Raw genomic sequence first — 144179 nt, forward strand, 5'->3', positions numbered from 1 at the left:
CTAAACTGTGACTTTTATTAGTATTTGCATATACTTTTTGTAACATTGTGCTACAATTATTTATTGTGAAGAATGTTTTCTTCCATTTATTATAGGAAATGAATGGGTATTTGTTTATTCTAAATTTAAAAAATAATCCCAAAGACTCTTTTAACAACCAAGGGAAATGGTAGGACATGTAACAAAGACAACCACATACTCATTGCCAATTGCAAGAGTTTCCACGGGCTTAATGAATCCAACAAAGAAAAAAAAAACAGGAAATGAAATGTTAAAATTATTCCATATCCATTCTTCCCCCAGTGACCAAAAAAGAGTATATAAAAATACTATTGCTTTGAGTAATGCAATTTTCAGGGATGGATAATTTGTATTCTGAAGAATTATTCTGTACATACTAATTTGGTATAACAATGATGTACTTCAGAAAGCATTTTGTACAAATTTAAAGATCATGGTGTAAAACTGAATGTAAATTGTCTCAAATATGTGCCCTTTAGGGCTTGATTTATTGGTCATCTGCAATATCAGAAACCAGGCCTAATAAAATGCATTATATAGACTGAAGTAGCAGTGAAATGTTCTTGTGATCCATCTCTTTCAAAACAAAAGTCATAGAATTTTGCATTTTTTGAAATTTCCAAAAGATCATCAAGTGCTTTCCAACAATAAAAATGGTGCAATAATTTCTCTTTGAAGTTATTATGGGCTGCATCTTTGAGATGCTTATGATTAACATGACTATTTTATATTGAGTGGTTTTAAAATACCAATCCATAGTTGTTAGTTATTTAAACTTATCATGTGAGAAATGAGATCAACCATCTGTTGGGGACATATGAACTATTAAATGCTGTTATATTCTGTAGCTTAATAAACTGATTGATCATTCTTAGGATCAGATTTATATAAAAACATTAATTTATCTGAAACACAACAGTACAACCAGCAAATAAACTTGTAACATTTAAAAAGCCAATACATTTATTATATATATATTTTGTTGTTGTTGTTAGCTGCGAAGTCGTGTCCGACCCATCGCGACCCTATGGACAACATTCCTCCAGGCCTTCCTGTCCTCTACCATCTTCTGGAGTCCATTTAAGCTCACGCCTACTGCTTCAGTGACTCCACCAGCCACCTCATTCTCTGTCATCCCCTTCTTCTATTGCCCTCGATCTTTCCCAGCATTAGGCTCTTCTCCAGTGAGTCCTTCCTTCTCATTAGGTGGCCAAAGTACTTGAGTTTTAGCTTCAGGATCTGGCCTTCTAAAGAGCAGTCAGGATTGATCTCCTCTAGGACTGACGGGTTTGATCGCCTTGCAGTCCAAGGGACTCGCAGGAGTCTTCTCCAGCACCACAGTTCAAAGGCCTCAATTCTTTGGCGCTCAGCCTTTCTTATGGTCCAAATTTCACTGCCATACATTGCAACTGGGAAGACCATAGCCTTGACTATACGCACTTTTGTTGACAGGGTGATGTCTCTGCTTTTTAGTGTGCTGTCTAGATTTGCCATGGCTTTCCTCCCCAGGAGCAAGCGTCTTTTAATTTCTTGGCTACAGTCCCCATCTGCAGTGATCTTGGAGCCCAGGAAAATAAAATCTGTTACTACCTCCATTTCTTCCCCATCTATTTGCCAGGAATTGAGAGGGCCAGATGCTATGATCTTGGTTTTCTTAATGTTAAGTTTCAACCCAAGTTTTGCACTCTCCTTCTTCACCTGCAACAAGAGGCTCTTTAGTTCTTCTTCACTTTCTGCCATTAGAGTGGTATCATCTGCGTATCTTAGGTTGTTGATATTTCTTCCGGCAATCTTAATTCCAACTTTTGATTCATCTAGCCCTGCCTTTCTCATGATGTGCTCTGCATATACGTTAAATAGGCAGGGCGACAGTATACAGCCTTGCCAGACTCCTTTCCCAATTTTGAACCAATCAGTGGTTCCGTGTCCAGTTCTCACTGTTGCTTCTTGACCCGCATATAGGTTTCTCAAGAGACAAATAAGATGGTCTGGTACTCCCATCTCTTTAAGAACTTGCCACAGTTTGTTATGATCCACACAATCAAAGGCTTTATCATAGTCAATGAAGCAGAAGTAGATGTTTTTCTGGAACTCCCTAGCTTTCTCCATGATCCAGCGTATGTTGGCAATTTGATCTCTAGTTCCTCTGCCTCTTCGAAATCCTGCCTGTACTTCTGGTAGTTCTCGATCCACATACTGCTGAAGTCTAGCATGTAGGATTTTAAGCATGACTTTACTAGCATGAGAAATGAGTGCAATGGTGCGATAGTTTGAACATTCTTTGGCACTGCCTTTCTTTGGAATTGGAATGTAAACTGATCTTTTCCAATCCTGAGGCCACTGTTGAGTTTTCCAAATTTGCTGGCAAATTGAGTGTAGCACTTTTACTGCATTGTCTTTTAAGATTTTGAATAGCTCAGCTGGAATACTGTCACTTCCACTAGCTTTGTTGTTGCTCAGCTTTTCTAAGGCCCACTTCACTTCACATTCTAGGATGTCTGGCTCAAGGTCAGTGACCACCTCATCGTGATTATCAGGGACGTTAAGCTCATTCTTGTATAGTTCTTCTGTGTAATTTTGCCACCTCTTCTTAATCTCTTCTGCCTCTGTTAGGTCCCTGCCATTTTGGTCCTTTATCATGCCCATTTTTGCATGAAACGTTCCCTTCATTTCTCCAATTTTCTTGAAAAGATCTCTGGTCCTCCCTATTCTATTGTTTTCTTCTATTTCTTTGCACTGTTCATTTAAGAAGGCATTCTTATCTCTTCTAGCTATTCTCTGGAATTCTGCATTCAATTGGGTGTATCTTTCTTTTTCTCCCTTGCCTTTCGCTTCCCTCCTTTCCTCAGCTATTTGCAAAGCTTCCTCAGACAGCCATTTTGCTTTCTTGCATTTCTTTTTCTTTGGGATGGTTTTGGTTGCTACCTGTTGTACAATGTCGCGAACCTCTGTCCATAGTTCTTCAGGCACTCTGTCTATCAGATCTAATTCCTTAAATCTATTTGTCACCTTTACTGTATATTCAACAGGGATATGATTTAATTCATACCTGAGTGGCCTAGTGCTTTTCCCTACTTTCTTCAGTTTAAGCCTAAACTTTGCAAGGAGAAGCTCATGGTCTGAGCCACAGTCAGCTCCTGGTCTTGTTTTTACTGACTGTATAGAGCTTCTCCATCTTTGGCTGCAGAGCATATAGTCAATCTGATTTCTGTGTTGACCATCTGGTGATGTCCATGTGTAGAGCCGTCTCTTGGGTTGTTGGAAAAAAGTGTTTGCTATGACCATCGTATTCTCTTGACAGAATTCTATCAGCCTGTGCCCTGCTTCATTTTGCACTCCAAGGCCAAACTTGCCTGTTATTCCAGTTATCTTTTGGCTTCCTACTTTAGCATTCCAATCCCCCATGATGATAAGAACATCGTTTTTTGGTGTTAGTTCTATAAGGTGCTGTAGTGCTTCATAGAACTGGTCAATTTCATCCTCTTCAGCACTGGTGGTTGGGGCATAGACTTGGACTACTGTGATATTGAATGGTTTGCCTTGGATTCGAACTGAGATCATTCTGTCATTTTGAGGATTGTATCCCAGTATTGCTTTTCCTACTCTTTTATTGACTATGAAGGCTACTCCATTCCTTCTGAAGGATTCTTGCCCACAGTAGTATACCTGATGGTCATCTGAATTAAATTCACCCATTCCTGTCCATTTTAGTTCGCTGATACCTAAGATGTCAATGTTCAGTCTTGTCATCTCTTGTTTGACCACGTCCAGCTTTCCTTGATTCATGGATCTTACATTCCAGGTTCCTATGGAGAAAAAATCTTTACAGCATCGGACTTTCCTTTCACCACCAGACACATCCACAGCTGAGCATCCTTTCGGCTTTGGCCCAGTCGCTTCATTCTTTCTGGCGCTACTAGTACTAGCCCTCTGCTCTTCCCCAGTAGCATATTGGACGCCTTCCGACCTGAGGGGCTCATCTTCCGGCGTCATATCGTTTTGCCTTTTGGTACTGTCCATAGGGTTTTCATGGCAAAGATACTGGAGTGGTTTGCCATTTCCTTCTCCAGTGGATCACGTTTTGTCAGAACTCTCTGCTATGACCTGTCCGTCTTGGGTGGCCCTGCACGGCATAGCTCATAGCTTCATTGAATTACGCAAGCCCGTTTGCCACGACAAGGCAGTAATCCATGAAGGGGTATATATATATATATATATTTATATTTATTAAATTTTTATACCGCCCTTCTCCCGAAGGACTCAGGGCGGTGTACAGGGCAATAAATATCAAAATACAAAGTACAAAAGTTAAAAAACATTAAATAATTATGCCCGATTTGCACGTAGAACTTATGTTAGAAAGTATGTGAAAATTTATCTTCAGTGCCAAATGTATGAATTCAAAGGGAAATTTTTTTAAACAAATTAGATGGATGTGACATGCAAAATAATGATGATGATGATGATGATGATGATGATGATGATGCACTGCAGATAGTAAAAACCTTTTTTTGCTTTTCTTAAAGTAAAGCAGCCTTGGTATACCTGAAGAAAAGGCAAAGTTCCTTCCACTCATACATGATAACAAATTAACAGTGACTGTCTCATCATTCCTATAAAGGGTGAACTACATTCTGTTCTCGGTTAATGAACAAAGAACATCAGAGTGTGAACTTTTGAAAGGGTCTTTGTATTTGTGCAAAGTGAATTTATTGGTACATTTAGTTCTGCTCCTCAACAATATGAAAAAGAAAAATGTTTTCAATCAGTTCATTTTTTTTATACATTGTCTGCCACAGTTATACAATAGCTGATGCTTGGAACTGAATGAGGCTGCTGCTGCACTAGAAGAATTGATTTATCCCACAGGTTCTGAATGAGTTGTCTCAGTCCAAGGCACAAATTGCTGGAAGCATCGCTTGGCATATTAATGTGCTGGATGACTTCCAGGGACTTGTCACTAAGAAGAGGGTTCTTCAACAGAGCCTTATTAAACGCTTGCATAATTGTGGCATTTGTATTCATTTGGCTGAAAACAACTTGAACTAATAATACAGTATCTGGAAAATAATAAGAACTTGCTTTGGTGGGTTTGTTGAAATTTGTGAGGTTTGCTTGTTATCCATTTCCTGGAATAGTAAATCATTGAATTATCAATTACCGTATGTGCTATTAAAAATAGAATAATACATTTTCTAAAAATTATTATTAGTTGTTTTTACAATCTAACAATTAAACAATTAAGTTGTAATTGAAGAGCATAATTTGTTTGTTTACCTAAATGTAGGAGAAGAACTGGAAGAGCCAGGGACAGGAATAAAAAGAGGGATCGGTTTAGAGTTGTTATGTGCCACAAGTGAACCTAACCCTAACCCTAACCCTTGATCGACATTGACCCTTATCTAACTCTAACCAGATGCTAATCATTGGGAAGATTCATGTGCATAAGCTTTAGCAATAAACCAGTATGGACCTGGTTTTCACACCCGATATTAAACATGTTTGATTTCTAAACTGTATAATTTAGGATTGTGCTGAATATTCTATAGGGTAGATATTGACTAGAATAATTTCAGTGGAGTAGATTTCCCCCATTCCAGAAAGTCTGACTGTGTGATTATCAAGTTTTTATAATATTGTTTTATGTCCTTTATGTACTCTCCTTGCAGAGGACAAAATACAATATGACAAACTTGAATCAAAGATGAGACTTTTCTCTATTTAATGTAGATACTCAAGGTTTTGCAGTATATAGCTGGGATTATCACTGAAACCTGTATAACAACAACAACGTCAGGACAACTTTCTGACGAGCAAAGTCAATGGGCAAGCCAGATTCACTTAACAACCATGTTACTAATTTAACAAGTGCATTGATTCACTTAACAACTGTGGCAATAAAAGTCGTAAAATGGGGCAAACCTCAGTTAACAAATGTCTCACTTAGCAACAGAAATTTTGGGCTCAGTTGTGGTTGTAAGTCAAGGACTACCTATATCTGTTTCAAGCACATTGGTAGAAATAGTAGTCAAAGAAAAAAAATACTATATACAGAGGACCATGCTAAGAACTCCTGCCTTGGGTGGGGGGAGTTGGATAGAAGACTTCCAAGGTCCCGTTCATCCCTATCATTCTACGCCTTGATTTAAAATGTCAGCAAAGATTCCATCAAAGTAAACCCAGCTATATCAAACAACTAACTTTTTTGAGAGTGTCAGTGAGCATATGGTTGGAGGTGAAATTTGCTAATAATTTACTGTTTGGATTTTTACAAACTGTTGATGGGGTCTGACTGTTCTTTAAATAGATAGGAAAAAGATATTTGGATAATTGCAAATACTTTAATGAAGATGTTGACTTGGGGCATGACAGTTTTGACAAAGGCAAATTTGAGGTATCAAGAGAAAAAATATTGAACTAAAACTGCTAACATTAAAGGTAAAGGTTTCCCTGTCCAGTTGTGTCTAAGGTGCAGTGCTCATCTCTCTTTCTTGGCTGTGGGACCCAGCATTGTCCGAAGACATTTTCCTTGGTCATGTGCTATGTGCTGAAGGCACACAGAACACATGGAACAAAATTTGCAGATGACCCCAAGCTGGAGGAATAGCCAACACTCCAGAAGATAGGCTTAAGATACAGAAGGATCTTGACAGACTTGAACATTGGGTACTATCTAACAAAATGAAATTCAATAGTGAAATAAGTAAAGTTCTAGGCAAGAAAAACCAAATGCACAGGTATAGTATAGGTGGTACCTTGCTCAATAGCAGTAACTGTGATAGGGATCTTGAAGTCCTAGTGGACAATCACTTAAATATGAGCCAGCAGTGTGCTGCAGCTGCCAAAAAAGTCAACACAGTGCCAGGCTGCATTAATAAAGGGATAGAATCAAGATCACGTGAAGTGTTAATACCACTTTACAATGCCTTGGTAAGGCCACACTTGGAATACTGCATCCAGTTTTGGTCACCACGATGTAAAAAAGATGTTGAGACTCTAGAAAGAGTGCAGAGAAGAGCAACAAAGATGACTAGAGGACTGGATGCTAAAACATATAAAGAATTTTATTTTTATTTTATTTATTTTATGGTTATAGAATGGTTGCTGGAATTGTGTATGTCTAGTTTAATGAAGAGAAGGATGAGGGGGGACATGATAGCAGTGTTCCAATATCTCAGGGGCTGCCACAAAGAAGAGGGAGTCAAGCTATTCTCCAAAGCACCTGAAGGCAGGACAAGAAGCGATGGATGGAAACTAATCAAAGAGAACTAAGGAGAAATTTCCTGACAGTTAGAACAATTAATCAGTGGAACAATCTGCCTCCAGAAGTTGTGAATGCTCTAACACTGGACGTTTTTAAGAAGAGACTGGACAACCATTTGTCTGAGCATGGGGTTGGACTAGAAATTCTCCCTTCCAACTCTAATATTACTACTACTATTACTACTACTACTACTATTACGGTTATTGTTATTACCTTCCCATCAAAGTGGTACCCATTAATCTACTAGGTGAACTGCTAGGTGGGCACGAGCTAGGGTAAAGATTGGGTCTTGGGTCTTGAACAGGGGCTGTTAGCACAAGCTCAGCATCTTTAACTGCTGAGCCATCACACCCCCTTGTATAGCCTCCATTTGTATAATGGGCTAATATTATAATGCCCATTATACAAATCTACATTATTGCAGATAACTCAGGTCTCCACATATGAAAGAAAACATAATATAACTGGAAAAAAAATATAAAACAGGGGCTCAAATACTTCCAAATACTTCCATTTAAGTGGGAAAAAACCATGCAAAGGTTTTTCTGCATCTTATGAACTAACTTATAATAAATAAATAACTTATTTATTATTGCATACTCTTTAATGGCCCATAGTCCATTTCATCAGACACATCCAATTTTGTCCATAGTACGATTATCTTCTCCAATAGTCAACATTCTGTTGTTTAAGTGAGATTAGATTATAATGAGATCAAAGGGAATTAAAGCCAACTGGGAAGTAAGATCCTTCCCAGCACTTGCCCCTTGGAATGTCTACCAAAGATTTGTGAGAGCTATACATGACCTTATTTAAATAAGCCCCTAAAATCTGGCCCTATCCCTAGGCTGATTGATATAACCCCAGTGTAAATTGTTTTGGCGGTACTGGCAGTTTCTTGGACATTTGTTTTGTATAGTTTATGTACTGTTCTACTTTTGTTTCATGTTGTATTCCATCCAGAGTTGGGATGGAGTCAGGAGACCTAAACATTTATTAAATAAATAAGTGGTAAGAAGTCAGTAATTAGCTTTATTAACAGCTGCCATGTTGGTAACATAGGATTTTCTCTGAACTGATTGGTTAAAAAGGATCTCTGCTCATCTAACCAGCCAAAAATCCTGTTAGTGTGGAATAGATATCATGTAGTTCATTAAACAAACTGGTACTTTCCGGATAAGTTAAAACTACAGCTCTTATTCACAGCATGAGCAATTGGAAACATAATCCCAACAAACCTATTAATATCTGAGTACCACTTCTTTTAGAAACAAAATATGGCAACAAACTATAGTGCCCTCACTGCTTTGGTTGCAAAACAATCCAAGTACGTTTGACACGTCTTATTTTAGAAATCAAACCTAATCTGCACATTTTGATGTGCACTCTTACTATGTATTGTTTCAGATTTCAAGAAGATCTAATTTTAAAAAGCATTCACAGAAACAAAATAAGGTTTACAAATAACAAAAAACCATGAAGCACATTAATGTAGAACAATATAGGTGTTGACTTCAATTCCCAGAATTCCCCAGCTTCCCTTTCTGGAAGTTGAAATCCACACCACTTAAAGCTGCCAAGGATGAGAAACCCGATTTTAAGATCATTCAGTTCATTTCTATTATATCAGGCCAATATTTCAACAGTTTGCATGGATCATCCTTTACATATCAAATGACAGGCAGGAGGAGGCCGTCTCTGAGTTCACTAAGCAGAGATTGGACTATGCTACAACCAACCACATAGCCCTTCCCTACAGCCAGCAACCAATTGCCATAGAAACAGCTGAGGGTTTCATCCTTATCACCATAGTAACTGCCGAAAGATTCCATTCCTTCGCTCTCTTCTTCATACCAATAAGACGAAACGGAAGAAAGGTGCTTTCTAGGCTTTCTCTTTCGCCAACCCTAGACAGTCATCAACTCCCGCTGTAGTCCCGCCCCTCATTCCTCGCGAAGGGTGATGGGAATTCTAAGATGGCCGCGCCCGCTTGAGAAGCTGGAAGTGGGGAGACTTGCTGCTGCAACTGCAATCGCTATCTGAGGGGAGACGGGGACACGGGGAGAAGCCGCTGCAGCTTAGGCCCGCAGCCGATCGCCCTTTCCTGTGTCACTCAGGTCCGTGAGTCTCTCTGCCTCCCACAGCTTATCACAGTTAGTTCCCGTCTTCCTTTAGCTTTCCAGTCCACCAAGGGCTGGCTTACACGTTGCGTGCCCAGGGACTCTTCCGAGTGTTTCTAACTCATTCATTCATCATTATCAGCAGTTATGACAAATTTGTGCTGTCAGAGTGATCGCTGACATAGAAGGCCGTTATAGTTATTTTCCTTCTTTTTAAATTGGCATGTGTTGGCATTCTCAGGCTTTCTTTTCAAAATGTTCAAAGGATGTACCAAAGAGGGGAAAAGTTAAGTGACTATTTTTATTTGAAACTACAAATGAGTAATCATAGGTAGAAACAGTGCTTTTTTTGTAAAAGAAAAAGGTGCCGGAACTCACTCATGTCATACAACCCACCTTGCCTACCCTACAAGGTTCCATCCAAAAAAGGTGCCGGAACTCCGTTCTGAGCGTTCTATGAGAAAAAAAGCCCTGGGTAGAAACAACATCAACAGTTGTATTGAAAGGGAGTGAGGAAGAATCTCACTCTAGCAATTTTTAAATATAGGCAGTATAAAAGTGTAACAATTTTGCATTATTCTATAATTTATGCCCATTTATTTGTCAGAAATTTTTAACTCATATAGTTTATGATTGTTATCTGGCAGCGTTATATCTTACAATATCAAGATATATTGTTTTATTGTATCTGAAGGATAGTCCTGCACATATAATAAGTGGTGTGTTATTGGAAATACTTTGTTGAATGAAAGGCATATAGCATCTTTGGAATTCAGCAATCCATTTCACATGCTTTTCTAAATCACTAGAGATAGCAATTTGTGTCAATTATTAGGTAGAATTTTATAAGAATATTTTAATTGATGATTTCCAGTGCAATGAAAGATGGGCTTAGATGTTAAGATATTTTAGTTTAGTTCCTTCTTTAGTTACAAATTTATGATTTTCAGGAGTATTGGTATCAATGAGGCTAACAAAATCAGTAAGAACTGCACAGTATCCTGTATGCTTTGAAGGATCCTGTGTAATCTGGTTTCTGTTTTGGACCTGCTGTAGAAATAATGTTGATATTTGGAACTCATGTCGAACATCTATGAAGAGAGGTTAACAATGATTGCAGCAGGGGATTTGCAGGAGTTTGTCCCTTTTGGCCGTGACCACTGCAAACATCATCCTAATGCGCTTAACCTGCAACTACGACAGCTGCAACCAGCCTCAGAACTTTGGTCATCAGATGGAGCAGCTGGTTTGGTGGGGTCACTTCAAGAAGTTACCATCCATGAGAAACACAAGGTATAAATGCGTTTGAAAGTAGTATTTTATATTTAGCAAACTTGTATTTAGCATAGAATGAGAAAAAGGCACTAAAGTGGGACAGGATAGGGGAAATATATTAAGAAAATGATTAGTCCATTAGTGGGGGAAAGTGGTAAGAAGGTGACAAGCAACAGGGAGAAAGCAGGACTATTTAACTCATTGTTTGCATCTGTCTTTACACAAAGGGAAAAACCAGTCCAACCTATCAAAAACAGTGCCATAAAAAACAGCATAGAAACACAAGTTAAGATAGGCAAGAAAATGGTAAGTGAGCACCTGTCCAACATAGATGAGTTCAGATCACCAGGACCAGATGGATTACACCCCAAAGTTCTCAAGGAACTGGCAGACGTGATTTCAGAACCACTGAACTATATTTTTCAAAGATCCTGGAGCACTGGGGAACTACCAGCGACTGGAAAAGAGCTGATGTAGTTCCCATCTTCAAAAAAGGGGAAAAAAATAGATCCAGGAAACTACAGACCTATCAGCCTGACCTCAATACCTGGGAAGATTCTAGAAAAGATAAACAACGAATCAGCGAACACCTAGATGCAAACAAAGTCATTACTAAAAACCAATATGGGTTTGCCAGACAAATCTTATTGACCAAGTGACAAAATTAGTGCACCAGAGGAATGCTGTGGATATAATTTACTTGGACTTCAGTAAGGCATTTGATGAAGTAGATCATAACCTACTACTAGATAAGATAGAAAAATGTGGGTTAGACAGCATCACCACCAGATGGATTCGTAGCTGGCTGACAGGCTGTACTCAGCGTGCGGTCCTCAGTGGAACTGCATCTACATGGAAGGAAGTGTGTAGTGGGGTGCCCCAGGGCTCTGTTCTGGGCCCAGGGCTCTTCACCCTCTTCATCCACGATTTGGACGAGTGGATAGATGGGGATCTCATCAAATTTGCAGATGACACCAAGCTGGCAGGAATAGCCAATACTCCAGAAGATAGGCGTAAGATACAGGAGGATCTGAACAAACTGGAACACTGGATGCTATCTAACAAAAGATTAAAAACATTAAAAACAATGTTAAAATATTAAGTACCATAATGATTTGTTGAGACTTCATTGTGACTATTATCCAGTTTGGATAATAATGATTAAAACATCAGATTAAAAACCAGGAGACTGAGTTCTAGTCCTGAAAGCCAGCTGATGACTTTGGTGTAATCACTTTCTCTTAGCCTAACCCACCTCCCAGGATTGTTGTTGTGAGTAAAATAGGAGGAGGAAGGACTATTAGATATGTTCGCTTCCTTGAATTGTTTATAAAAAAATAATAAAGATGGTATAAAAATAAATAAAATGTTTCATATCTTCTGCATTCTACTTTTGACTACATTAATAGTTCTGAAAGAAACAAATATTCTGAATTTTTTGTCAGATGTTTTTATCAGATTATTACAGATTATGTCTGTAATTGTGCTGTATCACCTATCAAACATATTTTATCCATAAGCATACACTATTAGTACCAAAAATTGCTGAGAAATTCAGGAAAACATGGTGATACTTAAAGCACATATTGCTTTTGAAGCTGTTTCTAGAAAACACCTAAAATTTTGTGGTTAGGTTTTAAAATAATTTTTGCATTAGCCATTTTAGAAAGCTAAATCAACTAATCTTCAACAACCAACCAGAACAGGGTTTACTTAGGTTATGTAGTGCAGAGATCCCCAATCTTTGGGGCACCAGGGACCGGTTCCGTGGAGAAAGGTTTTTCCGCGGACCGGAGGGTGCATTGTTTTGTGTGCTGCCTGCATTCCACGGATGGGACTTTGCTTGTTTGTGCGGACCAGTTGCTGGCATGCCGTGGCTCGGTACCGGTCCATGGACCGGGGGTTGGGGACCCCTGATGTAGTGTGTCATCATTTTTCTTAAAAGCCATTACTGCACAGTAATAATGATATTCATTTTTTTTCCTTTTAGGAAAGTTGGAAGTTAAGGAAGGGCATCAGTGAGGTTGGGGAAGAAGTAGAATATGATGAAGAACTGTATGTGGCTGGTAATATGGTCATTTGGAGCAGAGGAAGTAAAAACCAATCTTCAGCAGTTTATAAAGCATTTACTGTTGACAGCTCTGTTCTGCAGGTACGAAAAGTAGTATTGTGTAGAGTTTGTTTAGCTACATTGCCAAGGAAAGTTAAGACCATGATTGCTTTTATGCTTTATGTTCAGGAGAAATTTGTTTTGAAAATAATGACCAGAGAATGGGAAAAAAAGCTTCATTAGCACAAACTGCTCAATGTCCATGTGATTTATAATTTCATTTCCTGGTTTTTTATACATACTTCAGCTTAAAAAACAGCTGTTCAGAAGAATGTGGCATATGAGAACAAGGCTGCATGACTGAAAAAAGGGATTTTTCCCTCAGCAGATGGTATCCTTAAAAAAAATTCCCCTGAAATGGTTATTGCCCTATTAATAATGAGAGCATTCTTTCTTCTACTTCAAAATAAAATAAAGCATGAGACACAAGTTATTTTCAGGAGGAAAATAGGAAAAAAGAAGAAGATTTATCATTTCTCATAAAGTCCTGATCTAATTTTAATGTCCCACATCTCTGCTTTAAAAAAAATCAGGCAAGAAAGCCAATCTTCATTTAATGTCCACTTGTTCAGCAATCACCCAAAGATACAAGTGCTTACAATGAGTCCTCACAGATGTGGCTGTCACAGCACCCTTATGATCACATGATTGCACTTCAGGTGCTTAGCAACTGGCTCACAATTATCACATTGCAGCATCCGATCCTCATGTGATCACCATTTGCAACCTTCACTGCTGGCTTCTAACAAGCAAAGTCAATGGGGAAATGAGGCCTCAGTTGGCAGTTACATGACTGCAGGATGCTGCAACCATACAGGAGTCACCTAACAATAGCAACTTGTAAGTCAGTGTCAACCTTCAAACAATTTTTGGCTGCAGCCATCATCACTTCATTTTCGGTTGCCACAGTGATGGGAGGGGGGAGATGTATTCTCTTAGTTTAGACATAACTGTTCTGTGGGAACCAAGGTCAAGTTACCTAGGTTTTGGCGGGATGAGGCTTCTGTTAGCAAGCCCACCAACGAAGTTAATTGGAGATTGTGATTTATGACATACAGTAGGGGTGGGAAGTTCAACTTTTTACTTTGTAACCTGGGAGGAGGGAACTTTCAGTCTTGGTTTCACCTTTGAATGTGCCCATATTATGTAGCTATTAAATGTGTTCTTTGAGGAAAACAATTGCCTTGGAGTTCTTATTTCTACTGGTCTCATCTATTGGAACCATGACAGACAGTGTGTTCATGTGATATTGCCACTTACAACCATATTGCTTAGTAATTGCTTAGTTTTCAGTCCCAATTACTGTTAAGTGAGGATTTCCTATATCCTGCACTTTTGGCCTTAGTCTTCAGGACAAAATGTTGGCATTCCAGACTTAATCGATGAAATCATAAGAAAAGCATGCAGCTTCAGGTTTTTCCCCCTTTCCTTCATCTCTAGAGTAAGAATGGCGTAACTGGGTAAAGTACCATGCTATTGAGTGAATTAACAGTGCTTTGGTGGGGTGATGGGGTAGACAATTGTTTTCTCCTTCAGGATATTTTTTTCATTTTATTTTGCCTTCTAATATCTCACTTTTACGTATGGTGGTTGCCATTTTAGCGGAGCTATACTCAGCCAGCATTTGAAAATCAAAACGATAATAGCATAATTGATGATATCTAGTTTTAGATATATAGAACAGAGAAGAAAACAAAGTAAAATACTTACTTCACTGAATATTTTTTTTATTTTAGGCATTGTGGTGTGATTTCTCAATACCCCAGGAAAAACCTGAAAGAAATAAAGGTAAAAGTAATCTTTTAGACCATTTAATATTGGAATAGGAAAAGCATTGTACACACTGATATGAAGCTGTTTCAGAAATCAATGCAGAAAATGCAGCCTTTTTGTGACAGAAATAGATGAATGGAAGATAATTTGAATCTCAATTGTCTCCCAATTTAGACAGCTGTCAGGTCGTAGAAAAGTGTATCTGCATATTACAGAGCTCTTGCATAAATATCCACAGTATTGAAGGAAAGGATTACACTGCTGCTTTACCCTTTCAGGTAAGCTGTATTGAAGTATTATTTCACTTCTTTCTTTTCTAAGCAGAAAAGTAGCTGTAATAGATTCTGGATTTTTTTGAAATGTTTTTTATTTATTTATTTATTTATTTATTTAGATTTATATACCGCCCTTTCCCGAAGGACTCAGGGCGGTTTACAGGGCATTTAAAAGAAAGTCAATACAAACGTTAAAACAAATTAAAAAAGATTAAATAGAACCCTGAGAAAATTAAAACCCAGTTAAAATTAAAATTAAAAAATTCTCAGCCTGGGCCAGAGAGCTCGAAGAGCCAGGTCTTCAGGTCCCGGCGGAATGAACGGAGGTTGGGGTTTTATGGTTGCACATTGTTAAAGGACAATTATTCAGCACAATAAAAATGTATAAATAATTAAAACATGAAATTTCTGTTAGTTTGATTGAATTGGATATTTTCCCACTGTAATGAAATATATTTTAATATAACTTTTTATAGGTAGCAAATGTCTGGCCAACCAAATATGGCTTGTTATTTGAACGTAGTAGTTCATCGCATGAAGTATCTCTAAATCCAAACAGGTAAAGAAAGTTGATCATTGCTTAGAACAGAGCTCCCCAACCTTTTCAGCTTTGTGGACGGGGCGGGGCAAGGGGTAGAGGAGATGGTTCCGCACTTGCGCATCCTCACTTGTGCAAACAGTGGGTGAGTGCATGCATGCACATTCCCTTTGCGCGCATCCCCACTTGTGTGAACAGCAGACAAGTGCTTGACCAGTCAGTCACAACACATCTCCCAAGATTGTTGTTGCAGTGATAAATTGAGGAGACTCCCTCAAATAGGCTACATGCAGTCAGAGAAAATAATGAAATATAAAGACAAAATATCATAATTGCCATATTCCCAGGTTTCAAACTATTGTTCAGAGTAATGGATGGGGATTATGCAAATATGTATATGTGTATGCATACCATCTTATTTCCTTCTACTTTAATTTGTATGCCTAGCTTATTAGAACATTTGTAATCAAATCATAGTTCATTGCTAGTATGCAAATTGTCACATCAGATAATTGTCACATCGGGTAATTTTGGACATGGCCTTCAATTTGTAGTTGTTTATCAGAGCATTTCATTTTTTTTAGAGAACCTTTGCCTACTATGTTCAGCATGCTCCACCCATTAGATGAAATAACACCAATGGTTTGTAAGTCTGGAGGTAAATTACATAATGTACAAAAAGATAATTTTAGATCTGATGTAATCAGAGTCTTAGCTTTGTTGACTATTCTCTGCATATTAAAATATTTTTTAAAATATGGGATATTGGGATACATAGTGAATTATTTAAAATACGAGTTCAGATATACATATTTTATATTTATCCTGAAATTGAATACATAGAACAGTAAGTTTGAATTGTTTAGGTTTCCCCAACCTTTTAGATATTTTAGATGGCAAACTCCCATAAGTCCAGTCACCATACTGTACCCAGTGGATTAGGGTGATTAGAACTGTAGTGCAACACATCTGGAAGACATTAAATTGGAAAAGGATTATCAGGAAACAGCTCTGCAGCTGGCTAACCTTGCTGGAAGCTAAGGAGGACTAGACTTGGTTAATACTGGGATGGGAGGCCTATAGGGAATATAGGGCTTTAAGCTAAGCTGAAAAGTTGAAAAAATATTGAAAAAGCCAGTGGCAGACCACTTTTGCGTTTTTGCAAAAAACCATGGACGTGTTCATGAAGTCATTCAAAGTCCAGCTAGACTTGGAGGAGGCTAATTTTCACTTTAAAAAAAAGTTGACGTTTATCCCATTATTTTCAGTGGTGGAATTTAGTCACAAAAGAAAAAGGGACCTAACAGACATACCAAGGAAAAAGATTACGGGGGCATAAGTTGAACAATTGATTTATTTAAAACTAAAGCTATTTAAAAATGTAAAGTATACAGATAATTGTTTTTAAATCATGTCTCTTAACAGGTAATCAGTTTGATCCTCTCTCTATTTAGCAGCCTTGTTTGCCTCTGCCAGAATACAGTATGTTGCTGATTATTCCATGAGAATTGTTTTCGTCAATGCTGAGCCCTCCATTCTCATGACGTATGATGCCTCTCAGTGCTTGCATTCCATATGGGCCCTTCGAAGAGTAAAAGCAGAGGTAAAAAAATAAGGGTGAGGTGAACATGGTATCATAGAAAACAAGGATAATTTATTTATTTATTTATTTTTTATTCCATTTATATCCCGCCCTTCTCCGAAGACTCAGGGTGGCTTACAAACTTAGCAGTAGCCTTCATTCTATGTATATGCCTGCTTATTAGGGCTTTCATACACACCCCAAGCGGCATTATTACAAAGTCAGCTTAATTGCCCCCAACAATCTGGGTCCTCATTTTACCTACCTCGGAAGGATGGAAGGCTGAGTCAACCTTGAGCCTGGTGGGATGCGAACCTGCACTAATTGCAGGCAGCTGGTGTTACTTAAGGAGGCATTAGCCCACTGCTCCACCAAGGCTCTTATGTGGTCCCTAGCAGTGCTACAGTCAGGAGAAACTTCTATGAGGCAAAGGGATGTACAGTGGATTCTTTGTCTGGGCAGCAGCTGTCAATCTCATTATCATAATTGATGGCTTGCCTATTCTGTGACTATTTGTTCTGTGTAGCTTGTAACAGTCACCCAATTATGTTGGGTTCTAAGATTTATATATTGGGCAGAGGTCAGCAACTCAGTGGCCTCCTAAGATTTTAGATTATAACTCTCACAATTAATGATCATTGTCTGGATTACTGGAAATTTATGGAAGTGATACTTAGAACTTCGGAAAGACCACTTTTAAAAAAATCCTGTCTTAAAATGTGAAGTTATGCATATGATTACTTGAATCACACAAACACATTTTCTATTTATATGTAGGAGCAAAGTGCAGTCTTGAAGGTCTCTGAGCAGACATGGACCGCACAGCAGGCAGCTGCCAGCAGTTCCTTCACTGTCCATCTTAAGAGTCTATCTAAGGGTGACTCACCTATGGCTTCTCCATTCCAGAACTATTCCATTTGTAGCCAAAGCAGGTCGGCATCATCCCCCAGCATCCATTCCCGTTCACCTTCCATTTCCAACATGGCAGCTTTGAGGTAGGTTGTTCACTTTCTCCTGTCCTTGTATTTTCTCTTATTTCAGATTATAATTATAGCAGGGATCAAGCAGGCTGCTGAGATCTACATTTCCTTTATTTATGACTATTTTGTAAACAATGAAACTAAGTGAAATTTCAATTTTTTTTAATTTTAGGAGTTTTTGCTATAGTCATAAGTACTTGATTTCTTAATTTCCCCTTCACAGTTTTTGAGTAACCCTGAATAATTTCAGTGTCACAGTTATATTTATATATTGCCATAATTCCTTATAGTGTTTTATTTCACGAACGAAGGCAAATATGCACATCTCAGGATAATGTTGCAGGATCCAATCTGGGTCGGTCACCAGGACCAGTGGTTTAGTCATGTCACATTCTGATGAGAGAGAAGTTCCCTGAGGATAGGCTCCAGCACGAGTCCAGAAATTCGGAAGACTAAACCTCTGGTCCCAGTATTTTATTTCATTTAGTTTATTGGTATATAGGAAGTCCTTGTTCTGTACTAGTACTCGGTAGTTGGCCAGGGGTACTGGCTACCAAATTTGGCTGGCTTCAGAATTGGATTGGACCAATTTAGTCATGGGGATGCCTGTTAGCCTTAATGGCAGCGTCCCTGCCTCCCCATTGATTGGGAGACTAGTAGCTCCCTTGTGTAGTTGGTTGGCCAGTGTGAGAACAGACTACTAGACTAGGTGGCCCAGAGTTCCAACCCAGAAGAGCATTGCTTACGTTCTTATGCTATGTTCTTAGTTTGTAGTATTTGAAATCCTAAGATGTAAGAATTTGGGCCTGTAGTGGAAAGGGAAGTTAGTTGCTGTACATGTATTCTCATAGAGAAAATAAATATATTTCTCTGTCTTTGCAGCCGATCTCATTCTCCAGCCTTAGGAGTGCATTCTTTCTCAGGGGTACAGAGATTCAACTTTTCCAGTCACGTTCAGTCGCCTAGGAGGCACAGTGCCTGCCATTCTCCAAACAGTGCTGCTGAGTCATTTCTTGCCCCAGAAACAGAACTCATTGTTCCAGAACTTTGCATAGAGCATCTATGGACAGAAGCCTTAACTACCCTGAGGTTTGGAAGAATCTATTCCGTCTAAAAGTATAGTCTTTAGAGAATCCTGACTTCCTCAAACCAAATGATTTAACTTTCAGAGAAGAATACATTGTGTGGCCATATTTTTGCATGTAACGATAAGCCAGCCTCTGACTTGAAATTCTCTTGCAACCATGAATGCATTAAGCCTCTATTTCCATTTTCTTTGCCTAATATGTTTATCTTCTTGTATAAATGACATGACAATATTGAGTTCATATGAGTGGACATTCACATTGTGATTTAATAAGCCAGGATCATAAGCTTATTGTGTAGTAAAATATAGTTACTGCACTGAAACAATGAAGAGCATTAATAGTGTCTCCCCCCACCCCCCAAAAATATGGAAACTTGATAAAACCATAGTATGGCTACCCATTCAGTCTGATTGAACTCTGTGATTTCCTTCTGAGTTCATATATATAAATATATATTTAGCATTTAGACCGATAAGACAAATACTTAAGTTTTTTACTTGAAGGTCTATATTAATTATTTTTTGCTTATAAATGTTGATAGGGAGAAGAATTGTCAAGCCTCCAAAGTATTCATTACAGCTGATTTTTGTGGGCAAAAGTTTTTGTGTTATTTAGTGGAATCCCAGCTCCAATTACGGTGAGTATGTTTTGATATTTATTATTTTTATATATTGTATACATTTAAAAATACAGCTTAGTTTTCCAAATGCATAGGAAAATATTGAATTTTTTCACATTTCATGTATTAATCGGCTCAAGGTTGATGCAGCCTTTCATCCTTCCGAGGTTGGTAAAATGAGGACAGATTGTTGGGGGCAATATGCTGACACTGTAAACCACTTAGAGAGTGCTGTACTGTGAAGCAGTTATATAAATCTAAATACTATTGCTAATTTGTAATTATCTTAGTGAATCTGATCAGAAGTTTCATTTTTAGAACTAAAGTGAATACCCTATGCCCTACCATTCAGTTATGCCAAACTATACTTAACAATTCATGGCTTATAACCTATGTATAAATCACATTTTTGATTCTTAGTCATTGCCTGATAACAAAGCATAATCTGCCAATTCAGACATTTGCTCCAAATCAAAGGAAAGCTGTTTTTTTTGTCAAAGTTAAATGCACTCCATCTTAATCTGATGCCTGGGGCTAGGTCAAATATTTATGCATATTGTATTGTATCTCATTGATAAACATTTTTTAGTTTCTAGAAAAAATTGCTCCTGTTGTATTACAGTCACTTTTATGTAAGATTGTTTGGTTCCCCCCACTCCACTTTTAGGTGTGTCAAGTTTCAGCAGAGTAATGACAAGTCACAGTTGATCTTTGGTGCTGTTACCAATATCCAGGCAAAAGATGCAGCTCCAGTTGATGTAAGTATGAGTGTGTGATTTTCATGTAACTTGTATTAATTGACAGCATTTACCCAGATTATTGCAGATTAATGTATTCTCTTCATTTGATGGATTTACAGAACGTTGAAACAATGCTTGTTCTGGAAGGCAATGGAAACCTAGTGCTATATACTGGAGTGGTTCGAGTATGTAACTTATTTTTCTTCATTAATAGCTTATATATGCTTTATCCATGGTTTCTTTTGTAATATTTCTCTCTCTCTCTTATCTTATGCAAGTCCTTTCTATTCTGTTTATGTGCCCTCTTTTTTCTTTAGTATTTCCCCTATGTGTAATAGCAATTCTGTTCTTCTTTCCATTTCCCTTTCATTATATTATGTATGAATCTTGTTTTCTTCAGATGTGCGCTATTGTACTTCATTGCCTCTATTTCAATGAAATGTAGGGTCAGACATGTGACAGTCATGTCTGTTTCTTCCTCTTTCCTACTCCCACTTATTTTTGAAAACAATATAAAAAATGAAAGCTGCAATTAACAATAAAAAAGGGAGCGCCTTTTAAATTTTTCTACTCTGAGAGAGCTTTTTTTCCCTTTTATAGTAGAAATCATATTGCTCAGGGCAACCAACACAAAAAGGGCAATTTCCAATAGAAAATGCTCCAGAAGATGAAAAATAAAATAAAATAAGGGAACAGGAAATTCAAAAGCTGATCATTAAATCAGCTGCTTATGAGGGATGCCAACATTTACCTGAAGTAACCGGGTCCTTTGATGTACTGTAGGGAATATCTGTTTCTTTCAACTCAATAATGAAAAGAATAAACAAAAGTTTCATAAGATTTTTAAATATACATTATAAACATATACTCTTGCATAGTCTCAGGGTGAGCGGAGACAGATTTGGGGCATTATTTATTTATTTTGCTATGTCTTGGGTATGCAAAAATTGCCAGTTCTGTGAGTAGGCACTAATAGGTTAAGTAGTAGTTAAGGTAAAATCTAAGGTAGCTGCGTATTGTCAGGATTCATTCAGACTTGAACTAGAAGATCTGCAGCTAGAGATTCAAGAAAACACCTTATTAAATACTTTCATTGTAGATATTAGAAACATCTTAATAACAAAGCTTTTGATATTTAAGCTCTATATACAGGTTATTTCTTTCATCCTTACTATGTAGTAAACTGACAGTTGTTCATTTCTCATTGGGAGAAGTGATTGGCACCCATGGATCTTCAGATTTTGCTTGTTTTAGCTGTCACACATAAGACATTATCCATCTCTGTCCAATGGATATTTTATCACAATAGTTGTTAAGTATAGATCTTGTTCCAGCATTCTGGATCAGTGTTCTTCAAGCCTGACAACTTTAAGATGTTGAGCTGTTCAACTGTTCTAGAATAATTGCTTAGTCTTAAAGTCTTAAGAATGTTTTACCTTTAAAAACTACCTATATTGAAACGACTGTCTGCTTTGTTTCCTATTAAAAGGTAGGAAAAGTATTTATACCTGGTTTACCAGCTCCTTCAATGACAATGTCAAATCAAATGCCTCGTCCAAGCACCCCCCTGGATTGTATCAGCACTCCTTCCAAGCCTTTGAATAAACACCTTGGTCCCTTAGATGAGGTAAGGAATAATGACATTTCTTTAGCTGGCAAGGCTTGCATTGCGTATTTTTTTTCACATCTCTGTATGTTACTATTAAAGAATCACTTCAGAAATTTTGCCTTACCAAGTGGTCTTGTTTTCCTTAGGGCGGCTTTGTATCAGCAGTTAATCAGTCTTCTTTGTACATTGATGCCAATTCACCTATTCCAGTTGTCAGTAACCAAGATTGTAATTAATACAGTCAAGTGTTTTTCAGACTTGGCAATTTTAAGATGTGTGGACTTCAACTCCCAGAATTCCCTAGCCAGGCAGAGAAACACTGGTTTATACTGAAGATTGCCCATAGTCTTTTATTACAAAGTCCAAAAATTACACATCTAGGCCATATTACAGGTTAAGAAAACTACAAGGAAGTCAACTAGGACTTCAGGCAATGTGTTGGTAGACTTGCATGTTCACTTGAGCTATATGTTACTCATGTTTGATTCAAATAGCAGTCAGTGGGAGTTGCTAATTTGAGAGAGGGATGAACTACATCATCTTAGATTTTCCCCCCACTATGATTTCCCGTAATGGTTTTTTCCTTTTCTCCTTTTATAGAAAGGTGTGCTGTCCCCTGTTCCAGAGTTGAGGGATTCCTCCAAACTTCAAGACTACTCTTATATTGATGATTGTACTTTTCAGCAACTTTCAACTTTTATTCATTCTGTAAGAGATCCTGTACAGAACAGAGTGACTCTGGTAAATTTTACTCCTTAAGTCTAATAATTTGCTCAAATATCGCTTGTATTTGGATCTCTAAACTGTGGCTTGAAGGATTTACTCTATTTTTGGTGGTTTGGATGTAAATATTAACCCAATGTTTTTGTGTTAAACTGGCCTGTATCTGGAGGAAACTTATCTGAATAGATAAGGTTTGAGACAAACTGCTTTAGAAGTAGGACATAATATACACGATCAGAACATTTGATAGTTATTGGTCGAAGGAATCCTGTCTGTTTCCTTGTCATGCTAGTATTTAGGTACTTGGGCAAATTTCTTTTACTGTATTTAAGTACATTTTACAACATAGTACAGTACAGAGTGATTTACTGCTATAGGAGTAATTGATTTTTAATCCCACCAATTATAAAAGGATCCTGCAATTAATATCTGTATCATTAAATTATTTTATAAAGAGATGTCTCCTTGTGCTTTACTTAGTTTTCTTGATGTATTAACTTTCTAGAACGATTAAAATGGAGGATAACAATGAATCCTTTCTAACTAAAACTGTCACAAGGCTGGAGACAACAGCTTTCTAATTGTCTTTGGGATACCTTAAATCTGCTATAGTTTATATAATAATACATATTGCAGATGCTGAATGTACTCCTTGTGGAATAATGTAATGAATCTTCCTTCTTTTAGGAATTTAATAATGGCTCAATGGTTAGAATCACCATTCCTGAAATTGCAACTTCAGAATTAGGTATGATGTTAATTCCATACTCTCCTTTTCTTTTTATTAATAACTGCTGGTAGAATCAAGCAAATTAAAAGCCAGTCATCATTAGAACTGCTGTTGAATCTGAGGCCTTAACAATTCATTTCTCTGTCTAATTAAGTTAAAAAAACCCCAGCTAATGTTAAAAAATGCTATTCATCTCATTTCATTAGAAACCTGTCGCATTCTTCCACATGCAATGTGTCATCTTGATTTTATTGAAATATGCAAGCTGATCTTTTGCTGAAATAATTGTATTGGCCTCAAACATGCCAAGTGAAGCATAGAACAAGCCTTTGGCTTACAAATAACTGGGTTCTGGATTACTGACTTACTAACGTTCTTTTTTGTGTTCTTCCTGTCTTACCTTGAATAGTCAGAACATGTTTACAAGGCATTAAAAGTATCCTGCCCAAAGAGACTGCTATCCAAATACTTGTCAGATGGTATAATGCCTACAATGCACCTGGAGGGCCAAGCTACTATTCAGAGTGGACCTTATTTGTGACCTGTCTCTTGAACATGATGGGTTATAACACAGATAGAGTGGCATGGACACGCAACGTAAGTAAACTTGCCATCTTATAAATGACATTGGCTGCCTTGGAAAGTGTGATGTTACCTTTGCTGTAGGTGTTTAAACAATGACCGAATAACCATTTATCTAGAATGCTTTAGTAGTGGATTCTTACTAATAATGGGCTGATCTTCAAGTTCCTTTCTAATCCTTCCATTCTGTGATTCTTGATTTCGAGTCATCTGCTAATGTCATTCAAAAAACCCATTCCCTATAAGTGCTTATTATTTTCAGATGCCCTCAATAAGGTAGTACTTGCCTTGCTAATATTACAGTAATAAAAGAGACTATTGAAATCATGTTGCACTCTTCTTCCCCTCATTTCATCTCTTCCCCATGTTTTAGTTTCAAGTCCTATATTTTGCAGAAATCTAGTGCTTTTTGTTTGACTGAAGACACAATATTATTTGGTATTACAGGGATCTTAGATTAAAAGAAATCTTAGATGCATATGAATTTCTATTATAGGAACATTTGCTCAATCATTTTTTGTGCACAAATAGAAGTGATACATAGAGTTACTATTCATTATTTTGAATTTAATGTAAGCGTAACATTGAAATGTGAATTTTCTATTATTTTATAATTTACAACTATTTTCCTTGTGAGTGAAACTCCGAAAGATGTTTTTATAAACAATACTAACAACAACTTGATTTGGGCTTGCTGTCAGAACAGATCTCATCTACAGTCTCCCAGTGGCTATTCCTAAATAGGTTAGCATGGTAGTCTTAATAGAAATTCTTATCTTACTGCCCTAGCCATTCACACTAAATTTCTATTACTATACCAAAAATGATACATGGAAACAATTCATAAACTGCCTTACATGAATCCATCTTCTCTGCATACATTGTGGTCAAGAGTAAATTGTTGTCTGGAAGCAATTCACCAACCAGTTAAGATGGTTACATCTGATTGCTTCTCCTTAGCCCCACTGCATCCAGCTTTTTTTTTATTTCCAAGTTGGTTTCATTAAATTGGGGGTATTGAGTTTTTAAAAAGAGTCGTTTTGAATCCTTGTATCCATAATTTGTGGACTAGGAGATACAGTAATGTATTCATTCTTTGAAACTGCTTATAGCAGAAAATACGTAAAGGAATAATGGAAAATGTTATGTGGAAGCTTTGAATTTCATCACAAATGGATCTGAAATATTCCTGTGATATCCTGAATTTCTATGTGATGATTCCTTTTCTGTTCACTTCAGCTTGATTTTGAAGGATCTCTGTCGCCAGTCATTGCTCCCAAAAAAGCTCGGCCTTCAGAGACAGGATCAGATGAAGTAAGAGAAGAATTAATTAATTAATCATTCCAGACAGGTTAATGGATCATGTATATACACAGCAAAAAAGAGACTTGTTTTTGTCTTAAGGCTAATATAATTTGTTGATTTATGATTTAACGAGTAGCAACTCTATTTGTAATCTTCAAAAAAGTTTCCATGTGTTACTGAAGGAAATTGACGTAGAGATGTGCAAAACAACTATTTTGAGTTTGAAACAGGCTATTCTGATCTTGAGACTAGTTTGGTACAGTGGTTAAAGGTGCCAGGTTAGAAACTGAGAGGCAATGAGCTCTAGTCCTACCTTTGGCATAAAGCCAGCTGGATGACTAATCTAGTCACTCTGAGCACTAAGAAGAAGGTGATGAGAAAACATTGCCAAAACTCTTGCTGAGAAACTGCATGGACTGCCAGGCAATTGCCAGGAATCAGGACTGACTTGAAGGCATAGATATGCATGCACAACCCCCCCACACAGACACCTTATAGGAAATTTTCTGACACTTTCTCAGTTACACAGAAATGTTCTCATGTTGTTCAGACCTTGTTGAAAAAAATGGTAAAGCTTTAAATAACACTTTTGAACTAGGAATGCTTACAATAAAATCAGATGAGTTATTCAAAACAGTAGTATGCATATCTCTAATTACAAATGGATGTACGTAAGTATGTACATATTGTACAAATCAGGCCATAGTCTACCTAGCCAAGCAGGTTTTACTCTGACTTATTAAGTTCCCTCATAGCGGGGAGCTCAGTCAAATATTAGGAAACTCCTGCAAAAATCTATTTGAAATCTAGGCATTTTGGGAGAAATTATTTATTTTGATTTATTGATCAAATGTATATAGCGCCCCCCCCCCAAATATCACAAGTGTTTGAAGTTGAATGAACAAACATTACAGGATATGGTTCCCCACCATCTTGCAGACATGTAGGACCAGCTCCTCAATCTCAGCCATCTTAGTCAATAAGTGTAATGCTATGTGAGAGTGACCTTGTGAGGTGAGGCGACGAGATGCTGCCTAGGAAATGATCAGACTCGAAAGGGGAGAACTGCCCCCACCTCCCGTGGTCTAAGGCTCAGAAGAAGAAAGTTAAGAAGGAGCCATCCTGATTGGTCAGGCAGTTAAATGTGGCAGTAGGTATAATTGACTACTGCAGTGCACTCTACATGAGGCTGCCCTTGAAGACCATCTGAAAGTCTTAACTGGTCTAGAATGTGGCAATGCAGACAGTGATGGAAATGTCTCATTATGCCCAGGTAACACCTATGCTTCATGAACTGATGCCAGTTTGTTTTGGGGTGTGATTCAAGGTGCTGGTTGCTACCTATAAAGCCTTCTATGGCATAAGGCCTAGTTACTTTGAGGATCATCTGTCCCCCATTGTATCTGCCCAGCTGGTTTAATTTGGCAGGGTTGGTGTGCTTTGGGTTCCATTGATTAAAGAATGCCACCTATTAGGACCCTGAAAATGTGTCTTCTCCATAGTAGTACCTGCTGTTTAGAAGGGGTTTTCCCCAGAGAGTTATATAGTCCCCACCTTATTGGTATTTTGAAGGCCCTAAATATGTGGTTCTTTGCCCAGGCCTTTGATAAGGATAATTGACACGACTTTTCTTCCTTTTCTGTGTTATTTATTTATTAATTACTCAACTTATATTCCCCCATCTCACCTTATTAAAACCAATAAAAACATTAAAACAATGCATAATAACATTAAATTAGTTTAAAATTAATAAGGTGGGATGGAATGGAGCAAGATGCGCAGGTGGGACATTAATTTTAGTCTGTTAACTGCCTCCAGAATGATGTACCCCCATTGGGATCCCAGGCCACTTGGCAGAACCGGATCTTCAGGCCTTTTTGGAAGATCAAAAGGGTAGATGCAGATCTCAGGGGGGGCACACTGTTTCAAAGGGCAGGAGCCTTGGCAGAAAAGGCTCTTTTCCTGGACCCCACCCGTTGAACTCCTTGACTGACTGGGTCCACAGCATGGCCTTTCTGTTGGCATGAGTGGGGTGGGCTAATTCCATCAGGGTGAGACAGTTCCTCAGCTAAGCTGGGCCCATGTTATGAAGGGTTTTAAAGGTGATGGCCAACACCTTGAATTGAACCTAGAAGCAAACTGGCAATCAGTGCAGCTCCTGGAACAGCGATGTAACATGGACTGCCTTAGAGATCCCAAGAACTGTCCTTGTGGCTGCATTCTGTGCCAGTTGTAGCTTCCAGATACTCTTCCAGGGTAGCCCCTTGTAGAATGCATTGCAGTAGTCCAAGCAAGAAATGCCAGCGTTTCCTTCTTAATTTATTTTCTCTGCCATCTCTGTTCTTTTATGTTGTTCTTGTGTTTTTGTATTCATTTTTGTTCTTTCTTTTAAATGTTTTTAACAATTTATAAACCATCCAAAGTTGCTGGAGGTCAGGCAGCATATAAATTTAATAAATTATTTATTATAATTATTATTCCCAATAAAGTACCGTGCTGCAGGATATTAATTATAATAATTATTTTTTACTAAATTTATATGCTGCCCATGTCACCTAGAAATTACTCTAGGCCACGGGTGTCAAACTTGCTGTGTCACGTGATATGTTGCAACTATCGCGACTTTTTTCGCATTACCAGAGCTGGGGTGGGCGTGACCTCCGCATGATGCAAACAGCCCATGGGACAGCAGTTTGACATCCCTGCTCTAGGCAGCTTACAACCAAATAAAAGCAACAAGATCAAACGTTAAAACAATAAATATTAACTAAATATATTTAAGATGCCTAAATTTTTTAAAATTCCAGTATAATACTAATATGTACGTTTTAAACATCTTTGTTATTTTTTTGGCCTCAGTTGTTATTGTGTCAAAATGCTTACTTCAACCTAACAATCCAGTATGAAGCACTCTATTACCTGTTAATGTTTGTTTTACCAGGACTGGGAATATTTACTAAATTCAGACTACCATAAAAATATTGAGTCTCACCCTTTGGCTAAAGCTCTGCGACTGGATCCATTGGAAGCTAAATTCCCTAAGGATACTCCTTCACACAACCACTGCTTGGATTCCACCACTCTTCTCTTCCCCCACATCCCTGTAATTTTCTGTGTGCTGCATTTAATCTATGAGGAACTCAAGCTGAACTGCTTGATGAGTGAAGGAATTCGTTCTCTTGTTGTTCTTCTGGTACAACTGGCAAGGTCAGATCTCCTTGAAAGAAATTTGGGCTAGTTGTATTCTTTTACAGTAATTAAGACATCTTGGAATGAAACTTGCAAGCAGATATACCTTAATCGGAGCTTTATCTGCTGCATTTCAGTCAGCAGAGTGAATACAAGAGCTTCAAAGAAAAAGGAGATAAGGCTTCTATTGCTTGGTTCATTTTAGTTTGCCACTTCATTGTTATAGGCTGCCATCTTATAAATCTTGGAAATATGCCACAGAGGAAATAATATTCTGGGGATCTTGCTAGCTACAGGCTAGGAAAACTGTTAGTGCTCTACCTGTTGTGGTAGATGTATTCCAAAACTGAGACAAGTGGATTTGGAATGGTATTTGATCCCCTGAATTTAAAAACGGGTGGGGGTGGGGAAAGAGTATAGATAGTCCTTGACTTACGACCACAATTGACCCAAACATTTATGTTGTTAAGTGAGACATTTTAAAGTGAATTTTGCCCCCATTTTAGAACCATTTTTGCCACAGTTACTAAGTGAATCATTGCAGTTCAGTTAGGAACACAATTGTTAAGTCAGTCTGGCTTCCCCATTGACTTTGCTTGTCAGAAGGTCGCCAACGTTGATCACATGACCCCTGGTCACTGCAACTGTCATAAATATGAGTCAGTTCTCAAGTTGAGTTTTGATCACGTGACAATGGGGGATGCTGCAATGGTTGTAAGTTGTAAATCAGGGGTCTTCAAACTTGGCCCTTTTATGACTTGTGGACTTCAACTCCCAGAATTCCTCAGCCAGCAAAGCTGGCTGAGGAATTCTGGGAATTGAAGTCCACAAGTCATAAAAGGGCCAAGTTTGAAGACCCCTGTTGTAAATCCTAAGTTGTAAGTCAAAAGTCACTTTTTTCACTGCCGTTGTAACTTTAAACAGTCACTAAATGAACTGTTCTAAATCAAGGACTACCTGTGTTCTGTCTAAGCCAGGATGATAAGAGTAATTGGCAGTTCTTTTTCGTGAAACCTCTTAATGTTTCTTGAATTATTATTTTTTCCATTAATGTTTTTAGGTTTATTTGATCTATTGTAAACCTTTGTAAGCATGAATGTAACAGGATATAAACTCTGGAAAAGTCAAGAATGTTTAGCTATTGCCATGCACATTTCCTAAAAGGTGCCTCTAGCATTGTGCCTGCTTCTGCACTGCAGAAAATGTAGTGTGAGGTATGGCTTTGTATATTGTGATCTTAAGGTGGAAATCTGTTGAAATCAGTCAGAAACTACAGGGATGTCCTTATCACTAGGCAACATATAAAGGCATGGTTTTGATTATTACAAAAATGGGAGAAAAGTGGCAACTATATTTTTTATCCCCATGAGCTATCAATTGGCTTTTCTGCCTTGGATGCCCAAATATCAAGGACTGCCTGCTCTTGCTTTCCTTATGTGTCTGTGAGCTGGAGTTTGGAAAATAGTTGAATCCCCATTCTCTTCTCCCCTTTCCTTAATTACCTGAAGAAGCATCTTCTCAGGTATCTACCTACCTGGAACCTAGGAACTTTCAACTAAGGTCTTTTCCAAATGCTTCCTCCACTGAGACAATTTCCCTCCACAAAAGAAAAAGCCATGTCAGCAATGTCCCAGAGAACCTCATCTGACGCCTTCATTATGGTCTGTCTGGCACCAAGAGAATATATTTTTTGTTTACCCCAACATTTTAAAAAAAACATTTTAGAATAATGAAATACTGTTTTGATCCAGTTTTACTGTAATTTGTGCTGCTGCTGCATGCCTCCTTTTGTTTTGATCTATACAATGCTGGCATTTTTATTGTAAACCATAGTTTATATGTTGCATGCTTTTAACAAATAGGCACTCTAACAAGGGAAGTATGAGATAATTTAAAAATGTAATAAGTAAATATATTTTTTTGTGTTCATCATTCAGTTTTTATATTATTCTCCTTTTAGGGATTTAAAACTGGAAGCTTATCTTGATTATTACTACAGAGACTATCCCATGCTTGTCAAGGATTCCAAGCAAACATGCATAATTGATCCTAGTAAGTATCAAGAAAACAGTTAGAATTCTTGACAGAAGATAGTGTGCATTATTAATAATTTTAATAAAAATATTTGAATTTTTTTCCAGGTTTATCACAGAGGTATTAAAGTAATCAAATCTCAGCTGATATGAGCTTGCTTTCTGATTTTTGTGGGAGATCTAGTAACATTGTTTTAGTTAACTATGAAGGTGAACAAGAAATATGCAATGTTTTAGGGTTATTGTAACCTATCATAAACAATTCTTATTAATTTCTTCTAAGCACACACATAATAGGTTTTTTCTTCTGTTTAAAAACAGCTGCTGGTCTCAGAACATTTATTTCATAAACGTGAATTTTGAAAATGAGAATCCTGAGGAGATTTTTTGGGTGACATTGTTTTGCCTTCTGAGTAAATATGGGAGAAAGCTCAGCAGATTGCCATTATAATAATAGCGAGGAAAACAAGTAACCCCTGCCATCAAGGAATTTAGCACTGTTTATCAAACGGTGACTTTTTTTCATTCAAAAAGGACTTAGGTATCACCAATGTCAATTTATATCAGTGCTTTTCAAAATTGGCATCTTTAAGTTACGTGAATTTCAGCTCCCAGAATAGTGTCGGTATATTTCAACTCCCACAATGGCAAGGGAATTCTGGGAGTTGAAGTCCAGATATCCTAAAGTTGCCTGCTTGGAAAAATGCTGGGTTTATATATAGAAAGCTTAATGCCCAGAAAAAGTAGCTTGGTTCTCTATTTTTACAGGCAGTAAGGCAGCTTTGATATAATTTTTAAAATGCTATATGAATGACTCCAGTTCTTTATGATTAAGCCCAAACAGGCTTTATGCTTCATCCTTCCTTTTTTTCGGCTGAGCCACCAAGTATCTTTCAGTGGCTGTCTTCTTGCTTGAAGGGAGAAAGTGTGGGACCTTATCCTTACTTGCCTGGAATCTGTGAAAGGAGCAAGCTGGTAGTGCTGGTATGTATTAAACTAACATTCTAGAGAAGTGATTTGATTCATTGAATATAAATTAAAATAATCAAGTAATGAAAAAAAGTTTTCAGCTGCAAACTACCTAGAATTTTCTGCATATGAGAAAAAGATAGATTGAAGGAAGAGAGGAAGACTCGCTGAATTCACAAAGAATTGATTTGTTAGGAACGGATTACTCAACAATCAATTGCTGTTATGCTATAATTCTGCTTCAAATAAAGGAGAAATTTGTATAAACTACTCAGATATGTTTGACTACAGCTACTCAGCATGTGGTTCTGGATGATATGTTTATGCACACAATTATTGTGGTATTAGTGAACTATTGGAGGCTTTTTAAAAAAAGAAAAATGTACAGATAGACAGGTGCCACTTTTATTAGTCTGTTTTTGCCAGAAAATACCTTGGATATCACTTAATATAGAAAAGGACATATTCTTCCTCCCTCCTCTGTTTAACTCTGAGGATGCTTTCTAAACAAAAATTTATTACAGTTGAACAGATTCATAATGTACCTTTAAATAGTTTTCTTCTATTTTCTGAGAGCTAAATACATACTAGAATTTGGAATTTCAATATTTATTTTACTTAGTTATTACATTTCGATCCCTAATATAGAAATGCACCTGTTTTCCTTAACAAAAACAAAAAAGTTGTAAGTACATTTATTGAAATAAGATTCTGAGCAGTAATCTTACATCAGATGTGCTGAAGCCAAAATTCTGGATGCATAATTTTGGTATTAGTATCGATACCCTTCCTAAATTATAGCACTATTATGCAACTTGTGAAGTTGATGCCATGGCAACAGGATGTGACTCCCCAGCAGGGTCTCCTGCTTATGGCAACATTTGTTTTACATACAGATTTCAAATAATACTCTTGGCACTACCAGCTGAAATGATCTGAAGGTGCAGAATTAGAAAGACTCTGTCTAGGGCCTTGAATGGTTACTGCTTATAAATAATATTGGTTTTAATAGGTTAATAGTCTGGATCTAAATAATGCTGCTTCACACCTTCATGTAAATTTGCCACTGAGCCTGACTTAATTTGGTCTTGAATATAGAAGTACATCCTCATATGTATATTTAATAAAGATCTCCAGATTCTTTTAAGCCCAAATATTGGCTCATCTCTTTTCCCGGTAAGATGAATTTGCTGACTCTTAATGTAAGCGGACTCTAACGCAGCATTGCTTTCTCCCGAGCAGAGCGTTGTACTGTATATACTTGGTGATGAAAGTGCTGTTTCAAATGAAGCCTCTAACTATTTGTCCAGGATAACAACAGGTAATACAATTTCAGAGCTACACAGATTCTGAAATGGATGTTTTTGCCTACTATTTGATGCATCATCCCTGCTATAAAAGGATAGGAGTGCTTGCATTTCCATTGCTTCTCCTTTTCTTTTTTAGGACAGCGAAAGCAGCAGACTGAACAGGAAGAAACTAGGTATGTTATTTGGTGGAGGAGAGAGTGTTGCCATTTGGAAGCTGTCCTCGTTTGTTAGCTCTCATGAATAACATTAGAATGTAGCTCTAAGGATATTTAAGGGCCTCCCTTGTGTTTTTGCACCCTCTCCAGTTTCTTCCTTCACTATGTTAAGTATGCTGTACTTCATTTCCATGCAAGGCTGCAAAATGAACGTGTTAAGGTGAACAGAGAGACTAAGAGCCATGTATACGGCTAAGAAGAAGAATCTTGCCCTTATTCTTCTAGATTGGCTTGCAGGATTCCGTCCGTGTGGATTTTTCCCCTTTTCAGGCAATATTTAAAAGCGTTGGGATTCAAGGTTTCTTAAAATTGTGTATTCTGATCTGTTGCAGTTATAGTCCTTCTTATCAGCTATCTGTTACATAACACTAGCAAAGCTAGAAGAAATTTTCCTTCTGCCCTCTTCAGCAGCCCAAATTTCATAGCTGTAAGTGCTTGGGAATTTTTGTAAGCAGTTTTATCTTCAAGCATCCTGACTTGCCTTTCCCTTATTTCCCATTTGTAAATTTCTGGAATATTGTTTTATGACTCCCATAATACAATAGGAAGTAGGGAATAGAGGTCCTTTTAAAAGGGCAGTATGTTGGGAAAGGATGCAACAGATATATATTTGGATGTTAAAAGTATCAGTAACTTATATTTATTTCCTTTTTAGCAGGTGCAATGTGAGGAACAGCCCATCTGCTTCTAGTCTTGCAGAAAAACTAGTTGTCTGGATGGCAAATGTAGGTAAGGAGATCTTCTATTATTATTATTTTTGTCAAAGATAAGGATTTTGTACATCAAACCAAAGACATTTGAATACATTTGGCATGCAGTGTTAGACTCCCTAAGTATATATGGAGAATGGAAACTTCCTTTTTAAGTGACTGATATATGAAGATAGAGAGAGATAGTAACTTTAATGAACCAGTGGCAACTTGAATGGTGGATTGTTGCTTGTAAAATACCCCATTGTTGTCACAGGCCAAAACAGATTTTATAGTTTGGTTATTCCAATTTAGTATAGGAAAAATAGTGGGATAAAGGAAATATGCATACCCAGCTTAAGAATAGGCTTTGAAGTTCGGTTCCATGGAAACTTTTCTGTCTCTTTGTTCCTGGGGCTTTAAATGGACTTATAAAATATGTAAATATTCTGTGAATATGGACTTATAGAATATAGAATGTGAAATGATTCTCATTCTCTCTCTTAAAACAGGATTCACTTTAAGAGACCTGGAGTCTTTGCCGTTTGGAGTTGCTCTTCCTATCAGAGATGCCATCTATCACTGTCGACAACAGCCTGCCTCTGATTGGCCAGAAGCAGTCTGCCTTCTGATTGGTCGTCAAGATCTTTCCAAACAGGCTCGTGAGGGAAACCTGCCAAAATGTAAAGCAGTAAGTAATTGAATTTCCAAAAAGCAAAATTGAGAAGATCATTTTTAAGTTTAGCTTTGATGTAGTTAGATGTTAGTATTTTTGTCATTTAAATAAAAGTTACTTTTTGCTGGAAAGAAGGTTGAACAAATATTTGCATGTGCATCCTTGTATTCAGCAGTTGAATCAAAGTGCATATCTGTAGAAAGTAAGATGACCTTGATGGAGCAATGCAGGAGCTATTGCCTAGGCCAGTGATGGCGAACCTTTTAGAGACTGAGTGTCCAAACTGCAACCCAAAACCCACAAAAAAAAAAACAAAAACCCACTTATGTATCGTCAGGTGCCGGGTGGGTATGGCCCATTGGGTGGGTGTGGCCCTTTGGGTGGGCATAGCTGCGATGGTAACAGCAGACGGGTAGGAGTAAAAAGTTCAATCAATCAATTCCAACTTTGCGAGATCTTTTTTTTTCCCCGTGAGAGTTTGAAATTGATTGATTGATTGAACCTTTTTTTTTGCACACAGCAGTGGAGGCCTAAAGCGAAAAGATTTTATGAAACCCAGCTGAAGGCCTGGGACTGGGGCAATGGCGTGCATGCCCACAGAGAGGGCTCTGCGTGCCACCTGTGGCACGCGTGCCATAGGTTTGCCACCACGGGCCTAGGCAAAAGGGGCTGTAGCAATTTTTAAGTTCAGAACAACCAGATAATGTTAGGAAGCAACTAATACATGCTTCCCTAATTCATTGAACTATAAGAATGAGGAAGAGGTACATCATGGTCAGATTTGCAAGTTTCTGTTATAATAGCTCCTCTCAGTTAAAGTAGATGTAGCTTTCTTGTAGAATTGATTTCTTGGTCAGGTCCATCTAGTGGGGATGACACTATCTTTCTTTTCCACAGTCTGACCCACAAATGTTGTCATCTGATATGCCTGCCACAGTGGAGGCAGAGGAGGAGGATGATGGGATGAATGATATGAACCAGGAAGTGATGTCACTGATATGGAGTGAAGACCTGAGAGTGCAAGAGGTGCGCAGGCTTCTACACAGTGCCCATCCAGTCCGTGTCAATGTAGTTCAGATGCCAGAAGTCAGTGACCATGAATATATTGAAGAAAAAGAAAATCGGTAATTTTTTTCGCCTCTTAAAAGTTTCTATACTTTGTACAAAGAATTGTACTGTGTTGCAATACAGAACATTATACTGCGAAGTACTGGTTCGTATACTTTTGCTGGAGTGAATTACCATCCTATCCAAGACACTGCATATGCGCCTCCATTATAACAGTTACAGCCCTTGCAGTGTTAAGTAGTTCTTCCCGCTCTTTCCCTTGGCTGGTTAGACAAGAAACTCCGCTGATTGGCAGAAAAATAGATCTCTGTTTTGCATTTGCGATTAACAGAAGGAAACCAAGCAATCTGAATCCTCTCAGTCACTGACTGGCAATTAACATTGTCTCCTTGTTGCCAAAACAGAAACAGTGACATGCAAGGAGAGCAGAATAATGGGGCTACCCTTAGAAACTCAGGTTCTGGGGGTTATTTATGGTTTATATCTTTGCAAAGAATTGGAAAATGGGAAGAAAGAGATGGATGGTGGCTGAATCGCTTCCTCTACTACTCACAATAGCCTCATCCTTACTGGCTATTGCATATGAGGGACAGAAGGCAGAGGGAGAAGGAACAGAAAGCTTAGAAAGTCCTGGGAGGACTGAAAATGGGTTTTTCTCCCCTTGTTGATATACTGCCTGTGCATGGGGTAAATCTTTATCCCAGGGAGATTTGGTCTACTAGGTCATGCCGACCACTGCCCAAGTTTGTCTGAGGAAGGAAATGGATGAACTTGAGGTCACAACACCATTTAAAGTCTGAAGATAACAAATGCACTGAAGTGACCCTAGCAGTGTTCACCCAGCACAGTGAATCCCAAATTCACATGTTTTAGTCTAGCATGTTGTGGGAATCTAGCATAATGTAACAGAGCACAATACAAACATTATGCTAAGTACAGTAGATTAAAACTCCACTAGTTCCGCTGTCATTTGATATTTTTAAAATATTTGACAAAGTAAAAAAAACTTTTTTAAAAATTGATTTTGAAAATGGGATTTTGAAATAAGTGTCTTTCCATTAATTAATCAGTGGTAGTCACTATTAAAAGCAGCAGTTGGTATCAATGCAATAGAATTTGGAATATTTTCAAACATGTAGAGGTAAGCAATGAAGATGCCACTGAGCTTTTAGCAAATATTTGGAGAGTTATTCATGGTCTTAATGTAAAAATGAAACATGAAATTAGTATTTGCAGACTATATGTTTATTTTATTTTTTTATGAAGTTTAGTAGTGATGCACCTCAGTTACAATTTGAATTAAACCAATAACTTGATTGAGGTTATGTTTGACGGAGTCAGAACATCTTGTGGGCATCCAATTCATCAGTGTAGCTTTACACAGCTCATGCAGGAGAGAAGAGAAAGGAGGTGATTCACCCAGCTGTATTTATGGCCCAGTTAAAACTTGAGAGGGGAGATGGTTATGGAGAAGCAATCTAAGCAATATTTAAAAATTTTGAAGGGTAGTTGTTACAGGAATCTTAGGGCATTGTACTGAGCTGCTAAGATAGCATGAGAAGCCACTGTCTCCTACTGGTATGATGTGACAACCCTCCCTTCCCGGAGGCAAGAGCATTCATTGATCATGCAGAGAAGACCCTGGGACACCTTCTGTTAGAGCCAGACTTTTGTGTAGTATTAGCGGAGAGAATTTGCAGTGTGACCATCTTCACCTTGCTCAGGAAGAGTTTGCCTTCAGTTTTATTTATTTATTTATTTTTATTTTAATTCCATTTATATCCCGTCCTTCTCCGAAGACTCAGGGCGGCTTACAAGCTTAGCAGTTGCCTTCATTCTATGTATATGCCTGCTTATTAGGGCTTTCATACACCCCCCAAGCGGCATTATTACAAAGTCAGCTTATTGCCCCCAACAATCTGGGTCCTCATTTTACCTACCTCGGAAGGATGGAAGGCTGAGTCAACCTTGAGCCTGGTGGGATGCGAACCTGCACTAATTGCAGGCAGCTGGTGTTACTTAAGGAGGCATTAGCCCACTATTTGCTACAGTACACACGGTACACTTTAGCCGTGTACGTTTATCACTTGAGGATTGCAATGACAATGCTGAATTTATTTATTTATACAGTCCATATTATATTGAATTCTGGGTGGCTCCTTTATATTAGGATATCTTCACTGCAGAGATGCACATGTAACCTTACCATATACATTTCTTGCATCTATGACAGCTGGAGGTGCAACTTCTTCCCTATTTTAAGAGGCACCATCTTAATGTACTCACTGATAAATGGAAAGGGGAGGGGTTAGGTACACAGCCATTTTCAAGATTGCTTTCAATAAATCTGATTAATGAAACTCTTGAGAATGTAACTCATAGAGTCCCATTAAGAATCCTTTGTGAGCAGCTGGGAGAAGTATCTTTATGCATATTCATGCATCAGCAACACTTAGATTTAAAGTCTTTCTCGCAATTGTAAAGCAGCCAATTAGACTGTTAAAACATTTTTCTTGCTTGTTTTACAGTTGTACTATGCTCTTTTCATTGATATTTATTGGATTTTTTTTAAGAAATATGTATGCTGCTTTTCCCATTCATAAAACAACTTGCCCAAAGCAACTTACAAAATATTCATTTTAAATGGAAGAACTTTGGTCCATAAGTTGTGTAATATATTCATTGAGAGCCAGTTTGGTGTAACGATTAAGTTACCTTGCGCCAGTTACTCTTTCTAGGAAGCAGGCGATGACTAACCACTTCTGAAATGCCTTTCCACGAAAACTGCAGTGATTTGTCAAAGCAGTTGCTAGGAGTCAACACTAACTTAAAAGCACAACCTCCCTCCTCCACCCCTGCCCCATATTTATTAATATTTTTTTTATTTTAATTCCATTTATATCCCGCCCTTCTCCAAAGACTCAGGGCGGCTTACAAGCTTAGCAGTTAATATCACAGTTTGCCGTTAAAAAGTTTCCATTTGTTTTAAATATTGTTGCTTACATCCTCTTTTCTGTTACAGGCTTCTGCAATTGTGTCAAAGAACTATGGCTCTCCCTTTGGGAAGGGGGATGTTTACTTTGTTTTCTTATCACCCGGTTCCAACGGAGCCATTGCCTATTCCCAAACTGAACCTGACAGGTATATTCAACAGAGGGATGCATACTTTGATGCATACTTGGGTTAAGATGTGAAATGATTTGTGCTAAAATTGGGTTTTATCATACTTTCAATGGTATTTTACCGTGCTAGCTGGGGAATGATGATAAATTGTAATGTGATCCCTTAATTAGGCATTTTCCTATTAAAAGAACATCCAAGATTTCAGCTTTGCCTCATTTGCAGCGCCAGCCTGCCTCCACTTCCAGCCCCATGTTAAGTGCAGCCACTGGCTATGGCACATTTGTCCATCCTAGGCCTTCAGTACGCTTGTGGAAAGGGGCATATAGGAACCAGGATCTTTAGATGTTAAACTGATGAATGCACTGTGAGGGAGAGCCAGCCAAGACAGCTACAGCAATCTCCACATCAATTGCTAAAATTTTTTTGTTTATGAACAGTTTACTTGCTTTTGGAACCTGAGATGTGTTTCATATCCTATAGAATTAGGAGGTACACCCATGTATATCCACACTGTATCTTGTGATGCATGGAGGATGTACTCATTATGGCTGCCTCTTCCTGAACTGTGCATGTGTAGGATGGGAAGAAGAAACTGTATCCAAACTTGTTCTATTATTCAGAGTTAATTCTCTGAATAGTTCCTTCATTCTCCTGTCTTCCACTTGTAATACTCCTTTTTCAAACAGTCCCAAGTGATTTCCCTTTTTATTTTCCCTTTGTATTAAATAATCTTTGGATTATTTTCTTTGTTTTGTCGTGCATGTTTTGAAGCACCGAAGCTCCTTGGGTTCAACAGAATTGCTCAAAATAATTTGTAAAGTGCTGCTGTCAGTGTTTTGAAAGCCTAATGCACTAAAAAAAGAGAATAAAAAAATTGTTGTCGTTTTACACTTCATTTATTTATTTATTTTTAAATTTTATCCTATATAGGCCGGGCTCCCCCTAGGAATACCACAGTGGATCTCAACAGTGGGAACATAGATGTGCCTCCTAATATGGCTTGCTGGGCAAACTTTCACAACGGTGTGGCTGCTGGGTTGAAGATAGCTCCAGCTTCCCAAATAGACTCTGCATGGATTGTCTACAACAAACCCAAAAACGCTGAACTTGCCAATGAATATGCGGGCTTTCTCATGGCTCTGGGCTTGAATGGCCATCTCACAAAGCTTGCAACACTCAATATCCATGACTACTTAACAAAGGTGAGGCCATAATTCAAAAGCAAGAGGTAGATAATGTTTTCTTTGGGCCAATATATGTTACTTTCTTTATATTGAGATAGATAGGATTATCGCACTAAAAGCCACTTCACAAACTGAACAGTGCCACTGATTAATTGAGCAGTGCATTTCCTAACCATTTAATTCACTGTAGTGATTGGCACTGAACTTGTATTAGTCATACCGTTTTAATTACATTATTAGTTGTAATGCAGAATCTGTTCTGTAGGTAGTTTTCTTGTATTGACGGTCTCATATTAATGTTTCTTAATGCAAACTGAAGGCCTGGAGGAACATTGTCCATAAGGTCGCGATGGGTCGGACACGACTTCGCAACTAACAACAACGCACACTTTAGAAATATACTGAATATTAACTCTTTTATGAATTTTTACACAATCTTCTGTGCTCCAATTTTGACAGCAGTTTTTATATTTATGACTGATGTTCAGATGTCATAGTGAACTACTATTAATATATAATTATTAATATAAATTGCAGTGCAGTTTAAGAACCACGCCACTAACCGCTAAAATAAGCTCTTGGGTGGTTTCATTTGGTGGCTTATACAAGTACTTCTCTTCAAGCAAGATACGGTGTCTAATTTTTGTGGCTCCCCTCCTTTCCATTGTGGTCTTTCCCCATCAGAAATTTCTCCAGCAAAAAGAACTACAGTTGTTTAAATGGAAAGGTAGAGAATGTTTCACCTTACATGGACACGTTTCCTATGAGCCAGAGAGTCCCCATCGCTCCCAAAGTAAAATATAAAATGTAAAAGTCAGTAACAATCATTTTGCAAGGAGTTTTAATTTTGAGCATATGATACTCAAAAGTATGTGTGCTTTTTTTTTTATTGAAAAGTTTTACAGTACATTTTATCTTTAACAATCCCCCCCTCCCCCCACCCCTACCTAACCCTCCCTATCCCTCCCCCCCATTCCCCCTCCCCCCCCCGACTTCCCAGAGCTAAGTACAAGGTATAAAAACAAAGAGCAATCATAAACATCCATATGCTAACAACAATAAACTATTAATTCTATCGCCCTCTAGCTCATATAAAATGACTACAAGCAATACTAATGTTACGTATAAAAAGAAAAAAAAAGAAAAAAGAAAAGAAAACTTATTCAAATGCTAAATGAAACTTTTTAGTCCCATATTTGTTCTGGATATAATCAATCCACTTTTTCCACTCCATAATATAACGTTCTTGCGAATGATCTTTCAAGTAAGCCGAAATCTTTGCCATTTCCGCCAGGTCAGAAACCTTTAGAGTCCATTCTTCTATAGTCGGCAGTTCCTCCTTTTTCCAATATTGACCTATTAAGAGTCTTGCTGCTGTAATTAAGTTCAACATCAACTTAATGTCCACAACAGTAGCATCTGTAATTATGCCCAGCAAAAACAATTGCGGACAAAACTTTATCCTTTGCTTAAAGATCTTCTGCATATTCCACCAAATTTTTATCCAAAAAGCCTTAACCTTTTTGCAGGTCCACCATATATGAAAATACGTTGCATCTTCGCCACCACACCTCCAACATTTAGGTTGATAATTCGGATACATACTTGCAAGCTTTTTAGGATCTAAATGCCATCTATAAAACATTTTATAAATGTTCTCTCTTAGGTTTTGGGCTTGCGTGAATTTTACGTTCCTCACCCAGATCTTTTCCCAAGTATCCATTGTAATAACTTCTTGGATATTCTGGGCCCATTTTATCATACAGTCTTTAACAAGTTCTGTTTCTGAGTCAATATCTATCAATGCAAGATAAATCCGTTTGATATGTGCTGGACCCTGATTTCTAATTTGCTTTATCAAATTTTCATCAGTCATTGAGAAACCAATTTTCTGGTCTTCTTTCCACCTGGCACGTAATTGAGTATATTGGAACCAAGTTTGAACGATCTTCTCATCTCGCAAGAGATTGTACGGCTTCAAACACCAGACGTTCCTTTCCAAACTTAAGATCTCCTTATACGTAGTCACATCATGTTTGAAGCCTACATTTATGTTTTCTATTGCATGTTTCGGGATTGCCCACAACGGCATCTTGCAGTCTAACTTATGTCTATACTTCTTCCAAACTCTCAACAATGCCTGTCTTAAAATATGCACTTTAAACACATTATCTACCTTCTTATCATACAACAAATATGCTTGCCAGCCAAATAACAAGTCGTGGCCCTCAAGATTTAATAATCTCCCTTGTGTCAAATTAATCCAATCACTTATTCCTGACAACGCAGCAGCTTCATAATATAATTTAAGATTAGGCATTTTAAGACCACCTCTTTCACGAGTATCCTGCATAATCTTAAGTTTAACTCGTGGCCTTTTCCCTGCCCACACAAATTTATTGATACCCAAAAGTATGTGTGCTTTTGTGTACAGGCAGACCTCATTTAGCAACCGCAATTGGGACTGGGAAGTTAGTTGTTAAGCAAAGCAGTCCCTGAGTAAAACCATGACTATATCCTTATGATCTTACTTCAGCTTTGCTTTACTGACTTGCAAAGGTTATAAATGCAATAATTGCTTGTAAAGTTACTTTTATTTCACCAGTGTAACTGTGTATGATCAGTAAAACGAGGCAGAGGCTAAACGAGGACTGCCTGTATTTCCTTGGATTCATTCATGCTTCTAATCAAGATGTTTTTTCCCTAATGGCAGGGTCATGAGATGATGAGCATTGGGTTATTGCTAGGCGTTTCTGCTGCCAAGTTGGGCACAATGGATATGTCTATCACCCGGCTGCTTAGTATCCACATACCGGCTCTTTTGCCTCCGACTTCCACCGAACTGGATGTTCCTCATAATGTGCAAGTGGCGGCTGTGATAGGAATAGGCTTGGTGTACCAAGGGACGGCTCATAGGCACACTGCTGAGGTTCTCTTGTCAGAAATAGGTAAGGAGGAAGTTGGTTGGGATTATATCTGTATTCTACGCAAAGCAACCATGATTTGGATTATTTATGTGCTGTTGTCTGACAAAATACATCACACTAAGACAAGGGAAACTATTAAAGTGGCTGAGGTGAATGCTTCTTATTTATCAATCAAACATATGTAGATGCCCATCTCATGAGAAGTACTCTGAATGGTGTGCAATGATCTAATAAAAAACATATGTAAAACAAGCATGAAAAGTATAAAATGTCAACTTTAAAAATAGAAGTTAATTAAAAGTACACGAACCTCAGGCAGTGAAAGAATGAATATATTCTCCACCTCCATAGTGAAACCAAACATATCACAGATTCTCTGGGACCCCCAGGCCTGCTGAAATAATCAGCTCTTGAGGGGCTTCTGGAATATCAAAACGAATGGAGATAACTTAATTTCATGGGGGGGGGGGAGAGGAGATGTTCTAAAAGTTGGGTGCCATGGCAGCAAAAGCCCATCTTCTGCTATCTACCAAATGTAAGTCCCTTGCTCTGTCCTAGCTGCTTCCTCCATTTCCACTATTTTCTTTCCTCTTCATTAGTGCTTAGTAGTTTTTCCTACTTGTTCTTAATTTGTTTGTTTCTTGTTCTTAATTTGGTGCAAAGTACTTTGCATAAAAAAATACAAGGTTTCCCATTTTACCAGGATTTTGAAAGAGACATTGGATAGTTTCAGTTATCTTATAAAATTTATTTTTATTTTATTTATTTTAATTCCATTTATATCCCGCCCTTCTCCGAAGACTCAGGGCGGCTTACAAGCTTAGCAGTAGCCTTCATTCTATGTATATGCCTGCTTATTAGGGCTTTCACACACACCCCCAAGCGGCATTATTACAAAGTCAGCTTAATTGCCCCCAACAATCTGGGTCCTCATTTTACCTACCTCGGAAGGATGGAAGGCTGAGTCAACCTTGAGCCTGGTGGGATGCGAACCTGCACTAATTGCAGGCAGCTGGTGTTACTTAAGGAGGCATTAGCCCACTGCTCCACCAAGGCTCTTAATCAAAATGAGTTGAAAGGTGAAAAATGGACTGAACATCTGAAGTTTTGTCTAAGTTTTTTATTGGTAACAATAGTACAGATATATTGAATAAAAATAGAATGTTAGCTTGCTCATTTTAAAAGTTGGTTAATAGTTGGATTTATGTCTATACTTATTCAGGGCGCCCCCCAGGTCCTGAAATGGAATATTGTACTGATAGAGAGTCCTATTCGCTGGCCGCTGGCTTAGCTTTGGGCATGGTTTGTCTTGGGGTAAGTGTGCTTTTTTTCCCTCTCAATTTTTGTGTCATGCCAAATTGTTGCAGTAATTTCCTTCAGAAACCTGCAAATGTCAATTTGCTGAACAAGTTGCATATTTCAATTTCCCTGCAAATATATGAATTGAATTGAGTCACATTTTCTTCGCATACAGAAAGTAAATAAAATGCTTAACTTTGTTGATTTCTTCCTCAGCATGGCAGCAATTTGATAGGCATGTCAGACCTGAATGTGCCTGAGCAGCTCTATCAATATATGGTTGGTGGCCATCGGCGTTTTCAAGCTGGAATGCACCGTGAAAAACACAAATCTCCAAGTTATCAAATTAAGGTAATGTTTTTAGTTTTCCAATATTGTACTTTACAGAGAATCAGTCTATTTACCTAAGTAATATCTACATCGCCTGGATTTTTTTTGTGTGCACTTCTGCTATTTGTCCTATTCACCTTTTTTGTTATTACAGCTTTTATTTATTTGCACATGCCATCCACATAATCACTTGTAAGGCTGAGTTGTGTTTTATTTAATATGGAACTTCCTCAGGTATCTTCCATGCTTTTTAAGCCTTGTTACATTCTACCTATAATTGGCTGTGAGAATTATCTCAAGGAAAAGGAAGAACTGCAACCACAGCAATGACAAGATAAGAGAAATATGAGTCCAAAGCAGGAGTAAAGTTTGAGAAAGTGTCTTTTTTCCCCCTAGTTCTCTTTAGGATAAAAGCATAGAGTGGGGAGGCACATATAAAATTGCATGATTCTGTTACTGTAATCTTATAAACATGTTCGCAAGTTTAATTTTCAATGCAGTATTTCATACGCATTTTTTGCAAACACCTTTCTAATTACAATATATAGTTTCGACTTGAGAATTGCTTCATAGACTTCACAGAAAAGAATCTGGACTTCTGGTTTGCCATTGCAGCCGCTGCGGCCGCTGGAAGGCAAACTCCATTTTCCACGTTCAATTTCGCTCCTCTGGGGGACCCTGGAAAGGGTCAAGAGTCACCCTGTAGGGGCAACAAGCAAGGGGGTGACCCCTGCTTGATTGTAGAAGGGTGGTAGCCCTTCCGCTCAATCCAGGGCAGCCCTCCAAACCAGCAGAGGAAAGACCAGCCATACTTGTCACTAGGCTGCAGACAGCCAAAGTCAAACTTACCACCAGGCACTTCTAAAGCAGCGCGGATGAGATTGGGTGAGATCTGAACCTCTCTTCAATCCTGAGTATTTTCTTTTCCTGTAAAAGCTGCCCAAAGTATCTTCCCCCCTGGGAGCAGAGAGGGAAGGGAACTTCTATCCCACCCTCTCAGAATAGCAGTGACTGACTATCCAGGAGAGTTAAAACACTGGAAGAATAACATTAACCTAACTGGATTTATATGCTTCTAAAATTTGGGGACCAAAAGATTTCTTATCTTTACTAAAGACTTTGGTTTTTATTTACAAAAAAGAAATAAAATTGGAAAAAAGGATTATAAAAATTTTGGACTTCAAAAACCTTAAATGGCATTGATGACATCTTGTGGCCAGGTTTGATATTACAACCTTTTGTTGTCTAAAGGAGACTTGGTTGGAAGCCCAGACTACAGATAAGAGTTTTCCAACCTTGACAAATATGAGCTGTGAGAAGCTCAGCTGTGTTCTATACTCAGTTGTAAAATTATTTTCATTCTCTGAGTTTAAAGCTCTGAATTTAACACACCATTAAGAGAATATGGATGAAGACCAGGAACAGATTCTTTTTATGTTGAAAGCAATACATGAAACCATTCTTTCAGCTTGTGGTGAAATAAGATGCTACAGGAAACAACAAGATATCAGCCTAGATATACAAACCCAAATTTTGCCTACAATTAAAGAATCAACTATGCAGAAGATAACAGAAGAAGTGGAACAATTAAATACTATGATAGAGGATTCAACTGACCAACAAATACAGTCAATGGATAATCTAGAAAAGGGACTGACAACACTGAAAAGGAAAAGACTTTCTATATAAACCAGAAGAAACTTGAGCAAGAAGAAGAACAGACCAAATGGAAGACAAATATATCAAGACAACTATGGGGTTCTGGAATAATAAAGAGACGATTCGCTAGCCCTTCCAAAACAATGGCGACTGGATGGTCTCTTTTATTTCAAATAATATATACATATAAAACAACAGAGGGAGATCTATTTGATGATTTAAAAGCAGTGACATGGAAGGCGAGCTGGCAAAGGAAGAAAGCCAGAATAAGGCTGAAGAAAATTGGGGTTTTGATTTATTAGAGAGGATTTTAAATTACTAATTAAAATAGAATATACTCAAATAGACAAGATATGTATTTTGAATACTAGATTTTGATATGAATTGAGATAAAGAAAATTTTGGTCACTTAAAACTTGGAAGTACAAATATTAAAAGTTAAATTTGAATATTGATGGGAAATTAAAAATTGGGGAAAAATAAATAGGATATTCATTTTCTATAAAGATTGAATGTAAAAGTAATTAAGATATGTATAAGCTAAAATGTTGATAAATGTAATTAACATGTTTTTACTTAGTTGATATAATAACTGTGTTAGCTTAAATATGAGACAGTAGATATTAAGGGAAAAAGAGGAAATATTTGATGTTGAAATAGGGGAAATTTTGGTCGTTAAATTTAAGACATTTGGAAATTAGTTGAAAATTATATATTGTATATATAATTATACTGTATTATGAACTAGATGATGTAAGATGGTGGGAAATAGAATATACTCAAATATATAAGATGTGTATCTTGAATATTAGACTTTGTTATGAATTGTGATAAAAGAAACTTTGGTTACCTAAAACTTGGAAATTATAAATATCAAATGTTAAATTTAAATATTGATGGAAACTAAAAATTGGGAAAAACTAACAACAGGACATTGATTGTCTATAAAGTTTGAACGTTAAAGCAACTAGGATATGTATAAGCTAAAAATTTATTGATAAATGTAACAACGCTATTTTTACTTAATTGATATAATAAGAACTGTATTTGTTCAAATATGAGACAGTAGATATTAAGGGGAAAAGAGAGGCAATATTTGATGTGGTAGCTTGAGATTTGTACTAAAGATTTTTGTATGTTATTGAATTATCGATTAACCCAGCCACCAAGTTGCTTTTTAAATACTTAAATGTAAAATTAGAAAATCAATAAAATATTACAAAAAAAGGAAAAGTAAAGAATCTGGTTCCCATATTGAATGAGGAAGTGTAAATTAGTTCATAGCAAACTAAATGAAAGTATCTCTCATCCATAGATGTCTGCAATATCTGTCACTATAGGATTTAAACTGAATGTATGTTTTATTAACAGGAAGGAGATACTATAAACGTGGATGTAACTTGCCCAGGTGCAACTTTGGCATTAGCCATGATCTATCTCAAGACCAACAACAGGTATGAGGCTAGGAGATCTGGTTAAATACAATATATGGCATACTCGGAGGATCAATCTACAGTAGTTTCATGTTTAGACCACAGTAAGCTACAATAGTACTTTTGTGTCTTAGGGGAAAAAAATATGTCACTCTTCCCAAGCAGACTATCTGTTTCTACCCTAGTTAGCCTTAAATCTGAATGGTAACTGCATTCTTAGATTCATTTTCACAGCTCTGCTTCAGAGCATGCTATTGCTCAAGCACCTGTCTGGAACTTTTTAAAGTAGCAATCTTTTTTCCTGGAATTGGGTGGAAGCTGTAGATCAGGAGTGTCAAACTGGCAGCCCGCAGTCCGGATTCGTCACATGCAGGTCACGCCCACCCCAGCTCCACAAAGGCAAAAAACGTGATACGTCAAATTTGACACCTGTGCTGTAGATGGTGAAAGAGTGCAGTACAGAATTTGCCTAAAACATTCCTTTATACAGCATTTGGACTGTTTATTATATACTAGTATCAAAATAGCATTTTGAACCACCGTTTTCATTAAAGTGGTAATTTAAGGTATGAAAGCTTAGTGCTTAAAGGTAGTTCCACCTTCAGAGTGTTCTCTGTGGGATATGTTAGGGGCTTTGGCATTCAGTAAATATAAGAAATACTTGCATTTCAGACTGAGCAAGAAGTACTGACCCCATTATATCTTTCTTAATGTACAAGAACTGTAGTTGGGCAGTGGATCTGGGAGATTAAAGAAAAATATATACTGTATAGCAATAGCAAACTCAGCCATTTAAGATGCATTGAAGTAGTTTCCCATGCTTCATTAGGCAAGCCATTTTAATTTACAACTCTGCTTTTATGTTGTATTTTGTTAGATCGATTGCTGATTGGCTTTGTGCTCCAGACACAATGTATTTGTTGGACTTTGTAAAACCAGAATTCCTTTTATTGAGGGTATGTTTTTATTTTGCCTTTATTCTATTAGGAAAGGAAGCAGCTCAAAATAAACTGATAGTGTGCACTGTTATATTAATCTTTTAAAATGTGCTACAGATTATCTTGCCAGGTAGTTCAATCACTTTATTGCTTATCTACTGAGCTAGCCTTTAAGCACACAGAGTTCCATCCTGCCCCAGTTAAGCTCATTTTTCATTTTACATGCAAGACTTGCCATATCACATGCGGTTAGCAGAGATAATAGCAGAAAAACACCACATTTTTGTGATATCTTACTATATATTCATATCCTACGTGACTCAGTACAGTTCATACCATTTAAGAAATCATCCTTTTAAGTTTTTCAGCAACATAAATTTAAATCAGAATCGCATGGCTTAGTTGTATCAAATAAAGCTGTTGTCTGAAAAATAAAGCATCATATATATTTTATTTCAAAATGCAAAATGTATTTCCATGATCTAATCTGCTTGGCAAAATTATGATGGTTCCATCCATGTTGTTACAAACACCATTAGAAAGTTCTGTGACTGGCACATCCCCCCCCCCCCCAATTGTTCTTTCTGTCAGGTTTTATGCTCAAATTTGAGATATTCTTGAATTAAACAAGAAGCATTCATTTCCTGTTTTAAAATTTTATGCTGGCAATGACAGGAGTGTATTTAAAACCTTTTTAACCATACATATTTTTTTAAAAAATCCCCACAATGGTGTTGGCAATTTATCTTAGTTATGTGCTTCCAAATATTTCTAGTTAACTCATAGCAGTTTGATATTTTCCCACAATGAGAAAAGAAGCATAGGAATCAGGATTAAATTTAGTTAGATGTGTCTTGTATCATTTTTGTCTAAAAAACCTATTTGCTAATTAACAACAATCAGTCCATGAAATTCAGGTCTGGTATCTTTTCAAACTAACTTATTACATGTCATAAACTTTGGTGAAGTGAGGTATATTTCATAAAATTGTATGCCTTTTAATTACAATTATACAGGTATAATTTAAGGTACAGTTATACAGATTTGGGGCACTTTTCATTTATAAATATAAAATGGGTATTCCATCACTTTTCAATGAATTGATTCCATTTTGATTTCTTCACTTACATTGACCACCAGGAGATAGATATCATGTCATTGGTTTTATTCTACTTGGGATTCATGCGTTCAGTTTCCAGTAGAGAGTTGAAGTCCAAAGAATAACATCTGGCTTCCTATGCCTGATAAGTCCCAAATAGGACAAAAACTGCTCATGTAATGCTTGTCTCCTGGTGGTCATTGTAACTGAAAACAAGCAAATAGGATTACACTGTGCAAAATTAGAGATATTTCTCCCTGTTCCAAGGGGTATGTATATGAGTCTAAAAATAACGTAACACTGTGTACACGGGGGTATTGCATAATGTAACATCTGTATTTGCTCTGAGAGCTCAAGGATTGGTGAACTGTATAAATCATTCTGATAGATTTAATTGTTTCTGATTTCTTAAATTATTGTAGCATCTGACCTCATTATCATAACTTAATTTTTAACCCTCTTTTGAATGTCATTTTTCTTGCCCGAAGACACTTGCTCGATGCTTGATTTTGTGGGAAGATATAATGCCCAGTTCAAAGTGGATTGATAGCAATGTGCCACAAGTAAGTTGCTGCTTTCAAAATGCTTGTTATATATAATCAATGATATCTGGATTTTCTGCCTTTCAAGAATGCTTTGTTCACTAGTATTCTTGGATCTTGAATATCTGCTTCTAAACCTCAACCTACTACAAATGAATTTGTTTGTTTAGTGCATGGCACTACAAACGAATAGGAGGATAGGAATACTCCATGGCACTTCATTAGTTTGTGTGAAAAGATTTTTAGTTTCTTTAGGTCTTAGCTGAGTATACTAAAGTGCATTTTAAAACAGCACACGTGGCTGTGCATTGCAAAATGTTTGAGTAACAGTAAATGTTTGATGGGCATTTGGGAGATCCAACTTCAGGTCCATCCTCAACCAGGGACAGTGAGGTGGGCACTTTAGGTCAGTCTCTCCTGGCCAAATCTACCCAAGAAGGTTTTTGTGAATAAAATGAGAGGATGGAGAGCTTTATATGCTGCCTTTAGCTACTGAACAAATGACCGGATATAAAGTTAGCAAGAGGACAACATTATTTGGGCAACAATTGTACAATCTCTATTAATCTCCCAAGAAACTTTAGAATTTCTTTCAGCATAGACTGAAAGTCACTTTTCTTATATGGAGTCAGTTAAGCAGTCCATAAGATCCTACGTGATTGTGGCTGTATAATGTAGACTTGCAAGATGCTGAGAATCTCACTTTTTTCTCATTGATAAACAGTTCATAAATTGAAGAAAATGTGAGTGGTGCTTTCAAAAGTCAAACTTCTGGAAATCTGAGAAACCTGTCCATCTTTTTTTTCTGTGTCATAATAATTTAGTTGGAAACAAGAAGTTCCAAACTACGTTGCTTGCATTAACCAGAAGCCTCCCTGAACGGAGTTCTAGGTGTTAGCAGTGGGAGAATGTGATTTTTTTCTGTGTTAAGAAAGGGAAGAGAGAATATCTTAAAATTGCTTCCACCCTTGCCCTTGACAGTCTGGTAACTTCCCAATATATTGTATAGCAATTTGTACCATCTCCATCAGCCACAGAAGGCTGGTTGATTGTGTCCTTTTTAATAAAAGATTAATTTAAGACAGGATGTCTTTTGTAAAATTGAGAGTCACCAATTGCAGTTACTACATTTCCATAGATCGTTAGAGAGAACAGTGTCTCCCTCCATGCAACTGAGATGCCCTCATCAGAAGATCTTAATCTGGAGACTTTGGCGTAAGTGATTGTGTTCAGTCTTGCAGAATTCTTAAGCAGGTGAAATAAAGGATAACTCTCAGGCTTATAGCAACAACAATAGCACTTAGGCTTATATACCACTTCATATCACTTCGCAGTACTCTCTAAACGGTTTACAGAGTCAGCCTAATTTCCCCAACAATCTGGCTCCTCATTTTACTGACCTCAGAAGGATGGAAGGCTGAGTCAACCTTGAGCTGGGCAGGATTGAACTCCTGACAGTTGGCAGAGTCAGCCTGCAATACTGCATTCTAACCACTGCACCACTATGGCTCTATACACATTCATTTCTGTGTAAAAACTGCTACAAAGTGACTGAATGCCAGAAACTTGAACATATAGACTATTTTTGAAATCAGACTAGTGATGCCATGTAAATTAAATGGAGTGTAGCACTAATTATACTGCAAATACAGTATGAGGAAGTACCCTTGGAGATGATTATATACAGATATTTTTGTTTCTTGAATTTCTGGAGGAGAATAATAATAATACATGGAGTAAGTATTTTTGCCCTACATTAGGGCCTTCCCATCCATTGATATTAACTATATCAGCTTATCAATGCATAACCCATAGGAGTCTCCTCAATTACAGTAAGTTTAAAATTCCATTTATAATCATCCTCAGTATATTCTGACTGTGTGGAATGGCATGAAAAACCAGGGCCACACATTAAGTTCCAATTAAGCTAATTTGTTTTTCATGTCTATGCTCAGGAATCTAGTCGACTAACGATTTTAGCACTATTTTGGTATTAGATAAAGAGTTAACAGCATTCAAGAGGGACTTAAGTCTGCTTGTGGCAACATGAAGAGACTAGGCTGATTCTCTTGATTCCACCCTCAGGCTTTGTCACTCCTTCTATACCAGGGGTCTGCAACCTTGACAAGTTTAAGACATGTGGACTTCAGCTCCCAGAATTCCTCAGCTATGCTATGCTATGAGTTGTCACGGTTGCAGGCTTCTGTCTTATACTGAGTCATGATACTTTTCAAGTATTACTACATTATTGATACTTTTCAAATGCTATTACTGAGTAGAGAAAAGTGCTGATTTCTGGCTTCATCTCATAATACAGCTGGAAGGGTCTCCCAGTTCAAACAGGAGGTTTGTGCAGTACGTCTGATAGTTGAGATGAGGACTCATGTGAATCCCAAAATTGCTTGTTTACTTTCACATTTCTCATTGGGCAAAAAACCCGTTTCATAGGTAGTAGATTGCATATCATTTAATAGATTGCATACCATCTAATTTGAACATGAGGGTAGATTGGTACTTTGGGACTTGATGAAATTTGTAAAAGCCAAACCTTTTAAAACAGAGGTGCCCGGTGGCCGTTAATCTAATATTTCAATAAATCTGTTCGTAGATGGCTTTTAAAAACAAATCAGATTCATATGTTTGGAAACCAGCAGTCTGTGTATGACTCAGCTACTTTCTGAGCAAAGAGAGCTGTAGTAAGTAGTAAATGAGAAGGAGGTGTAGAGAAAGTGGATAATCCCTTAATGGATTCTTTGCAGCAGCACAAAACTGTTTTGCCACTCTTTCTTTAGGATCTCTTTTTCTATAGTGCATTAGATGAAATCATTGCAGTTGTAATGAACTCTATAAAAAGGAGCTAGATAGCTCTCAGGATTTCATTTCCTTGTTTTCTTCCTGGACCATTCTTTATTCCATTTCTCTTCTTTGGAAAACTACCATTTACTATATTTACTACTGTATTTTCCGGCGTATAAGATGATTGGGCGTATAGGACGACCCCCTACATTTCCTGTTAAATTATAGGGTTTGGGCTATACTTGCCGTATAAGACTACCCCTCTTCCAACGCACACCAAATAAAAATTAAAAAACATCAGATTTGATTTTAATATGGTAATTTTAATTCAAATGCTTATGACATGCAGGTGCTTAGTAGGAAAACTGTCACTTATAAACATAAGGCTGTTTGTCATCAAACATGTAAACATAAAACAGTGCAAGTGGATATAATAATAATAATAATAATAATAATAATAATAATAATAATAATAATAATAATAAGAAGAAGAAGAAGAAGAAGAAGAAGAAGTTGGAGGGGACCTTGGAGGTCATCTAGTCCAACCCCCTGCTAAGTCAGGAAACCCTATACCATTTCAGACAAATGGCTGTCCAGTCTCTTCTTAAAAACTTCCAGTGTTGGAGTATTCACCACTTCTGGAGGCAGGTTGTTCCACTGGTTAATTGTTCTAACTGTCAGGAAGTTTCTCCTTAGTTCTAGGTTGCTTCTCTCCTTGACTAGTTTCCATCCATTGCTTCTTGTCCTGCTTTCAGGTGCTTTGGAGAATAGCTTGGCTCCCTCTGCTTTGTCGCAGTCCCTGAGATATTGGGTCACTGCTATCATGTCACCCCTCACCCTTCTCTTCGTTAAACTACACATACCCAATTCCAGCAACCGTTCCCTATTTTCCTAATTCACTTTTTCACTTTTCCTAATTCACTAAAGCTTTCCCTGTGCAGAGCCTTACGTAAAACCAGCTGCCTGCAATTAGTGCAGGTTCGCATCCCACCAGGCTCAAGGTTGACTCAGCTTTCCATCCTTCCAAGGTAGGTAAAATAAGGACCCAGATTTTTGCGGGCAATAAGCTGACTTTGTAATAATGCTGCTTGGGGTGGTGGTGGGTGAAAGCCCTAATAAACAGGCATATACACAGAATGAAGGCTATTGCTAAGCACATTGATTTGTGCTTTAAATTGTAAGCCACCCTGAGTCTTCGGAGAAGGGAAGGATATAAATGGGATTTAAAAAAAAAAGACCAAATGGGAGATCCGCTCCAGGTTTTCCAGCCAGCCCGCCCAGTTCCTGAGTCAAATGTGTCCTTAGAGCTAAGCCGCTGCTCTGGCTGCTGCCTTCCCCACCTGCCTTTCAAGTTGGGATATACTACAGCTGCTCTTCAACTTTAGAAAGAAAGACGCCCAGACCCCAGCCTGTAAGAAATCACAGACTGCAGCTTCTTCTCCAATTGGTCCCGCTTTCCCTGCGCAGACTAAATGGGAGATCCGCTCCAGGTTTTCCAGCCAGCCCTGTCCCTAAATTTTCAGCACCCGGCGTATAAGACGACCCCTGACTTTTGAGAAGATTTTCATGGGTTAAAAAGTAGTCTTATACGCCGGAAACTACGGTATTTACTATATACTATATAAAATAAGACCTTCCAGGCATACTGGAAGGTCTTATTTGATTCAATAGTCACTGTATCTTCTAGATGCAAAGCTATTTCAGGGCATTTCCTCAGTGACTCAACTCATTCCTTTAGTATTCCTCTCCAGGAATTAAGAGAATGCAGCTGACCTGCTGTAGAAGGAACTGGAGCCATTGCTGTTTCCCCCCTCTTTTTTTAAAAAAAAATGAGGCAATGCAGGGCACTACGATTAATTTTTCACAATATTTCAAAAACTTTTATATTAAATGTTTCTTTTTAGGCAGGCTCATGTCTATATCATTGCTGGGGCCTGTTTGTCTCTGGGTTTTCGATTTGCTGGTTCAGAAAATCTGGCTGCATTTAACTGTTTGGTAAGTAGATTAATAGCTAATTAGTATTTGACGTGATCTACGCAGCTGGGACATTATGCAAGTCCAGGGTACATTACTGTGCTTCCAAGACCTCTGTTTCCACTTGGTTGAAAGACAAATGAGAGTGTCGGGCTTCATGAATGCAAGATTACCTGTGGAAATCTAGTGTCAGCATGCACAAAAATTGAAGAGAGTAGAAGAGGGCAACTCTCCTTTAGCTCATGGCTAAAATAATGATGGTTTCTAGGCATCTCATGACTGATGAGCTCATTGATACTTAGTTAACTTAAATCAAAAGATACTGTATACATCTGTTTTTCTTAATACATAGCATTATTCTGTAGTAATACAATTGCCTTCTTTTAAAGTCTTCTCTCTCTGGCTCTTCCCAGAGCCTTTCCCCCCCAATGATCCGTTATTTCGGTATTTCCCAGTCAGATTCTTGTTGATGTCTGGGGATAGTGGAAATTCCAGTCCAGAACATCTGGACCAGGGGTGTCAAACTCAATTTCATTGAGGGCCGCATCAGCATTGCGGTTGCCCTCGGGGGCTGGGTGGGTGTGGCCTGGGTGGGCATGGCCTACTGGGTGGGCGTGGCTAAAGTGTGTATGGCCTACTGGGTGGGCATGGCCAGCTCTACATCGTTCACATCAAGGGTGCCTATGGGGGCCTGGGCAGGAGTGGGACAGATCTGAGGGTCTCTGGCAGAAGGAGGGTCTCTGGGCCAGGGCCAAGGCAGTGGTGGCCGTTCCCTCACTGTTTCCAGGATGGCTTTGCGGGCCGCATGAAACCACTTCACGGGCCGGATCTGGCCCCCGGGCCTTGTGTTTGACATGTCTGATCTGGACAATACTAAGTTAGGGAAGGTGGAATTAGTCTTTTAACTAGGTGTACTTGTTGGACAGCTAGTTAACATAAAATCTATTCTTTAACTATCAGCCAACGTTTTAAAATGGAGTAGTAATGACAATGCTTACCTTTCAATATATTTAAAAACACAACACTGCAAAATGTAGCATAGAATACAATATTGTGCAGTTGAATGTCTGTATTTGTTTTTAGAGAACTTCATGAGGACCATAAATGAGACATTCTTCATTTGCCTGATAGAGATTCTTGCCTTAGCCAGATGAACCTCAAATATATTTACCATTGATTCTATGAAAGAGGAGAATTTCCTTATGGCTAGCACTGTACCAGAAGGTCTAGTTTGCATGATTGGAATCTCTTGAGTTCTCTTTCTATTCTGTGCTAGTTTTTTCATTGCCACAATATATTTCTTCATCTTGAATTTCTCTTTCTAGTTTGCATTTGCAAAAGACTTCATGAAATGTTTATCATCAGCCACAGCTTCCATTGTAAGTTTCTTTAAATTCATTACTGTATTAATAAAAGTGAAGTTGTATACTACTCTTCTTGTTTAAATCAGTTGGGGTTTATTAGATCATCAAATTAGCTCACAGAAAATTCTACATTGCCTTATCTTTCCATGTCCATGCACACATACTTAAAATTAATTGATGTGTTTCAGTCCACCCGTGCTGCAGCACATTACACGGATCCTGTGAATAGCTTTTCACATGAATGACAGAGTTTATTGCAGGAAGCATCTATGTTTTGAGCATGTTGCGTGGAAAGGATCGTGTCTAATAGTTGCCTATTAGGTAGTAATTGTTGTAATAGTAAACTATACTGGTTGCTTCAGTTATATGAATGTAAAAAAAAGATATACTTTCTGGAAAGTATCAGGGTTTTTTTTAGTAGATAGGGTGTAAACCAAATACTAAGAAAGAGAATTTTATGTCTTAACACTATTAATAACACTGTTCTTCCATTTTAGTAGAGGAAGTAACTTTAGGGATTCTATAGTAAATAAATGTTGAGATCTATTAGACATACAGTAGAACCAGATGCCATATAAAGCAATTCCTAGGGAGTAAGAGGCAGGAGAAATGAAAATAATGCATTTAGGATGCATTATTATTAGCAACTAGGATGAGTAAAGGCCTAGAGACTAAAAACATTTGAAGAACAGTTGCAGAAACGGGGTATGGTTAGTCTAGAGAAAAGGACTAGGGGTAACATGATAGCAATATTGCAGTATTTGAGGGGCTGCCACCAAGAAGAGGGGGTCACGTTATTCACCAAAGCACCAGAGGGCAGGACAAGAAACAATGGATGGAAACTAATCAAGGAGAGAATCAACCTGGAATTAAGGAGAAACTTCCTTACAGTGAGGACAGACAATTAACCAGTGGAACAGCTTGCCTTCAGAAGTTGTAAGTGCTTCATCACTGGAGGTTTTTAAGAAGAGACTGGGCAGCATTTGAGATTTATCAGGCTAGTAGGAATTCATATTCCTCTCAAAAGTAATATCTACACATTCTCTTTTTTCCAAGGGTTCTTAATTTTAGCAACTTTGTTTACAATAAATAACAGTATTAATATTGCTAGTTAAATGGTTGGCAGCCCAAATCCCTTAACGATTACTAGTAGAGACAATCTGTCTTTTACCCTCCTCTTTGCTTAGATTGCAAAAGGCATTTTTTGTTGGCTAGAAGCTGGTATTTTTATTATTTTTACCTGCCAGGGGCTGTAGTTAGGGTAACTGTAGCGGTGATATGATAACGTTACTGGGGTGGGGCGGGGGGGGGGAAGGGAGATTTTCTGCTTGTTTCTTTCAGTGTTTAGATGATGGGGAAGATGTTTAACATTTAATTTGATTTGCACCCACAAAAGAAAAAAAAAACTTGACCGTTAAAATCAGTATTTTCCCACTGAATAATGATGGAATGATTCTTGGGTGCGTATGTACAGGATGTGGGTTGCTTATTCTTAGTATAAATGATTTTTTTTTTCCAGAGTAAGTATTGCGGAAGTTGGTGTGCTTTATATAGTCTGTTGTTTGCTAAAATTAGTTCCTCTAAAGCAGCGTTTCCCAACCTTTAGGAACTTGAAGATGCGTGGACTTCAACTCCCAGAATTCCCCAGCCAGCATAGCTGGCTGGGGAATTCTGGGAGTTGAAGTCCACGCATCTTCAAGTTCCTAAAGGTTGGGAAACGCTGCTCTAAAGATTGCAATCTAGCCAGCTTAGAAGCATATTGAGAACATGCAAATTAGGTATAAAACCATCTCTTCCATATTTCTTAGGCTGGACACTATAACTTAGAGACTTGTCTGAGTGTGGTGTTACTTTCCCTTTCAATGGTGATGGCAGGATCTGGGAACCTGAAGATCCTTCAGCTCTGTCGTTTCCTACACAAGAAGACTGGTGGAGAAATGAACTATGGATTCCATATGGCACACCATATGGCTCTGGGGCTCCTCTTTCTGGGAGGAGGAAGGTAATCTGTGGTTTGAGAAAGTCTTCTGCTCCTTAATCCTTTATATTTCCATGCATATAAACATCCAGAAAGCAAAAAAAAAAAACCCCAAAACCCAAACCTGAAGAATGTAGTATATCTCTTTGCTATTAACCTTGGTATACAGATAGAAAATAGAATAAAGAAATAGAATAAAAGAGTTGGAAGGGACCTTGGAGGTCATCTAGTCCAACCCCCTGCTCAGGCAGGAAACCCTATACCGTTTCAGACAAATGGTTCTCCAATCTCTTCTTAAAAACTTGCAGTGTTGGAGCATTCACAACTTCAGGAGGCAGGTTGTTCCACTGATTAATTGTTATAGGCTGCAAGGAAGGATAGCTCTTGTCCACAATATTGCTTAGTTATATGAGTTTAGGATTGTCATAGCATTTAGCTTAGGATAATCATAGCATTAGATTGGTTGTTTTTAGAAAAAGTTCTTCCTGGTTCTTAGGTGGAACAAAAACACAGAAACATCGAAAAGGATCTCATAAGAGCATTTTCAGTAATGGCACTTTCCCTGATGGTCTTCCACTATTTTGTTAAGATTTGACTTAATAACATAGTGTGTAAATGTTATCTGATATTTAATCGCCTGACCTCCGTTCCTTCCGGCGCGATCTCAAAACCTACCTTTTCGAACAAGCTGGCCTGGCCTGATGGGATGGGGTTGGGTTTTATTAATCTGTTTTAACCTACTTTTTAATGTGTTTTAACTTATTCATGGGCATTTTGTTTAATCGTTTTTAATTTTTGTATTTTGTCTTTTTAACATGTGTTGCCCTGTTCACCGCCCTGAGTCCTTCGGGAGAAGGGCGGTATACAAATAAAAATAATAATAATAATAATAATAATAATAATAATAATAATAATAATAATAATAATAATAATAATAATAATAATAATAATAATAATAATAATAAATAATTTATATGTTCTACTTTCTCGCCTTTATGGTGTAATTCTTGGTAACTTAAAAATCACATCCTCTTGTATTGGCTTTATAGTTTATCATCATGTTGCGAAATCATAAGTACTGGTAATAGAAAGATAGGATATAAATTATTGTATCAAAAAATAAAACTAGAATAAAGAGCAGGACTGAGTGACATTACAGTGTCCCAGAAATTTAGGTTTGATGATATAGATCTTTCCATGCACCTAGTAGTAATTCCAAATTCTTTCAAAAGCTAGTTTCCTAGAAGAAAAATAAAATATGCAGAATATGTTTCTGTAAATATGTTTAACTAAAGCAAATCAATCATGAAGAAAAAGCTAAGAGCTGACAGTGATTTGATGGCATATAATAAATTTTTAAAAGCAAGCCAATGGGATTGAGTTATTCTTCCATCTGTCCATGTAAAGACAGCATATTTTGCTTGCAAATTTTGAATGAAATCTCTGTCATCTCCATTTAAAAACTCTTGGCTAATAGGGCTTTTGGCATAGAACTGATATTATAGTCATTATAAGTTGGGACCATATTTTGGCTTCACAAGGAAATGCTTTTTATTGTCTCATGGGAAAATATTGTTTCTTTACAGATATTCACTTAGCACGTCAAATTCATCAATTGCTGCTCTTCTTTGCGCGCTCTACCCTCATTTCCCAGTTCACAGTACTGATAACAGGTAAAGGGACCTGATTAGGAGGTAGATAGAAATAGTTTGGCCTGATATGTTTGTCATTTGGCAAATAGGATTTCAACTTGTAATGTCTGGTGAATACATATTCATTTAAAAACAAATCTTTGTGTAGTAATTGCAGAGATCTAGAAGCCTAACATTTTGATATCTCTGCTAGGTCTTCAATTATTTATTTAAATTTATTAGCTGCCTAATGCCACATTTACTTAATACTGTATAATAAACGGAATAATTTTCAGTATGTGTAAAGAAGACTTGGGACAAATTGTGGAAGGAAGAAGAAATACGAAAAAGCTTGAAAACATCATGGAACTAGAAATATCTTAGTTTTTTTCCATGCATACTATGCAAAAAGAGACAGAATCTAAACTGGAGACTGAAGTTCTACTGTTGGAATAGATCCATTGAACTGTGTGCCAATCAGGCCAATGATATTCACCAACTCTGAAATTCAATTAAATCAATAAATCTGTCTGTCTGTCTGTCTGTCTCTCTCTATCTATATCTTCTCTTTCTTTCTTTCTTTCTTTCTTTCCTTCTTTCTTTCTTTCTTCCTTTCTTCCTTCCTTCCTTCCTTCCTTCCTTCCTTCCTTCCTTCCTTCCTTCCTTCCTTTCTTTCCACACATCTTACCACAGGGTGACTGAGTAAATACCCAGCCTCTGCAGTCTATACATACTAATGCACTAAAACCACAATAGTTTTAGCAAGTTCTTTAAGGAGCAAAAGTGTCCTCTTTTTCTCTCTCTCTCCCTCTCTCACAGGAAAAAGGAAAGTTACAACTCAGAAATTTTTGAGGTGTGCATATATGCCTGCACCCTTACAAATCTACAAATTCTAATTTCAGAAGTTTTAATTCCAAATTTATCTTTGATACCTTCTTAAGGCTCTCCAGAGCATATTCTTTTTCTCAACAACTATGAAATCTGGATCACTTTGAAAAAAGTGTTTCACAGAATCAAGACCACATCTCTCCAAAAGTAGGAGGGGAAAAAATATTTAAATGGATCTTAGGCTATTCATGAAAGATGGATGGATTCATACAGAAAGAGTCATAGCCTAGATTATTTCTTCTCTGCACAGGTATCACCTTCAAGCCCTGCGGCATCTGTATGTCCTGGCAGCTGAACCCAGACTCCTTGTCCCTGTGGATGTAGATACAGATACCCCTTGCTATGCATTGCTGGAGGTTACCTACAAGGTATGTGACACATGGAGAAAAAAAGGTTTTATTCTCTGAAATGCGGATTAGGGCAGGTGAAATAACTGCACAGTGCTGCCTGACCTGGAGAAAGCCAAGCTATTCTTTGAAAGAGTGGGAGGGATGGTAACTCACAATTGCTGTTTTGAGTTAGGAAATCAAATCCCGAGTGCCGCGTAACAGAGTGAGCGCCTGTTACTCGTCCCAGCTTCTGCCAACCTAGCAGTTCGAAAGCACGTAAAAATGCAAGTAGAAAAATAGGGACCACTACGGTGGGAAGGTAACAGCGTTCCGTGCGCCTTTGGCGTCTAGTCATGCTGGCCACATGACCACGGAGATGTCCTTGGACAAGTGCTGGCTCTTCGGCTTTGAAACGGAGATGAGCACCAGCCCCTAGAGTCGGAAACGACTAGCACGCATGTGTGGGGGAACCTTTACCTTTTACCTACTTCTATTAAAAAATCTAAGGTGTGTAATATCTTTGTAAAACATTAGACCATCAACATTGCTATGTAACTGATGTGGCTGGTACAATTTAAACCACTACCCACCACTAAAAGTTAATCTCAGGGAGTACCCTGCCTCCTAATCTTGGAACATTTGGTGCATTCCAAGTGTATTATCTTAAAGCAGACTGCTCAATTTTTTAACCCTGGAATAACCCTTGAAATAATGTTCAGATCTCAGGGAAATCCCGCATTAAAAATATCTACAGTTCACAGTACATTAATGCGATCATTAAGTTGTGGATATAATCATCCAATAATAATTGTCAAAGTGCCAAGGTTAAAAAATGTGGGTTTTTTTTCCAATCACAATCTCTCATAGAACCACTTCCGACCTCTTGTGGAATCCCAGGGTCCTGGAGATCCTGTTAAGAAAGGTTGGCTTAAAGAAATAGCTACACGTCACACATAATTTGGCATAACCTTAAGATAAACACATGAAATGAAGAATACAATTCTGAAGAACAGACAATATCTGCAGGATCAGTTCATTATTTTGTAGTACTGAGGAGAGAGTAAAGCACAAACTCTGGAATCTTCTATGGCAGAAATATCACATGGCCTTAAAATTAGAAGATTTTTCCATGTAATGCGTCTACTTTCTTGAAATCTGGTTGTTTCATCCCATGCGATTTAGAAAACATCTTTCATGCCCGTAATGAGAAAAGCAGTAATTTGAATTTGAGATGGGGGCTTTATACATCCTCCTTAGCTTATGTGGTTCGTGAATGTTTTCTACATCTTATGTTTCATATTTTTTGACTAAACTGTTTTGTATTTCAAAGGGCACTCAGTGGTATGAAGAAACATCTGAGGAACTTATGGCACCCACCCTTCTCCCTGAACTTCACTTACTGAAGCAGGTATGCAAGATGATTCTCTTTTGCAAAGTTACTGAGATGTAGCTCCTAAACCCCTGCACACGCAGACAGCATTTCTGAGAATGCATGTTTAAGAAGGTGATATGTTCGTCAAGGGCAAATCTTCATATATCAGACTCCCGTCGACTTTGCCAAGAGGAAGGATTCTTTGGAAAGTATGGGGACTTCCCCTGAAATAAGGAACTTGAAAGTTTTTTTGTAATCTTATATCTACAACTTAAATTTGTTATGCTTCCAGATCAGAGTGAAAGGTCCCCGATATTGGGAACTGCTGATCGATTTAAACAAAGGGCTGCATCATTTAAAGTAAGTGTCACGCTGAACATTCTGAATAGTTGCATGCTGTCTTGCAATTTTACTGGCTCTGGAGAAATGTTGGAATTCAAATATAAACAGCTGTTTGCTTTTCTAGTGTGCTACAGATAGTACTTAACACCTTTTCTAAACGACTTATGATTGGTCCTTAAAGTTATAGCTGTTGTGGCACCATCACAGTCACAACGATCAGATTTCAGGCACTTAGCAACCTGTGTGCGCTTAGGACCACAGGGGCACTTTAATTCCCTCCAGCCACTATCTCTTCCCTTCTATGCCCTGTTGGCCCTCTGTGCTTCATGCCTCCTGCTGCCCTTTCACTGTATATGGAACTATATTTAGTATACTGAAGTATTTGTGCTGTACAATCCATTTTTAAATTACATGAACAACCATATAGGGCATGGTATCCTGCTGCGACGTCTCAGAGGGTTGGGAGTGGGGGGGCACTGTTTTGCAGTGGTTCTCCTCCTACCTCTTGGGCCGTTCTTAGTCGGTGTTGACGGGAGGGCAGAGGTCCGCCCCGAGGTCTCTCGTTTGTGGAGTTCCTCAGGGGTCGGTCCTCTCTCCCCTCCTGTTCAATATCTATATGAAGCCGCTGGGTGAGATCATTCGTGGTTTTGGGGTGGGGTATCATCAGTACGCCGATGATACCCAACTTTTTCTTTCCACCCCAAACCAACTCAGTGATGCCCTCGACGTGATGTCCCGTTGCCTGGAGGCGGTTTGGGTTTGGATGGGGAGAAACAGGCTCAGACTCAATCCTGCCAAGACTGAGTGGCTGTGCGTACAGGCATCTCGAGTGAACCATTCTATTCCATCTTTAATGATGGGGGGTGAGGTGTTACCCCCCATCGATAGGGCTCGCAACTTGGGTGTCCTGGATTCGCGGCTCAGCCTTGAAGATATAGGAGCCGTGACCAGGGGGGCTTTTGCCCAGGTTCACCTGGTGCGCCAGTTGCGGCCCTATCTGGACTGAGATGCCTTGCGCACGGTCACTCATGCGCTCGTGACCTCCCATTTAGACTACTGCAATGCTCTCTACATGGGGCTGCCCTTGAGGACCACTTGGAGGCTTCAACTGGTGCAGAACGCAGCCGCGTGAGTTGTGATGGGGGCCTCCCGATACTCCCATATAACACCTCTGCTCCGTGAGCTGCATTGGCTTCCGGTTGCCCTCCGGGTGAGATTCAAGCTGCTGGTGATGACCTATAAAGCCCTAAATGGCTTGGGTCCGGGATATCTGAGGGAACACCTGCTGCCGGCATCAAGTTCCCTTTGTCCTGTGCGCTTCCACAGGGAGGGCCTTCTCAGGGTGCCGCCAGCAAAGGATTGCCGGCGGGCAACACCCAGGGGGAGGGCCTTCTCTGTGGGCGCGCCTGCCCTCTGGAACCAGTTACCCGTAGAGCTTAGGACTGCCCCTGATTTTCGTTCGTTCCGCCGGGACCTGAAGACCTGGCTCTTTGAGCTTTCCGGCCAGGACTGAGGATTTTTAAATTTTTTTAACTTACTGTAATTGGGTTTTTAATCAGAGATATACGGGTTTAGATTTTAATCAAGGAAAATTTAATCTATTTTAATTGCTATTAATTTTTGTATTGTAATGTTGTTTTAATTGCCTTGTGAACCGCCCTGGGTCCTACGGGAGAAGGGCGGTATATAAGTTTAATAAATATAAATATATAAATATAAATAGTGTACATATCTTCTTGCACTTTGTGTGCTAAAAGAGTAAATAAAATAGTTCAACTCAATATTTCTCTCTTTTTCTCTCCCAGATCAATTCTTTCAAAGGATGGTGTGCTCTATGTAAAACTGAGAGCTGGGCAGCTTTCGTACAAAGAAGACCCCATGGGCTGGCGAAGCTTGCTAGCACAGACTGTAACTCACCGAAATGCAGATGCCTATGCAGTGAAGGTAGCTCTTCTCCCCCTTTGAAATTACCGTGCTGTCTGCTGCCATCTAATCATACCAGCAGTGATGCTAGATAAAACTTTTTCCATTTTGAAAGAATGTTTAACTAAAAGATGTTCCTTAGAAAGCTGAGTTGGGTAATGGAAAATGAATTCAGAGATATGGTAGAAAAGCAGTCACACAGGAGATTAATAGTATCTGCAAAGTACAGGCATGCCTCGTTTTATTTCCCTTCACTTTATTGCTCTTTGCAGATATTGTTATTTGCAGATTGGTTTTACACGACCCTGTACCAGTAAACAGATTACTTGCTGAAGGTTCAGATAATAATGAGCACTCTTAGTAATAAATTATTTTGGTTATGTACATTTATTTAGACATAATGCTATTGCACATCTAACAGACAACAGTATAGTGTAAACGTACGTAACTTTTACATGCACTGGGAGACCCAACAATTGTGTGACTTGCTTTATTGCAATATTCGCTTTATTGTATTAATCTGAAACCAAATCTGCAATATCTCCGAGAAATAGCCTAAAACTCAAAAACATCAGGTTACCACTAACCTGATTGCTCGCTTGATTCATTCATATACCACCTCATTGCAGAGATTCTAGGTGGTGTTTAAAGAAGTTTTTTTTTAAAAAAAAATGTAAGCAATAACAAACCATAATGCTCCAGATCCCCTCAAAGACTTCTGGAAAACTCAAACTTTAACTATTCTCCAGAAGGTGATATGAATACAGACCACTCTTGCCTTGGGGGTTAGCAATTCCAAAGGAAGGGAGTAGCCACTACTTCCTGCTCTCCCTCATGTTAAGAAGGGACCTTCCCTTTTCACTTAGGTCAAGAGGGCAGCATCTATTTGGGAGAAGTTGTCTCTAAGATCCAAAAGGGCCTGAGCTATATAGGATTTAATAATCAGCACCTTGAATGGCACCTGGATAACACAAGTGGCATGCTGGGAGGCGGGCACAGATACCTCTGAGGGTGAGAATTATGGAGCGTGGGAACTATCACAGAAAAACCCCACTCCTGAGCCCAGCTCTTGAGAGGATAGACTACGTAGTGTGTCTCTCATGATCTCATGGGACAGGAAGAATCATTTTGAAGATACTGTAATATCCAACATAGTACTATATAGAGCTTTATATGTAATAACTACCATTCTGAATTGGGCTTGGAAGCTTATAGATTACTAATGCAATGGCTTAAGAACAAGTGCTAGGTTGTCAACGTGCATCTTGTGCATCAGCAATCAGACCACTGCATTCTGTAATAACTGTAGCAGCTCATGGAGTGTACTCCGGTAATCTAAACATGTGGAGATGAAGGCATGACTATTTTTCAAGAAGTTTTTACCAAGACACCGATGGTGTGGGTGGGGGATGTAAAATGTACTTTCTCAAAAAGAATAATAGTTTGTAACCCAAAAAGGGAAATCTTCTAATTTCAAATATCGTTTTATTTTTAGCCAGAAGCTATTTCTGCTTTCACATCTGAGCCAGCACTGCTTTCATTTGCTGACTATTTTTGCAAGCCAGCTGCAACTATGGGGCAAGTACGTTGTCAGATGTAAACCTAGCTGGGAAAATGCGGGAGGGTGTGTAAGGGAATTAGTTATATTGGTCAAAAATTCTGAAGTGTCTGATGACATAGAAGATCCTTATCCAACCTGGATTTCCCAGCTATATTGGGCCACAATTCCCATAATTGGCAGCCAGAGGATATGCTGACCAGAAATTATGGGAACTGTGGTCAAAGACATAGGGAGTAACGAGGATGATCATCAGTAAGGTGGATAGACTTAATTACAGTGGTGATGACAGATCATTGAAAGACTTAAAAGACCAGGTTAGGGACATAATGGAGAACACGATTGCCAAGTCACCAATGCCTTCATCACTGAAGCTGTGAAAATATTGTAGGAATTGGTTTCTCCTAAAATAGTTCCCAACTGTGATGAAACATTTAATATCTATGCACACATTGCATTTTAAATAAATGAATAAGAGATTCATCATTTTGCATTTAATTCTAGCTTTCTAGTATTGGGATCCAAGAAGAACATGTAATTCAAGTCTAAACTGAATACTGTGTTCTAGATACTGTAAAACAGAAAATACTCCCAAGTTGTTTTTGAATTGGACTAATTAGAAAAAGCGCAAATGTTTAAAAGAGTAGATGGTGTGCTTTGTAAAATATATTTTTCTTATTTCAGAAACAGGAAGTTTTTGACCTCTTTTCATCCATTCTGTATGAGTGTGTTACTCAGGAGAATCCAGAGATGTTGCCAGCTTATATAGCAATTGACCAGGTATTTTTTTTTCTCTTCAGCATGTGTTCTTATTCATGTACACACTTATTTTTTAGTTTAAAGAAAACATTAAGTGAATTTGCAATTTACAATTATTTTGATTTCTTGAATTATGCTTTAAAAATCGTAATAATTTATCCTTAGTCACATTTTATTTTATGCCTTCCAGAATTCAAGTTTCCGTTATTATCTGTAACAAACATATATCTGAGGGAAATCAAATCCAGTGGAACACCACCTTGTGATAATTATCTTACATGTAACTCCTTTGCTCCTACTGTATTAATTTAATTCCATCTTCATTTTCTTTTGTGCTAGGCCGTGAGACGATTAGAAAAAAAAGAAATGTCTGAGACATTTGATTTATGGCAAATAAAGTTGGTTCTAGAGTTTTTCAATTCCAGAAGTCATCAGGAAAGAAGGAAAAATCCACATGCAGGGCTTTTCATGAATTCAGAATTTTTACCTGTGATGAAGTGTTCTATTGATAATACCTTGGATCAGTGGCTGCAAGGTAAAGCTTTCATTACCTACTGTACTGGTAGAAGGCTACAATAAGTTCTTTAAAATGAATATGGTTTCTACTTTAATTTTGACTTTTGAAGAAAATTAATGTAATTAAAAGTTCTTTGTTAGTATATATTGAAAATGGAGGCATAGGCACACAAGGGAAGTATCAGTAAGTACAAGATAGTGTTAGCCAAGGAAAAACACACTTTGGAAAAAAACCTAAGAGATGCTCATCTATTAATGATGCTAAATCCATAATGAATACTTTTAAACTGATAATAGAGTGAAGAAAGAGGAAATAGGTAATGGTGATAGTGAGTGGTATGAAATTTCACAGAGGAAGATATAGTCAGTTTGCTAGAATTTTGAACAGAACTCTACTTTCCAATATTTGGTGCAGATCCCTATTATATCCCCTAAAATATCTCCCTTGTGTGTTTTTCAGCTGGCGGTGATATTTGTTTGCATTCCTATTTAAGTGGACAACTTATTGATGAATCTCAATTAAGTATGTTGGCATGTTTCCTTATATATCATTCAGTCCCAATTCCAGGACAGCTGTTAGCTGGAGGCTTGGAAGGTAAATTTACCATTTTGACCCTTTTTAAAATATTTTAATACTAAGGCAGAGATCTCCAACCTTTCTCAGTCAGCAGACCAGAGGGAAAGGGAGGGGGAAGCATTTTATGTGCGGGTGCACACACAAACGGGGCCACGAGTGAGAGAGAATGAATTTACGATAGAGCAGATGAAGACTAGATTCATTGTCACCATTTAATGTTGTTGGATAAGTAAAACCCAAGAAGCTAGAGAAGGCATGAAACATAACTTTTAAAGCATGGTGATGTGATTGTCTAAATCAGGAGTGTCAAACTGCCGGCCCACAGGCCAGACGCATCACGCAGAAGCCACACCCACCCCATTGCCGGCAATGGCAAAACGTCATGTGACATCGCGAGTTTGAAATGTCTGGTCTAAATGTATTAAGTCACAGTCAGATCTCTGAACCCTGTTAAAATGTAGCTATTTGGTCTCTGTGTTTTAAATAGGAAAATCAACACTGCTGTACATCACCAAAGGGCTATGCAGGTAGTCCTTGACTTATGACGATTGAGTCCAAATTTTTTGTTGCTAAGTAAGACAGTAGTTAAAGGAGTTTTGCCCCATTTTATGACCTTTTCTGCACAGTTATTAAGTGAATCACTGCAGTTATTTAGTTAGTAACACGGTTGTTAAGTCAATCTGGCTTCCTCGTTGATTTTGTTTGTCAGAAGCAAAGAAGGTTGTAAAAGGTGATCACATGATTGATTCCAGGACATGCAACCATCATAAATATGAGTCAGTTGCCAAGCATCTGAATTTTGATCATGTGACCATGAGGATGTGGCAAAGGTCATGTGAAAAACAGTCATATGTCACTTTTTTCAGTACCATTATAACTTCAGTCACTAAACGAACTGTTGTAAGTTGAGGACTACCTATATTTGTTTCTAAAACACAGCATTTTTGTACGTATGTTCTTACAGCTGTAAAATTGTTTTCTCTCAAAATATTTTCTAGGTAGCACAAGTTTTTCTGAGCTCCTCTTGAAATTCAAACCACTGAAGATGCCAGTTCGTGCACTGCTGAGGCTTGCACCTCTTTTGCTGGGAAATCCACAGGCAATGACTTTGTGAAACCAATTACACAAGATTGACATCTGAGTAACCAGACACAATACCAATGTAGTATTTTACATGGAATGAAAGATACATAGCAAAGATAGAGCTTTGCTTTCAAGTTCACAAACTTAACATCTAACACATTTCTCCATTCCCTTTTTATGTTTTCAGAGTGATCAAGAGAGATTTATATATATTGTTGGACGGCTGACATGCCAGTGCAAATTAATACATTTACTTTTGTAAATAAAATTTGTTTGCAAAAAACAAAAGGTCTTGATGATACACTTGAAAAATAGACCACCTGGAAGTAAAATATCAGATCCACGCAGTGCAGCAGTGGATCACCAGTGGGGGAAATGCAGACACTGTCTGAAATATTTCCATATAAATCTCCAAAGTCTCAGGTTGCTCAAAAATAATACAAAAATCTAGTAACATAGGCAGTGTCCTGTGCTACTCCTATATTCTGTGAGTATTCAAGAAGAAGGTTTACTTAAGTGGTTTGGGACATTCAGTCTTTCCCTCTGGGCTACTTTATAGCAGTGGGTCCCCAGCCTCTGGGTTGCAGCCCACTAGTGGGCCATGAGAGGACTGCAGCTGGGCCACAGGAATCGCTGGTGAGCAGCAGGTGAGCTCCATTTGCACGAGCGCCAGGAGCGCCACATCCCAATACTTCTTGCCCTGCATTGCCAAGGCACCCAAACACATAACACAGATTGATGGATATGAGTAGTGTTCATCTTATGACCACCATTGGGGCCAGAATTTCTGTTACTAAGCAGGGTGGTTGTTAAGTAAATCTCATCCAATGTTAGAACTCTTTTTGCCATGGTTGTTAAGTGATTCATGTGGTCATTAAGTGAATCTGGCATCCTTTGTTGGAAGCCAGCTGGGAAGGTCACAAATGGTGATTGCATGTCCCAAGACTGCAACTGTCATAAATACATGCTGGTTGCCAAGTGCCTGAATTTTAATTATGCAACAGTAGGAATGCTGTGAGGAATGTAAACATGAGGGCCAGTTGCAAGTCACATTGTTCAGTGCCACTGTAACTATGAATGGTTGTTAGATGAATGGTGGTATGTTGTGGACCACCTGTAGAAGCCACATTTACGGTGGTCACTCGTATGTGAGTCCACAGAGTCAAAAACCTTTGTTGGTACAGGAATAAACACAAAAAGCACTCTTCTCAGAGGACTGGAGTTGCACGGATAGTCTTGACTTACAATCATTTGTTTAGTGATTGTTACAATAGCACTGAAATGTGACTTATGACCATTTTTCACACTTATGACCACTGGTGCATGCCCATGATCACAGGATCAAAATTTGGATGCTTGGCAACTGGCATGCATTTATGGCAGTTGCTGTGTCTCACATTTTGTGACCTTATTTGCACCTTATCAGGGCTTAATTACTTTAAATGAATAAATAGCACTAATGTTAACTGAAATTAATATAAACTTATTGCATGCTGCAAAAATGAGTTTGATGAGCTATTATTCCTAATTGTTTACAAGCGAGATGGTACACAAATTGATAGCACAATATTATATACATTTATTCAGGCCTCAGTCCAAATCAGTGTTTCTTACATTTCTAGCCTGTATTAGTTACTAGATCTGATTTCAGTCAACCAACAATCAAAGGCTCATTAGATGACTCATCTCAACCTATCCCACAAGCTTGTTTTGGGAAAAATTGAGAGATGGAATATTTAAGATGCTCCCTTGCACTCCTATTTAAAAAAGTGGCCTATAAACCTAACAAATAAACTGATAATAATTTTCCAGGTTTATACAAGATAATGTTAAAACATAATTTACAAATCATACTTGTTGGTTTCACAGTGCATTAATCCATAAGCCATATTGAGGCTTGGCATGTTTTAATTCAGCAGTAAGTCTGTGATATTTGCCTATTCAAGATTCCCTCCCACCCCATCCAATATTATGCCGTTCTACTGTGTGACAAAAGTTTGTAACCTAGTACTGTATATATTCTCAATTTGCTACTAAGAAATAACCAGCAACATTTGTGGAAAACGTCTGGGAAATAGGGAAGAAACATGTAAAATACCCACAAAGGAATTTGTACACATAGTCTTAAAAATACATCAGAGAAACAGATTTCTTCCATTTTTTATAGAGATAGCAATAAAAAAGAGCATCAACTTGATGTCATGGTTAACATGCTGATTATTTTAAGTTCTAAGCCTCTCTTAGGCATGAAAGCCAGCAGGGTGACTTTGGACTACTCTCTTTCAGCCCAACCCAACTCACAAGCTTGTTGGGAAAACAGCAGGAAGAGTATTTTGCTGTTTTTTGTTGAGCAAATAAATACATACAAAGGTGGGATAAAAATATAATACCAACCATAATAATAATAGAGAGGCTAATTCTGACTGCACAAGACCAAGCTGGAAGAACAAATACATTCAAAACCAGAGTTAAGAAAAGAGCAACAGATAGCAAAAGCAAAGAAGCTGAAGAAACGGTCCACCAAGCTGCTGAAAAAAGATCGCGCAAAGTGATTACAAGCAACGTCACGACAAAGTAACAATTATCTTGCATTGGGATATCTCTGTAGGAAATAGCACTTGCCTGCAAGCAAGGATTGGTAAGACCACGAAACAGGCTTAAGTAATAGAAAATGATGGCATTAAAGTACCCTGGGATTTTACAACATCTGCCACACAACACCCACGACTTAACAATTGTGGATAAGAAAGACAAAAAGTCTGGATAGTGGAGAGATCAGAACAGACGAGAAAGAACAGGAGAAAACCACAAGATGCAAACACCTGCAAGCAGAAGTAGAACGACTGCCGCAAAAAAGCAAAGTGCTAAATAGTAATAGCGCCTTGAGATGAACACCCCCAGGCATTGACAAAAAACCCCATCGCTCAAATGCAAAAGGCAGCTTTCTTGGAACAGCTCGCATCCTACCGTGGTAGCTTTAATATTATTCAACCACGTCTGCCTATCCCAGGTCCTTGGGAAAGACTCGATAGGTGGACAAAAATGCCAAATCCAGTGTAAACGTCGGGCTGACTCTGCGACCAGCCATCGTAACGCACACGAAATGAAACTCTCGTGTTAATACAATGGCTTAAAAATACGTACGTGCGGGTTCTTGTAAAGCGGCAACTTCCACTTTCCCAAAGCCCGTTCGTTCTCAGGTGAAATCTGCACGTGAATCCAAGTTCTCGGTTCTGGCTCATCGCTGCAAAAGAGAAACGCTACCGAAAATAAAAGGGCGGGGAAATACAGTCATCTTTGCTCGGCTTAATACGTTCTCGGAAAATGTGGCAAGTGAAAAGAGCTGCTACGCGCAGCCCCTAGAGCAAGGGTAGGCAACCTCGGCTCTTTTATGACTCGTGGACTTCAACTCCCAGAATTCCTGAGCCAGCATGGCTGGCTCAGGAATTCTGGGAGTTGAAGTCCACGAGTCATAAAAGAGCCGAGGTTGCCCACCCCTGCCTTAGAGGAAAGCTTCCTGTTTCATTTAACAAATGGAGAAGTAGCTGTCGTCAGATTTGAAAGCAGCCGGTAACGTGGTCCGGACCAATGATTGGGGCAGGGAAGGCTGAGTTTCATTTCTGGCGCCCGTTACAAACGCGGCTATTGCGCTTTCTCCGCACACGTGGAGAAGGCGCCCCTTTTGCTGCTTGCTCTCGCTTGGTTTTTTCCCCCAAGCTAAGCCGAAGATAAAAGTGGTCGACAGCCGCAACGTCTGGGTGGCTGGCGGATCAGAGTCCCTTAGTAGAAAGCGATATTAGGGTAAGATGGAGTTCCGTTACTTTAAAATCGATTTTGGGGGGGCTGCCTCCTTAGTCATGAGCTTTGGTCTGGTCTACACTACGCCGGCGGATGCTTGCTTAATAACATTGTTCGTACTAGAGGATCCCAGTTGATATACCGGGGTAGTGTAACTATCAACTGGAAATGTGTGTGAGAAGTCCAGCTGGTATTCTCTCTAATTGCTTAATACGCGCGCGGGGGGGGGAGGCAACGGGATGCAGAGTGGAAGCCCTCAGGAAACCCATAGCTTCAACCCCTGGACTGCAAATACTGTACACATTGCACGTGTAAACGCTTGGTGACGCCCGTTTGTTTCTATAGTTAGTATATTGATGACCTAGCTAAAGAATGAAAGATGTCATACATTAATTCTGGATTAGTAACCTTGTGGCAGGTGGTTGTTATTTATCATTTTGGGATGCCTCTAGTTATATGGAGAAATAATGTTCTTAATCGTAGTACAGTTATGTTTGAGGGTGAAGCTTCGTTCTCATCATACACCCGGGCTACAGATATTTGCCACTATTACAAACAGTTATGTTTTTCACTGGAATGGGATTGGTATTGGACGTTTGTGGGATTATGAAATGAAATTCTGAACCTGTGGAGGGTGAGAGAAAGTAATAAGACCTTGTTGGGGAAAAACTGAACTTTCTACCCTAAATTGACTTGGCCCCTTGAGAATTCAAATTCCTTTATCAGCATAATACCAATCTTGATGGGTATTATTCTGTAAATCAACTAGAAATCAACTTTTCTAGATAACTGAGCAATCTGCTCCACAAAATAGAGTGGAATTTACTTTTCAATTAGCTTGTGACGCTATTGATAAAGGTTCAATAACAAGCATCAAACTGTTTTGCAATGTTCTGATTTTTAAGACTTCAGAAAATCCACGAATGAACAAATGAAATCTTACATTTCATTCTTTTTACCAAATCAGATATTTCCATTTCCATTACTAAATAGCAACAATCTCTCCTTGCCCTAAATTGCATTAGAAAAAATAAATCGAATCAAAATGAAGAATTTAAAATAAAGACCTGCTGGGAGGGGAAGAAGTTAAGTAGGTCTGTGGAAGAACTGTTCAGTTTATATACCCAGAATAAATTCTGTGCTCGGAAATGATAATTTTGTTCATCAGGTCTAATTCACAAAAGTAAAAAATCTGATAAATTCCTTAAACTACCCTTGAATGAATCTGAAGGAGAGCCACAGCTTCATTTTCAAGGAAGAATAAGATTTTAGATTTCTTAGATTCTAGGTAATTCTCTTACTGCTAGCAGTAGGTCAAATCACACTATTATTGCTTAAGCAGAGTCAAATTCAAATGGAGTTTCACATTGATAAAGGAATTTATCCTTAGCTATATTATGCAGATTAGAAAATCAATCCACCTTAAATCGAATTATATGTATGTCCCGTGTCTGGGACTAAGCAAGTGTATTCTGAATGCTTAACAAACATTTAACAGATTATCTATCTATCTATCTATCTATCTATCTATCTATCTATCTATCTATCTATCTATCTATCTATCTATGCCGCACTCTTATTGAATATATTCTTGATCAGTTCTTATTACTCTTGTGACTGAATATTGCCAGCCCCCCATTTTTAGTCCATGCCAACATGAGGATTCCCCTGAGCTACAGATCAACAGTATCTGATTACAGGTAGTTCTCAACTTACAACCACAATAAGGACCAGAAAATTCATCAAGTAGTGCAGTTGTTAAGTGATAATCACACCCTTACCTATGACTTCTTTTTGCTGCGGTTAAATGAATCCCCTGGTTGTTATGCAAGACATCATGTGACTGCAACTTGCTGGCTTCCCCATTGACGTTGCTTGTTGGAAGCTAGCTGGGAAGGTCACAAATAGTGATCACGTGACCATAGGCTGCTGCAATTGTCATAAGTCTGAACTGGTTGCCAAGCATCCAGATTATTGATCACATGACTGCAGGGACGCTGCAGAAGTCATAAATATGAGGACTGCTCATAAGTCATTTCTCCCAGCTCTGTTGTAATCTTGAATGGTTGCTAAACAAATGATCGTAAGTTGAGGACTACTTGTGTCATAGATTTCCAATTTCTATTCCAATAAATAAAAAAGTACTTTAGATGTAAGCTCCTGAACTAACTTTACTTGTATAAATATAGCACAGGTGGTTAAGTTAGTAATAGGTTAAGCATTTGTGTGAAAGATGGCTAGCAAGTTGTATTTTAGCCAAAAGCATTTTATCTTAATATATTAGCTAGACATGAAACTTCTTCAGGGAATCCCCAGTAATTCTTATAGTAGTCCATGCCATCACTCATGCTTAGCATCTGATGGTAAAGATAGACTTGAAGACCAGTCTGAAAGGAAGATGCTGAGAATGGAGTGGGGTAAGGGCTTCAGGCTAGTCCCATTTCTATGCACATATGTATTTTTAGTGGGATATATTAGTAGTAGTTTGCTTGCCATTTTATTTATACTCTTCATATTTTTCATGATTAGTTGGTGTCACTAGTTGATCTTACCTATTTACACACAATACTGTGGGTGTGATTTTTTTCTTTCATCAGTTGGTTAAAGTCAATTGATGCTGATTTACAGTCCTAATAGCAGGATAGTTGCAGCCAGTGATGTAATATTACTGAGTGATAATAATATTAACCTTTGTTTTCTTCTTGGAATGGAAAGTTGAAACTGGAAACCAGAATTACTGCAGGGATGCATCACTTCATGCTCCCCCACAGGTTGTGAAACCTGAGCAAGCAGGCTAAGGCATATGAGACACAGTATTGAACGTGGCAATCTTGACATAATTTCCTCTCTTCCCTCTTCATAGTATCATGAATTATCTGTAATTTAGGTGAGAATTAGAAATTGAGAACATGAATGTACTTGTTGACCTCTAAATATATTTTGGAACCTATACAAGTTCCCAACCATGAGGTTGGAAATGATGGGAGTTGTAATGCAAGACTTCTGGAAGGTACCGGTAATAGTTTCAAGGAAAGCTAATTTAGATCTTAGAAATCTCTGTGCAGAGAGAGAGAGGTTGCTGAAGGCTTGACCTTCTGGTGACCTCCAGGTCTACATCTGTGACTCGAGTTAGGCAATGATTATATCTTCCAAAGCTCACCTAATCAAAGAAGGGAACTGGTGTCCTTATAAGGTAAAAGAGTAAAATTTGAACACTCCCCTATTTAGCTCAAAACCTCTGTTTCCTCTAGCTATCTTCCTCTTTTCAGTCTGTGCTTAAATTAGGGCTCTTAGATCTAGGCGGCAGAAATCACAGTAGTCACTAGATGGCAGCTAGCAAAGGTTTCTTTATGCCTTTACTGTCCTCTAGTGGTCATCCAGATTTTTAATAGCTCAAGTCCTTATTAACAAGCAGGAGTAAGTATCAAGGCTCAGGAAACACTTAAGTAATGCAGTTCTTTTTGAAACCCACCTTTTACATTTATCATTGCAAGAATTTTCTCAACTGATCAGAAGTGACTGACCTTTTTTACTGGGTTTCAGTGCATATTGTAGAAATCAGTATACTAAGTTTTTGAAGACAAATAAATTAGGATTATGATCTGCTATCTTTTGTGCCAGTCAAGGTGTGCTTATGAAAAGCACTAACAATATTCATAATTGACAATTTCATCATGTATTACTTCTCTCCTTACCCAAACTCACTGCTACAGTCCTTTGAGAAGCTTTTGCTAGTATAATTTTCTTAGTGACTGAAAGATTTGCCTAAATGCATTCAGCAACTTTACAGGGATCTTTCCCTCCAGTCTTCTGGTATAATATACTTCCTCCCCCAAATCCTAATTGTTTTTGTGTCAATAGGGTTATTGTTTAATGTTATTAGCTTTTCTAATGGTACAGTTTCTATTAGATTATCAAGAGAAGAGATAAATGCTAGAATAAGGAAAAATCTATGGCAACCAAGGCCATTACCTAATGATTGCAAAAATACTTGATGTGTATAAAAAGGTAAAGGTTCCCCCACACATGCGTGCTAGTCGTTACCAACTTCTGTTTCAAAGCCGATGAGCCAGCGCTTTTCCGAGGACACCTCTGTGGTCATGTGGCTGGCATGACTAGACGCCAAAGGCGCCACGGAATGCTGTTACCTTCCCACCGTAGTGGTCCCTATTTTTCTACTTGCATTTTTACGTGCTTTAGAAGTGCTAGGTTGGCAGAAGCTGGGACGAGTGACAGGCGCTCACTCTGTTACGCAGCACTCGGGATTCAACCCGCCAAACTGCCGACCTTCTGTTTGACAAGCTCAGCGTCCCTTGATGTGTATAGTGTACTTTAATTATCAATGTGAGCAATTTGCTGATAAATATGAGATTTTTAAATTATCTAATTTCCCAGAGCTTATGGACAACCCTCAGCCTTCATGCAGGTCCTCAAAGTACAACTGGACAAGGTAAGGCCAATATTTTTTGCCTAGTTAGGGACACTGGTTATGTTAATTGAGGGGAATTTAAGGGGCAAAATGAGTGCCATAAGCCTTCGAGAGTGAAAAATCCATTTTTTTAAATAGAAGAATCTCAAAATCTAAAAAGCTTTTGTTCTTTTTATATTTTTTAAGGATCAGAAATGTTCACCTTCTGCTTGTTTGTAATAATCAAAGATAAGTCAAGAATCCCATTTTATTAGGATTGAGAACAGCTGTTTAACAGAATATTTTGGAATATCTCATGATTGTTAACTATGAAATTCAAGACAGAAAAAAGGGTATTATATCTTTTTAATCCTTGCTAAAAAAATAATTCGCTGTAGGCATAGATTCTTTCATTATGAAAATAGTGAACAAAAATGAAACCTTGGGTTTATATAAATGATTGCATTGTGTTATAGTGTTTTTTTGACAATTAAACAGCAGTTAATATATCAGGTTAATTTAATACTCATTCCTAATTTGCTCATTTGTAAACTAGGGTGTGGGTTTTAAAAAGTTTAATGCCTTGCTACGTATTAATAACGGCATTTTAAAGTAATCTATAAGACATCAAGATGAATCATTATGACATTTGGTAATCACTCATTAGTTTTTACTATCTACTTTTGAGATCTAGTTCTGTCATGAAATAATAACTTTATCATATGTACTTATCAATATATGTTGCCTCAATTGATTATATTTTTATAACCAAAACTTTATGTAGGTGAAAGTAAGATGTTATTTTAAAAATTATGATCCGCTTGTAGATTCAGATTTTTTAAAACATTTTCAAAATATGAGAAAACTTTTTGTTAGATCATTTTAACGTTCTAGTCCAGTGTTTTTCAAACCTGGCAACTTTAATATTATCAAATTTGAAAAACACTGTTGTAGTCTAAGGAATGTTATTTCCTTTTTCTCAGAAAAAAAAAGGATTATGTCTCTTCACTAGTTGCTTGCAGAATTTCTGGTTGTTATAAGAGGAGCAATTAGATGTAGTCTATATGTTTTTGTAGTGTTGTTTATATTATTGGATACCATATTTCGCCCTTTCAGATTTTTTGTGTCAGTGTGAAGTTTCCTTTTTCTTGCCACCTAACTGCAATACAGTGTTATTCAATCTCTTCGGCACTTGGCGCCATCTAGTGGAGGTAGTACTGTACTGTTTTAAGATGAGGGAAAAATATGGCTAAAGAGGCTGAAAAGTGTAACTTTTTATAGAATCTGTTCTATTAATATCATCATCATCATCCCACATAAGTCCACTAGGCTGCAGGATAAAGACCTCTTCTTGGAAGTTTATGGACTGTAATCTACCATGCTGGTCTTTTCTATGTTGGTAGAGAAATGTTTTTCAATTTCCTGGGCTAATGATGAATCAGAGTGACTGGCCCAGAGTCCAGCTGGCACAGTACACAGGCCAAATTCTTTTTAAGTGTCTCTTCTAAATTCTACAAGATAAAACTGTAAGTAGAATTTCCTTTTGCCCCCATATTGGTAAAGATGCTTTAAAAGTAAGATCCTGCTGAAGTGTATACTTTTTAGTAAAACAGTATGTGTTATTACAGACTTTGTATTATCTCAAAAGCCCTTTAAATAAAGGCAATAAGGCTGACAGAAAGGCTCTCTCCAAATTATACTTTATCTCTCCCTAAAACTACTTTTTCCCCTCTTTTCACGACCCTTCAATCCCTTTATTTGGGCCAGAGCTGGGGCAACTGAATAGAACTGAGCATTTACTGGCCAAATGCCCTTCCTGATGCCTACATGGAGTTCACAGCAGATATTTTCTCTTTGCGCTCTGATAGAGAAACATCTGTTGCTACCTAGGATTGAACTCTCAACCTTCTGAGTGGGAGGCAAACATCTTCACCTCTAGGCCACTGCACTGCTTTCCCTAAAACTGCTTTACCATTACTAAAATCTATGTCCTGGTTTACCAGCTCAGTTATTAACATGAGCCCTGTGTTCAGAGGTAAGGGCATTTTAAGTAGGCCTTGTAAGATTGGAAAGTTTCTCTGAGAAAATTGTTTGCTGTAGTGGCAGGTTAAGTCTTTTTCTTTTTTTGAGCTTCAGATAAAGATCAGGTATGTTGTTTTTTTAAATAGGTTCATAACTTTTAAAAGCAGTGTTTTGGTTCCTCTACTTTTCATGTTAAAATGCTGCTCTTAGAATTATTTATTTTAAGCTTCTTAGGGATTGAAAAGCATGATACTAAAGTATGGAAGAGAATGGAAGAATGGAAGAGAAATTTTCTTTGGAATGACTCAGCACTAGTTCCTTAGTATTGTGAGGTTTAACTCAAAACACTCAAACTTCCCTTTACTGCTTTATGTGAAAGAGGAAGAGATTGGCAGCATCTGGCTGGCCACAGATTCCCATTATGTTGAAATTTGGGGAACTGTGTATTGTTTTAACTTATTAAAGAAATCAGAATTGGACCACATGTTTTATGATTCTGCCTTAAACAATCAACCACATTTTTTTGTTTAGATGCATAGTATAAAGCAGACGTTTAACATCAGAGTCAGACACACATTGGCTGGTATCCAAAGGAAGGGAAGAGGGATGCAGAATTTTTTAGATCCACCAGCACTCATATACTGGATGGGAAATGATGGTTTCTCAGGATTGCCAAGCCAGACCACTAAGTATCACATTTGGAAAATACCTCTAATTGCTGGTATTCTTCCTTCTCACATTACACTGTAATCAGAGAATCATAGCTGTCAGGCATTCTCTCCCATTATCTGTCTTAGCATTACCTATAATAAACTAAAATAAAAATAGCTCATAATAAAAAATCAGTAGAACATAATGGTTTGAATGCTTCCTCTGTTAGATATAACAACAGTATTTCATGGCTTAAAGTTGTCTACTTGCAAGGTGATGAACCAGAGTAATATAGCAGTTGCATTTTTGAGCAGTAGATGGCAATAGCAATACACTTGGAATGGATGATTGTGTTCTGGCTTTGTTTTTGTTTTTTATGTTTTCCTTGAACAAGGAAGGTTGATATTTTTAAGACCAAAACAGAATCACGTTCTCCCTCTCTTCTCTCAACACACACACACATACATATACACACAGAAAACCATATCACATGATATGTCTGTAAACAGAGAGGCCAAAGAGCAGCTGCAACTTCTGATCAGAACCACAGAACAGTTACCAAAAGGTCTTCTGAGGACAATTTTTTTTAAAAAAAAATCAACATAACAAAAACTCTCCTCTGGAGCTCTAATTTTAAGAGCCTTGCAGTCAAACCTCCATGATTCATGTAAACAGAAGTGGAGCAACTGGTGAATAATACCGATAGGGCCTTTCTGTAAATATTTAATCTCAAGTCAGACTTCCACTGAGCCAATGGGTGTTTGGTATTAAGGCAGCTACAGCCTTAAGAGAAAGACACAAGAACTAGGAAAGAAGCATTTCTGTTGTGTATATCTTTTACATTCTTATTTTTAGTATGTTAAACATTATTTTTGACCTACTTTAATAGATGTAGTTTTGACTGTTTTATTACAGGAAACTCTTATAGGGATGGCATTTTAGAAGCCTTATATAAATAAAATGAAGTAAAACACAAATAGGACTATTGGTGTGAATTAAGACGTCATAGTCCTTTAAATGCTGCTTTAAATATCTGTATTTCACATTTTATTATATGATCTTCACCCACAAGTAAATTGGGACAAAAGGAGAGCTTTGAGAAAAGATGAACTGGTCTTCTGCAATGAAGTAATAGGATTATAATATCCAATTAGGTTTAGGTGTATGACAATATCTCTGAATGCAAATGAAGCTAAAGATTTGTTTTCATGCTGATTATGTGTGAGGCAGCAAAGAATTCTTATTACTCAGGTAACCACATTATTCTAGTAAGAGTCCAATTAACCAGATTAATTTATTGCAGCATGAATGCTCCAATAAATACCTTTAGTCACTTTTGAAGTCCTTACAAAAAGGCTGGGAGAACAGTAAGTTTCCTTGCAGACTGTAAATTACTCATGCTTATTTAATCAATTCATTTGTAATCTTGTAGATTATGTAATTTTCATCACACCTAATAGTAGAAAATTTTATGAAATAGCCCTCACATCACACAGAAAACAAGAAGTCCTACTTCTGCACATTAGAATAGTTTCATGGAACTTTGAAGAGTTTCATGGGTCTCTGTAAAGTTTAGCAAGCTCACTGGGCAAGGCATGTACCTGAAGATGGAATTACCAGATGAGTTCAATTTCCAAAGGTAGAATAAATCAGGTTGTTGCTGTTGTAATATAAGTAAGACTAATATCGCCCTTGCTTGACAATTGAGCAGTTCTCCATCACTGGCCCTGTTCATATAAAAAAAACCTAGCCCTGTCAGCTGCAAGGCCAGTCAAATCTCCTGGCATTGGGTTCTGGAAGCACGTGGTCAAAGTTATTAGGTCAGAAGATGTCATTTGAGGAATGTAGATCTTCCTTTATTTTCTCTATGACAAAGGCCCTTGTATTTGTAGAGAATATCACTTAGTCCTTTCCATTGGTCAACCAGCAGCTGTATAATAGCTTTGTGACTGTATTCAAACTGTATCTGGAAGATGGGATTAATATTATCAGATCTTAATAATGAGTTTGGTACAGGGAAGTTTTGCTTTCACTTTTTCAGCCATTCTGTCTCTTTGGTCTTATTTTTAGGCACAGTGGAATGATTGTCTGGGCTTTAGTGTCCTCAGAATATGGCTAAGCGGAATTAATTTAACCTTGTGCAAAACTAAACTAAATTTAATACAATGACGACCGACTGCATTAATTGATACCTCACAATGCACTAACCACCTATTTTCCAGTTAAGGATGTTGTAAGAATTGGGCCACTTTGTGTTGATCCATTAGGAAATGACTATAGAGCTGGATTATGGAAACCCAATTTATTGGATTGTTCACAGTTTTACATGCAAACATATGCTTGTCCCATGAGAAGTGAACCCGGTTGAATTTAGATTTTTATTCCCAGAAAGATACGGCTATTTTGATATCTTCTTTTTCTGTTTAGAATTTATGAAGATTCTTTCACTGTATTACCATAGCAAAGAAATTTAGATTTTTAAAAACTGTTTTGAACAATTACTTTGTTTAGGAATGGAATATTAACTTGTCAATAAATAAGCATGATAATATACCTTTAGCACATATATTGATGTTACAGAGGTCATTCCAGTAGCTATCTAAAATGATCTCCACCTTTGTTAAGAAAAAACTGCAAATATCTTTTTTTAAAAATACTGTTTTCTGTTTGAGAAGTTCCTAATGAATTTCACTGAAGGATTGCGATAGATCTGAGTTACAGTTGAATTTTATTTCCAAAAACTGATAGAATCGCTTTTCTTTCATCCCAGAAGGCTTAGCTACAACTAGAAACCATTCCAATGAATTCATCCAATGTGATGTCTGCAACTTCCCCCTCATTCTTCTACAGAACTACTAAAGGTGGCTTACAATAGTTTTATTAAAGACACTTTTACTTTATATTTTTCTGTCTCTTAAATGTGTTTACTAATATGACTGAGGAAGAATTCTGGAGAATGCAGATGTTTGGTGCAATGGCTAAAATGTTGAGCTAGAAACTGACAAAGAGGTCCCTTAAGCTTAAAAAGTAGCTGGAGCTAGTTATCTTCCTCAGCCCAACCTACATACTAGGGTGGTTATAGGGAAAATAGCCCCTTCATGGATTACTGCCTTGTCGTGGCAAAGGGGCTTGCGTAATTTGATGAAGCTATGAGCTATACCGTGCAGGGCCACCCAAGACGGACAGGTCATAGCAGAGAGTTCTGACAAAACATGATCCACTGGAGAAGGAAATGGCAACCCATTCCAGTATCTTTGCCATGAAAACCCTATGGACAGTACCAAAAGGCAAAACAATATGACGCTGGAAGATGAGCCCCTCAGGTCATCTTCCAGTATGCTACTGGGGAAGAGCAGAGGGCTAGTACTAGTAGCGCCAGAAAGAATGAAGCAACTGGGCCAAAGCCGAAAGGATGCTCAGCTGTGGATGTGTCTGGCGGTGAAAGGAAAGTCCAATGCTGTAAAGATTTTTTCTCCATAGGAAAATCAAGGAAAGCTGAACGTGGTCAAACAAGAGATGACAAGACTGAGCATTGACATCTTAGGAATCAGTAAGCTAAAATGGACAGGAATGGGTGAATTTAATTCAGATAGCCATCAGGTATACTACTGCGGGCAAGAATCCCTCAGAAGAAATGGAGTAGCCTTCATAGTCAATAAAAGAAAAGGAAAAGCAATACTGGGATACAATCCCCCAAATGACAGAATGATCTCAGTTCGAATCCAAGGCAAATCATTCAATATCACAGTAGTCCAAGTCTGTGCCCCAACCACCGGTGCTGAAGAGAATGAAATTCACCGGTTCTATGAAGCCCTACAGCACCTTATAGAACTAACACCAAAAAATGATGTCCTTATCATCATGGGGGATTGGAATGCTAAAGTAGGAAGCCAAAAGATAACCAGAATAACAGGCAAATTTGGCCTTGGAGTACAAAATGAAGCAGGGCACAGGCTGATAGAATTTTGTCAAGAGAATACAATGGTCATAGCAAACACTCTTTTCCAATAACCCAAGAGACAGCTCTACACATGGACATCACCAGACGGTCAACACAGAAATCAGATTGACTATGTGCTCTGCAGCCAAAGATGGAGACGCTCTATACAGTCAGTAAAAACAAGACCAGGAGCTGACTGTGGCTCAGACCATGAGCTTCTCATTGCAAAGTTTAGGCTTAAACTGAAGAAAGTAGGGAAAAGCACTAGGCCACTCAGGTATGAATTAAATCATATCCCTGTTGAATATACAGTAGAGGTGACAAATAGATTTAAGGAATTAGATCTGATAGACAGTGCCTGAAGAACTATGGATGGAGGTTCGCAACATTGTACAAGAGGTAGCAACTAAAACCATCCCAAAGAAAAAGAAATGCAAGAAAGCAAAATGGCTGTCTGAGGAAGCTTTGAAAATAGCTGAGGACAAGAGGGAAGCGAAAGGCAAGGGAGAAAAAGAAAGATACACCCAACTGAATGCAGAATTCCAGAGAATAGCTAGAAGAGATAAGAATGCCTTTTTAAATGAACAGTGCAAAGAAATAGAAGAAAACAATAGAATAGGGAGGACTAGAGTTCTCTTCAAGAAAATTGGAGAGATGAAGGGAACGTTTCATGCAAAAATGGGCATGATAAAGGACCAAAATGGCAGGGACCTAACAGAGGCAGAAGAGATTAAGAAGAGGTGGCAAAATTACACAGAAGAACTATACAAGAACGAGCTTAACATCCCTGATAACCACGATGAGGTGGTCACTGACCTCGAGCCAGAGATCCTAGAATGTGAAGTGAAATGGGCCTTAGGAAAGCTGAGCAACAACAAAGCTAGTAGAGGTGACAGTATTCCAGCTGAGCTATTCAAAATCTTAAAAGACAATGCAGTAAAAGTGCTACACTCAATTTGCCAGCAAATTTGGAAAACTCAACAGTGGCCACAGGATTGGAAAAGATCAGTTTACATTCCAATTCCAAAGAAAGGCAGTGCCAAAGAATGTTCAAACTATCGCACCATTGCACTCATTTCACATGCTAGTAAAGTTATGCTTAAAATCCTACAAGCTAGACTCCAGCAGTATGTGGATTGAAAACTACCAGAAGTACAGGCAGGATTTTGAAGAGGCAGAGGAACTAGAGATCAAATTGCCAACATATGCTGGAAAATGGAGAAAGCTAGAGAGTTACAGAAAAACATCTACTTCTGCTCCACTGACTATGCTAAAGCCTTTGATTGTGTGGATCACAACAAACTGTTGCAGGTTCTTAAAGAGATGGGAGTACCAGACCATCTTATTTGTCTCCTCAGAAACCTATATGTGGGTCAAGAAGCAACAGTGAGAACTGGACACGGAACCACTGATTGGTTCAAAATTGGGAAAGGAGTCCGGCAAGGCTGTAGCACATCATGAGAAAGGCAGGGCTAGATGAATCAAAAGTTGGAATTAAGATTGCCGGGAGAAATATCAACAACCTAAGATATGCAGATGATATCACTATAATGGCAGAAAGTGAAGAGGAACTAAAGAGCCTCTTGTTGCGAGTGAAGAAGGAGAGTTCAAAAGTTGGGTTGAAACTAAACATTAAGAAAATCAAGATCATGGCGCTCGGCCTTCTCAATTCCTGGCAAATAGATGGAGAAGAAATGGAGGTAGTGACAGATTTTATTTTCCTGGGCTCCAAGATCACCGCAGATGGGGACTGCAGCCAAGAAATTAAAAGACACATGCTTCTGGGGAGGAAAGCCATGGCAAATCTAGACAGCACACTAAAAAGCAGAGACATCACCCTGCCAACAAAAGTGTGTATAGTCAAGGCTATGGTCTTTCCAGTTGCAATGTATGGCAGTGAAAGTTGGACCATAAGAAAGGCTGAGCACCAAAGAATTGAGGCATTTGAACTATGGTGCTGGAGAAGACTCCTGCGAGTCCCTTGGACTGCAACGCGATCAAACCGGTCAGTCCTAGAGGAGATCAACCTGACTGCTCTGTAGAAGGTCAGATCCTGAAGTTGAAACTCAAATACTTTGGCCACCTAATGAGAAGGAAGGACTCACTGGAGAAGAGCCTAATGCTGGGAAAGATTGAGGGCAATAGAAGAAGGGGATGACAGAGAATGAGGATGGAGTCACTGAAGCAGTAGGTGTGAGTCTAAATGGACTCCAGAAGATGGTAGAGGACAGGAAGGCCTGGAGGGACATTGTCCATGGGGTCGCGATGGGTTGGACACGACTTCGCAACTAACAACAACAACAACAAGGGAAAATAGCAGGTGGGAACTTTTGGTATGTACACTATCTTGAAATGACACAAAAAAGCAAAATATAAATAAAGCAAGAAAGCTTTGGGTTGGCCTAATAATAATATTGTGCTAATTAGGGAAGAATACTTAGTTTAGGTACCTTTTCTAATGTTTTTAATTTGGTTGTGGTTTTATCCACTTTGGTGTGAGTTTTTGGAATGATGTCTAAAATGTTCCCAGTCCTGCTTAACTACAAGTAGTGTCAAGCAGCTAGCTTCTTGCAATCTTGCTCCTTATCCCTCGATGATCTCAGTGCATGCTGGTCACTATGCCTTCCAAGCCAGGGATTAATCTCCACCAACCATGAATGAGTAGAGAAACATGATCTCTATAAAAACAAAGGCTTTCCCCTTATTTCAGTCCCTTTTGCCTCTCTTTACAATGAGAACTCTTGGTTTCTCTGTTCAGTTACTCTCCCTCTATGTCTGTCTTTCTCTCTCCCCCTGACAGGCCTGTTATAACCATCCAGAGCCTCTTATCTGCCAACAGCAGTCAAAAGGCTGAATAAGACAGAGCTTATCTAGAGAGTGAAGCCTTATCTCAGTGTGTCTGGGAGCTGGCAGTCTCCCGTATTTACAGTCAGAGGAAATAATTTTCTCAGAAGACAGCAGGGATTCTGCTGCTAGATCTTGGTCCTTCTTGGCAACTTGGCAGCAGAGCTTTAAGTAGAGAAGTCAGTGGTCTTTTGGCACCATCTTCAAGTTTCATGAAAGACAAGTTATTTAAATCTGGAGATGGGAGGGCAATAGAGTTGCCTTCTTTTTCTTGTTCTATATTTCAATAAATATACATACACTCACATTCAACAGATATGTAGATACATAGTATGTACATACATGCCTTGCAAACTGTATGGGTGTATACAAACAAACAAATTATTGCAGCAGATTAAGTCACTGATCAGTGGTCAATTTGATTCTATATTTTAACCTTTCTCCATATTAGATAATATATTAATATAAAAACTTTATTTTTACTACACCAATAACAAGACAACCTAAATTTCAGGTGGAGGTTAATTTCAAGATTGGAACGCACTGCTTGTTGTCATTCGCTATGTTATGTGGGAGTAGGAGCTGGGGTGAAGAGAGTGTAGAAAACAGGTAAGAGGGAGCAGTTGGATAGTAGATGTGGCAAGAGGATCAGAACGGAACCTCCTTAATTCACTGAGCTGTAAAGGAGACGGTGGGAGAATCATACTGTCAGACTTGGAAGATTCGGTTAATGTAGCTTTACAGTAAAGTAGAAATCATCATCATCATCAAGTTGGAAGGGACCTTGGAGGTCATCTAGTCCAACCCTCTGCTCAGGCAGGAAACCCTATACCATTTCAGACAAATGGCTGCCCAGTCTCTTCTTAAAAACTTCCAGTGTTGGAACATTCACAGCTTCTGGAGGCAGATTGTTCCACTGATTAATTGTTCTAACTGTCAGAAAATTTCTCCTTAATTCTAGGTTGCTTTTCTCCTTGATTAGTTTCCATCTGTTGCTTCTTGTCCTGCTTTCAGGTGCTTTGGAGAATAGCTTGACTACCTCTTCTTTGTGCCAGCCCCTGAGATATTGGAACACTGCTATCATGTCACCCCTCACCCTTCTCTTCATTAGACTAGACATACCCAATTCCAGCAACGCTTCATTATATGTTTTAGCCTTCAGTCCCCTAATCATCTTTGTTGCTCTTTTCTGTACTCTTTCTAGAGTCTCAACATCTTTTTTATATCGTGGTGACCAAAACTGGATGCAGTATTCCAAGTGTGGCCTTATGAAGGCATTGTAAAGTGGTATTAACACTTCACGTGATCTTGATTCTATCCGTCTGTTAATGCAGCCTAGAACTGTGTGGCCTTTTTTGGCAGCTGCAGCACACTGCTGGCTCATATTTAAGTGATTGTCCACTAGGACTCCAGTCTCTCCTTAAAAATCTCCAGTAATGAAACACCCACAACTTTTCAAGGCAAAGCATTCCACTGGTTAATTATTCTCACTGTTGGGAAGTTTCTCCTTAATTCCAGGCTGCTTTTCTCCTTGATTAGTTTACATCCATTGTTTCTTGTCTTGCCTGCTGGTGCTTTGGTGAATACGTTGACCCCATATTCTTTGTAGCAGCCCCTCAAATACTGGAATACTGCTATTATGTCATGCCTAGGAGATGATAGCCATACCCAAATCCTTCAGCCATATGTTTTAGTGTTCAGACTCTTCATAGGGTTGCCCATGAAGAACATTCAGAACTTCAGCTGAACCAGAATGCAGCAACATGCAGTTTTGGGCACACCATGATATATTCATGTAACATTGCTGTCATATCATCTGCACTGCCTCTCAATGAGTTTCTGGGTGCAATTCAAGGATCTGGTTGTCATTTTAAAGTCCTGTGTGGTTGGGAACCATGTTACTTGCAGATTTCTCTCTTCCTAGTAATTTCTTCTACCTCACCAGAACTGGAAGAATGGCCATGTTCCAGGACCACTGATAAACTAGCATTAGCTGGTGGGTCCCCAGAAGTGTGACTTCTCTGCCATGGCACTTAGCACCAGCCTCCTTCCTGAAATACAGCCCCATCTCTACTGACTTTTTATAAGGCTGTGAAGACCTGATTCTTCCCCCAAGGGTGTTAACATACACTTTCTGGCATGGGTATATATAATAGGTGGTTTTGTGGTGTTATTGAGCCTCAGTACTGTTTTATTTATTTATCAGTTTAGTGGAATGTTCTGTTTTTATCTTGTTTATTACCCAGTGTTTCTTGGATAGCTGAGGGATGGATGGATGGTTAGAGTTTATAGACTCACTGAAATATATCCATGGGTCCCTAAGGAGGCTATGGACTTCAGATTAAGAACCCCTGGTCTAGTATTTCTCAGTATCTTACAATGTTCTGGTAAATTTTATATATACCTGTACATCTATATTTATATCTCTGTTTCACATTGCATTCCTTATTTTTACCATGTTTATGAAGAGATACTCACAAATGAAGGCAAATATATGTGTCCCAGGATAATGTTGCAGGATCCAATCTGGGACCAGTGGTTTTATTTTCCGAGCTTTTGGACTCATACTGGAGCCCATTTTCAGGGAACTTCTCTCTAGCAAAGTCTGTGCTTTGGTCTGTTCTGTGTGGTATTTACTGTACATTTAAGTGCTATTGCTATTATAATACTCATAAAATCTAGGATCATACGTTTGTGTGTTCTTTACCATCAGATCCCACACGCTTATGTTAATTCCCATCTACTTTTATACATATACCAGTTCATTGACAGCCAAGTTTTGTTAAAAGTTATATTTCATTAAGTAAGGAGTTGTAGTTGAGGACAGTACAGTTATTTCCCCCCCATCCCTCATTATAACCTGCATCTGGAGATGGAACATCCCAATATGTCAATCCCATACATGGAGAATGTACCCATAAAATGCCAAGTTGAAGAATAGGCTGTGTTGGGGCCAACATCAGTAATCTTCTGGAACACATCCCATCTGATATCTTCCAATATTAGTTTCTGGAGAGAGGAGCATAAACAACTTGCAAGCAATATTTTCTAGTGGAGCAGTTGAAATATCTGATAGCACTACAACTAAGGCAGCTTCAGCCAAATGTTTTAAAATGTTTTCATCTAATTTCTTGAAAATCTTCCAAAAAAACATCACAACAAAAAGCAATATATTAGCTGATTGATGAAGACTTCAAAATGCTACCAGTAACAAAGGCAAGGTAGAAATACTGAAAACCTGTTTGGGTTGTTTTTTCCAACACCCCCCCCCCCCCCGAATTATGTGTATTTACAAGGAAATCACTCAAGGCAGGATTCAAGTGTGAGATTAATAGAAATGGGATTAGGGTGTACTTTGAATGAGGTTAAATTTCCTGAGCCAGATGAATTTATTTATTATTTATTTATTTATTTATTATTGGGACTTATATGCCACCCTATCTCCCGAAGGACTCAGGGCGGCTAACAACAATGTTGTTAGTTGCGAAGTCGTGTCCGACCCATCGCGACCCTATGGACAATGTTCCTCCAGGCCTTCCTGTCCTCTACCATCTTCTGGAGTCCATTTAAGCTCACATCTACTGCTTCAGTGACTCCATCCAGCCACCTCATTCTCTGTCGTCCCCTTCTTCTATTGCCCTCAATCTTTCCCAGCATTAGGCTCTTCTCCAGTGAGTCCTTCCTTCTCATTAGACAACAACAACAATAAAATACAATAATACAAAAGTTAAAAAGAAATTAAATTAATAGCCCCAGTAGAAAAGTTAAAATTAAGTTAAAAATTAAAAACATTATTAAAATCCCTGTCAGTCCAGGTCAGCCTGATGGAAAAGGAGTGTTTTGAGGCCACGGCGAAAGGACTGGAGATCCGGGGCCACCCAAAGCTCAAGGGGAAGTTGGTTCTTTAGGGCTGGTGCTCCCACAGAGAAGGCCCTCCCCCTGGGGGTCACCAGCCGACATTGTCTAGCCGACGGCACCCTGAGGAGGCCCTCTCTGTGTGAGCGCACTGGGTGATGGGAAGTCGTTCCCGGCAGCAGACGGTCCTGCAAGTATCCCGAGCCTAAGCCATGTAGGGCTTTAAAGGTAAGTACCAGCACCTTAAATCTCACCCGGAGGACAACTGGTAACCAATGTAGCTCACGCAGGAGGGGTGTAATATGGGAGTATCGGGATGCTCCCATCACTACCTGCGCGGCTGCATTCTGCACCAGTTGAAGCCTCCGGGTGGTCTTCAAGGGCAGCCCCATGTAGAGAGCATTGCAGTAATCTATACAGGAGGTACCGAGTGTGTGAGTGACTGTACGTAGGGCATCTCGGTCCAGATAGGGCCGCAACTGGCGCACCAGGCGAACCTGGGCAAATGCCCCCCTGGCCACGACTCCAATATGATCTTCAAAACTGAGTCGTGAATCCAGGAGGATGCCTAAAGTGCGTGCCCTATCAACGGGAGGTAACACCTCTCCTCCCATAACCAAAGATGGAACCTCTTGGACTAAACGAGATGCCGGTACATAAAGCCACTCAGTCTTGGCCAGGTTGAGCCAGAGCCTGTTCTTCCCCATCCAAATCCGTACCGCTTCCAGGCAACGGGACATTACATCGAGGGCATCACTGGGTTGGTTCGGGGTGGAGATGAAAAGCTGGGTATCATCAGCATATTGATGATACCTCACCCCGAAACCCCGGATGATCTCACCCAGCGGCTTCATATAGATGTTGAACAGGAGGGGCGAGAGTACCGACCCCTGAGGCACCCCACAACTAAGGGGCCTAGGGGCTGACCTCTGTCCCCCTGCCAACACCGTCTGTGAATGGCCCGAGAGGTAGGAGGAGAACCACCCTAAAACAGTGCCTCCCATTCCCAACCCCTCAAGACGTCGCAGCAAAATACCATGATCGATGGTATCAAAAGCCGCTGAGAGATCTAATAGGACCAGGACAGAGGAATAACCCCTATCTTGGGCCCGCCAGAGATCATCCACCAGCGCGGACCAATGCTGTCTCTGTGCTGTACCCGGGCCTGAATTATTTGAAAGACAAAAAGGACAAGTATAAAAGGTGGAAAGAGGGGCACATAATTAAAGCAGAATATCAGCAAATAGTCCGAGCCTGCAAAGATGAAGTGAGGAGAGCTGAGGCTCAAAATGAACTAAGGCTTGCAACAAAAGTCAAAAATAACAAAAAAAGCTTCTTTCAACATGTAAAAAACAAGAAAAAAGTTAAGGAAATGAGTGGTCCACTAGTAGGAGAAAGTGGCACGAAGGTGACAAGCAATAGGGAGAAAGCAGAACTATTCAACTCATTTTTTGCACCCGTATTTACACAAAGGGGGGGAAAAAACAGTCCAACCTATCAAAAACAGTACCGTAAAAAACAGATTAGAAACGCAAGTTAAGATAGGCAAGAAAATTGTAAGTGAGCACCTGTCCACCCTAGATGAGCTAAAATAACCAGACCAGATGGACTACACCCCAAGGTTCTAAAGGAACTGGCAGATGTGATCTCAGAACAACTGAACTATATCTGTCAAAGATCCTGGAACACTGGGGAACTACCAGAGGAATGGAAAAGAGCTGATGTAGTTCCCATCTACAAAAAAGGAGGAAAAAATGGATCCAGGAAACTACAGACCTATCAGCCTGACCTCAATATCTGGGAAAATCTTGGAAAAGATAATCAAGCAACAAATCAGCGAACACCTAGAGGCAAACAAAATCATAACCAAAAGCCAACATGGGTTTGTCAAAAACAGATCATGCCAAACAAATCTTATTACATTCTTTGATAAAGTGACAAAATTAGTGGACCAGAGGAATGCTGTGGATATAATTTACTTGGACTTCAGTAAGGCATTTGATAAAGTAGGCCACAACCTACTACTTCATAAGATAGAAAAATGTAGGTTAGACAGCATGATCACCAGATGGATTCGTAGCTGGCTGACCGGCTCTATTCAGCATATGGAATTGCATCTACATGGAGGGAAGTATGCAGTGGGGGTACCCCAAGGCTCTGTTTAGGCCAGTACTCCTCAACATCTTCATCAATGATTTGGATGAGGGATAAATGGGGAACTCATCAAATTTGCAGATGACACCAAGATGGAATAGCCAACACTCCAGAAGACAGGCTTAAGAAACAGGAGGATCTGGACAGACTTGAACATTGGGCATTATCTAACAAAATGAAATTCAATGGTGAAAAAAGTAAGGTTCTACATTTAGGCAAGAAAAACCAAATGCACAGGTACAGTATAGGTGGTACCTTGCTCAATAGTAGCAACTGTGAGAGGGATCTTGGAGTCCTAGTGGACAATCACTTCAATATGAGCCAGCAGTGTGCTGCAGCTGCCAAAAAAGCCAACACAGTGCTAGACTGCATTAACAGAGAGATAGAATCAAGATCACGTGAAGTGTTAATACCACTTTACAATGCCTTCGTAAGGCCACACTTGAAATACTGCATCCAGTTTTGGTCACAATGATGTAAAAAAGATGTTGAGACTATAGAGAAGAGCAACAAAGATGATCAGGAGACTGGAGGCTAAAACATATAAGGAGCGGTTGCTGGAATTGGGTATGTCTAGTTTAATGAAGAGAAAGATGAGGGGTGACATGATAGCAGTGTTGCAATATCTCAGGGGCTGCCATAAAGAGTCAAGCTATTCTCCAAAGCTCGAAGGCAGGACAAGAAGCAAGGGATGGAAACTAACCAAAGAGTGAAACAACCTAAAACTAAGGAGAACGTTTCTGACAGTTAGAACAATTAATCAGTGGAACAAACTGCCTCCAGAAGCTGTGAATGGTCCAACATTGGAAGTTTTTAAGAAGAGACTGGACAGCCATTTGTCTGAAATGGTATAGGGTTTCCTGCCTGAGCAGAGGGTTGGACTAGATGACCTCAAAGATCCCTTCCAATATCATCATCACCATCATCACCATTATTATTATGTGCAAGTCAATACTTCTTCATTCAGTTGAACAGAGCTATCAGATGAAGTGCCACAAGAGTCATTCTTGGTTTATTTTTGATTTGAATGAAGATGTGCAAGTAATTTATGTTATATTAGCACATGAGAAAATATTTGGTCAAACAATGAATAGAAGAGAGAAATAAAATTCAGAATGATCTTAATAGATGAGAGAAATAGGTTGAACATAAGGAAACTTAATGTAAACTTTATTCGTTTAGGAAATTAACTCAAAATAAATAGGACTACCTGGTGGTTGTGAAGAAAATTTTAAATAGCAGTTGTTTGCAAACCAAATTCAAGTCAGTGTTTTTGTTACAAAGAAGATACCTGAAATTTTGAGCTGAATCAACATGACTATACTTTTCATATTGTGGGAAGTTATTGACTTCATTCCACATTAGTCAGACTCCACTTTTACTATGTCCAGTTCTGGGCACCACACAATAACAAGAATAAAAAGACATTTGAATAGTTTCATAGAATGGCAATGTCAATAATCTGGAAATGAAGTAGGTTAAAGGTTATTTTTAGCCTTGAGAAAATGACTGTGATAAATTATTCAAATAACTGAAAGGAAGTTATATAAATGATAATCTACGTATGTCCAGAGTGCAGGGCAGGATATAGCAGATTTAAGTTGCAGAAAAGTAAATTCCAATACCAGAAAATATTAATTCAACGGTGGACCCATTCTTGTCATGCTACAAGAACAAAGGTAACTAATTTCTTCATAACATTGTCACAACCAATGAAATATGGCTGAACCCATTATGCTTTAACTTGGATTATTGGACTAATCAGAAGGATTTTATTTAGTTTATTTAATAATAATAATATATGTTCAAAGGGACCTTGGAGATCATTTAGTCCAACCCCCTGCTCAGGCAGGATACCCTATACCAGGGGTCAGCAACCTGAAACAGTGAAAGAGCCACTCGGAACCGGTTCCCTCAGAAAAGGAAAAACTGGGAGCCGCAAAAAATGTGTGCGCATGCGCGTACATGCACGCATGCGCAGAACAGGGTTTGACTGAAGAGTGGAGCCAAGGTGAGATATGCACCTACCCTGCATATTTAAATAGATTGGTTGAACTTTTTTAGTCCCACTTTTTTTTTTGACTGCACATGGCAGAGGACTGGGAGCTGCAGGAGATGGCTGAAAGAGCTACATGCGGCTCTGGAGCCGTGGGTTGCAGACCTGTGCCCTATACCATTTCAGGCAAATGGCTGTCCAGTCTCTTCTTAAAAACCTCCAATGTTGGACCATTCACAGCTTCTGGAGGCAGGTTGTTCCATGTTGTTTCATTTTGTTAGATAGTGCCCAGTGTTCGAGTCTGTTCAGATCCTCCTGTATTTTAAGCCTATCTTCTGGAGTATTGGCTATTCTTGCCAGCTTGGTGTCATCTGCAAATTTGATGAGTTCCCCATCTATCCCCTCATCCAAATAGTTAATGAAGATGTTGAAGAGCACTGGGACCAGAACAGAGCCCTGGGGCACCCCACTACACACTTCCTTCCATGTAGATGCAGTTCCATTGAGGACCACACACTGAGTACGGCCTGTCAGCCAGCTACAAATCCATCTGGTGGTGATGCTATCTAACCCACTTTTTTCTATCTTATCAAGTAGTAGGTTGTGATCTACTTTATCAAATGCCTTACTGAAGTCCAAGTAAATTATCTCTACAGCATTCCTCTGGTCCACTAATTTTGTCACTTGGTCAAAGAATGCAATAAGGTTTGTCTGGCATGATCTGTTTTTGACAAACCCATGTGGACTTTTAGTGATAACTTTGTTCGCATCAAGGTGTTCGCTGATTTGTTGTTTGATTATCTTTTCCAGAATCTTCCCAGGTATTGAGGTCAGGCTGATAGGTCTGTAGTTTCCTGGATCTATTTGTTTCCCTTTTTTGAAGATGGGAACTACATCAGCTCTCTTCCAGTCCTCTGGTAGTTCCCCAGTGCTCCAGGATCTTTGAAAAATATAGTTCAGTGGTTCTGAGATCATGTCTGCCAGTTCCTTGAGAACTTTGGGGTATAATCCATCTGGTCCTGGTGATTTGAACTCATCTATGTTGGACAAGTGCTCACTTACCATTTTCTTGCCTATTTTAACTTGTGTTTCTATGCTGTTTTTTATGGCACTGTTTTTGATAGGTTGGACTGGTTTTTCCCTTTGTGTAAAGACAGATGCAAAAAACGAGTTAAATAGTTCTGCTTTCTCCCTGTTGCTTGTCACCTTGCCACTTTCCCCCACTAATGGACCAATCATTTCCTTAACTTTTTTCTTGTTTTTTATAAGTTGAAAGAAGCTTTTTTTGTTATTTTTGACTTTGGTCGCAAGCCTTAGTTCATTTTGAGCAGAGGTGTCAAACTCAATTTCATTGAGGGCCACATCAGCATTGTGGTTGCCCTCCGGGGGGGGTGCAGGTGGGTGTGGCTGGGATGGGCGTGGCCTACTGGGTGGGCATGGCCAGCTCGACATCACTTGCTTCAGGGTTCCTGGGTAGGACTGGGGCAGATCTGAGGGTCTCTGGCAAAGAAGGATGGGACCGGGGTGAGTGCTGGGACATGGTCCCTCCCACCCTCCCTCCCTTCCATCCTCTGTTCTTTTCTTCCTCCCTCCCACCCTCCATTCCTTCCTCCCTCTGTTCCTTCCGTCCTTCCCTTCCTTCCTCTGTTCCTTCCTTCCTCCCTCCCTCCCTCCCTCCCTCCCTTCCTTCGCCATCTCATCTCTTTCCTTCCCCCACACTCAGGAAGGGATGATGGGAGGGGGAGGGATTGCTAGCACTAATATGCTGCTGCTGGCCATTCCTATACTATGTGGGTGGGTGGGGGTGATCCTGTTGAAAGGAAAGCCTCATGGCTGCAAGGCTAGAAGTGCTGGTGGGGGTGCGGGTTGGTGCTGATCTACAACCTGGTTGCGTCCATCAAAGCCAGAACACACTCAGCCTAAGATCGACTGGAACCAGCCACGAGCTGCCCCGCCATCTCTGTCCTGCCCCCCGGGTGTGCACACAGGAGACAGCCAGTGCCAGCCTCCTGGCTGAAGTCAGCCTGCAGGGCAAGACAGCCAGCAGGGATGCCAGACTCTACTTGTGTGCAAACCCAGTGAGTGGGGTGGGGCTGCCCCGTGGATTTAAGTCTGAGTGTATTCTGGCTTTGATGGATGCAATCAAGTTGTAGATCAGCACCAGCTCCCCCCCACCAGCACCTCCCCCCTTGCAGCCACAAGGCATCGCTTTCATTGGCACAGACACCCCTCCGGCAGCAACAAGGCAGCGCTGGCAATCTCTCCCCCTGCCATCACCCCTTCCTGAGCATTGAGGAAGGAAAGATGAGGAGAGAAGGAAGGAAGGAAGGAAGTGTAACAGAGAGGAGAATTGGGGGGGGGGTTGGCGCTGGCTGGGAAGCTTTGCTAGAGCTCTGGGGATTCAGCAGAGAAGTCGGGAGCTCCAGAGGTCTCCGCGGATGCTGGGGGCGGGGCGGGGCTCTTGGGGAGGGATTTTTAAAGGGGAAGAGGAGATTGACTGTGGGAAGAAGATTTTAGTTTCTCTTTTCCGGAGAGACAAGCCAGAAGGAGGGAGAGCGAGGTAGGAAGTTTATTCTCTGGAGAGAGAATCAAAAAACCTTTTTGCCTTCCTACCTCGTTCTCCCTCCTTCTGGCTTGTCTCTCCGGAAAAGAGAAACTAAAATCTTCTTCCCCAGTCAATCTCCTCTTCCCCTTTAAAAATCCCTCCCCAAGAGCCTCGCCCCGCCCCCCAGCCTCCGCGGAGGCCTCGGGAGCTCCCGACCTCTCTGCCGAAACATCAGAGCTCTGGCAAAGCCTCCCAGGCAGCGCCAATCCCCGCCCCAATTCCCATCTCCGCTACACTTCCTTTCTTCTCATCTCTTTCCTTCCTCCACGCTCAGGAAGGGGTGATGGGAGGGGGAGAGATTGCCACTGCTGCCATGTTGCTGCCGGTCTTGTTATCCCGCATGGGGGGGGTGGGTCTGTCCCAGTGAAAGGAAAGCCTCATGGCTGCAAGGCTGGAATTGCTGGTGGGGGTGGGGGTTGGTGCTGATCTACAACCTGGTTGTGTCCATCAAAGCCAGAACGCACTCAGCCGAAGATCCACTGGAATCAGCAAGGAGCTGCCTTGCCACCTCTGCCCCACCCCCCTGAGTGTGCGCACAGGAGATGGCCAGTGCCGGCGTCCTGGGTGAAGTTAGCATGCGTGACAAGACAGCCAGCAGGGACACTGGACTCTGCTTACACGCGCACACAGGGGGCAGGGCGGGGCTGCCCCATGGATTTAACGCTGAGCACGTTTAGCTTTGATGGCTGCAACCAGGTTGTAGATCAGCGCCCGGTCGGCCTGGACCAGGCCAAGGTGCAGCGGGCCAGTCCTTCGCTCTTTTCAGAGCAGGTCCCCAGGCCGGATGGAACCACATGTCGGGCCGCATCCGGCCCGCGGGCCTTGTGTTTGACATGTCTGATTTTGAGCCTTAGCTTTCCTCACTTCATCTTTGCAGGCACGGGCTATTTGCTGATATTCTGACTTAGTTATGTGCCCCTCTTTGTATTATATGTATATAGTTCATTAAGCAGTTCATTCATAAGGTAAAAGCGTTTGACAGCCGGCCATGAGGTAAAGCGTTTGACAGCCGAACACGAGGGAGTTTTGACAGCTGTCAAAACTCCCGACTTACGCAGGCGCACTAGTTTGACAGCTCTCAGCTGTCAAAGCAAGCCGCCAGCACGAGGAACTGAACTGTCAGGCGTTCCGCAGATCTGATTGGAGCGGAAGCAAAGCGGGAAAAAGACCGGCCGGTGATTGGACCAGACGACCGGCGCCAGACTATAAAAAGCCGAAAGGCTCCTGTTATTGTTCGCTCTGTTCTAATAAAGCTGTTAAGGTTACCAGCTGTCTTGAGTGGTCTGTTCCAGCCACTTCACTGGCGACGAAGGTGGGATCCGCTTCCAGAGCTGAAGTCACGGCCAGGAAGAGTCCTCGGCCGGCAGAGCTAGTCACTGGAAGTTTTAACTTCCACAGCGAAGCGGACCACCGAGCCCAGACAGCATGGCAAATTTTGGACGAGTGAGGGAATTCGATACTCGCCACCCCGAGCGATGGGAGTCGCATCTGGGGCAGGTCGAGGGGTTCCTCCTCGTCAGCAAAATTACAGATGACAGAGCCAAAGCAGCAGCACTTCTATACATCAGCGGTCCACCCGTCTACGATGCTGCTGTCGGGCTATTCAGCCCCGTGTCGATCAGAGAGGTTCCATATTCCGAACTCGTCGACTGGCTCAGCAAGCACTACATGCCGGCCCGTTCAGAACTGTACTGGCGGGTACAGTTCGCCCAGCGAAGGCAGCGGCCGGATGAAGCCGCAAACGACTTCATCGCGGGAGTCCGGCACGCTGCGCGGAGCTGCAACTTCCCAGACTTAGAAGACCGGATCCGGGACCAAGTGGTCATCGGCCTGAGAGACGAACGCCTCAAGAAAAAAATCACGTCAAAACCCGAGATGACACTCGCCCAGGTCTCCCGGGAGATCTTGGCGTATGAAGATAACCACAAGAAGTCCCTCAACCGAACAGCAATGGAACCCCAAGGCAGCGTCCATCAGGACGAAGCGTCTTTCAGCGACGAAGAGTCCATAGACCTGACAGACACCGACGCGATACAACGCCGAATGGAGAGAAGGCAAAATAGACGAAGTGACAACAACGATCGTCCCAACCCAAGAAACTTCACCTCAGCTCAGAGAGAACAACGAAACTCCTGCGCCAGCTGCGGGGGCAACCATGCCCGGGCAAATTGCCGGTTCCGGAGCGCTAAATGCCATAATTGTGGCAAGACCGGCCACATTAAACCCGTCTGCAGAGGCCGTCCCCGCGACAACCTGCATGAAGTGGAGGCTACCCCCCCAGGTACGATCACCCACCGAGCCAGTAAGGGAAAGCCCCCAGAGGTATTAGTGGAGACAGTTGATGAGGTGCACAATTTGAGCCCTAAGGTAAAAATTAAAACTAAGCTGCAGGGAGTTTATTGTGACATGGAGGTGGACTCAGGTTCAGCGGTAACCCTAATCTCGTTTAAGACGTTTAGGGAAATCTGCAGGCGCAGTAAAAAAACAATACCGTTAGAAAACCCACAGGTTCAGTTAGCAGACTACCAGAAAACACCGATCCAACTCAAGGGCAAGGCTAGGGTCTGGGTGGAGTACAAAAAGTTCAAGGGACCTCTAGAAGTAATAGTCACCCAAGGGGATCGCACTAATCTAATAGGGTTAAACTGGTTCAGCCCCTTAGGAATTGCCATTACCGGCGTCAATGCAGTACAAACTTCAAACCTCGAGGCCGTCTGCAGAAAATATGCAGACGTTTTCGACGGTTCCTTAGGCAAATATACAGGCCCTCCCATTGCCCTTAACTTAAACCCCGCCATACAACCTATCAAAATTAGGGCCAGGAGGGTCCCCTTCGCTCTCAAACAAAAAATTGAGGACGAACTGGAACGCCTTGTCAAGCTGGGAGTGTTAGAACCTACTGACGGGGGCAGTTGGGAAACCCCCATCGTAACACCAGTAAAACCTAACGGGCAAATTAGAATATGCGCGGACTATAAGGGGACCCTAAACTTAGCGCTCAATGCCCACTCTTACCCCATTCCAGCAGTAAGGGACGTCCTAGCTTCTATTCGCTCCGGCGCCATTTTTGCGAAATTAGACCTCACGCAGGCGTATTTGCAATTGCCTGTGACCGATGACACCGCGGTCGCCCAGACAATTGTCACACACCGCGGAGCATTTAAAGTGACAAGACTGCAATTTGGTATTTCGACCGCCCCAGGCATATTCCAAAGCATTATGGAAAAAACATTAAAAGGAATTCCCGGGGTCTCCCCTTACTTTGACGATGTATTCATCGCCGGAGAAACAGAAGCCATTCTAGCTGACAGGATGTCAGCTGTACTAGAGCGATTCAGAACTGCCGGATAACTACTAAAAAGAGAAAAGTGCTCTATAGGAGTTCCCTCTACGGAATTCCTCGGGTACAAAATTGACGCCCAGGGCATCCACCCTACAAACGACAAACTAAAAGCCATTCAAGCAGCCCCCAGCCCCAAAAACAAACAGGAACTACAGGCGTTTTTAGGACTATTAAATTTTTATCACGCCTTCCTTCCCCACAAGGCTACTATTGCAGAGCCGCTTCATAGGTTATTAGACAAGGGGAACCCCTGGACCTGGACAAAAGTGCATGAAAATAGTTTTCAGTCACTTAAGAGCATCATTTGTAAAAGCTCCACTATCACCTTATTCCAGGAGGACGCCCCTGTCTGCATCGCTTGCGATGCGTCCCCATACGGAATAGGAGCCGTCTTGAGCCACCTGGACCAGGACGACAACCAAAGACCCATCGCATTTTATTCCCGGACCCTGACTAAAACAGAAAGAAATTACGCTCAAATTGATAGGGAAGCTCTAGCCATCGTCGCCGGGGTTAAAAAATTTCATGACTATCTGTATGGCAGACCCTTCACTATCTTCACAGACCACAAACCCCTATTAGGCATATTTACCTGGGACAAAACAACCCCACAAATATTATCCCCTAGAATCCTGCGCTGGTCAACCTTTTTATCAGCATACTCCTACAAATTAGTATATAAGCCAGGCAGGGAACTAGGACATGCAGACTGTCTAAGCAGGCTCCCTATACAACGCCACGACCCAGACCCAGCCCCCGCTGGCAACATATTGGCTATCAATGAATTACCAGAATGCCCCCTGACAGCAAAAATCATTGCTGTCAACTCCGCTAAGGATAAAACTCTCAGCAGGGTCCTGCAATGGGTCACAACAGGATGGCCACACAAATGCCCAGAGGAAACGTTCCGCCCCTTTTTTTCCAAACAACTAGAACTAACCTCTCACTTAGGCTGCCTGCTATGGGGAAATAGAGTGGTGATACCACACATAAACATACAGCAAACATTAAAAACCCTCCACGAGGGGCACCCGGGGATGGTGAAAATGAAGCTACTTGCAAGAAGTTATGTATGGTGGCCAGGGATTGATAAGGACATAGAACAACACGTAGGGGGATGCTATACTTGCCAACTAACGAGAAGCGAACCACCCCACGCCCCAGTCCATAAATGGGAAACAACAAAAAACCCATGGTCCCGTATCCACCTAGATTTTGCGGGACCAATCCGAGGGCAGAATTTCTTAATAATTGTTGATAGTTTTTCTAAATGGCTCGAGGTGATACCCCTAAATAAAATAACAACATACTCCACTATACAAGCACTTAGAAAAGTTTTCGCAACACATGGCCTCCCAGACGTCATAGTTTCTGATAACGGCCCACAATTCACCTCTCGTGAATTTCAGATGTTCGCTTCGAGGAACTGTATTAGACTGGTGACGTCAGCGCCATTCCACCCATCGACTAATGGTATGGCAGAAGTAATGGTGAGGTCAACAAAAGAGGCACTTAATAAATTTATAAAAGGGAACTGGCACCGACGACTCAGCCAATTCCTCCTAGCCCAACACACCACACCTGGCACCACCACCGGAAAATCACCAGCTGAGCTACGATGGGGCAGGAGGCTAATAACGAGATTAGACAGACTGCACCCTGATAGAACTCCTAACGACCAAGAACTTCCAACATCTCCACCACGAACCTTCTCTCCAGGCCAAACTATCTGGGCAAGAAATTACACCGGCAACCAAAAATGGATCCAAGGGGTCATAATAAAACAAACCGGACCCGTCTCATACTTAATTCATTCAGACACACAAGGGCAACTACGGCGACACCTCGACCAACTACGAATTCGTAACCCACAAAACACACCCCCACCATCTCAACATCCCCTCTTACCCCCCTTCATACCAAGCACGCCGCCCCCCGAAGAGGCACAGCCACAACAACCGCAGGAAGAAGGAGAACTCGGACATGAGACTCCCCCGCGACGGTCCAGCCGATTGAGGAAACCACCGGCTTACTTACAGGACTATGAATGGGGAGGAAGCAACAAACAAAAACACGGGGGTGGAAACGATCCAGGGGAAGGGTAAGGGGTGTATTATATGTATATAGTTCATTAAGCAGTTCATTCATAAGGTAAAAGCGTTTGACAGCCGGCCATGAGGTAAAGCGTTTGACAGCCGAACACGAGGGAGTTTTGACAGCTGTCAAAACTCCCGACTTACGCAGGCGCACTAGTTTGACAGCTCTCAGCTGTCAAAGCAAGCCGCCAGCACGAGGAACTGAACTGTCAGGCGTTCCGCAGATCTGATTGGAGCGGAAGCAAAGCGGGAAAAAGACCGGCCGGTGATTGGACCAGACGACCGGCGCCAGACTATAAAAAGCCGAAAGGCTCCTGTTATTGTTTGCTCTGTTCTAATAAAGCTGTTAAGGTTACCAGCTGTCTTGAGTGGTCTGTTCCAGCCACTTCAGGGCAGGGCGGGGCTGCCCCATGGATTTAACGCTGAGCACGTTTAGCTTTGATGGCTGCAACCAGGTTGTAGATCAGCGCCCGGTCGGCCTGGACCAGGCCAAGGTGCAGCGGGCCAGTCCTTCGCTCTTTTCAGAGCAGGTCCCCAGGCCGGATGGAACCACATGTCGGGCCGCATCCGGCCCGCGGGCCTTGTGTTTGACATGTCTGATTTTGAGCCTTAGCTTTCCTCACTTCATCTTTGCAGGCACGGGCTATTTGCTGATATTCTGACTTAGTTATGTGCCCCTCTTTCCAATTCTTATACTTGTCCTTTTTATCTTTCAATTTATCAGAGAGTTCTTTATGCAGCCATGCTGGTTTCTTTTGAGAGCTGTTATTTTTCTTCTTTGTTGGTATTGTACTAGACTGGGCCTTTATTATCTCACTTTTCAAAATTTCCCAAGCTTCTTGAGTTGTTTTCCCCTTTAGGATTCTCATCCATATTCATATGTTAAATGTGGTTGTCAGGCATTTGGCAAACGGAGCATAATTTTCAAGAATATCCTCCCCCTATGCCTGAAAAGAAAAGTTTTCGATCAGTGTGTGCTACCTACTCTAACATATGCTGATGAAACATGCACACTAACCTAATACAAAAGCTCTGAATGATGCAAAGAGCCATGGAAAGATAGATGTTCGGCATTACAAGACAAGATAGAAAGACTTACACATGATTTAGAGAACAAATGAAAGTTTACGATATCATTAAGAGAGTAAAAGAATTGAAATAAAAATGGGTTGGTTACATAGCAAGAAGAACTGATGGCAGGTGAACCAAGGCAATCATAGAATGGATCCCACTTGATAAAAATCGTCCACAAAAGAGTCCTAAAACAAGATGGATCAACAACATCAGCAAGTATTGCAGGCCCAATTGGCAAAAGAAAGCTCAGGGTTGTATTGGTTGGAAACATGCAGAAGAGGCCTTCATCCTGCAGTGGGTAGACAATGGCTAAAATGATGATGATGATGATGTAGCTGCCCATCTCACAGCATTTGACTCTTAAAAGCAATAATATAAAAAATTAACAAGTTAAAAATATTAAAATTATGGTGGCTGGATTAGACTATCAAGAGGAAAGGAAGGCAATTATTCCAGCAAAACGTAACTTGAGTTGTATATGTTGTCTTCAGTGGGTTTTTGTTCACTAAATCTGCTTCAGAACATTACAGATATTCAGAGAAAATTTCAGAGAAAAATTATGGATCGACTGGGCTCAGGATGGGTTTTGGTTCCTCCTAGGTAGACAAAAGTATATATTTTAAGATGGCTTCCTGTCTTAATGGGACTCCATTATATGTCTTGTGCTTCCAGGACTTGATTACTTCTGAATCTGAAGTAAGTAATCTTTTTCTCCAATTCTGCATTCTGTATTCTGGACCTCCCACTTACTTTTTGGACCTTACTTACTCCAGATTGTTGCTTACTTTCCAATCCTTATATCTGCCTTTGAAGTGGTGTTTTTTTTGGACTTGTAGATACTGTTGTTCAGTTCAGCTTTTTTAACCTGCTTTCTGGAACCTCCATGGTGTCCTATAATCCCTAGCTGACTAGAAATATATTGAACTTTGGTTGTTTTCAAGCTTAAATCTTCACTGATTGGATCACTTTTGGGGCCCTAATTGTATTTTGGGGCCCTCTCTCTATTGTAGTTGTCTATGCCCAATCAATGACCCTAGTGCTTGTATGACTGGTGAATGAAACAAAAAGGATCAGAGAGCCTGAATCCAGATGGTTGTCAGTTCTCTAGACTTAATTACGGTTAAATCTGAACTTGTAAGTACAGACAGTCATTTTTCTCTTGAGGAAGTATCATTGTCTACAATTGTATAGCTATGGAGGGAGCAAGGGGTGAGAAGGAAATCAGCTTAGTCACTTGGACACTCTTCAACCAGAAATTCAAGTTTCATACAGCTAGGAAACATGAAAGGAAAAAGATCTACATTAGTCACAAGGTCACATCAAAGTTCAGATAATACCCAAGGCATGGGCAAACAGGAAATCCTTGGGATTCAGCAGTCCATAAACGTCTGCCGTATTCTTGAGACAATTTCCTGAAAGCTGTCGTTCCACAAAAAAAAATCATCTCTGTTTCTTCTACAGATGTATATTCATATGATCATTATACCTAAAGGACTTGCCCTTCTAAATATTTTTTTTATTTTCTAATGCATTATTGAAAATGAAGATGGTGATGGAAACTGGTATATGTTGATGCATGCCACTAAAAAAAAAATAAAGTTCATTTTTGAAATAAAGAAAGTCAGCTATGGTTAAAAACACAAATACCCTGGGGGTATGTTGGATCCAGACATATAAAAATGTAAAACAATATATAAAAAGAACATAGCTATGCTTGGTAACTTTTAGCTGAATTGCAATCTCCTCTTATAGAGAAGGTTGTTGAGAAGGTGGTAGCAGAAGGTGGTAGAGGAAGCAAATTATCTGGATCCTTGTCAGTTGGTATTCATGGGGAGAGAAACAGCATTGGTTGCTCTGATGGATAACCTTTGTCCAGATCTGACTGGAGGGAGTGCATGCTCTCTCGGTTCTCTTGGTAAGGTTGAATATGGTAAATTATGGTATTCTTCTTGATCACCTTCAATGGCTGGGGTACTGTTTCATGGCCATTCTACTACCTAGGTAGGTAGATTCATTTGATGGTCACAAGGACAAATAGTGCATCTTGGATATTCTGATATAGTTTCTATATGTTATTTAACATCTACATGAAACCACATAATCCATTATTTGGGATATAAGGTGTCAATACCTTTAAAGCCTTTTACAGCATTGCACGTGGATATATTATTGCCAGAACTGAATTGCCTGTTCATTTAGAGAGGGCCTGCTGAGGATACCCTTCCCCAAGAGAAAGACATGTATCAGATGGCCATTTTTCTGTAGCAGCCCCCAACTTCATAAGAGCTCTAATCCTCTGGACAAAATTTAGCTGTTTTATTTCAGCTCTCATGAGTGATTGGTAGTGCATATTGGAGAAGTGTACTTGGAATTTTATATGCAACTTTGATTTTATAGTTGTAAATTCTACACAATTCTTTGAGATTGGGGCAGATTATAAAAAAATGTTACATAAATAAATACACTTACCTTTTTTCCCTGACACAACTTTATGTACTACGCATGAGGAGAAGGTAAAATTCTGTTCAGTGACCATTTCTGGGTAATTTTGGGGAATGGCTATTGTAGCTTTTTATACATGAAACTTACAGTATAGTTTTGTGCCAGAATGTTACCCCTGGGACAAGAATTATGACAAAGCTGAGCTCTGCTTTTTTCCCTTCTTTCTGTAAATTTAGCAGGAAGAGGACAGGGTTGGATATTTTGGAATTACATTGGACTCATTGGATATTATTTGATTAACTTTTTATGATCTTCACATACAGAGAAAATATTAAGAAGTGTAAAACTTTGCACATTTTGAAGGAGAAATGTTTTGGAAAGGAAGCTTCTCCAAAAAGGCTTTTTTTTTGAAAATTTTGCATATGACCACAGTGCTCTGTTTATGTTTCAAAAAGAAGAAAAATGGTTTTGCGGGAGCTTGGATGTTCATGTACAGAGATCGTGTATGATCTTCATGTACAGAGAAAATGTTAAAAAGTGTAGACCTCTGCACGTCTTGAAAAAGAAATGTTTTGGAAGGGAAGGGAAGCTCAACAAAGGCTTCTCTGAAAACTTTGGATATGACCACAGTGCTCTGTTTATCTTTCAAAAAAAGAAAAATGGTTTTGCGGGAGCTTTTGCAGGATTCTGCCTAGAGGGAGAGGCCCCTGCCAGTTTTCCTTAATCATTAGAGCTTATGGGTGAATGTTTTCTGAAGAAGGCTCCAGCCATCTGGGCAGTATACGGACATGTAATTATGCCGGTGTTTAAGGCAAACAAAAGAGTTGCTGATCAGCAGTTTTTGGCCAGGCTGCAGGTGGCTGAGTTTTTTTTAGAGGAATGTCACAGTATATGAGGAAAGCTGGGGGTGGGGTGGGGTAGGGTGATGACTCAGAAGTGCTTGGTCACTTGTGGTTTTTCCGTTCATGGTTTTGCTATGACTATTGGCTTGTTTTTACTTTAACAAGAAAGCAGGTGTTTTGTGCGTTGGGGCAAAAGAGTATTTTCTAAGCAGGCTGCTTCTGTTCATGCAGGCTGTGATTGTTAAATTTTCCTGTGAAAGCTAACACACCAGGGTCATGCATTACTTTTTTTTTTTTGAAGGAGTTCTGGGGCTGGGAAACTTACAGGCAAGACAAAGTACATTCTTTGCAAAAAGCTTTGGCAATCTTAGGTTGTTTCAAAGATTTCTGTGAAGATACATTAAAGCCACTTGGAATATTTAGAAGTAATTATAAACGGGTAGCTGGTTGCGATTGTGCAAACATATTCATATCTGAGGCACTTTACTAAGTTTTTAAAAAACCTTTGGATGGCTGGGGGAATTATATAAATTAATCATTTTGTATCTTCTAAATGGATGGCTTGGAATAAATGGTTGTAAACAAGGAGTGGTGAAGGCACCAGGATAGGCACCAGAGATCGTGAGTTCTAGTCCTGCCTTATGAAGGAAAGCTAGTTGGGTGACTGTGGGCCAGTCACACTTTCTCAGCCCAACACACCACACATTGAAGGAATGTTAAATATGTTTGCTGTCTTGAGTTGAAAAATAATAAAAGTGGGATATAAATAATATAGATCAGACATGTCAAACACAAGGCCCGGGGGCCGGATCCGGTCCGCGAAGTGGTTTCATGTGGTCTGTGAAGCCATCCTGGAAACAGTGAGGGAACGGCCCCCACTGCCTTGGCCCTGGCCCAGAGACCCTCCTTCTGCCAGCGACCCTCAGATCTGTCCCACTCCTGCCCAGGCCCCCATAGGCACCCTTGATGCAAACAATGTAGAGCTGGCCATGCCCACCCAGTAGGCCATACACACTCTAGCCACGCCCACCCAGTAGGCCACGCCCACCCTGGCCATATCCACCTGGCCCCCTGAGGGCAACCGCAAATGCTGATGCGGCCCTCAATGAAATTGAGTTTGACACCCTTTAGATAGATAGACAGACAGACAGACAGACAGACAGACAGACAGACAGACAGACAGACGGAAGAAAAAACTAACTTGGAGCTTGCAAGATATAACAGTGCAAAACCTACAATGTTTAAAAAAAAAGAAATATTTTCACCTGAAAATATCAAATGATTTATGCTACTAAATGAAGGATGAAGAATCAGTAGTCCAGGCAGCATGGCCAATGTTGAGAGATGCAAAAACATGTGGTTTAGCAAGACTTGGAGAGATGCAAGTTCCCACCCTAATTAAACTCTGAAGTGCATCGAGGTATACCTTATGAGAGATATGATGTGCTGCTATCTGGGTTCACTTCCCAGGGCCTCAAAAACATTACTTTGATTTACCAGCTGTTCAGGTTCTTCCCTCCCAACCAACCTCCTCATCAGCAAGTTCCTCTTTCATTTAATCTTGCTAACGTTTGTTCATCTTAGGAGCTTTTGGGAGCAGATGGTACCTAGGGAATCATTCAGGTTCTATGGCTGCCTTCAGGTTCAATACTGCCTTTCCTCCTGTACTATCTTTTGCACTTTGCAGAGCTGAGTAGTAGAACAATCTCCTTACCAAATACTGGAGCTTCAAATCACTTTTGCTTTCACCTCATATGTTTCTCTGGATTGTTGTCCAAATTGCTATAACCAAGTTCCTGTACACCACACTGCAGTTAGAATATCTTCTGCTCTTCCTATACCTGGGAACGATACTAGAAAGTGATATTGCCAAATTCCTAATCATCTGGTTTGGACTACACACTTGTCTCCTTTACAGTGCTCACCTATAGGTTGAACTGATTCTGGTTTGAAGTGTACAACAATGTTTTGTGAAAAACTGCATGCACAGCTGTTGCTCATTGAGCCAAAGGCACAACTGCCTGCTTTATTGGTATATTGCAAACTTATTTCAAATTATCCCCCTTTAATTTTGTTGAAACACCTGTTCGGTGTTTTTTCCTCTTACCAAGGAAACCTTTTTTGTAAGTTATATCCTATTCTTTCTTGCCACATGTGGCTGTGGCTGATATTCCCTTTCAATATTTAAAATGGTCTGTTACTCCCAGAGCAATGTTTATGTTGGGAAGAAAAGCTGAATTTTTAAGCAGTTATCTGGTAAGCTTGGTGCTGGGAACTACTTAAAGAAAAGGCAATTAATTTGCTCAGATATTTGATTCATAAGTTCATTTGGGGATATGTATAACTCAGAATCTTGCTACAACTGTCCTAAATAATAAATGAGGAGTTCTTATTCTGGGATTAATTACTACTTATCAGCTTTTTTCATAGTAGTGTGATAGGTAGTGTAAGGGTGACATGATAGCAGTGTTCCAATATCTCAGGGGTTGCCACAAAGAAGAGGGAGTCAAGCTATTCTCCAAAAAACCTGAAGGCAGGACAAGAAGCAACGGACAGAAACTAACCAAAGAGAGAAGCAACCTAGAACTAAGGAGAAATTTCCTGACAGAATAATTAATCAGTGGAACAACCTGCCTCCAGAAGCAGTGAATGCTCCAACACTGGAAGTTTTTAAGAAGAGATTGGACAGCCATTTTTCTGAAATGGTATAGGGTTTCCTGCCTGAGCAGAGGGTTGGACTAGATGACCTCCAAGGTCCCTTTCATCATCATCATCATCATTATCTTAGGCATGGGCGTTATTATATTTTATCTCCCATTTACATAGACCAGTTCTTTGTAAAAAAAAAAATAAGATATTGACAATAAATAGCATTACATATACATATAATATGTGATGTTCATTGTTTCTCTTTAAAGATGAACAATTCCTTCCTTATTTACAGGATGACAGTTTCCTTTATCACAAGGAGCACCAATATCTGTTTTGTTTTTTGTTACATACTGATTTTACCTTTTACCTTTCTTTTCCCTCTTTTATTCTGTTCAGCTATTAACTGAATCTTTAATTTCTCTCAGCTTTCTGCCCTACAATCCTTCCAATGAAGTCTCGGTTAACCTTTATTTGCAATTCACAAAGAGCATCGTGTAATCACAAGGGACAGTTTCACAAAGCTGTAAAGACATGGCTTTGGCAAAGGCTTAGGGATCCAATGTGTGGGACGGCCCATACAATGGTTGTGTAGCGTAGTGGTTAAGGTTCTGGCCAAGAAACCAGGAGACTGTGAGATCTAGACCTTTCTTAAGCATGAAAGCTGGCTGGATGACTTTGGGTCAGTTATTCTCTTTTATCCCAACCCACTTCATAGGGTTGTTGTTGTGGAGAAAATAGAGAGCAGGAGTGTTACATACGTTTGCTGCCTTGAGTTATGTGTGCGATGTATGTATAAATAAATGGTGAGATAAAATAATAATACTGTAACATTGCCTTCTTTAATGGGAACTTGTTCTCCAGGATTTCTATAGAAAAGAAAAATCTAGAAAAAAGAAAACGGATCCATATCAAAATAATATCAAAATGAACTGATGGTGATATAGCATAACACAGTATGGAATTGATCTTGTCATGCTGCTCCCTTTCCTGCTGTGGGCACTGATAAATTACATATTTTGAAAATGTGTCGGGGTAAATATCTACTTATATTAATTTATCCACATATCTATTTAGGTTGGATCTGTGACTAGCAGCTTTTTGGGGGGAGAAAAGCTGCTACTCACAGAATTTAACATGATGATGATGATGATGATGATGATGATTTTCTTGGTTTGCATAGTAGAATGGCTGGGGGAATTCTCTCAGGGTGATTTATTATAATACAGTGTATTTTTCTGATATTTGAGAGCAACCTCTGCTTTAGTTGTTGTGCAGTATCGCAGGCTAATTCTGCTGACTGCCAGCAGTTCGATTCTCAAGGGCTCAAGGTTGACTCAGTCTTCCGTCCTTCAGAGGTCGGTAAAATGAGGACCCAGATTGTTGGGGGCAATATGCTGACTCTGTAAACCGCTTAGAGAGGGCTATATAGCACTGAGAAGTGGTATATAAGTCTAAGTGCTATTGCTAGTTGTGATTTTGGGCCAACATGCCAAAATCAGACATTTGCTTATAACGCCTACTAGCAGGATCTAGGACTGGAGTGTCAGTGACCTTTTGTGGGTCTGAAATTTGTGTTAGCTAGTAATTCATTATAGGTGTATTTGTGTCCGTACATCCATCCATCCATCCAGTGACCTGACATGAGCATAAATCTAGGTTCCCTAGATTCTTAACCCCCCATTCTGAGATTAGGTTTCTCAACAGTAGACTCTTAAAAAGAACTGAACAGTATAGATTTATTACAGATAGTCTTCGACTTACAACCATTTGTTTAATGACCATTCAAAGTTACAATGGCACTGGAAGAACTTATGACCATTTTTCACACTTGTGACTGTTGCAGCATTCCTGTGATCAAATGATCCAAATTCAGAAACTTGGCAATTGGCATGTATTTATGATGGTTGCAGTGTCCCTGGGATCATGTGATTACCTTTTGCGACTTTCTGACAAGCAAAGTCAATGGGGAAGCCAGATTTACTTAACAACCATGTTTCTAATTTTACAACTACAATGATTCATTTAACAACTGTTGCAAGAAAAGTTGCAAAATGGGGCAAAACTCGCTTAACAACTTTCTTGCTTAGCAATGGAAATTGTGGGCTCTGTTATGGTCATAAGTCGAAGACTACCTGTATTGCAGATAAGTATTAAATATAATCAAAGCATACGTTTGTATCAGTGCGCCAAGATTTAAATGTTAGGCTTTTTTCTTCTGCATTTCTGAATTAAAATGGATATTTTAATTGTGTCCTGTCCTGCCTGTCCTGTTCAAGGTCACAGATGGTGATTGGGATTTGTTAAAATGTTGGTTCTCATTAGGGAATCACTGGTATCTCCTATGCTAGTTTAATTGCTAACAACATGGCACCCAAGAAATCTCCCTTGAAGCAAGCAAGACTTCCTGCTGCATTTGAATGGCAGCATTTTACTTTTTAAAACCATAATAATTGGAAACTGGCATGCAACAGAGCAAAGAATAAGCTTCTAACACCATGTTTATATTCAGTAATGCTTCTAGGCCTCAGATGACTACATTTGTTTGGAACAGTACCAACCCGCCTGTAAAAAAGGAAATGCTAAATGAAAAGTTGAGACAATCCATGGATATTAGAAGGAATTGTAAAACATATAGAACGTAGAACATCATCAGAGTTGGAAGGGACCTTGGAGGTCTTCTAGACCAACTCTCTGCTCAAGCAGGAGACCCTGTACCATTTCAGACAAATAGTTGCCCAATCTCTTCTTAAGAACCTCCACAACTTCTGAAGGCAAGCTGTTATTCTCACAGGTTGCATGGCTCTTTGTGACTGAAGAGGCTTATGGTGCCATTTTATGAAGATTTCTGTGTTCTACAGTAAACAGATTTTTTTGGGCGTAATGTATACCTTCTTTCTTCCATAAAGTCATTTTTCTAATCTGTGTCGAACTTTGTGCTGCTAGCTAACTGCTGAATACAGAATTGAATTCCTGGAGAGCAGAGATTTATTGTAGTGTCTGGTGTGAAATCTGACAGCAGGCAAGCACCCCAGGGTAGTCATTTTGTGGGAATGCCCACCACATTCTCTCAAAATTTCAAATGTTGTTGCCGCTAAAATACGATATTACACTAAAGGCATTGTGGGAAGTTAATATGGCAATTAGACTCAACCACGCAGCGTTCCTCACAGTTGGACTTTTTTTAATGGGAGGCCAACAGCGGAAGCGGTAGCCATGCTGGGGATGTGTGGCCAGAAATGGCAGGGGTTGATACCAGCCTAGTTCCGTCCATATTTGAACAAATTAAAAAGCATTATTGGATAGTGGCTAGCATCTGAGTTCATAATCACCATAAAAAGGGGGAGCTATAAAGCACACAGAACTCCCAGCCTTAAGCAGTCATACTGTTCATTTCCTTAACTAATCCTCCTGCTTCAAACAATAATGGGCTACAAGGATTTTTTCCCCCCGTCAGATGATTACAAGCAAGCTCCTTCCATATCTTGGTTTAGATTGAATTATTTTTTAAAAAAAATGCAATCTAACAGGCATGCTACTTATTTTATACCTGTTTGATTAACAAGGCATTTAAGTTGCTCTAAGATCTGTAACTAAAGTCTTGGGGAGATCTGAGCAGCAGTTAATGAAGCTCCTTCCCATATCAGAACACAAGTCAAAGGAAGTCACCCCGTAGTACCAGTTAGTTGCCATCTAAGTCACCCACACCAGCACCTACCCCCTTATTAAGCATGCATACCTCACAAAAATTAGATGTTTTGGGTGGAAGGCAGGGGAGAGAGATCAAACAGTTTCGGTCCCCCCCCCCCGATTAGGCTTTAAGACATAATTACAATTCTGCCGTCAGTTTTAGAGGAGACAGACACGCCTTTTGGAGCCAAGCTGCCTGCTTAAGCCCCTTTGGTGGTTGTCAATATTGAAGTGACTGTACTAAAGTCTGACTTTCAAGTGATAGAGAAATTTTGCCTGGACAGCTAATTTTTTTCTCTAGAGTAGAACCACAAAGATGTGTGAAAATAGTCTTTGGGCAGTTAGTTATCTCCAGATGTTCACTGGGTCTTGGAATTAGGGAGATTTGTGATCTCTTCATTGCATTTGTACCCTGCCTTACTTATATCACACCATGCCTCCAATGATATCCTCGCAACAACCCTATGAATTAGATTGGGGTGAGAAATAATTCCTGATCAGATGATGAGGTACTTTTCTAGCCGAGGGACGACTGGACCTAATGATCTCAGCTTCTAATGACTACCTTTTGCTGAGTTCTTTCCTCCTGCTGCTTCTTTGTGCTTTGATTTTTATACTCTCTCTCTTGATGAAGTCTTGCGTACAGTACTTGTCTCTGACATTTTTATGTTATCCAATGATATACTTTTCTCTCATGGGTGGGCATGGTCATCTTAACTGTTTTTGCATGAAATTTGCAAAGTACAGGGCGAATAATATTTTCCTGTGTATGTCTCAGCTTCGTGGGATAAACCAGATAGAAATCACAATCAGATGAGCTAATTATTGTAAAGCTACATTGACAGAATCTTGCATGTCTGAAAATATAACACACACCCCACCCACCCACCCCCAGTTTCCTTTACAGCCTGAAAAACTGGGAGCCTTTCTTCTGGGTCTCTTGCCCCATCCGCTATCCAGTGTGGGCTGTGCTGTCTCTTACTTGGTCGCTCAGTCTCCCAAGGTCTTTCCTTCATGCGATCACACTATGTGTGTCTATATGGCATATATGTGATAGTGTTAGCTTAGATAAGAAATACAAACAAGAGTATCAACTCTGTCTTTACTGTAAATTATATCAACAAAATCTTGCAAAACTGGAAATATTTCTCTCCTTTCCTTTTTCATACCGGATAACTAGGGAGGTCCCTTCTGAAAGGTATCCCATGACTTTTCTCCTTCTGTGGGCTGAAATACCTTTTACATACCAGTCTTCCAGCCTGCAGGTGTCCCTCCTGTCTGCCAGGGTCACTTCCATATATAATGACAGACAGACACAGAAAGACAGAGTTCCGTCATTTATGTGATTAACCTGTAATATGTGAAACATTCTTATGTTGTTATGTTTGTGATTAATGGATGGAAGTGGTTAGCGGTTCAGTTTCTTACATTTTGCCTATGAACTCTGTTGTTTCTCTCCTATTTGTTCATTGAATAATAATCTCACCAGAAGTAAAATATTATTCATTCTGCAGAGTTTACATAGGTTCTAATAGAGGTAGTGTTGGTGCGTGTGATTTTAGTGGTAGCAACAGCAGCAGCCTTTGGATGACTTATTTAGAAGTTTTCTGTAGATAAAAAGATACAGTTCTTCTATAAAGCATTAATGATAGATCACATGCTTTTCATATATAAAGACCCCAATTCAACCCCTGGCTCTTGCGAAAGCATGGAGAGCAGTTGTCAGCCAGTTTTAAGGAAACATATGTACAATATATTTATATCTATGTGTTTAAATATAAATGAATGTATACATTTAAATATATACATATTCAAGCACATTATATTCAAACTTTACATTTAATTCCATTCACGATCTAGATGAGGTGCAACAATACTGCTTGTATTTCCCTTGAGCTGAACTGTCAGCAAGAATAATAAATTACCACAACACAGTAAAGCATAAATTAACCCTTTGAGCTGACTTTGCACAATGTTAGGCTAAAATGTGCTCGTGGTTCACAATATTGTGCAAATATAGCTAATGTTTTCCTCTGAGGGTTTTTTTTGGGGGGGATATGCAATGGAAGTAATTAGCTAGAACAAGGGAAAAGTTTCTGTTCATTCTAAATGGTTGATAGTGGGTGGATTGACCAACAGTTTCAGCTTGGCCAGGATAAATTTGCCCCATTAATACAATATTTGTCACATATTTTATTTTCTTCAATTTTCAAGATGAAGTCCTACTCTAAAATCTGCTCAGTGCTTGAATCTGCCATTGTATACCTAGCTCTGCAGGCATCAGTCATTTCAAGCGAGTTATATAGGTAGAATAGAAAAAGGAAACAGCAAGGAAGATTTATTCTTGTACTAGTATAAATGGATCAGTGTTATTTTTGAAAATCTGTGTTGTAAATCTACAATAGGACCAAGTAAGAAGTGAGAGAGAAAAAATGTAGAACAACCATACAGTTAGAATGCATATATTGTTAATCTAGTGAACCATTCTTTAAGGAAATAAAATGGATGGATCTAATTAGTTTACTAAGCTGTTGTTTTTTTACTTGGATCATAGCAATATGATATCCTCTTTTAAAGAACCATCTCCCTTTGTCTCCTGGGTCAGGAAGAGTCTAAAGAAATAATATAGCTGCTGTTTCTGTTTTATTGCCCATAGGGAAGCTTCAGGGTTCCCTGGTCATCTCAGGGGGAGGGTGGGCAGAATGAAAGTAGGAAAAATGGCCTGCATTTTTGGCCATTAGCTGCAAGAATTTCCAATATAATTAATGGATTAGGTGGCTGTTTCCATGAGCAAAATATGAACCCATTGGCCTAATAAATGCTTGATGTCAATGAGATTTGTTATCTAAATTATGCTTTTATTTTAATACAAGAAATTTAATACAATTTCCATTTTAATAGAAATAAGATAGCTTGCTTAAATACAGAAATATTTACTTGAATATTTATTTTAAATATTCAGTATTTTTCTGTTTGAAATCAGCATTTTATTTCCAGGATCTGGCTCCAGACCAGAGTCTTCCTCATTCAGAACATTATTTTATATCCAAAATTACCTTCAGAGATGAAATTATTTTCTTTCCCCATGATTTTATTTTCAAAAATTGCTTATTTTTTATTTTAAGGACCCTTTTATCCAAAACAGTATTTTACAGTATTTCTTAGACTTTCTTTAGATAGATTTGTGCCCAGGTAGAAACTGAAGCAAAAGAAGATGGGGATGCAGAATTTATGAGAGCAATTCGGAAATAAACCCCCGTTTGGTTATCAATGACAGACACTCGAACATACAGAACTTTTATTATACTCATTAGAAAACTACAATATTACATTAATTTTCGACATAATTGAGGCACTTGTCATAACGTCTTACAAGGTTTGAAATTCTTTCTGCAAAAAAATCTCCCGCCTGGGAATGAAGCCAAAGCAGAACCCATTCGGTGTCTTTTGTGCTTCTCAGAAAGGAGTTTTAGTACCCAACAAGCACAGAACTTGCGGTATCCCAAATTTTCTGTCACTATCTCATACAAAACAGTCTAAGAAATTTGGGGAAAGTGTAAATAAAATGCAGATATCGTGAACCAACAGACATTGTGGACCTTTTTGCCAATTTCCTGCACGAGTTCATCACTGACTATAGATGGATGGCCACTTCTTACCTCATCATGCATGTCAGTTCGTCCATCTTTAAACATGCGACACCATTGATGTACTACACCTTCACTTATCATGTTTGGTCCATAAACATTACACAGTTTGCAATGACTTGCAGCTGCTGAAAGTTTTTTCGCACACAGGAATCATATTACTGCCACCGTTCTCCAGATAGTCGGGTGTGAGTCTCTCCTCCTGAGATGTGGTCCTAGGGCGCAGTTGGGCTTGCTGCTGGTGTACCTTTCACCTAGTCGCGCAGCAGCAGCCCTGCCTGAGCTTCTCGATATCCTCTCGGGGCTGGTGATTGAGTTCCCCAAACTTATGGTTTTGGGTGACTTCAATGATCCCTGGGAGGATCATCTGAGTTAGCTCGGGAGTTCATGGCTTCCATGATGGCCACGGACCTGACGCAAGCAATTCATGGACCGACTCATGTGTGAGGCCACACCCTTGATTTGGTTTTTCTATCCGGAAGGTGGTTAGATGATCTTGGTGGGGGCTCCCCAATTGTTATGCCCCTGTCATGGACCGATCATCATCTCCTGCGGCTGGTCTTCCGTTTTGCCACTCCCCGCCGTGGGCGTGTTGAACCAACTAGATGGTTCCGCCCCAGGCGCTTAATGGACCCTGAGAGGTTCCAGGCAGCGCTGGGGTCCCCACCTGCCTCCTTTGCTCACAGCTCGGCGGATGCCTTAGTGGAAGCCTGGGAAAGGGCAGCCACAGAGGCACTTGACCGAGTTGTACCCTTGCGGCCCCTGACCCGGTGCAGATCCCAGCGGGCTCCATGGTTTTCCGTGGAGCTCCGGGAGATGAAGCGTCGGAGATGGGGCCTAGAGAGCTGTTGGAGATCCAGCCGATCTGAATCCGACCGATTGCGACTAAGAACCTGTATTAGGTCTTATCTCGCGGCGATAAGGGTGGCGAGGTCTAATCACTTCGCTACCCTTATCACGTCCGCAGACAATCGCCCGGCCGCCCTGTTTAGGGTAACCCGCTCCCTCCTTAATCAGGAGGTGAGAGAGGAACCCTTGCAGGGTCGTGCCGAGGAGTTTAGTCAACATCTGTCGGACAAAATCGCTCGGATTCGGACCGGTTTGGACTCCGACTGGGCAGAGTCTGAGGATCAGGACACGGGTGGTCTTGTCAATGTTGTCTGGGAGGAGTTTGATCCTGTGACTCTGGAGGAAGTGGACAGGATTATGGGGAGGCTGAGCTCCACCACATGCTTATTGGACCTGTGCCCTTCCTGGCTGGTTTATGCGGCTCGGGAGGGGACACGAGGCTGGTTCCAGGCGGTTATATCTGCATCTTTGAGTGAGGGTAGTTTCCCCGCCGTCTTGAAGGAGGCGGTGGTGAGACCTCTCCTCAAGAAGCCTGTCTTGGACCCAGCTGTGTTAAATAACTTTCGTCCGGTCTCCAACCTTCGCTTTCTTGTGAAGGTTGTTGAGAGCGTGGTGGCGCATCAGCTCCCTCTGGTTCTGGATGAAGCGGATTATCTAGACCCGTACCAATCGGGTTTCAGGCCCGGGTACAGCACGGAGACGGCATTGGTCGCTCTGGTGAATGATCTCTGGAGGGCTCGGGACGGGATATTCCTCAGTCCTAGTCCTATTAGACTTCTCAGCGGCTTTCGATACCATCGACCATGGTATCCTGCTGCGGCGTCTCAGGGGACTGGGAGTGGGAGGCACGGTTCTTCAGTGGTTCTCCTCCTATCTCCTGGGACGCTTGCAGTCGGTGTTGGCAGGGGGGCAGAGGTCGACCTCGAGGCCTCTCGCTTGTGGAGTTCCTCAGGGGTCGGTCCTCTCGCCTCTCCTGTTCAACATCTACATGAAACCGCTGGGTGAGATCATTCGTGGTTTTGGAGTTCGGTATCATCAGTATGCTGATGATACCCAGCTTTTTATTTCGACCCCAAACCACCCCAGTGATGCCCTTGACGTGATGTCCCGTTGCCTGGAGGCAGTTCGGGTCTGGATGGGGAGGAACAGGCTTCGACTCAACCCTGACAAGACTGAGTGGCTGTGCGTACCGGCATCTCGGGATATTCAGAATATTCCATCTCTTTCTATGGGGGGTGAGTTATTACCCCCCGTAGATAGGGCTCGCAACTTGGGAGTCCTCCTAGATTCACAGCTTTCTTTAGAAGACCATATAGTAACTGTGACTAGGGGGGCCTTTGCCCAGGTTTGCCTGGTGCGCCAGTTGCGGCCCTATCTAGACCGGTATGCCCTGCGTACGGTCACTCATGCGCTCGTGACCTCTCGTTTAGACTACTGCAATGCTCTTCATGGGGCTGCCCTTGAGGACCACTCGGAGGCTCCAACTGGTGCAGAATGCAGCCGCGAGAGTTGTGTTGGGAGTCTTCCGATACTCCCATGTTACACCTCTGCTCCGTGAGCTGCATTGGCTCCCAGTTGTCTTCCGGGTGAGATTCAAGGTGCTGGTAATGGTCTTTAAAGCCCTACATGGCATGGGTCCGGCGTACCTTAGGGATCACCTGCTGCCGGCATCAACTTCCCTCTGCCCTGTGCGCTCCCACAGAGAGGGCCTCCTCAGGGTGCCACCGGTCAGAGAATGTCGTCTGGTGGCCCCCAGGGGGAGGTCCTTCTCTGTGGGCACGCCGGATTTGTGGAACCGTTTACCGGTTGAGCTCCGGATGGCGCCCAACCTTCGCTCCTTCCGACGCGATCTAAAGACCTACTTGTTCGAACAAGCCGGCCTGGCCTGATGGGTGATGGGTTTGGGTTTTATTATTGTTTTAATGTATTTTAACTTACTGCTGTAAGCTTTTGGGCACCTTGTTTAATCTCTTTTTAATTTTTGTATTCTTGTATTTTAGTATGTATTGCCCTGTTCACCGCCCTGAGTCCTTCGGGAGAAGGGCGGTATACAAATAAAATTATTATTATTATTATTATTATTATTATTATTATTATTATTATTATTATTATTATTATTATTATTATTATTATTATTATTATTGCACGCACTTCACATTTGGCAGGATTTTCTATGGCAGGTTTCATTTTCAATTGATCTAGCGGACAAATCAACTGCAATACAACCTTCTCCTTCCACTCATCACTGCCTACTGAACTACTGCGCACGGCACCATAGGACAGGTGTCACTATCCCCGCCTATTTCTCACACATGCTCAAGCGGAGGTTTATTTCCAAAATTGTCCTCATATTAAAACATTTAGAAGACTTTTATGTGGCATATACCAGTAGCTTCTGAATATCTCATGGTACAATTTGTGATGCAAAGAGACATAGGACAAATATGGAAAATCAAGAGCTTAACAGTCAGAGCACTGATGATCTCTTGGCTGAATTCACGTAAGCCATAGATAGAAATACATTTTCAGGGTGATAGCGATTGTTTCCACTGCAGCATACTTTATTTGCTATAAATGACAGTTTAACTAAAGCTAAGCACAGTGTATGAAGACTCAAAAAAGCAACACACTGTGTTAGGAAAGAAAGTTTTCCAAACACATGACCACAAAGTTCTGATGGATAAAAAAAAAGAATTGTAGGAGTTATTTCCAGAATCTGTTACCTTTGAAGATTCTCAAGGTTCATTTGATAACTTACTGTCTAAATATTTCCTAAGTAAACCTGAAAGTGTATCTCTGATAACAATGTATCTCTGATAAGAATTTTGTCAAGAGATCTGTGTCTTTTGCTTCAGACAATGACTTTATAGTGTTTGGAAAGCAAAATGGAACTCCAAAGCTTCTGTAGTTGGGATTTCAAACTCACAGGCCACATGTAGCCCTCCAGATCATCCTGTCATGTTCCAGTCACCATAGATCAAGCTGAAGCCTGTGCGGACATCACTAGTATAACTCACAAAAGTCACCCAAGGAGCACATCTGTGCCCTGGCCTTGAGCAAGGAAAGTATGGTATTCTACCCTCCTTGGTGTCAGGATCATGCTCCCCTCCCAGGCAGGTTTGCTGGGGTTTGCTCAGAGATACCATGCTGTTGCTTTTTTGCTCCCACCATTTTGTGACTGAGTTGTGGGGGCATAAGAAGCATTGAATGCTGGCACCTTGCCTTACTTTAACTGCTAACCCCTGCCTTGCTGGGACAGCTGGAAAGAAGCTGCTTAGAGGGAGTTTAAAGGTCACAAGGGGAGTAGGTAAGTAGGGATTCCTACTTCACCCTCCATGATTTCTTGCCAAACAGTTTTTCCTTTCTGGGGATTTTTTTTTGTCTGCCCCAGCTGGGGGACATTAGGATGGATGAAGTAACATTGCAATTGCTTGGGGCCTCCTTGCATTCACAGCCATGGTGAAGGTGGGAGTAAATGGCAGAAAAATAGGACAGAAGCAGGAAGCAGCCCAAGGCTTAACATCTCATAGCATACCTGGAGAACCAGGCTGGATGCAGAGTATGTCTCTCACCAACAGAGAGAGACAAAACAATGTCTCTGCCCAGGTGGCAGGAAGGAGGACATGCTCCAGTGGGGCCTTTGCTAGCCAGCCTCTATATCTTCAGCCAAAGTGAAGAGAAGCTGCTGGATTTTACAGAACTCCTCTTTTAGGACTGTCCCTCACCTGTCTCTCAGGAGTTGCACCTTGATCCATGCCCCATCCCTTTCCTGGTTGTAAAGGTACCCCATGTATCCTAGAGGAGCTTGTCACAGTTTCTGCCTCCTCTGATCATTTTCCTTCTGCAACAGCCCAATGAAGTATGTGACTCCCAGATTTAAACATGATGCAAATCCCCAAATCAACATGCTTACCTATTAATTATAACTAGAAAACACAGAAAACCATTTTTGCTATGTATATGTGACAGAAAATATTTCTTTAATCAATTTTTAGCTAACTTGCCATTAAGAATATTATGAAATTCAGCTATATTAGCAATAATTGTAACCTTTCATAGTGGCATATGCCGAATGGAAGACAAAATATGATTTTAATTGTCATTAGAGAGTTGCGAATATCATTTTTGTCTCAAAGATTTGGAAAAACATTCAGGCATAATTGTCTCCTTTGAGGGACTAAATCGTGTCAAATTTCAGGCAAGTGGCCAAGTGAAATGGCAAAATAATAACAAAAGCACATTGCTTGGATTTACTGCACTGATACTTTGCAACATCCTTGGTTCTTAGGAAGAACTCAGTCCAAATGAAGGCTAATACCTGCTGAAGAATTGGCAGCTGAGATTTCACATTACTGCATTTCACAATAAAGTTTTGTTTAAAAATGTTGTGCTTAATACTACACTGAGGTACTGTTTATTGTTAATTCACTAAAGGCTTTGTATCAATGTGTACAATGTATAATTCATTGGCTAATGAGTTAAACTCTGTGTGTCTCTTGTAGCAATTTGAGTTTGATAACCTGTTCTGTTAAAAAGAAAATAGTATAAAAATTTATGCTGTTGGCATTGTATGCCATTTAGTATACTTCACATTTTCTTTTACAAAGTTTTCTATTGAATCTTTAGTGCCAAAAAGAAAGACCTTCTCAGCTAACATATTTAATTTTGTAATGAAGCTGGTAAAAAAGCTCTCAAACTTGTGCTTCAGTGATTAAGCACATCTTGCATGCTTGAAAAGATCCTAAATATTTGCAATGACCTTAAATGCTATTTCCCATCTCGTTGCATTAAGATACTGAATCTGTTTCACAAAAGTACAACAAAGTCTGAGCAGATATATCTAGAACTAGAGAAGATTAGCTGGCAAACAGCATGTTAATGGATCAGTTAATTAACTGTATATCCTGTTTCTGCATGCAATTATATCTGAAGATGTTAATTTTAATTAGTTGGTTCAGTGAGAGGAGTCTTTGATCCACAGACCAAATCCTGCCACAATGAAGTTGTATGTGGTTTCTGTTAGAATACTTTATTAAACCCCTGATTATATCTGAGAACAAAGATGATTCATGATTTGTTAATACCACCAAGGAACATTTTCAGAAGTCAGACCAAAATTTGTTCATAGGTTTTGGTATATTGCAACTGATGATGAAGTTCAAACTTGAGGCAGAAGAGGTTTATCAGAATATCCTGTTGCATATAAAGCAAAAATTCCCAATTAGTGACCTAATACTAAAGGCAGCCATTGTTTTTGATTCTTTAGAGCAGAGGTCTCCAACCTTTTCGGGCTCACGGACCAGAGGGAAGGAGAGCAGCTTCAAAATTGGTGCGCACTAGCAGCCCCATCTGTGCATGTGGCATGCATTGGTGCAATGTGCATGCATGAACGGCCACTCACCCCCATGGCGGCTACCAGCCCATTCGCACATGCAAAAACAGGCCACACAAACCACCCAGGCTAGCAGCACATGGGCAAATGGGCTGCAGACACCCACCCCGTGCTAGCATCCCCATTTCTGCCCGCACACATGCGCAAATGGGGTCGTGGATGCTAGTGTGAATGGGGGGAATGCGTGCCCATGCATGTGCACATCAGCCAGCCATTTCTGCAGCTGGCTGGCCAAGAGCCCGTGGCCCGATCTGAGGCCACAGACTGTAGGTTAGAGACCCTTGCCTTAGAGAGACAAAAATTTATTTATTTATTTATTTATTTATTTATTTATTTATTTATTTATTTAATTTATTTAATTTATTATATTTATATACCGTCCTTTCCCAAAGGACTCAAGGCGGTTTACAGGGTGATTAAAACGAAAAATACAAGAGTTAAAAACAATTAAAAATTATATCAATCCCTGAACAAATAAAAACCCCAGTTAAAATTAAAATTCTCAGCCTGGGCCAGAGAGCTCGAAGAGCCAGGTCTTCAGGTCCCGGTGGAATGAACGGAGGTCGGGGGCAGTCCTAAGCTCCACTGGCAGCTGGTTCCAAAGGGCAGGCGCACCCACTGAGAAGGCCCTCCCCCTGGGTGTTATCCGCCGGCAATCTTTTACCGGCGTCACCCTGAGAAGACCCTCCCTGTGGGAGCGCACTGGACGAAGGGAGCTTGATGATGTTACTCAATTTTTTCATTGCTATTTCATGTGATAAAATTTCATTAAAAAAATCATTAAAATTTCTTGTGGCTTAAAGAAGTAAGGATTGATTGATCAGTCGCAAGTTCCAGCAACTAAACAATCAGAGTCTGCAGCATTTTGCAAAAGATTACTCATTTCATAGGGTAAAGTTTTCTGTGAAGGTATTTTTAAGCTCCTGGGGAGGAAAGCCATGGCAAATCTAGACAGCACACTAAAAAGGAGAGATATCACCCTGTCAACAAAAGTGCGTATAGTCAAGGCTATGGTCTTCCCAGTTGCAATGTATGGCAGTGAAAGTTGGACCATAAAAAAGGCTGAGCGCCAAAGAATTGAGGCCTTTGAACTGTGGTGCTGGAGAAGACTCCTGCGAGTCCCTTGGACTGCAAGGTGATCAAACCGGTCAGTCCTAGAGGAGATCAACCCTGACTGCTCTTTAGAAGGCCAGATCCTGAAGCTAAAACTCAAATACTGTGGCCAGCTAATGAGAAGGAAGGACTCACTGGAGAAGAGCCTAATGCTGGGAAAGATTGAGGGCAATAGAAGAAGGGGACGACAGAGAATGAGGTGGCTGGATGGAGTCACTGAAGCAGTAGGCATGAGCTTAAATGGACTCCAGAAGATGGTGGAGGACAGGAAGGCCTGGAGGAACGTTGTCCATGGGGTCGCGATGGGTCGGACATGACTTCGCAGCTAACAACAACAACAACAACATTTTTAAGCAAGGTTAGAACAATGCAGCTGAAGTTTGAAACATTTTATGGAAAATGGTAAAAGAAATATTTTACAGCCAAAGGGTATACCCAACAGATAAGTACTAGAAAATGATTCCTATGTGATAATGTCATTCCCAGTCAATTTTTTCAAGAAATAGGACCATACTGAGTGATAATCATCCATTGATCCACAAAATAAATTCTGCTACTAATATAAATTTGCAGACAAAGAAAGAAGCTGACAAGTTTTACCTCAGTTAAGAGGTAACTTTTATTACCTTTAAACATGTTTAACTTATTGTAAGAGTTGTGGGCATTTGTTTAATCTTTTTTAATTTTTGTATTTTGTCTTTTTAACATGTGTTGCCCTGTTCACCGCCCTGAGTCCTTCGGGAGAAGGGCGGTATACAAATAAAATTAATAATAATAATAATAATAATAATAATAATAATAATAATAATAATAATAATAATAATAATAATAATAATAATAATAATAATAATAATAATAATAATAATAATTTCACTTAAAATTGGAATATATCTCTATTTGGGTTAAGAGGAGCCTGTTCATACAGTAGCAAACACTCTTTCACCCTAATTCCTAATTTCATTTAGAAAAATTTCTTTAGGTTTGTTGGGAGAGAGCAACAAAACAAAAACTTTTGAAGATCTTCAGATGATTTGGAGCTGAGAGGAAAGAAATAAGCAAGAATCATAGTGTGTCTGTGTGACATTTATTTTTATACTTTAAAGATTCTGCAATATTCATTGTGAAGTTAAAACAAAACAGAACATGCTTTTTCCTATCAAATCTTTTTGAACTTGGGAAAGGGGACAGGCTGGGTCATTCACTCACTTTACACTAGGATCTGTAGTAACTTGAAATTGGCAAGATAATTTTTCATTGCTTTGGAAAGTCTGCAAAACAGGAGCCAACCTCTCTCCTCCCTTGAGTCGTTTGTGTCTGTTGGAGGATTTCAAAGAAGGAAGAGTGAGCTCAGTTAATGGCTACTTATCAAGGCCAACCAAAATTCTTGGAGCTTGACTCTGAGAGGAGTCAGAGGACATGTATACTCTGCCTGTCTACCCACAGATGCAATAACTATGCATCACAGGAAAGTTTGACTAATAGCAGGTTTGGCAAGTTACTTTTCAAGAAGAAGCAGTTAACTGCAAGAGAGGGGTAATTCCTTAGGTGTCCAGGTTTTTCTGTTGTTCATCAAGCATCTTCTAATGCAATTTTCAACACTTTTTAAACATCAAGGTATTTTAAAAAATATTTAATGAAAATAAGAATCTCAACAAAAACACTTCTATGCTTATTAAATTACACATAATTAGTGCAGGTTCGCGTCCCACCAGGCTCAAGGTTGACTCAGCCTTCCATCCTTCCGAGTAGGTAAAATGAGGACCCAGATTGTTGGGGGCAATTAAGCTGACTTTGTAATAATGCCGCTTAGGGAGGGTGTGAAAGCCCTAATAAGCAGGCATATACATAGAATGAAGGCTACTGCTAAGCTTGTAAGCTGCCCTGAGTCTTTGGAGAAGGGAGGGATATAAATGGAATTAAAATAAAATAAATAAAATAATGAAAAGAACAGAAAAATAAAAATGATCAAGCTATTTCCCATAAGTATTCCTTGTAAGTATTGTAAAAATGGCTTTAATTATACTGTGAAAGCACGTAAAAATGCAAGTAGAAAAATAGGGACCACTACGGTGGGAAGGTAACAGCGTTCCGTGCGCCTTTGGCGTCCAGTCATGCCGGCCACATGACCACGGAGACGTCCTCGGACAAGCGCTGGCTCTTCGGCTTTGAAACGGAGATGAGCACCGGCCCCTAGAGTCGGAAACGACTAGCACGCATGTGCGGGGGAACCTTTACCTTTAAATGTATTTTACATGGTTTGGTCCAAATTATTACAATCATGGGATATATCTATTCAATAGCAATAGCACATAGACTTATATACTTTACAGCACTCTCTAAGCCAGTGGTTCTTGACCTTTTCTTCACCACAGACCCCCCCAACTACCTTTTGTGGCCACAAACCATGGCCACAGACCCCCAAGATTTAACTCGGAAGATTTAATTCATAACATTTATTTAGGTCTTTGTGGACCCTCTGTGACAACATTGCGGCCCCCCATTGCATATTGTCCCCAACAGTCTCATTTTACCAATCTTGGAAGAATGGGTCAACCTTGAGCTGATCTGATTGAACTCTTGGTAGTAAGCAGAGACAGCCTGCAATACTGCATTCTAACCACTGCACCTCCACGGCTTTATTTAAAAGCGTGCCACAGTTGATCACATGAAGTCATATTGTCAACATGAAAATGTGCATAATTGTTCATTGAAGCAATCCACCTAGTTTCAACATAGCTTACGTGTTCCATCTACAAAAGTACATACAACAGCCTTTCTATTACAGTTAGCTAACAGAAATTCAGAATTTGTTGATTTGATTACCCCCTACCCAAAATGCTGATCTGTGTATCTTCTTAATCTATAAGTACATCACTGTAGATAATGGTTGAATCTTCCTCGGTATTTTTCTGAATACTGTCATTGCCCACATCTGCAATAACAGTTATAGAATGTTATTTCAAGTCGGCTAAAACCCTATCAATGAAAAGCATTCCCAGAGAATGAGGCAGCAACCTTCATTGTTTTGGTATGTGTCCAGAAAAGAACAACCACTCTTGCTGTTTTTAAAATTTGAAGTTGTTAACTAACTGCACCTGAATGGACCTCTTGACTTTTCAGGTGTTTGGTGACTACGCAGGAGGTCTAGGCATAGACGTGCAAAGTACAAATTATCAGCAGCATTGTGGAGTCAAGGATGAATAGCTTTTTGCAACAATAACCTGAAGTGCATTCACTCTAGGTGACAACCTGCATTTTCCATTTACCCCCAGAAGAGCTTTGGTTTGTCTCCAGCCATCCACCAAGAACCATAGTAAATAGTTTGCAGCAAAAGTCAATAATTCAAGCTGATTGGCAGGGTAACCTTAGCCAAGTATATTGTTTACGGCTTTTGGAATAAGACAGGAAATCTGAAAGGGGCAAGTAATGGGGTTGGTTTTCTCTGTTTTCTTTTCCTTGTCTATATGGCTTGGACCAAACATTATGGAAGAAACATGGTAACTCTTAAAGTTAGTTGTGTATGGAGGAAGTAATCAGGGAAAATCTTCCTGTTGAAAAGATCACATTGCTCATTGAAATTCAGAAAGCTTTCCTTAGACCTCCCCATCTCTATTTTACCGGAGAGATTCTCGTAAGTGTATCCTAATCCCTTAAGAAATGTAAGTCTCTGGGTTGCAAGTCTTAGGCCAGGAGGGCACAGATAGTTCATATTGATATTGATTTTTGCATTTGGTTCTTTTGTCCTTTTCCTCCACTGGCCTCTCTAATTGGCTGCCAGGGTCCCTTTGGAGATTGCTAATAGTGTGAAAGTGCATCTTCCCAAGATCTCACATTCAGCAGGAACTCAAAAGACAAAAGAGAAGAGAGAGAGAGAAAATGACCAGGAGACAAAAGCTCACTTTCTGAAATACACTCAGGTTATTAGCGATTCAATTTCCCTTTCCAGATGTTGGAATAATTCCTGGATTTCTTTTTACATTTCCACAGGGCATCAATGTTTGCAAGCCTGCTTATTACTGATTTTAATTGTAGAGCAACACAGTGATTAAGAAAATGCTCATTATGTTCTGTCACCTATTGAAAATTTGGAGTTGCAGAGTTTGTTAACAGTGATCATGAATTTTTTTGTGCAAATTTGTATTTGATGCATATCAGATCAAATAGCAGCTTTGTACTGATAATGTATGTTTTCGGATTTTCTTCAATTGCATTGGTGCACATATACTGATTTCTCCCCCTCCCCCATAACTTGTCAGCCTATGATAAAGAAAGGTGGGGGGGAAAAACCCCAAGAAAAGGAAGGGGTCAGTTTAAGCAGCTGCTGCTTCCTAAATTTTGTGTTTTGTCCTTTTCTTTAAAAATATATCTTACTGTTCCAATCTGGACTTGTTGAAGGTAACTTTCAATAACTTTCATTATAAAATACAGTAAGGTAAAGGTAAAGGTTCCCCCACACATGCGTGCTAGTCGTTTCCAACTCTAGGGGCCGGTACTCATCTCCGTTTCAAAGCCGAAGAGCCAGCTCTTGCCCGAGGACGTCTCCGTGGTCATGTGGCCGGCATGACTAGACGCCAAAGGCGCACGGAACGCTGTTACCTTCCCACCGTAGTGGTCCCTATTTTTCTACTTGCATTTTTACGTGCTTTCGAACTGCTAGGTTGGCAGAAGCTGGGACGAGTAACAGGCGCTCACTCTGTTACGCGGCACTCGGGATTCGACCCGCCAAACTGCTGATCTTCTGATCGACAAGCTCAGCGTCCTAACCCACTGAGCCACCGCGTCCCTTATAAAATACAGTAATATGTATTAAATAAAACAAAGAAAATTATTTAAAGTAAGCAACAAACCCTGATTTTAGATTGTTTGTACATGTAATACTGTAAGGTAATCCTAACATTACATGTACAGTAGTTTACACTAACTTTTGAACTGATTTAGAGGAGCAGTGAAAAAAGAAACAGAAGGGTTTTGAAGATATATCTCATGAAGACAAACCAGTCAAGGAAGCATTTTGGAAGTTAATAATTCCCAACTTAACAGCAACATTGGTGAATGTGCAAAAGTATTTATGAGTTTCCTAAGCTGTAAAGGATTTTCAGTTGAGAATACCAAAAGATCCACTTGAAAATAAACATGGAAAGCAAGGAGATAAAGATTTTGTCTTTCTGATATATTGTACTTCAGAGACTCCCTAAAACATTTTAAGTAAGACATGACAGCTGAGCTAAGATAAGCATGGTCTAGTGCAGGGGTGTCAAACTCGCAACGTCACATGACGTGTCACGATGTATCACGACTTTTTCCCCATTGCCGGAGCTGGAGTGGGCGTGGTTTCAGCATGACACATCCGGCCCTGGTCTAGTGGTTAAGGCACAAGGCTAGAAAACGAGAGACCATGAGATATAGCCATGAAAGCCAGCTGGGTGATCTTGGGCCAGTCACACAGGCTCAGTTCAACTCAGGAGGGTGTGTTGGATATGCCATCTTGAGCTATTTGTAAAAATAATAAAGATGGGATGTAAATAAAGGGCAAGGATGATTATGAACACAATTGCTTCATAACTATGAAGAAAGTGAGCATTTCTGGAATCAGAAACAAAAAAGAGATTGTATTGGATACAGGAGGTAAAAGCCAATGTGGAATGATCCTGACATTAGATATCTGGAACACAATTGAAGAATACCCAGGATGTAGTAATTAATGACTAGATTGTAGTAGTTAAGGAAAGGAGATGATGCTTCTGTGAATCACAGTTAAAGCTGCAGGCAGAGATAGAAAATATCTTTGCAGTGCTAAATAGGGAAAAAATAGGGAGGTGCAAGAAAAGAAATGTATGAAACAAACATTGCTTGAGGCAGGATTATTTGCCTATTGTTTCCTAAGCATGAGATGGTAACTACAAGAGTTTGTTAATTATGTATTTCATAAAGGAACACATTCAAGAAATTGAAAACTTTTAGTAGGAATGGGAAAACCTAAAAGTTACACAGACTAGTTGTGTATTTTGCCCGAGATTATGTGCTTCCCTTCTGTCAGCAACTCATCTCACTTTCCTGATTTCCAGGCTTCAACAGCTGCCCCCTTTGTTGCAAACTCTGAGACTGATACAACTCATGTCTAAATTATCCAAAAAGAAAAAAGAAAACCTGCTCTGTTATACTCCTTTCATGAAGCTGTTTTCCTGTTCTTTTGGGTGGGAGGGAAAGTTTTTTTTAAGTCCAATGAAAAAATTGCCTGACCAGATAGAAGAGTAGTAGTAGTAGTTGATTTACAATAAACAAGGAGTTCAAGGAATCACTTCTAAGTTTAACTTCTCATAAACCTAGCATGCCTATTTCAGGGCCAGGTTCTTTGTAAAACAAGCTTCATGCTTTCTCCAGTGCTTCCTAGTATGACTATACTATAATTTAGATGATATCTGTCAGCTGTCTCAAATGTTTTTAGAATAATTTTTTTTATAAGAAGACAACAAAACAGTACGTAGAGTTGCTTCCTGCTAGCATTAATTACCATAATAAGTGACTTTGGAAGCAAAACTCCAACATTTGTTTGAGAGCGTTCTACATTTGAATTCTTCTACATCCTTAACAAAAGAACAAATGTGCAACAATTCTATCAAGATCACATTCTAACAGCCTGTCTGATTTCTGCTGGCAAAAGTCCTAGCAAAAATATCTTAGAGCAGCAGTTCCCAAAGTCCTAGCAAAAATATCTTAGAGCAGCAGTTCCCAAACTTTTTGGCTTTGTGGACTGGTGGGGGGGGGGAGGAGATGGTTTCACGTGCACAAACTAATCCTGTACATATGCGAATAAAACTCCACATTGCTGCTTGCACAGACCGGTTCCCAGTGGGCTGCGGACTGGTACTGATCCGTGGACTGAGGGTTGGGGACCCCTGTCTTCAAGGATTCAGCACACAGCTGGAGCATGAAAGTTACCTGGTCTGGATTTATTGATTGATTGTGTGCCATCAAATCACTTTTGACTCCTAGTGACCTGATATACAGTAGATTTACTCCACAATGTTCTATATCTAACCAGTTCTTTCAGGTCTTTGAGTGGTGTATTCATTTACACTGTCATTGAGTCCATCCACAGTACTGCTGGCTATCCTCTTCTTTTCTTCTACTTTTTCCAGCACTAGAGGCATTTCTAGAGATCCAGTTTACACAGAATGTGTCCAAAGTAGTATAATTTGAGCCTGGTCATTTGTGTCTCAGAGAGAGAACTCTGGCTTGATTTGTCCAATGATTCATTGGTTTGCTTTCTTGGCTGTCCATGGTATTCTTCGGAGTGTTTACCAACAACAAAGTTCAAAGGCATCAATACTCTTCCTGTCCTGCTTTTCCCAAGTCCAACTTTCACTTCCATAGAATATCACAGGGAACATAATGGCTTGCATGTTTCTGATCTTTGTGGATACAGACACATCATGGCATTTGAATCTTTTCCAAGGCATTCACGAATGCTCTGCCAAGTGTTGGTCTGTAGCATATCTCTTGACTGCTTGTTTCTGTACTGCTGATAGCAGATCCTAAAAGGCAGAAGGTATCCACCACATTAATATCTTAATTGACAATTCCAAGGGTGGTTGTTATACCTGTTTTTGGAATTACAGTTAATCACAAACTGAACCTATGCTGGGATTGTGACAAGGCTGCAAAAAAAAAAAAAGCAAATACAATTGTAGGTTGCACTGATAGACTTACTTCAATTACCAACAACAGTATACGGGGTTGGACCAAAACAGAGTTTTGTTCCTCTTTATGATGCCAATAGGCTATTTTTTTGTTTTGGCTACCAGAGGCATTTTCACTATATCATTAAAAAATGTAAACTTTCTCTTAACTTTGAAAACATATTCTTCGAAGTATAGTACAGTGTGTAGAGTTCATTGATGCTTACTTATAAGCAAATCTGCTAAGATGCAACCAGATAGTCTGATTTCTGAAAGGCTGGTTAATTTGTCCAGTGATGGAAGTGCCTATCTCATCATTTTTCATCTTATGAAATAGAAAAGGGCCCAGATTATCTCTGTTTAAAGTAAGGATAATCGGAAAAGCCAAATGAAGAAAAAAAAATATGCCTTTAAATTATAATGCCGGCGAAAATGGTTGAGAATACCTTAGACCACAAGAAGAAATAAATCATTCAGCGCCAGACGTAAAACCAGACTACTCACTAGAAACATAAATAATGAAGTTAGACATAAGGTGAAAGCAAGAATCATTAGAGAACACACTGATGCTTGGAAGTATCAGATGCCATTAAAAGAAACCAATAGGAGCCAACGTAGCTAAGCATTATCACTGATGACACAACCCATTTGGATTACTGCAATACATTTTACATGGGACTGTCCTTGAAGAGTATTGAGGCTACAACTTTGCTCTGCAATATGCAGCAGCATGGGCGTTTATGAATGGCATAGATGACACTTTTGCTCCATGAGCTGCACTGGCTGTGCAATTCAAGGCACAAGCTCTTCATGGTTATGGATTATTCAGGGAACTGTCTCCCCAATAGCATCTACTTGTCCTGTTAGCTCCGGCAAGTGAGGTGTGCTTCAGGACCTGTTCACTAAGGAGTGCCATCTAGCAGCACGCCAGAGGAGACCCTTTTGTGCCATGGCGCATGCCCTTTGGAATGTCATTTTCCCCCTCTCTCTGATTAGATTTGCCCCAACCCTGATGGCCTTTCGCAAGGTGCTAAAAACCTGCTTTGCCATCAAGCCTGGGGTCCTTATAATGTGGTTGAGCTCACTTTTTGGTTATATTGACTGGGAGGTTTTTGATTATGCTGTGTTATGTTATTTGTGTTTCTGTTCTGTTTTTGTTTCACTTTAGCTGCTAGTCATGTACATTATGTGAGATGGCTGGCCATATAAATTTATTAAATAAATTAATTAAAAAAGCAGAATCTCTTTAAAAACTCTAGAGAGACAGTCCTGGAAAAGAGAGAGAGATGTTGCACATAGTTATACCAGCAGCCAAAATGGGGAGAAGGTAAATTTTTCTATTCCTGCGCTTCTTGAAAAATAGCATGGATGTCCCACCTAATTGGTTCAAGCAAAAAATTGCATATGCACTGAATGTTGTGCAGCTGTAGTCTGAAGTAGTGTGGCTTTGAGAAGCAGCACCTGGGAAAATGAACAGAGAGCTGAGCCTCTACCACATGTTAAAGACAGTGATTGATGGTTGTTTTTCCTACCAGCAGTTGCCACTGGGTGGGAACGGAAATGCAATCAAGGTAACTGCCCAAGGACCCACTCTTAAGTTGTTTAGTATTAAAACTGTAATGTCTATATTAGTCACCAGCTTCATTGATGAGGCAGAATAATTCTCAGTCTCTGGGGCACTACAAATTATTGCCAGCGTAGTTTTCTGTTGACTGAAGGATTGCGGGAATGTATATTGACATGGCCACAAGGAACAGTTCACAGTCCAAATATAAGGTCAGTATAAGGAATAGATTTAGTGTGTTTAACTTGCATAAAAGGGAATCTGCATTGCAATGGAAAGAGATGAGACATTATGAAAACCAAACCATTTTTACCACCACCACCCCAATTAAAAAGGTCCAGCTGAATTTCAGAACAAGCTGTTATGATAGCCTGGGAAAGATGTAGGGTGAACATAGACTTTAGCATCATCAGATAAGATAGATCAAGAAAAAATTCCAGAAATGTCAATTGAAAATTAAATACTTAAAAAAAATCCGAGAAATTGTTGTCTAATATGTGTAAATACTCTAATTTCTGAGGTGCAAGAGATTTACAACAGTCACATTGGAACGTCTGTAGAGATTCTCAATCATCTGGGTAATGGTTGTCCCAAAGGTGCTTTTTCAAAAGGACAACTGGACTTCATTTTTCCTTGACATTTCACTTCTTATCCAAGAAGGTGAAAACTGAAGAAGATTCTTAGATGAGAAGCAAAAAGTCTTCAAGGAAAAACAAAATCCAGTTGCCTTTTGAAAAAGCACCTTTGGGATAGTCAAATTGGAAATTTTCAGTTGCAGATAAAATTAATCTGTTGAAAGCTGTATGAGAAAAGAAAGCTGTTGTGCTAGCAGGGATAATACTATGTGGCCTAAATGTGGAAAAATAACAGCATATATTGCTATAATAAAGAAGGGAGATCAAGAGAATATGCCAGTTACCAAATTGTAAGTGTCATTTAAGGTAAGATCTTAGGGAAAAAAGAATAGAACTATCTAATGTGGAAAGAAAAGCCAAATAAATAGTTGGGATTTAGAAAAGGTGAAGGGGCACAAGAATAGAACAAACAGCAAGAGAATTCAAGAAAGGAGCTTACAGTTGCCTTACTGATTTCAGTAAGGGATTTTGGTCATGCTGAAATATGGACTATATTAAAAATGGATTTGCCAGAACACCTGATTTCTCTTCTGAGAAATATTTACAGTGAAACAAGAAGGTACTGCTGTGTTTTACTCTTAGAATTAGAGTTAGAATTAGATGATACTGGGCGGGGGGGGGGGAGGAATGTGCATGGGAGTTTAGTTAGACATAACAATACTGTAACTAGTGTGTGACCCAAGGTTGTTGAAATAAGAGATGATAAGAATTGGGCTGGAGAACTGGAGGGGGAGCCTGCATTTCAAACTAACTGGAGAATGTGATTTATGACTGTGAATTAGAGGAGGGAATTGTGCTTTGATACTATGTGCTCAGGGGAGGGGAATTCAGATTTTGGCTTTGACTGTGTAAGTGCCGAAGTTACGCTACTCGAATAAAGATTCTTTAAGGTAAACAATGCCTCGAAGTTCTTTAAAGAGTTTCATCTGTCAGAACCATGACAGGCCCATTATGGACTTTACATTGGCTGTTGTTATTCAGTCAACTGTGAATCCATCTGGTAGTGGTACTATCCATCCCACATTGTTCTAATTTGTCAAAAAGGAGACTATGGTCTGCTTTATCCAAAGTCTTACTAAGGCTGAGTACACAACAACTAGAGCATTGTCCTCTAATCGAGGTACATTTTCAAAAAACCAATAAGATTTGTCTTATTGTATAACCTGTACTTAACAAATACATATTGGTTTCTGATAATCACTGTTCATTTCTAAGTACCTTTCTTAATTATCTTTGGTAGAATTATAGCTTATAGTTTCCCAAGTTTCTTTTTTTCTCTTTTTTAAATATTGAAATAACATTGGCTGTTCTCTAATTTTCTTGCCCTTGTGTTCCAGGATTTCTCAAAGATTTCAGTCATGGGCACTGAGATGACATTCACCAGTTCCTTTAACACTCTGGGAATGCAGTTGATCTGGTCCAGGGGAATTGAATTCAGTCAGAATTACTTGGTGTTGTCTCAGTAATTCCTTACCTATTTTGTGAGAGTTCTCAAAATGCTGCACATGTCCTGCCTCAAAATAATTGCTTACCTAGAAGAAAAACCTAAAGCTCTGCTTAAGGATGTCAGTTAAGTACATAATTTTCGGCAGAGAGTTCCTTAGAAAGACAGAGCAAATTGTACATGATGGAGATAATTCACAGACTCTATCCCAAAAAACTGGCATGTAAAATAACTGTTGCAGGCAGGTGGAGCATTTAGCATCTTTAATACAAATAGTTTCTGTACATGGATTGCTTTTTTTAAATCCCTATTTCCACCCTGTTTGTCCCCCAATATTTTTTTGCTTTTTTGATAGCCGGCCAAGTTGGCCCCAAAATAGCTGGCTAAGCTGTGTAAGCTTTCATGTTCTAACATACTGAAATAATTAGGAAAGAGGGACATTTTCCTTTTTTAAATCTTTGGAATGGGAAAGAAGAAAAGAGCAACATGACAGATGAAGCAAATCTTCAGAGCCTCCGCAGGTTCTTGGAAAAACCTTGCTGTTGTCACCTATAGATTTACAAGACAGTCCTAACCTTAGCGAAGCCAATAGAAAGTCAGCCATCAGCATTGAGAGATTTGGTAACATGGTTCCTTAGGGGCAACATTAATCTTTCTTTACTGACCTTAAAGGCCAGAATGGCCCCAGATGGCATACTGGGAGGCAGATTTTGTGCTGCTGTAATTTAGGATAGCTCCACAGAAGTCAGTGGTGCTCAGGAGATTTACAATAGTAAGTAGGGGTTGCTCTTGGCATATAAAAAGGTCAGTACTTGCTTCTCTCCATAAGAAATTACACATTATTCATGGAATGAACGTACTTAATTAAAAATGCACTTGTTTAGACAAGGAAAAACTATCCTTTCAAATAATTTAATGCATAAGCGAAGAACAAACTAGTTAACCTGTAGAATAGCTTAAGATATGTTCTCATAGTACTGCTATGAGAAGCCATGAAAATTGCTAGAACTTTGTGGATTGTGGATGTAGTTATGCGTAAAGCAGGAATTATGAAAAAATCCCATTCTTCCAATGAAGCTCTTCTGACCCTGTCCTCCCCAACCTATAAGTGGACCAAGAAGCCATAGGATGGCTATTGCTTCGTACAGAGATCACTTTAGAGTTTAGAAATAAAAAGCCTTGAGAGAATAAGGGGAGATGGCAATTCTGTTTCACAGGCTTGGTACCTAACTGAAAGAAAGGTAAACCTTTTCTGTGTTTATCCCTGCTTCTCTAGAGATATTTGGATTGTGTATACTTTGTGGTCAGAAACTTGTCTTCTTGTACTTTGTAAACCAACCTGCTTTATAATTAGGGATTATAATTACAAGAAACTGAGCGAATGAGACAAACGTAGGGCTGGATTATATGGATTCTTCATTGAAATGAAATGGAAACTGAAATATAATGATTAGGGAATTAGGAAGTGAAAAAAATTACAAAGTAATTGTAGTTTTGTTGATTCATTAGAAAACTTCACTGCTGTATAGCACTTTTATTAGAATTAATGAAAGCATCAGATCATCAGATTTTCACATTTAATGTCAGTTGGATTGATCATAATAAGGGTATTACAGTACATAATTGTGGATTTCCCTTAAACTATGCCTTGATTTACTTACTGTTAATGTGTCAAACTTAAGTACTGCCTGCCTTCCAATCTTGAAAGCATGTGATAGGTACAAAAGCCAGAAATGCAGCTTTTGTCACTACAGGAAATGCAGAAAACTGGGAGATGAAGAAGTAAGAGTAATCTAGGAGTACAAATTAGAATAGTAAAAAAACTGAGAGAAGAAAGTAAAAAGAGTTTTATTTTCTGAATGTATCTTGTTTATGGATGCCAGAGAGAATAAATCTGTGAAGCGCATTTGTGCTATCTATTACTTTTGGTGACACAAAATAGTGTACAACTTTTGGTTCAGCATTCCCAACAGAGTTGGTCCCAACACATCTAGAAGGCAGCAGAATGAAGAAGGCTACGACAAAACATCATTGTAAGAGATCAAGTCTCCTTTGAGTTCGATTTCTGGTGTGGATACAATCCATAAAATTTTCTTGCAGCCAAGAAAGTCATATTGCATAGGCATTGTCTTCACTTGGGATTAGAGGTATCTGGAGGAGCAAGGAGGGAAGAGGGACAAAAATCAAAATGTATATTATGACATTATGATGCAAACCAGGTAAATTATATAGAAAATATCTGATTAGACTTCTGGTTTGCCATCGTGGCCACTGCGGATGCTGGAAAGTGAGCTCTGTCTTCTGTGTTCGGTTTCACTCCACTGGGGGGCCCTGGAAAGGGTTGAAAGTCGCCCTGTAGGGGCAACGAGCAAAGAGGTGACCCCCACTTGATCATGGGAGGGCAGCAGCCCTTCCGCTCGATCTGGGGCAGCCCTCCAAACTGGTAGAGGAAAGACCAGCCTTAGTAATATGACTCATCACTAGGCTGCAGACAGCCAAAGTCAAACTTACCACCAAGCACTTCAAAAGCAACACGGATGAAACTGGGTGAGGTCTGATTTTCTCTTTACCCTAAGTACTTTCTTTTCCTGTAAAAGCTGCCTGAAGTATCTTTCCCCCTGTGAGGAGAGAGGGAAGGGAATTTCTATCCCACACTCTAAGAATAGCGGCGACTGACTACCCAGGGGAATTAAAGCATTAAAAAAACAACTTTAATCTAATTGGATTTATATGTTCCTGAAACTTGGGGACCAAAAATTTTCTTATTTTTATTGGAGACTTTTGCTTTTATCTACAAAAAAGAAATAAAATTGGAAAAAGGACTTAAAAAACCTTAAATGGCATCAGTGACATCTTGTGGCGAAGTTTGGTATTACAACTTGTTATTTCCTAAAAGAGACTTGGCTCAAAGCCCAGACCTTAGATAAGACTCTTTTGACCTTGGCATCACCTGTGAGAAACTCAGCTGTAAGAGAACAGCTGGGCGGCATAACTGTCCTACTTGAACTGTGAATGTAAACCTTTACTGACTTTCAGAGTCATGAGATTCAAGGTGCTGGTGATGACCTATAAAGCCCTAAATGGCATGGGTCCGGATTACTTATGGGAGCACCTGCTGCCGGCGTCAACTTCCCTTCGTCCAGTGCGCTCCCACAGAGAGGGCCTCCTCAGGGTGCCGTCGGTCAGAGAGTGTTGGCTGGCGGCCCCCAGGGGGAGGGCGTTCTCTGTGGGCACGCCAGACCTTTGGAATCATTTACCGGTTGAGCTCCGGACGGCTCCTGACCTTCGCTCCTTCTGCCGTGACCTGAAAACTCACCTATTTGAACAAGCTGGCCTGGTCTGATGGGTTCGGGGTATTTTAATTGTAATTTTAATTAACTTTTACTGCAATTGGGCTATTCTATTTAATTCTTATCTTAACTTTTGTATATTGTATTTTTATTGCATTTTATTGCCCTGTACACTACCCTGAGTCCTTCGGGAGAAGGGCGGTATAGAAATTAAATTAATAAATAAATAATAAAATAAATAAATGGAGAATTGCCTTCCTATCTCTTTATTTGAGGAATATTGGTTACTATATGAGATAATGAAATACCTTGGACTATAAAATCTTGCTTGACAAATGACTTCTACTATAAAGATTATTTATAAACACGTGAAAGAGATGGATGAAGACTAGGAAAAGATCCTTTCCATGTTGAAAGCAATACATGAAACCATTCTTTCAGCTTGTGATAAAATTTATTTATTTATTTATTTAGTTACATTTATATACCGCCCTTTCCCTGAGGACTCAGGGCGGTTTACAGGGAATTAAAAAATCCAACATACAAAAGTTAAAACCAAATTAAAAAATATTAAATTGACCCTGTACACAATTAAAACCCCAATTAAAAATTTCTCCTCAGCCTGGGACCTAACATAAAAGATCAAGACACCAGCCTAGATACAGAAACCCAAACTTTGACTACAACCAAAGAACTAACAATACTGAAGATAACAGAAGAAATGGAACAATCAAATATTAAGACAGAGGACTCAATTGACCAACAAATACAGTTAATGGAAAATCCAGAAAAGGGAGTGACAACACTGAAAATGGAAAAGACTTTCTATATAAATCAGAAGAAATTTGAGAAAGAAGAACAGATTGAATGGAAGATAAACATAGCAGGGCAATCATGGGAAATTGGAATAATAGGGAGACAACTTAATGAATCCTTCTAAAAAATGGCAATTAAATGGTCTTTATTTCAAAAAACATATATAATAATAAAGGGAGATCTATTTGATGATCTAAAAGCACTGATATGGAAGCCTAGTTGGCAAAGAAAGAAAGCCAGAATAAGGCTGAAGAAAATTGGGGTTTTGATTTATTAGAGGGGATTTATATTATTAATTAGAGGGTTAAAGGGAGAAGTTGAGATAAGGGGAATTTTGGTCATTAGATTTAAAATATTTGGAAATTAGTTGAAAATAAGGATTTTATCTGTTTAATATTTAAAAATTAGACCTAAATTAAAAAAATATTATGAATATGTTTGATTTATTGATTAATCCAGGTAATATCCTGGAGCACTGGGGAACTACCAGAGGACTGGAAGAGAGCTGATGTAGTTCCCATCTTTTTTTTTAATCCCATTTATATCCCGCCCTTCTCTGAAGACTCAGGGCGGCTTACAATCTAAGAAGCACAAACCAATGTGCTTAGCAATAGCCTTCATTCTATGTATATGCCTGCTTATTAGGGCTTTCCCCCCCCCAAGCGGCATTATTACAAAGTCAGCTTATTGCCCCCAACAATCTGGGTCCTCATTTTACCTATCTCTGAAGGATGGAAGGCTGAGTCAACCTTGAGCCTGGTGGGATGTGAACCTGCACTAATTGCAGGCAGCTGGTGTTACTTAAGGAGGCATTAGCCCACTGCTCCACCAAGGCTCTTCAAAAAAAAGGGGGGGGGAAAGATCCAGGAAACTACAGACCTATCAGCCTGACCTCAATACCTGGGAAGATTCTGGAAAAGATAATCAAACAACAAATCAGCGAACACCTTGATGCAAACAAAGTCATCACTAAAAGTCAACATGGGTTTGTCAAAAACAGATCATGCTAGACAAATCTTATTACATTCTTTGACCAAGTGACAAAATTAGTGGACCAGAGGAATGCTGTAGATATAATTTACTTGGACTTCAGTAAGGCATTTGATAAAGTAGATCACAACCTACTACTTGATAAGATAGAAAAATGTGGGTTAGATAGCATCACCACCAGATGGATTCGTAGCTGGCTGACAGGCCGTACTCAGCGTGTTGTCCTCAATGGAACTGCATCTACATGGAAGGAAGAGTGTAGTGGGGTGCCCCAGGGCTCTGTTCTGGGCCCAGTGCTCTTCAACATCTTCATCCATGATTTGGATGAGGGGATAGATCGGGATCTCATCAAATTTGCAGACGACACCAAGCTGGCAGGAATAGCCAATACTCCAGAAGATAGGCTTAAAATACAGGAGGATCTGAACAGACTCGAACACTGGGCGCTATCTAACAAAATGAAATTCAATGGTGAAAAAAGTAAGGTTCTACATTTAGGCAGGAAAAATCAAATGCACAGGTATAGTATAGGTGGTACCTTGCTCAATAGTAGTAACTGTAAGAGGGATCTCGGAGTCCTAGTAGACAATCAGTTCAATATGAGCCAGCAGTGTGCTGCAGCTGCCAAAAAAGCCAACACAGTGCTAGGCTGCATTAACAGAGGGATAGAATCAAGATCACGTGAAGTACTAATACCACTTTACAATGCCTTGGTAATGCCACACCTGGAATACTGCATCCAGTTTTGGTCACCACGATGTAAAAAAGATGTTGAGACTCTAGAAAGGGTACAGAGAAGGGCAACAAAGATGATTGGGGGACTGGAGGCTAAAACATATAGGGAACGGTTGCTAGAATTGGGTATGTGTAGTTTAACGAAGAGAAGGGTGAGAGGTGACATGATAGCAATGTTCCAATATCTCAGGGGCTGCTACAAAGAAGAGGGAATCAAGCTGTTCTCCAAAGCAGCTGAAAGCAGGACAAGAAGCAACCTAGAACTAAGAAGAAACTTCCTGACAGTTAGAACAATTAACCAGTGGAACAACCTGCCTCCAGAAGTGGTGAATGCTCCAACACAGGAAGTTTTTAAGAGGAGACTGGACAGCCATTTGCCTGAAATGGTATAGGGTTTCCTGCCTGAGCAGAGGGTTGGACTAGATGACCTCCAAGATCCCTTCCAATATAATCATTTATATATGATAGTTTTGATTTATTAAAGGAGATATTGTATTATTAAGTAGATGATTTAATATGGTGGAAAATAGATAACTTTTAGGAAATAGAACAAGATTATATTCAAATAGATAAAATGTGTATTTTGGATATTAGATTCTGTTATGAATTAAGAAAAGGGATGCGGTGGCTCAGTGGGTTAGAACGCTGAGCTTGTCGATCAGAAGATCAGCAGTTTGGCAGGTCAAATCCCGAGTGCTGCATAGCAGAGTGAGCGCCTTTTACTTGTCCTAGCTTCTGCCAACCTAGCAGTTCAAAAGCACGTAAAAATGCAAGTAGAAAAATAGGGACCACTACAGTGGGAGGGTAACAGCGTTCCGTGTTCCTTTGGCGTCTAGTCATGCCGGCCACATGACCACGGAGACGTCCTCGGACAAGCGCTGGCTCTTCGGCTTTGAAACGGAGATGAGCACTGGCCCCTAGAGTTGGAAATGACTAGCACGCATGTGCGGGGGAACCTTTACCTTTACCTTATGAATTAAGATAAGGGAAATCTTGTTACCTAAAGCCTGAAAATTATTAATAGCAAAGGTTAAATTGGAATATTGATGGGAAACTAAAAATTGGGAAATAATTAATAACAGGATATGGTTTGCTTATGAAGATTGAATGTAAAAAATAATTAAGATACGTATAAGCCAGGGGTCAGCAACCTGAAACAGTGAAAGAGCCACTCGAACTGGTTCCCTCACAAAAGGAAAAACTGGGAGCCGCAAAAAAAATGTGTGCACATGCGCACATGCGCAGAACAGGGTTTGAGTGAAGAGTGGAGCCAAGGCAAGATATGCACCTACCCTGCATATTTGAATTGATTGGTTGAACATTTTTAGTTCCACTTTTTTTTTTGGGGACTGCACATGGCAGACGACTGGGAGCCGCAGGAGACGGCTGAAAGAGCCGCATGTGGCTCTGGAGCCGCGGGTTGCAGACCTGTGGTATAAGCTAAAATGTATTGATAGATGTAATAATGATGTTTTTACTGAGTTGATATAATAAGAACTGTATTAGCTTAAATACGAGATGGAAAAAGAGAGGAAATATTTAATGTTGTAACGAGATTTTACTAAACATTTTGTTATCGAACTATTGATTAACGCAGCCACCATGTTGCTTTTTAAATACTTAAATGTAAAATTGGAAAATTAATAAAATTATATATATATAATTAGATCTATTAAAAAACAAATGACTATGAATTGCTTTGAAGCCACCTGATGCATCTCACTGCTTTAAAATGAATCCCTACTATATTTTATGAATTATGCCCAATGGGGTCATTCTATCAAGAATTCAGTGAATCGGTGTAGCCCTTTTGAAACATTGCCCAGAGCTAAGGGATAATAGTTATAATATAACATGGATGATGGCTAAAATATCCAGTTCCAATGATGTTTTTTCAGCTGAATCGGAACATGTGAAGTGGGCTCAAAATGGTAAGTTTGGGAAATAATTTTTAGATAGATTGTTTTTAAAAAACTCAAAGCTTCTGGATAACTCAAGGAACTCACTCAGCCCATATGAAAAGTGAAATGCAGCTTACAAATTTCAGAGGCTGTTGCTTTTGACATGCTATCACTGTGGGAAATTCTGATCAGAAAACAAAACCACAAATACTGCAGGTGCACCAGGACTGGGACTGCACAGCTGAGTATAAAAGCTTCAATGTTTTCATGGCTGAGTGTACGTCAATTCATTATCCAAAGAAAATAACATCCTTGATTTGCCATGCATTCATGAATATGCCTTAATTATTTTAATACTTGGATGACATCAATATTATGTTCTCTCTGGAATCACAGGATCAGTGGATTTTTTTAAAGGCGTGTGAGTTCAATATTACCACTCAGATCAAAGAGCACATCAAATGCATAAAGAGTGACCAAAATCTTCACACAGTAAGCCAAATTTTTAACATGACTGAGTCACATAACATATTCCATTGCTGCTATTCCTCACCACAGCTTCTGCATTCAGACCTCTTGACTCCAAAACTCCAGCCACATAACCTTTG

General features: G+C 39.6%; 1 protein-coding gene across 2 annotated transcripts; it reads left to right on the forward strand.

Annotated features, from left to right (window-relative positions):
- The first annotated feature begins 9263 nt into the window (after positions 1-9263).
- On the forward strand, positions 9264-69381 carry ANAPC1 (anaphase promoting complex subunit 1). Of its 2 annotated transcripts, XM_081323668.1 has the most exons (48): positions 9264-9402; positions 10462-10698; positions 12671-12832; positions 14527-14578; positions 14738-14841; positions 15315-15397; positions 15961-16034; positions 16831-16979; positions 17736-17953; positions 18821-19027; positions 19568-19663; positions 20313-20403; positions 20505-20570; positions 21875-22012; positions 22595-22735; positions 23405-23465; positions 23857-24044; positions 25269-25343; positions 28276-28541; positions 30484-30575; positions 31392-31540; positions 32768-32846; positions 32972-33008; positions 33706-33779; positions 34252-34430; positions 35313-35539; positions 38506-38624; positions 39537-39808; positions 42504-42738; positions 43940-44031; positions 44233-44367; positions 47377-47459; positions 48316-48394; positions 49964-50038; positions 51156-51232; positions 54718-54808; positions 56113-56166; positions 57960-58153; positions 59716-59802; positions 60899-61016; positions 62308-62385; positions 62642-62709; positions 64497-64635; positions 66110-66196; positions 66857-66952; positions 67271-67466; positions 67908-68042; positions 69023-69381. In XM_081323668.1, the coding sequence occupies exons 2-48, from the start codon at positions 10486-10488 to the stop codon at positions 69136-69138; spliced, it is 5847 nt and encodes a 1948-aa protein (XP_081179794.1). In that variant the 5' UTR covers positions 9264-9402; positions 10462-10485; the 3' UTR covers positions 69139-69381. The 2 variants fall into 2 exon arrangements, with proteins under 2 accessions (XP_081179794.1, XP_081179795.1); XM_081323669.1 differs by lacking the exon at positions 12671-12832.
- Positions 69382-144179: the final 74798 nt, after the last annotated feature.

The sequence above is a fragment of the Vipera berus genome (genome assembly GCF_964194415.1).
Source record: "Vipera berus genome assembly, chromosome: 1".
Lineage (NCBI taxonomy): Eukaryota > Metazoa > Chordata > Lepidosauria > Squamata > Viperidae > Vipera > Vipera berus.

Excerpts from the sequence above, each read along its gene's own strand:
- ANAPC1 (XM_081323668.1), top strand. The coding sequence starts at position 10,486 with ATGTCGAACATCTATGAAGAGAGGTTAACAATGATTGCAGCAGGGGAT. Across the intron at positions 14,579-14,737 it reads AAAACCTGAAAGAAATAAAG|ACAGCTGTCAGGTCGTAGAA; the intron begins GTAAAAGTAATC and ends CTCCCAATTTAG. Across the intron at positions 39,809-42,503 it reads TCCATGACTACTTAACAAAG|GGTCATGAGATGATGAGCAT; the intron begins GTGAGGCCATAA and ends CCCTAATGGCAG.